The 141773-nt window shown below is 38.3% G+C and overlaps 1 protein-coding gene across 2 annotated transcripts; it reads right to left on the reverse strand.

Annotated features, from left to right (window-relative positions):
- Positions 1–1256: 1256 nt before the first annotated feature.
- On the reverse strand, positions 1257–121583 carry cyth3b (cytohesin 3b). 2 transcript variants are annotated; one of them, XM_056454266.1, is made up of 13 exons: positions 121267–121583; positions 61812–61894; positions 57270–57334; positions 52958–53024; positions 50155–50273; positions 49703–49783; positions 44501–44613; positions 42646–42794; positions 38890–39001; positions 10517–10593; positions 8397–8468; positions 8156–8310; positions 1257–2125 (listed from the first exon to the last, which is right to left on the reverse strand). In XM_056454266.1, exons 1-13 carry the CDS (start codon positions 121283–121285, stop codon positions 2053–2055), a joined length of 1185 nt encoding a protein of 394 aa, XP_056310241.1. In that variant the 5' UTR covers positions 121286–121583; the 3' UTR covers positions 1257–2052. The 2 variants fall into 2 exon arrangements, with proteins under 2 accessions (XP_056310241.1, XP_056310239.1); XM_056454264.1 differs by lacking the exon at positions 121267–121583 and adding an exon at positions 79688–79836.
- Positions 121584–141773: the final 20190 nt, after the last annotated feature.

Here is a 141773-nt window from a genome sequence, read left to right on the forward strand (position 1 = left end):
CCTGAAATGAGTGGGTCAGATAAGGGAGACATCCAAAATGTACACTTTTGGTGTGCCTCCAGGAACAGGGTTGGGAAACACTGCTAGTGGTGTAGTGGTCAAAAGAAGCTTCTTCTGGAATGCACTTCTGAGTCGTCATCCTAACCAAACAATAGTGAGGCAACTGTTGCAATTGTGCAACACCCACCAAACATATGATTTTAAGGCAAGGCAAGGCAACACAACCACCATTGGGGTTGAGCAAATCGTACTAAATCGTACTAGGGTGATATATACCTTTGGAACACACCGTCAATTTGAAGTGAACAGAAACTGTGCTTTGGTGTCTTTATGCCTTTGGAATGCTATCTCCGAAGGGATCCTTTTAGAGTTTTCAGACGCAGTTAGTGAATAGCTGAAATGAACATGGCAAGAACACAAGTTCTTAACAGGAAACACTGAAGTCTATATGTTGATATTCTAGTCGACGCCCACAAAACCAGCCTGATCTCACGAGGAAACGTAACTATTTTATGTTTTGTCAGTTAATTTGTACAAGTTCAGTTGTACGAAATTGTACAATTTGAAAAAGGAGGCGTGGCACCAAACCCCACCCCTAAACCCAACCGCCATTGGGGGATGAGCAAATCGTACTAAATTGTGCAAATGAGATCATACGAATTTATAAGAATTAGCCACTAAATCAAAAGCTATGAATTGCCATGAGATAGCATTGGCAAAACATAATCAGAATGATGAGTACCATATTTATTGGTTATTTACCTATTTAATTTTAATTTATTTATTTATACGTATATTAATAATAGTAATGTATTTTATTTATTTTACTTTATTTATTTTACTTATTTTATTTATTTTATTTATTTTAATATTTTATTTATAACTTTGTAATAACATAACAAGTCTGCTGTAATGTTAGTGTTGTGTTTGTGTGTTTACATTGATGAATATGGCCACTGTGTAAACGCGCAGTATAGTTACGATCTTATTGCCACATTAGATCGTTATGATAACATAATATATGCCTTCAGTGATTTCCTGAAGATAAATACCAAAAAATAAAGCTACTGGGATAACTACAGCAGTCGCGATCGTCTGATCTCATATGAAGCAAGAGATCGCTATGACATATGATGACGTGTGCAGGTGCTGTAGTGCTGTCCTATTTCTTAGGGGTTAATTTTGAAGCCCTTCACACTCGTTTTTAAGGGTCAAGGGGAAGGAGTAGGGGTACAAAAATAGAATTGGGATTGGGCGTGGCTAACATACTTAACCACACCCCTCCAACTGTCAACAAACAAAAATGTTGAGGAGGAGGAGTCTGTTAGGGTGTAATATCTCCCCTGAAAACCCTTTTTCCTGATCTTTCTAAATGAAATGACTACTTTACTACATCCAATCAGCTCGCAGTAGAAAACAAGCCACACCCACTGTTTTCTCTAGGAACTGCATCACAATACAAAAACAGTCGCAAATTCCAAATCATGTGCACTTTAAAACTCTGAGTAAGGTTTTCAGTTGAGAACGCTGTCATGGAAATGACCCTAATATCAAAACTGAAAGATTAATGGACCGGTACCTTCTGATCTACAACAGAAACTAAATCTATGAGTTATATATTTGCTGTTTCTCACTTCTAACGACATGAAATCAGTCCAGCTGACTCCACACCGCCACTTAGCATTAGCATTGGCTCATTAGCATCTATGTGAGTTTCTAGCACCTTTAGGAGAGAATGGCCACGAAGGGTTATTGAGGCCTGGACCATCACAATCTCAGGTCTCGTCTCTGAAGCAAAATGGCTTTTTTCTATCTGACATCTGCAGAAATGTCTCCCGCGTGGGTACACACACACACACACACTGACATCCATGCAAACACAAACAGATCAGGACAGCTGTGTTTTCATACCAATAGAAACACTGAGAGAGGAACTATAAACATTGAATTCTTCAGCTGCGACCCGTCAGACACACGCGGGCCGTCCCAGAATGCAGTGTGTGTGTCGCTGGGAACAGGCTTCGTGGAAGCGGTGGTCCTCAGGCGCCGACTTCACTTCTTGTTGGCGATGCGTCTCTTCCTGGTGGCCAGCATGTCGTAGAAGGGGTCCCGGCTGATGCTCGCTCTGAGGAAACCAATTAGAGGGGATGTGAGCCTTCGGAATCTTTGATATGGAAATGCAGCATATTTAAACACACACTTCAGTCCTAAACAGTGCGATCTGTGACCTAGTTTGGTTTCCATGGTTTCAGATGACAGGCCCCGCCCCTCACTTAACACTGCCTCTTATTGATTTTGAGTGGCGCTTCTTTCTTATTTCGCAGTGTTTCTGCCATTTTGCACTTTGGACGTAGGGTTTCAAGACCCACATGTTCCCATACTATGGAGCTAATAATATGCCAAAACAATCTGAATTTAAATTGTGTTAATTTGAATTATTGACAATTGTAATAAATCAGAATTTTTTTTGCCGTTAAAAATAGTTTGAATTTGAATTTCTTCATTTGAATTAGAATTTCTTAACTTTACTTTTAATTTCATAACTTCAATACATAACATCTGAAATTTTAGACAACTGAATTTTTCAAGGCTGAATTTTTACTAGACGTATTTTCAAACTTCAGATTGTTTGTGTTCTGAATTCATAGACTGCAGATATCCAGTTTGTACAAACGAAGTTTCAAATTTTCAAGATGACGAAATTCAGAAAATCCAATACAATACAATCGCCACGCTTCAAGGTTAACTGTTTAGGTTGATTGAATTTACATTAGGTATTTGTTGATCAGGGGTCCGTTCTTTGTACCTCACTTAAACAATCTAAGATGATTTGGCAGATTCTGGATCTTTCAAGCTTGATGACTGATCTCTAGCTGATTTGGTTCTTCAAACAAGTTTGTGAATCAGATTAAAATATCTGGGTAAACTGTTCTGAGATTGCTGCAGATCTATCCATCCTTGAAATCATGTGTAATGACGTCATCTGATTAATAATCAATTATGATCCATGTGAGCAAAATTACATATAATTTGTAGTAAATAAAATGATTTATTAAATATTATATGTGATAACTTTCCATATTTGTTGGGCTGCAGGCTTTACTCTAGTATGGTGTTAGCAAGTAGTTTTCCCTTTAGAGTGGATTTGCTTCAGAATAGTTTAGTCAGGTTTTTTTCAACCATGTGGTGTAAGGCTTAACTGGATATTTAAATACATTTTGCATAAAAATTGCAACAGCATTTTGATATTTGAGAAGTGTCTGCGTCCAGTCACCCACGTAGTAGCTCTTAAGAAAACATGTACATGACTCGTGACTTGTATAATTCATTCATTTTCCTTCAGCTTAGTCTCTTATTTATCAGGGGTCGCCACAGCGGGATGAACCAGCAAGTATTCCAGCAAATGTTTTACCCAGCGGATGCCCTTCCAGCTACAAACCAGTGCTGGGAAACACCCATACACTCTCTCATTCTCACACACACTCATACACTGGCATTTTTTGGTGTACCCAATTCTTGTATACCGCATGTCTTTGGACTGTGGGAGAAACCGGAGCACCCGGAGGAAACCCACGTGAACAATTCCACACAGAAATGCCAATTGGGACTCGAATCAGTGATCTTCTTACTGTGATACGACAGTGCTAACCACTGAGCCACCGTGTCGCCATTTTGTATAATTATCTTTTCCAAAAAAGAGAATATTGGCCATGTCCTTTATAATACACTCCACTCTCAGAAACGACTAAAGCTGGGCTGGTACCATTTCAAAGTACACGTTTGTATTTTAAAAAGTTCTTAATAGTATCTTACAAGTATATATTAGTACCTAAAAAGTGATATCGATCTATTTATTGTAGGCTTAAATCAATCTGATTAGATCATTGCTGATTATGGATGAAAGACCATCCGTGATCAATCATTTCATGTGAAATCAGCTAATAAAACTTCGCTTAAAATCTTTTAACATGAGTAAAGCTGCGGTCACACCAGAGTTTGTGTGTGCGAAATTCTGTCGTGCGGCGCTGCGACATTTAATAAAGCGAGCGATTGCTTCATGTTTTAAATTTCTGTCCAGAGAGGTCATGTTTGGATCCTCGATTGGTCTCACGCAGTCAAGTGATGCGATTTCGCAGGTCAGAACTCACCAAGCGTTTCCGGTCTGACGCATTCGCGTGGGTATGAACGGAAGTCTATGGGAAGAAAAGTGTGACAGCAGCTTAACAGCATTTTGGCTTACGCTTGTATGTTGACTGTCAAACTGTCAAAACACCTCTCAAAATGCTTTTTTGGATGCGAAAAAATGAAAAAACTATTTTAATTATTTAATGGTGAACAAAATTCTCAGAAACAGAGTGTAAATGCGATTGACACAACGTAAGGTCATTTATTTTAAGTGCAAAACATTTTGTAATCAGTGTAAAAAGGCTTTATTCAAAAGATGTGCAGCTTATGTAAATAATAATAATAACTCCTGTAATTAATAAACCATCCACATCTGTTTTTTCCTATTATTGCTGATAGATAAATATTAGCCGATAAAAATCAGTCCATTTAAACAGTTGAAACGCACAGTGAGTTCTTCAGCCTGAGGCTTCACTGAACTCAATCAGCAGAAAGAAGACTTTTTTTGTTGTTTTTGTTTCTGCTCCTCCATCGTGAGCTTATAAAGCATGATTACAGATAAGCAGATGAGTTTAGTGGGTCAAAACTGTGCCGACGAGGCAAAAACGTGATTGTGCTAAAGCCTCTCGTGTCTGAGCGATGAGCCGCACTAGCGCTAGGCCTGGATTAGCGGAGCGAGGCCTGCTGGTCCGGCCGGTGGGAGGTTGAGCTCTCATTAATCTCCACTGACGCTCTGAGGAAACACTACTTATGTGATGAGACTGCTGTTTCTATTCACAACACCAGCAAGACGACTAGCGCTGTGAAAAAAACCCCACTGCTGTCCTGATCTGGACTCAACCGCTGTTAATCAGCTCTGCAGAAACTCACTAAACCTGTCTGAGTCTGCCACCATCAGGACTTTTTGTTTGGGACATTAATGATATTAAATAACTGCCACCGGTTGTCATTACTGTAATGACTTTTATAATTATAACTTACAAGTAAGTAATAATCATCTAATTTAATTGTAAACCACATTATAATACTGTGATTTACTTACAGTTGAAAACAAAATTAGTAGCCCTTCTGTGAGGTTAATTACTGTTTTCTAATAACTAATTTCTTTTGTCTTTGCCGTGATGAGAGGTCCTCTCTCTTTAGTTATTTTGCAAGACTCTAGTATTCACCTTAAAGTGCAATTTAAAGACTTAACTAGGTTAAATAGGGTATCTAGGCAAGTTACCGGACAAAAGTGGTATGTTAAAATCAATTTAATTAATAAATTTAATAAAAATTAAAATACTAAAATAATAGAAAAATATATAATAATAAAAAAAATATATATATATACATACACATATATATATATATATATATATATATATATATATATATATATATATATATATATATATATATATATATATATATATATATACAGTTGACAATTACAATACAGTCAGGATTATTAGCCCCCCCTATGGATATATTTTTTAAATATTTCCCAAATGATGTTTAACAGAGCAAGGAAATTTTCACAGTATGTCTGATAATATTTTTTCTTCTGGAGAAAGTCTTATTTGTTTTATTTTGGCTAGAATCAAAGCAGTTTTTCATTTTTTATGAACCATTTTAAGGTCAAAATTATTAGCCCCTTATTAGCTATATTTTTTGGATAGTCTACAGCAGTGTTTCCCAACCCTGTTCCTGAAGGCACACCAACAGTACATATTTTGGATGTCTCCCTTTTCTGACCCATTAACTTCAGGTGTTCAGGAGTCTCTTCTGATGTTATGATAAGTTGATTCAGGTGTGTTTGATTAGGGAGAGGTTGAAATGTGTACTGTTGGTGTGCCTTCAGGAACAGGGTTGGGAAACACTGGTCTACAGAACAAACCATCATTATACAATAACTTGCCTAATTACCCTAATCTGCCTAGTTAACCTAATTAACCTTGTTAAGCCTTTAAATGTCACTTTAAGCTGTATAAAAGTGTCTTGAAAAATATCTAGTCAAATATCACAGATTTATAACAGATACTGTTATATTACAGATATATGTTATGTTATATATATATATATATATATATATATATATATATATATATATATATACATATATGCATTTTCTTTTTGGCTTAGTCCCTTTATTAAACAGGGGTTGCCACAGCGGAATGAACCGCCAACTTATACAGCATATTTTTTACACAGTGGGTGCCCTTCCAGCTGCAACCCATCACTGGGAAACACCCATACACTCTTACATTCACACTCATACACTACGGACAATTTAGCTTACCCAATTCACCTGTACCGCATGTCTTTAGACTGTGGGGGAAACCAGAGCACCCGGAGGAAGCCCACACCAACACAGAGAACATGCAAACTCCACAAAGAAATATCAACTGACCCACCCGGGGCTCGAACCAGCGACCTTCTTGCTGTGAGGGGATCATGCTAGCCACTGCGCCACCATAACGCCCATATTGTAATATAAATAGTATTTAAATAATTACCATGAAATATTTTTCTTTATTCTTCATTTTATTTAATAAATACAGCCTTTTTCGGACAGTAGTATGATTGTATGATAATCATTATATTGAAGTTTTCAGGAAGTACTAAATTGATTAATGCTAACTAATATTATTATCATATTTTAAAGATAATCGAATGATTAACGTCTAGAGAAGATTCATCATAGATGTACAAAATGAGTGCGTTTTTATGATCTTTTTTATTTTTAAAATCACAACAAAATAAAACAAATCATTACTGTTTCCAGCCAAAATTACCACTAGGTCCAGTAATTCGGACAAATTATTCAGGCAAATTATTATTAAAGTTATATAAGCATAAATATGTAGGGACACAGTAGCGCAGTAGGTAGTGCTTTCACCTCACAGCAAGAAGGTCGCTGGTTCGAGCCTCGGCTGAGTCAGTTGGCGTTTCAGTGTGGAGTTTGCATGTTCTCCCTGTGTTCACGTGGGCTTCCTCCCGGTGCTCCGCTTTCCCCCACAAGTCCAAAAACATGCAGTACAGGTGAATTGGGTAGGCTAAATTGTCCGTAGTGTATGAGTGTGTGTGTGTGTGGATGTTTCCCAGAGATGGGTGCGGCAGGAAGGGCATCCCCTGCGTAAAACATGTGCTGGATAAGTTAGCGGTTCATTCTGCTGTGGCGACCCCGGATTAATAAAGGGACTAAACTGAAAAGAAAATGAATGAATGAAGTATAAATATACATTTTATAACTGTATCAAACACAATATAAATAAACTTGTCATGTGAACCAATCAAAAACAGCTCAATCAGCTGTAAAATACTAACGCTCAAATGGCACGATTACATCAGCGGATTTATTTTCATCTCACATTTGCATTTGTTCAAGTCTGCAAGAAATCTAAATTGATAATGTTTATTTTGCTAGCTCATGTTATTCTTAAAACGAATATTAAATCTGTCAAGGTTTAAAAAAAAGTCTGTTTTGTTACTCTTCAATCAAAGCATGACCATCTGCTTCCGAGTTTGGAGTGGCAGTCCTGACAAAAACCTGAGCTAAACCCTTCTATAGCAACTATATCAATAACCTTAACCACGTCCCTGTTACTGTTAGTTTGCTATGAGAGAATGATGCGAAAAAGAAAGCCCCGCCTCCTACTCAATATTCCGTTCTAGTGAGAAGCACATAAACGAGCTAAAATGAAAGTCTTAGCAACTTCCGGTTCATGCTAAGTTTAAAACTATTAGTTAAGTTTTGGCTCATGTTTAGTGTAGGACAGTGGTGCCCAAACTTGGTCCTAGAGGGTTGGTGTCCAGCAGAGATTAGTTCCAACTCCAATTAGACACACCTGAACCAGCTAATCAAGCTCTTTCTAGGTATACTAGACACTTCCAGACAGGTGTGTTGAAGGAAGTTGGAGCTAAATTATGTAAGACATCCGCCCTCCAGGACTGAGTTTAGGCACCCCCTGATGTAGGATGTAGTGAGGACTTTCAAGTGTGCTTTCAAAGAAACACTCAACCAAAATCAATAAGCAGAAGCTCCTACTTGATGGACTTGATCCACTCCTCCTTCTCCTCGGGTGTGGGTGCTGATATCCTGTAGACCACGTGGTTTCCCTCCACCACCCTGCCGTCTGCCTCCGTCTTGCAGGCCTTGATCACTTGGCCTTTATGGTTGGGGTTGTAGAGCTCGAAGCAGTTCTGCATGAGGAGACACAACACACTGTGAAGCAGGACGTCTCCATGATGGGTTTTATCTTTAGCTCAGGGTTTTGTCTGGGACTCACGGGTTTGCGTGGTTCCTCCACTTCTCGGATGCTGAGGTTCTCCAGGGGAATAATGCCACGCGGTTCCTTGTCCTGCAAGGAGGAGAAGCCCATCAACACACATCTCAGGCAAGAAAAAGCACTCAAACCCTTCAGATTTTCATGAAGTAGCTATGAAGAGGCTATATGTTAGAACTTTCAGGAATTAATTGTATTTTGGGGGGGAGGAGAGCATTTTAATACACAGACACAGTCTCTTTAAGGCAAGTCCTTACAGCTCATATCTCTTTGAATGAGGAAACATCAAATTTACCAAAAATGTTGGCTAAGCTTACGATAAAATTTCTTATTTGTAAGTAGCGGTGACATTTAACACCAACTGTGTCTTAAATGTTGTTTCTGAACGTTAGGATCATGACACAAAACTGCATTATTTCAGGTTGTCCAAGCTAATACACATGCGCACTCAAAGAGAACGAGTTCACCAACATACTTTATGACTGTTTATGAAGGATGTGGTCAGACATTATACTGTCAATCAAACTATAACAGATATCAAAATCACTGACTATCAAAATATATCCATGAGAATCAAAATCTTTTGTTACTCAATATCATCCTCCATGTTCGATCATGCTGGTCTTTTGGAGTCATTTCCAACTTACTCTGGACGGCAAAGCTCCTCCCAAAATGACAATGACCTCTTTGTTTACAAGCTTTTTTTCAGGGCATTCAAAAGGTCATGCAGAGTAGGTCAAAGCAGAGATTTCAAGCTGACTGGCCTTTTTTCACTGACGGGCCCCTTTATTAGGTACACTTTACTAGTACCGGGTTGGACCTCATTAACCTTCAGAACTGCCTTAATCCTTTGTGGCATAGATTCAACAAGGTACTAAAAATATTCTTCTGAGATTTTGGTCCATTTTGAGATGATAGCATCACGCAGTTGCTGCAGATTTGTCAGCTGCACATCCATGATGCGAATCTCTCGTTCCATCACATCCCAAAGGTGCTCTATTGGATTAAGTTCTAACGACCGTGGAGGCCATTTGAGGCCATTCAACTCATTGTCATGTTCAAGAAAGCAATCTGAGATGATTTGCTTTATGACATGGCGCGTTATCCTGCTGGTGGTCTTCCTGCTGGACACTGTGGTCATAAAGAGATGGACATGGTCAGAAAAAATACTCAGGTAGGCTATGGCTTTGACACAATGCTCAAGTAGTACTAATGGGCCCAAGTGTGCCAAGAAAATATCCCCCACACCATTACACCACCACTACCAGCCTGAACCGTTGATACAAGGCAAGATGGATCCATGCTTTCATGTTGTTGACGCCAAATTCTGACCCTAGCCTCCAAATGTCGCAGGGGAAATTGAGACTGTATTCAAATGGCCTCCACAGTCACCAGACCTCAATCCAATAGAGCTTCTTGGGATGTGGTGGAACGGGAGATTCACGTCATGGATATGCAGCCGACAAATCTGCAGCAACTGCGTGATGCTATCATGTCAATATGGACCAAAATCTCTGAGGAATATTTTCCGGTACCTTGTTGAATCTATGCTACGAAGGATTAAGGCAGTTCTGAAGGCAAAAGGGAGTCCAACCTGGTACTAGTAAGGTGTACCTAATAAAGTGGCCAATGTGTTGTTATAAAAATTATAAAAATGTAAATATTGTATTGCATATAAACTAAGAGCATACACAAGTTTAAATCTTAAACTTGAAATTGAATTGAATCCCATTCAGTGTCTGGATGCAGTTCACATAATGGCCACCGGGGTCACTAATGACATGGGTTTCAGAAATCTACATATTGACCATTTAAAGGCACAGTTCACTCAAAAACGGAAATTCTGTCATCATTTACTCATCCTCCACTAGTTCCAGACATCTTTGAGATTATTAGTTCTGTCGAACACAAAGGAATATACTGAAGAATGCTGGAAAACTGTAAACATTGACTTCCATAGTACTTACGGTTATCGGTTTCCAACATCCTTTAAAATATTAAGGCACTACTTGAGAATGAGTAAATAAATACCAAATTTTGGGTGCACTAATCCCTTCAAAGTCATTATCATGAATGAGATACTGTAACAACAAAATAATAATGAGGAGATATAGTCTACTTACCGTTGTGTACTCAAAATAGTACAAGCAGTTGTCGGTGAGAATAAACCATCTCCTCTTCCAAGTTTTTACCCGTCCACCTGCAAAGCAAATCAAACAGAAAGAGAGAATTTTCAGAGCGCCTTCAAACGGAAACAGAAAGAAGGCCAGTGACCCAGTTTCTGAGCCAACGCAACAATAAAGGCTCTCATTTGTTTCTCATTTCAGCAGCAGCATCAACAATCTTCTGCTGTACACTCATTTATTTCAATCTCCACGATCACAGAAGAAGTTTTTTACATTAAATGGTCCCCTGTTCCTCCATAGACAACCCTTTAAACAACTTTGCTTGACTTCCAGTGGTGTAAAGTGTGGTTTTTATCAGGAATCGTACTTTACTAAGTAGTTTTAAAAGGTGTACTTTAACTTCAGGACATTTTTAGTGCTGTATTAGTAATTTTACTGCACTAGTTTCCTTTAACCTGCTGTCACTACTTTGTTTATTTTTTCTTGTCTACAATGAAGGGCTAAGTATAATCAGCTCCATTCAATCAAAGAAAAATCGCATCAGATAGACCAACCTCAAGACACAGATGCTTTATAAACACAGCAAACATACAGTGTAAATGCATTAAAAGTGCCCAAAAACACGCAAAACCATTACACGCAATAGCTGAGAGACTATTTAGACTAACATCACTGATGAAAAGATAAAGTATGTCTACTTTGTCGCTTTAAACAATAACTACATGCACTACAGAATATTACGTTTTCAAACAAACTGCATGTTTTCTTTCAGTGCTGAAGGAGCTTGCTTTGTGGCGCTGGACACTCATAGCTTGTTAGACAGGGTTCAAAGTGCATAACATTTTCATTAGCATATCAAAACAAGCTAGGTTTTTGACCCTTAGGATACACGTTTGACTCTGCATGTAAAATCATCAACTTTGAAGTAACTCGTGGGCATATCGCAGTGAACAGCACGAGTTGAATCTGAAACCTCAGCAGTTAACGATAAGCCATATCTCTGCTTTTGTGGTTTCTCAGGTGTTATTCTAAGATCTTGTAAGAAGTATTAGAATTAATTTGGGACGGTTGTTCAACTCATTTTGCATCCTCTGAACTGCCTCTGTGTGTATGTGTGAATATGTGTGTGCGTGTGTGTGTGTGTGTGTGCGCGTTGTTTGTGGTTTGCTTATTACGTAGTTAGTTTCATGTATCATAGCGTAGCTCAATAAATTTTGTTCTCATTTTGTAAGAACTGTGTTCTTGTTTATGTGCTTCTAAGTCATTGCCTCGAGCTGTAGATCTTGTTACCTTGCTAAAAGTTAACCCAATACTGTGTTATGTTTTTATCGTTGGCCACGTAAATAATATTAACAAGATTGGTAGGACACGATATCTTCTATTTGCAGGACAAATGGTAGATAAAGTGTGAATCTTTTAATCTGATTCAATCTGACTCAATTGAGTCGATTCAATGATTCGAATCTTCAAGATCCGGTTCATTGAAATGAGCTAATAAACCCTGATCGATCTTAAAACGTAGGTTGATCCCCTACAACTTATTTTATCTTCATATATATTAATGTAATGTGGTCTCACATTAGATTAATCTCACATTTTAAATTTACAGCTTACGAATTGCAAATATCGTAATGTACACTTAGAAATAGTGGTGTAACAAATCACAAATCTGACGGTTCGGATCACATGGTTTTTTTGAGTCATGGATCGGACCATTTTTTGGATCAGCCAACAATGAATTTTGCTTTCCATTTATGACAAAAACAGCACTGCAAGACACTTTTTGTTTTAACAAACAGAACCGAGAACCTGTAGTTTATTTCAAATCAAATGAAGAAATAATCAGCTGAATAAAAATAAATTGTAAAATATTGAGTACTGTGAAAAATTCAATGTTACTACTACTGTTGCTGTTGATGCTACATGTATAAATCTAACATAATTTGTACAACCCATATTTATTGTGTCATTTTCTTAATCTTTCATTGCTAGATCATTCATTCATTTTCCTTTCGGCTTAGTCCCTTTATTAAATTGAGTCATGAACCGCCAACGTATCCAGCAAATGTTTTACACAGCGGAAGCCCTTCCAGCTGCAAACCCATCACTGAGAAACACCCATACACGATCATTCACACACATACACTACGGACAATTTAGCTTACCCAATTCACCTGTACTGCATGTTATTGGAATTGTAGGGGAAACTGAAGCACCTGGAGAAAACCCACGCAAACGCGGGGAGAACATGCAAACTCCACACAGAAATGCCAACTGACCCAGCGAACCGGTGACCTTCTTGCTGTGAGGCGAGAGCGCTACCCACTGCGCCACCGCGTCGCCCCTATTAAAGAACCATTCTGTGGCATATTTTTGATGGCTGGTTTTTACCACCTATTGGTTACCTACAACTTTCGTTTTTGAGCATTAATTTAAATGTATATGATGGTAATTTTAATCTTTACCATAAACAACAGAAACATATGCAGATCACCATCATTTATAATTTATGTTGTGTGGGTGTTGAGATCCCGATCTTTTAATGTTTAATCATTCGTCTTACACTGAATGCATTGATGCAGGCTAAACAAGTAGTGACAGAAAACGCCTTTAATAACCTAAGAAACCCATCACACCCTATTAACCTAATAGCCTAAATGTTTTCATACATGTAATTTGAATGACGCGAGAGGTGATCTCTCTGCGATCGTTACAGTTTTAAGATGAATCTACAAGTAAAAAAAAAAGTATTAATTCGCGGGCGATCTGTGTTCGAACCGTGGGTAACCGTGATCTGTTACACCCCTACTTGGAAGCATATGCACTTAACACTTAAAAAAAAGCCCACTCGTGTAAGCTACATTTTAATTTGCAGGGTATACGGTGGAATAATTTTCACAAGCCAATTCTCACTTACAGAACGGCTACTTTTTTTACTCATAAGCAGTATTTACAACAGATACTTTTACTGTACTTGCACTGTTTGAGCATGAATTTTAAGTACTCTTTCCACCTCTAGAAAACATTGTGGCTCTGTCCTAAATACCAGACTACTTGTGCACTTCATATGACTGACATGATGAAAAACAGACAGTTCATCTCCAGTGTGAAAGACACATATGGAGGCACTCTGGTCAACACACAATTGAACTGAAGGCTATAAGTCAACTTCAAGTGTGCTATTTGAGACAAATGGACTTTAAAACAATGCTCTGTTTGTCATCTCATGCATCTGCCTCAAGCATTCGCCAGGGTTTGGACACAACCGCATGTTACCCAGAACAATGGAGGTCAGTTTAGAAACTTGTTTGCTAACAGTGGTTGTTTCTGCAGGCTTTTGGAGGCAGTGGTGCCTTTAAAACAAACTTCAAAAATGGACAATTTTGGATGAATTAAATCATTTTCATTTAGCAGTGTTCTCCACTTCCTTTAGCTCAAGTCTGGGTCCTTATTTAAAAATAAAAAAACTTCTAAAGCTAAAAGTAGTTGAGTTAGTAAAAATATATAGATATTTCAAGAGTTCACAGCTTGATTATAAAGTGTGTTTGGCATGCTGTCCCAGGAGAGAGCCCTAAGCTCATAAGATCCTCAAGACTGGGGCTCCCTCCCGTAGAGGGGAGTTTGAGCTCAGGTAGATCTCGAGAATTCTCCTGCTTATTTATGGCTAATAACAAATTAGGGTTTGCTATGGAGAGATATACTGCTGACTAAGAGCTCATCTATGGTGCCAATTTGGTTTGGTCAATTCACTTACGCCATATGTCTCTGGACTGTGGGAGGAAACCCAGGAACCTTGGGGAAACACATGCACAGAAATGTTGACTAGCCTGGTAAAGGCATGAACCAGTGACATTCTTGCTGTGTAGCAATAGTGCTAACCACTGGGCCACTATGCCACCCAATCTAGGAAAAAGGAGGTGGAGTAGGGGTGGAAGGTGGATTCTTCAAGATGAAGATAACTGAGGTGAGAAACTCAGGTTATTCATAGTGAGTTAGGAATCATCTTGGTGAATCATTTGTTAGCTAATGAGGGACCAGCTGTGGTCAATCATAAGCACGTGATCCTCTGGAAATTAGTTTATAAATAAACTCTAAAAGTATTTCGCAAAGCATTTTAGTGCTAAAACTAGCTGCTAATCAGTGAAATGTTAGTAGTAGGTGAAGAAACTCCTAAATCACTAAAATCGAACCACAAACTAGTGAGTGCTGGCTAACAGGTTAAAATGTTTTCCTTTCAACAGATATTGTTGAAAATAGCCATTTTAGAATAGTTTGTGGTTCGGTTTTAGTGCCCATACAAAAAGTAACTGCAGTAAACTGAAGTAAAACTGCAGTACAGCAGCAGTATATAGAAGTAGAACTGCAGTTAAATTAAGTAAATTAAGAGCCTCATCTCTCATTCTCATGCTGTAGATGCTCTGTTTAACTGTTTTCTCTCTAGTAAAGGGTTCAGTTTTTACACTTAAAAAGTCCGCCATGTAAATAGCAAATGCGCTATGGCACGACGCAACTGACTCTTAAAAGGGATGGGAGATGAGACTCTGATTGGTTTATTCTCAAAACACACCTATAACTCATTAGGAGAATAAGCTCAACCCTGTTAGACCATGCTCCACGGCGCAAAGCGGATTTTTCCGTCCTTAAAATAGCAAAAGTGGATTCTGACACGCCCTTAATGCTTTTGCGCTTTGCACTTTGTACATGGATCGTCAAAATAGAGCCCATTGTCTTTATCGCTGAGGTACTCTAAACACACAGAAATCTATTTTCAAAAATATATTCATGCAAATACTCATTCATGCAAATTTGGACAATTTTTATGTATGATTCAAACTATATTTACAAATATTTAAAAGAATTTTACAAGTATCACTTCTAGATTTAGCAAGAATACAAAAAAATGAATGGAACTTACAATCAGTCTATTTTGAAACTGTTTGCTCCACATACTCAGCTAACACAGGACGTCAACATGATGTCAGATTGACGTTGCACCCCAACGTCGTGGGGATGTTGCATTTTGTTTGAAAATGAAAATCAGGTTGACGTCAGAATCCACTGATTGGACTCCCACAGCTGATGCTGCTTCTGGACTAATCACACACACTACTTTAGCAGCACACACACTCACTTCCTGGCCCAGTCTTGTTTACCTGTAAAGTGACAATTCAACGTGTTTTCCTTAGTCTTGTCTCTCCGTGTTTTGACCCTTGCCAAGTTTGTCTGTTTGTCCATGTTCACTGCCTGCCTTCCGACCTCTCGCCTGTTATAGTGACTATGATTCTGGATTTGCCTTTATTCATCTGTTTGCATTTGTGTTGACCCTTGCTTGCCTGACTACCGAATAAACCTGCACATGGATCCTAACGTTGTCTCTGTCATCCACGTGTTACATGATCAGACATTGGATTTTGGTTGCCATACCTGATGTCAGTATTTGACGTCAATATGGCGTTGGTTTAGGATGTTGGCTCGATGTTGGATTATTCACTTTCCAACACAATCTAAAATCAATATATCAACGTCATTACGTTATTGGACATCAAAATAACGTTGTCCTTAGAGGCTGACAAGACTTTGAATTTTGATCACCTGATGACACGACCTAAATCTAACCTAATATTATCGTTTTATGATGTTGTGTGGCTGCTGGGTAGACTCCTGTTTGTCTGAACAGTTTTGAACAATGCTTTAGTATTGCACAATGCTTGTTAGAGGTTGTAAAAAACAACAACCTTCAACTACTTAATAAAATTGATTTAGATTTTCTCAGAGGTTTGGGGACTTTCTCCATAACAGGGTGAATTTTTGTTCCTGTTCTTCCCTGTTCACGTCAATGGTATATCATTGTATAGCACTGTGGTGCTGTGGAGATTGAGTAATATAACACACAGACACACACACAGAGCGTCTCTCTCTCTCAACCCCCACACACTGTGCTCTCCTATACATTAAAGGCTGTGACTCATCTGCAGTCATATCTCTGCTCTGTTTTTGGCTGTAATAACGCAGCGTATCGAGCTCAACGCATGCCGCGGGCTCATCATCCTCATCCTCATCCCCCTCTCCAGCGTCTCCCACAGATTCTCCACTTCTCTCACTCTCTCTGATCTTCATCTGTGTGATGCTCAGTCACAAAACAAGACACACGTTCAAAAAGCTAGTGCTGCTGATGCTTTACAACTCCAAAAAATAATGTTTGATTTTTGTTCAAACCACTTATTTAAAATGAGCTGAAACAACACAATTCTTGAGCTTTTGGGGACAACATAATTGTTTTATGTTCAATTCACTTATATTTGTAAACACTACTAATAAACTAACTTAATTCCTTTATGTTGACCCAACACAAATCAATTGTGTGGAAACTAACATATTTTACAGTGAACTAAAGTAAACCAAATTTAATATAATAAATTCAAATTAATTTATTTTTTATTTGGTTTTCCATGATTATAATTTCACTCAATGGACAAATATCCAGCACTTTTTTCATATAAACCCAATTTATACAGTACATAAGCACTGAAATACAAGTTTTGTTCTATATCTATCTATCTATCTATCTATCTATCTATCTATCTATCTATCTATCTATCTATCTATCTATCTATATATATATATATATATATATATATATATATATATATACACACACAATTTGTTTATTTATTTATTTTTTTAATGAGAATACTGTAAGGTTATTTTCGCATATAGTAATATAATAAAAATAAAAACGGAGAAAAAAACATCTTATATTTGTTTAAAATTTTGATGCAGTAAATAAAATAATCAGTCCATGCTAGTTTTGAACAAGTGAACAATAATCAATAAGTCTCAAGTCCTGTAATTTTGTACCTGATACTTTGGGCGTGAAGATCGAATATTTAAATTATGACTATTATTAGCAGTTTTTTTATTGAAAGAAATAAAAATTAACAAAGAAATGGAAAAATACATGTTTTGAGCACAAGCACATGTTTGTTTTTAGTTGATTCATGCTTTTTCTCTGTAAAAACATGTTCCCACAAATCCAACAGGGATATTTTTAGTAAGGAAAACTGTAATTAATTGAGTGGAAAAAGCTCCCCACTGATTACTCCTGAGCGGGACACATATAAACACTGTGGGGGTATTTGTGCACCTTTATTATAAGTAAGTATATAGGGCTTCAGGGACATTACATAGATTGTTAGGAATTTTGCGCCCAGAGTCAGACAATACAGCAGAGGTGTGACGCTAAATCACACCATGTGCACTAAACTGACCCGTGACCCCCGAAACAGCAGCCGGCTAAAGCGGAGCAAACCAACAATATGCATATCCTTACAGGCGGGAAGGATGAAGATCTCGACGAACAATTAGGAGAGACTCAAATGCCATATATCAATTTCCCTGACTTTCGAAGCTGAATTTCTATAAAGTCATGTCATGTAATCTTTATAGCACTTTTACAATGTAGATTGTGTTAAAGCAGCTTTACATAAATCAAGACCAGATTGTGATGATTTCCATGAGATCTAATCAATGCAAAAACAGACCACTGTTGTGTTATGCAAGAGATAATGTACATCTACACTGTAAAAAACTATCCGCAAATTAGCTGATTTCCATATTTTGGTATTTTCATGCTTTTGAATTGCATTATGGGACCTTGATCTTCGAAAAAGTGACAAAGGTTGTAATAATACAACAATAATATAATAATAAAGGTTTTGTTACCATTTTTAACAGTTTAAAGTGATTATATTGTCTGGGTTGAAACTGTTAATTAACAGATATTTTTGTTTACAGTGTAGGCAGTTGTTATCGCAGATTATTACATGGCTGTCTGGAATACTTGACTCTGATTGGTCAGTCAGGACATTCCAAGGTATGTTATTCGCCGATAACAAGAAACTATTATAGCTCAGAATAATGCTTGTGTCTAACTTTTTCATTGTGTTGCAAGCAGTCATGTAACAAGTTGCATAAAGTACATCCAGGCGGTTGTTTTCACAGAATCTCTTATACATCTTCATCAGAAAGTCTTATACAAAAGCTGCCAATAAACCTGTTGGGCTTTATTCAGTGATTACAACCACCTTTATGTAGTTTATCCCACATATTAAAGTGGTATTTGCCACAAAATGTATAAATTAGACACAAAACATTGTTCTGAGCCATAATACACTACCTGACCAAAGTCTGGTTGCCTATCCAAGTTTTAGGAACAACAAATAATACCTTCTAGTTGATCATTTGCTATCAGAAGGGGCTTATATGAAAGGCAAAGATCTTTAGATTACGCTTATTTTACCTGATTAAAATATGATCATGGCTTGATTTTTAATTATTTAATTAGGACAGTAAGGTCTAACTTTAGACAAAAGTCTTGTCACTTAACAGAAATAATGTACAGCATAGAATATAAAGTCATGGTGCAGCGGAAAAATAATTAATGTTGTGTATGACTCCCATGAGCTTCGAGGACTGCATCCATACATCTCTGCAATGACTCCAATAACTTATTAATAAAGTCATCCGGAATGGCAAAGAAAGCGTTCTTGCAGGACTCCCGGAGTTCATTAAGATTCTTTGGATTCATCTTCAATGCTTCATCCTTCATCTTACTCCAGACATGCTCAATAATGTTCATGTCAGGTGACTGGGCTGGCCAATCCTGGAGCACCTTGACTTTCTTTGCTTTCAGAAACTTTGATGTAGAGGGTGAAGTATGAGGAGTGCTATCCTGCTGAAGAATTTGCCCTCTTCTGTTGTAATGTAATGGGCAGCACAAATCTCTCGCCTGCCCCATACTGAATGTAACCCCAAACCACGATTTTTGCTTCACCAAACTTGACGGATTTCTATGAGAATCTTGGCTCCATGTGGGTTCCAAAAGATCATCTGCACTTTTTGGTGATGATTGGGATGCAGTTCAACAGATGATTTATCGGAAAAAATGTACCTTCTGCCACTTGTTATGAAGCGGACAGGAGACAGAGGTAAGGAAACGTTAGGGTGTTTATTAAATGACAACAAGGAGCACATGAAGGATAGCCAGGAGGATCAGGAATGATGTTGGGGTCTTTTCCTCCGTGGCTGGGTAACAGGAATACACGAGGATGGACAGCACACACCAGATACAGCTGACAGAGGATGACACAGACTTGGAAGGACTGGAAGACAGGACGATTCGGGAGGACCAGGAAGACTAGGAGGAATACAAAGAGAACAGGTAAGTAAATCGTTTGTTTTAGCTGAGGATGACTACGCTGAGTGGTCGCTCAGTTGTCCGCTTTCGTCGAGACGAGCCCGGACAATGAGCGACTGGAGTGCTGTGCTTTTATCTGGTGCTCGTGAATGTGATGCAGCTGTGTGCTCATTAGAAGTCAGGTGATGGTGATCTTCGTGAGTGGGGGTCGTGAGAGCCTGACCAATCCATGACAGTACCCCCCTCCCCAGGGCCCGCTCCTGAGGGCCGACACCTCCGACGCCGTGGTGGTCTCCCTCTGCCTCTAGGCGCTGGGAACTCAGGGTGGCTCTCATGAAACTCCACCATGAGACTAGGATCGAGAATATCAGCTCTGGGAACCCATGTCCTTTCTTCGGGGCCGTACCCTTCCCAGTCCACCAGGTACTCCAACTGGCCACCACGACGTCGGGAACGCAAGATCTCCTTCACTGCGTAGACGGCTCCTTCTTCTAGGAGCAGTGGAGGAGGGGGTTCCTCTTCGTGGTCAGGCTCTGTGGAGGGAAGAACAGGATCGTGATAGGGTTTCAGGAGTGATACGTGGAATGTAGGGTGAATACGGTAGTGAGAGGGTAATTGTAGTTTGTAGGTGACGGGGTTAACCTGTTCCACGATGGTGAAGGGACCAACAAATCGGGGACTTAACTTGCGAGAGGGCAGTCGCATGCGTATGTCCCGGGTGGATAGCCACACCTTTTGTCCGGGTGTGTATCTGGGTTCTTCAGACCTTCTCCTATCGGCGGTTACCTTGCTTCGACGGACTGCCCTCTGCAGATGTTGATGAGCCTCGTCCCAGACTCTCTCGCTCTCCCGGAACCAGTGATCCACTGCGGGGACATCAGATGGTTCGCCATCCCAGGGAAAGAGCGGTGGTTGGAAGCCCAGGACGCACTGGAATGGCGTGAGTCCGGTGGAGGGTTGCCGCAGTGAATTTTGGGCATATTCTGCCCAGCCCAAATACTGGCTCCAGGAGTTCTGGTGACCACTGCAGAAGGTCCTCAGGAACCGTCCCACCTCCTGAATCTTCCTCTCTGTCTGCCCGTTGGTTTGGGGATGATATCCAGAAGAGAGGCTGACGGCCACACCTAGGAGCTTGAAGAAGGCTTTCCATAGACGTGAGATGAACTGTGGACCTCTGTCCGACACAATATCTTCTGGAATACCAAATGACCTGAAGACTTGATTAAAGATATTGTCGGCAGTTTCAAAGGCTGTGGGAAGACCTTTCAGAGGGATTAGTTTGACAAACTTTGAGAATCTATCTACTATGACTAGAATACAGGTATTACCTTCTGACGAAGGGAGGTCAGTGATAAAGTCCACTCCTAGGTGTGACCAGGGACGGTTCGGAATCGGCAAGGGATGGAGCTTTCCAGCGGGTAGATGACGTGGGCTCTTGGATTGGGCACAGTCCTTACAGCCCTGAACATATTGCCTCACATCCCTTGCCATGTTTGGCCACCAGAATCGTTGGGATACTAGCGAGAGAGTATTGTTGATCCCTGGATGTCCAGTGCCTAGCGAGGTATGTAAGGAGTGGATCAGATCTACCCGGTGTTCAGGTGGTATGAACTGCCGATGAGGAGGGCATCCCGGCGGAGCAGGGGCTTCCGGAGTGGCAACGACTGGAGGAGCGTTCCAGGTGATCGGACAAATGGAGATGTGTTCGGGAAGAATCTTCGTTGGGAGTTCTTCATGATCGTGATGCTCGTGTAAACGAGAGAGAGCGTCTGCTCTTAGATTCTTGGGTCCTGGACGATAGGAAATGGAGAAATCAAAACGTGAGAAGAAAAGTGACCATCTGGCTTGACGTGGACATAGTCTCTTGGCCTCTTTGATGTATTGGAGGTTTTTGTGATCTGTGATCACCTGGAACGGATGTTTGGCTCCCTCCAACCAGTGACGCCACTCCTCCAAGGCTAGCTTGATTGCTAGAAGCTCCCTGTCTCCTATGCTGTAATTCTGCTCCGCCGGGCTCAACTTCCGAGAGAAATAGGCACAGGGATGCAGTCGGGGCGGTGTATCATGATGTTGAGATAATACTGCCCCGACGCCGGTGGTGGATGCGTCCACTTCCACCACGAAAGGAAGATTTGGGTCAGGATGAGTCAGGAGTGGGGCCCTTGTGAACTCCTTCTTAAGAAGGCGGAAGGCTGCGGCTGCTTCTTTGGTCCACTCCAGTCCTTTGGGTTTACCCTTGAGGAGATTAGTGAGAGGTGATGTAATCCTGCTGTAGTCCTTGATAAACCGTCTATAAAAGTTAGCAAACCCAAGAAACCTCTGGAGCTCCTTAATGGAAGTGGGTTCTGACCAGGATAGAACAGCCTCAATTTTCTTCCCATCCATACGTATACCGGTTTGGTCAATGATGTATCCCAAGAAATGAATCGACTTCTGGTGGAATGAGCATTTCTCCGCTTTGAGGTAGAGGTGATGTTCTCTCAATGTGTGTAGGACCTCCGCAACGTGTTGGCGATGTTCGGCCTCACTCCGGGAGTAAATGAGGATGTCATCTATGTACACTATTACACAGTGGTGAAGAAACTCCCGGAGGACTTCATGAATGAAGTTTTGGAATACGGAGGGGGCGTTGACCAGACCGTAAGGCATGACCTCATATTCATAGTGGCCAGTAGGGGTCACGAATGCTGTCTTCCATTGGTCCCCCTCACGTATTCTTATCAGATTATACGCGCTGCGGAGGTCCAATTTAGTGAAGACTTTAGCTTCTCGGAGCTGTTCCAAAGCGGCTGGTACCAGAGGAAGGGGATATCGGTATTTTACTGTACCGTTATTTAGGACCCTGTAGTCGATGCATGGACGCAGCCCTCCGTCCTTCTTGGCCACAAAGAAGAAGCTTGAGGCGGCTGGTGATTTTGAGTGACGTATGTACCCCTGACTCAGAGCCTCCCTTATGTAATCTTCCATTGCCTGATTCTCTGGAAGCGAGAGCGGGTAGATCCTACCTCTTGGCAACTGGGCATCTGGAACTAGGTCGATTGCGCAGTCCCATGGCCGATGCGGCGGTAGCTGGGAAGCTCTCTTGGGGCAGAAGACATCATGAAAGGAGCTGTACTCCTTAGGAATGTGGATAGACTGCTTCTCAGGAGGGCTCTCGACCGATGTTGCAAACAAAGAAATGGGGTTCCGACCTTGAAGAGGGAGATTTGGAAAACAGGCAGGTGTACATCCAGATCCCCATTTCTTTATCTCTCCTGTGCCCCAAGAGATGATGGGATCGTGCTTCACCAGCCACGGGCGCCCTAGAATGATGTCCATATTTGCACCCTCCAGAACCAGAAATTGAATCCTCTCTTGATGTAACAACCCCACTTGAAGAAGGATGTCTTCGCATTGTCGATGGATACGGGTCGAAGATCGAGTGCACTGGGTTATCGGTTGTATCTGGTATATATGCGAGGACGCCTCAGTACGGAGGTGGAGTTGACGACAGAGGGATTGGGAGATGAAGTTCCCTGCTGACCCGGAGTCGATGAGGGCTGTGACAAGGAGAGAAATAGAGGCAGTAGTTATTTGTACGGTGGTAGTAAGTGGTTTACATTGTTCAATATTCGTACTGAATACACTCACTGAAGTCCGAATGGGACGAAGGGGACACTCCATACGGGTGTGTCCACTGACACCGCAGTATAGACACAGACCCCGGGTCAGCCTCCTCTGTCGTTCCGCTGATGTCAGTCTTCCAGACTCTATTATCATGGGTTCTGGTTCTGGAGAGGCTGTTGACTCAGGCGATTGGAGGAGTGCAGACGAGGGGGTGATGGTGTCCTGTTGATAGGAACGGAGACGATCGGAACATCGGAGAGAATGTTGGATGAATCTCTCCAGACCCATTGTATCATCTAATGTGGCCAGTTGGATTCGGAGAGTGGGTTCCAAGCCGAGCCGGTACGTGGTCAACAACGATCTCTCATTCCATCCACTTGCAGCTGCTAGAGTGCGAAACCGGAGAGCATATTCCTGTGTAGATAGAGTAACCTTGCTTTAGATGATACAGCTGCTCTCCAGCGGCTACTTCCCCATCAGAACGTCCAAACACCTCTTTGAAATACTCCGTGAAGGTAGTGATGGAATTCATGACCGGCCCGGCTTGGTTCCAGATCGTCTCAGCCCATTTAAGTGCAGGTCCAGAGAGTAGAGATACGATGTAGGCGATCTTCGACTTATCTGTGGGATATAGAGAAGGTTGCATTTCGAATATGAGGGAACATTGTAACAGAAAACCATTGCACTCCCCCGCTCCGCCTGAGTAGGGCGCTGGTCGGGCCATGGGACTGGAAGGAAGGGCCGAAGAAGAAGAAACTGTGGAGGCGGAAGTGCTCGGTGCTGGTGGTGCGTTGGAAAGTGGAGCTGGTGGCTGTAGAATCCGCTTCAACTGGTCCACCAGCTCTTGAAGGTGATCGGGGGGTGCTCATGTTGTCGTCGTTATAGGTCCGGGCTTCTGTTATGAAGCGGACAGGAGACAGAGGTAAGGAAACGTTAGGGTGTTTATTAAATGACAACAAGGAGCACATGAAGGATAGCCAGGAGGATCAGGAATGATGTTGGGGTCTTTTCCTCCGTGGCTGGGTAACAGGAATACACGAGGATGGACAGCACACACCAGATACAGCTGACAGAGGATGACACAGACTTGGAAGGACTGGAAGACAGGACGATTCGGGAGGACCAGGAAGACTAGGAGGAATACAAAGAGAACAGGTAAGTAAATCGTTTGTTTTAGCTGAGGATGACTACGCTGAGTGGTCGCTCAGTTGTCCGCTTTCGTCGAGACGAGCCCGGACAATGAGCGACTGGAGTGCTGTGCTTTTATCTGGTGCTCGTGAATGTGATGCAGCTGTGTGCTCATTAGAAGTCAGGTGATGGTGATCTTCGTGAGTGGGGGTCGTGAGAGCCTGACCAATCCATGACACCACTTTTCCAAACTATCAACCTGAAGTCAAGTTATTATTTGTTGCTTTCACAACTGGGATCGACAACAAAACTTTTGTCAGGTAGTGTAGTTTATTAATTCTTTAATTAAATGCAAAACTGACAGAAACAAAAAAAGCTGAATGGAGCATACACTAACCTACACATTATTCAGTCACAAGATGACACCAAAGAGTTGTTTTCAGCATGACAGCTGAAAAATAGAACTGTATATAGCACAAAAAAAAACATAACAACGTTTGTAAAACAATGCAAAATAACTATGTATAGATAGATAGATATATTTATAGATAGATCGATAGATAGATAGATATATTTATACATAGATCGATAGATAGATAGATAGATAGATATATTTATAGATAGATCGATAGATAGATAGATATATTTATAGATAGATCGATAGATAGATAGATAGATAGATAGATAGATAGATATATTTATAGATAGATCGATAGATGGATGGATGGATGGATGGATGGATGGATGGATGGATGGATGGATGGATGGATGGATGGATGGATGGATGGATGGATGGATGGATGGATAGATGGATAGATAGATAGATAGATAGATAGATAGATAGATAGATAGATAGATAGATAGATAGATAGATACTGAACACGAGAAACAAAAAGACCCTGACATTCCATGACAAAAAATTCTTTGACTTTCTGGAAGTTCCATGACCTGTGTTAAAGTGAAGCTGGTATAAATGATGGTATAGATCTGTCCTTCTTACGTACCTCCTGTAGACACAGACGGTCACATACAGAAAATTAAAACCTGAGATCAGAGCATAGGAAAACAAGAAGGAATGTCCAGCATCAACGCATTAGAAAACAAAGCGCCAGCACAACACACAACCCAAACACACATTAGGGTAAAAACAACACAGGTAATGTTTGGAGATAAAGGAGACGGGACATCAGAAAAACACAAACAAGTGCCATTTGACGCTTGACAAACAAATAAAAGAGGCTCATCCAGATGAAAGAGAAGGACAACAATGCAGCGTTTGTAAAGTCAGCCCTGCAGGGCTTCGTTTGAGGATGTCTGGAATTTTGCCCCCTCTGACAGACCTAATGTTGCACAGCCAGACGTTTGACCATCGGCAGAATGTCTAGTTTACTTAATAACTGCTCATTACGGCCCTGTTTTGCATTTAGAGTCGTCTCTTTTGACTATTTGTGTGTTCAATGTCCCTCTTATTCAGTCACGTACTACAACACTTTCACGGGAGCATGTGAACTACCGAACCCATGTTATAAAAGTTACGAGCAAGAAGCTAAGCATGGAGGTCAAAGATTTATGGATGCCAACAATGATTCTGATGGAATTTCAAATGCAAGATGTTTTTTAATAGTGTTCATAATTTAAACTGTTTTTAGAATATTGTTATTTAATGAAGAAAATAGTTTTTTTCAACATATTTTTAAACGTTATGTTTAATAACTAACTTACTTTGTTTTTGCCATGATCACAGTAATGTGTGTTTGGGTTGTGCGTTGTTCTGGCGCTTTGTTTTCTAATGCGTTGATGTTGGACCTTCCTTGTTTTCCTATGCTCTGATCTCAGGTTTTAATTTTCTGTCATGTGACCGTCTGTGTCTGCAGGAGGTATGTAAGAAGGACAGATCTATACCATCATTTATACCAGCTTCACTTTAACACAGGTCATGGAACTTCCAGAAAGTCAAGGAATTTTAGCAATATAATAATAATGGAATAATTTTTCTTATATTTTAACCTCAAGCGGAACTCTTACTAGTGATTAGACACACTGATATACAGTTGAAGGCAAAATTATTAGGCAATTATTATTACAGTGCTCAGCATATATAAGTACACCCCTCACAAATCTATCTTTTAAATTCATATTTTTAATAGGAAGCTATACAATATTATATGTGTGAATAAACATTAGATTAGTCAGTACTGAAGCCAAATCTGGAGCTTATCTAACAAAATAACTTGTGGTAAAACTTAGTACACCCAAATTTAGATGTTATTGAAAAATATTGAATACAAATTTAAAAAAGAGAAAAAATATCAAGAGAAGCAAAAAAATGACAAAATTTTTAGGTTGTAATAATTTTTGCAATATTTTGCTTGAATTTAATTGTATAATCTTTCCATATCTAAATATGTTTGATCACTAATATATTATTTTAATAAATATATCTGTTTCATAAATCTCTTTTGTTTAAATGCACCAAAAACATTGCCTATATTCACTGAATTGCTAATATTCACAAAAATATTAATTTTTTAAATGGGGTGTACTCAATTCTGCCGAGCACCGTATAACATTTTAATTTAATTTTAAAGTGATGGAATAATATATATATATATATATATATATATATATATATATATATATATATATATATATATATATATATATATATATATATATATATATATATATATATATATATTAACCTATGCATTAGTCAGTCACCAAAAGTCAAAAACAGGGGCATGAAAGCTGAAAAATATATCTAAATATAGTTAAAAATACAAAACAACCAAATACTGTATATAAAATTACATTTTGATTACAGAAAACTCAAATTTAAAGTGACAAACAAAAGACCCTGATATTCCATATATCTATCTATCTATCTATCTATCTATCTATCTCTCTCTCTCTCTCTCTCTCTCTCTCTCTCTCTCTCTCTCTCTCTCTCTCTCTCTCTCTCTCTCTCTCTATATATATATATATATATATATATATATATATATATATATATATATATATATATAGAATTTTTAGTCATGGAATATCAGGGTCTTTTGTTTCACGCTTTAAATTTGAGTTTTCTGTAATTAAAATGTAATTTTCTATACAGCATTTGGTTGTTTTGTATTTTTAACTATATTTTGATATATTTTTCAGCTTTCAAGCCCCTGTTTTTAACTTTTGGAGACTGACTAATGCATAGGTTAGTGTATACTCCATTCAGCCTTTCTCGTTTCTATCAGCTTTGCGTTTAATTAAAGAATTAATAAACTATTATGGCTCAGAATGATATTTTGTGTCTAACTTAAACATTTTGTGACTCCTGCAGTCATACCAACACTGACTCACATAATTAACACATCTCTTGACTCTGGTCTATTCCCTACTTCATTTAAGCAGGCTAGGGTAACCCCACTGCTAAAGAAACCCAACCTGGATCAAATGCTACTTGAAAACTACCGACCGGTATCCCTGCTTCCATTCATGGCCAAGATTTTGGAGAAAGTAGTGTTCAATCAAGTCCTAGACTTTCTTACTCAAAACAACCTCATGGACAACAAGCAATCTGGCTTTAAGAAAGGCCACTCAACTGAGACTGCCCTGCTCTCAGTCGTGGAGGATCTCAGACTGGCTAAAGCAGACTCTAAATCATCTGTCCTCATCTTGCTGGATTTATCAGCTGCTTTTGACACTGTAAACCACCAGATCCTGCTATCTACGCTTGAGTCACTGGGGGTCGCAGGCACTGTTATTCAATGGTTCAGTTCCTACCTCTCGGACAGGTCATTCAGGGTGTCGTGGAGGGGAGAAGTGTCCAACCTACAGCATCTAAACACTGGGGTACCTCAGGGCTCTGTTCTTGGGCCACTTCTCTTCTCTATCTACACGGCATCTTTAGGAACAGTCATCCAGAAACATGGTTTTTCCTACCACTGCTATGCTGATGACACCCAGCTATACCTCTCTTTTCACCCTGACGATCCCTCTGTTCCAGCTCGCATTTCAGCCTGCCTGTCAGACATTTCACACTGGATGAAAGATCATCATCTCCAGCTTAACCTCACGAAAACGGAAATGCTTGAAGTTTCTGCCAACCCGACTCTTCACCATAACTTTTCAATCCAGATGGACGGAGCAACCATCACTGCATCCAAAATGGTAAAAAGCCTTGGAGTAACAATTGATGACCAACTGAACTTCTCTGACCACATTTCTAGAACTGCTCGATCTTGCAGATTCGCACTCTACAACATCAGAAAGGTCCGACCCTTCCTATCTGAACATACAGCTCAACTCATTGTTCAAGCTCTTGTTCTCTCCAAACTGGACTATTGCAACTCTCTGCTAGCCGGGCTACCAGCTAGTTCTATCAAACCTCTTCAGCTGCTTCAGAACGCAGCAGCACGAGTGGTCTATGATGAACCCAAAAGAGCACATGTCACTCCGCTACTCACCCGTTTGCACTGGCTGCCAGTTGCTGCCCGCATCAAATTCAAAGCTCTGATGTTTGCTTACAAAGTGACCTCTAGCTTGGCTCCTTCATATCTGCTCTCACTTCTGCAGATATATGTGCCCTCCAGAAACTTGCGTTCTGTGAATGAACGTCGTCTCGTGGTTCCATCCCAAAGAGGGAAGAAATCACTTTCCCGAACTCTCACATTCAATCTGCCCAGTTGGTGGAATGAACTCCCTAACTACATCAGAACAGCAGAGTCACTTGCTGTCTTCAAGAAACGACTAAAAACGCAACTGTTTAGTCTCCACTTTCCTTCCTAATCTTCAACTGCCTCTCTGGCTATACCACTAATGGTGCCCTCTCTCTCTCTCCAAAAAAAAAAAAAAAAAACAAAAAAAAAAAAAAAAAAATTTTTAACTAATGCTTTGCTTCTTAGACTTTACACACCTGAAACTTGTCTATAGCACTTATTCACTGTTGCTCTTATAGATGTGTAAATTGCTTCCTTGTCCTCATTTGTAAGTCGCTTTGGATAAAAGCGTCTGCTAAATGACTAAATGTAAATGTAAATGTAAATATTCATGTAATAAGCGGGATAAAGTACATCAAGACGGTTGTAATCAAATAATAAAGCCCGACAGGTTTATTGGCAGCTGTTGGCAACCGCCTGGATGTACTTTATCCTGCTTATTACATGACTGCTTGCCACAAAATGAAAAAGTTAAGACATAAGCATTTAATTGTTTGATTATATAATAGTTTTTTTAATTCCATCATTTCATTCCATCACTTTAAAATTAAATTAAAATGTTATACGGTGCTCGGCAGAATTGAGTACACCCCATTTTGAAAATTAATATTTTTGTGAATATTAGCAATTCAGTGAATATAGGCAATGTTTTTGGTGCATTTAAACAAAATAGATTTATGAAACAGATATATTTATTAAAATAATATATTAGTGATCAAACATATTTAGATATGGAAAGATCATACAATTAAATTCAAGCAAAATATTGCAAAAATTATAACAATCTACAAAATTTTTCAATTTTTTGCTTCTCTTGATATTTTTTCTCATCTTTAAATTTGTATTTAATATTTTTCAATAACATCTAAATTTGGGTGTACTAAGTTTTACCACAAGTTATTTTGTTAGATAAGCTCCAGATTTGGCTTCAGTACTGACTAATCTAATGTTTATTCACAAATATAATATTGTATAGCTTCCTATTAAAAATATGAATTTAAAAGATAGATTTGTGAGGGGTGTACTTATATATGCTGAGCACTGTAATAATAATTGCCTAATAATTTTGCCTTCAACTGTATATCAGTGTGTCTAATCACTAGTAAGAGTTCCGCTTGGGGTTAAAATATGAAGGAAAATTATTCCATTCTAATTCAGAGAGAAATATATAGTTATATAGATATAGTTAGAATGAAACAACATTCTTATTCTGCCCTGTACGCATTAAATAATAAGTAATTGTACAATTGTTCATAATTTTATGTAATGTTTATATAAATATATGTTTTTTAATAATTTCAATATTTTAAATTAATAATAATAATAATAATAATTCCTTACATTTATTTTCTGGACACTCAAATGGCTTTACACAATTTTTTTCCACCTGGATGACATGACGGCAGCCATATTGCGCCAGATGGCACACCACACACCCGCTAATTGGTGGAGAGGAGAGAGTGATGAAGCCAATTATGATATGGGGATGGTTAGGAGGCCCTGATGGACAGAGGCCAGTGGGCAAATTTGGCCAGGATGCCGGGGTTAAACCCCTACTCTTTTTTCGAAGGACATCCTTGGATTTTTAACGACCATAGAGAGTCAAGACCTCAATTTAACGTCTCATCTGAAAGACGGCGCTCACTGAGCAGTATAGAGTCCTCATCAATACACTGGGGCGTTAGGACCCACACAGACCGCAGGTTGAGCGCCCCCTGTTGGCCTCACTAACACCACTTCCGGCAGCAACCTAGCATTTAGGTATTGACCGGTACTGATTGGGAGCAATTATTAAAACTTGCTGACAAGTGAGTAAACCCTAGTGGTTTAAAGGACGCCTTCTCATTTGACCCATAGACTTTCTGCTTTTCGGAAATCACAGGCACAACTCAAGGACCAAGCTAAAAACTCAAATAATGTAATCTCTGATCACACCGAATCATTATCAGCTCAAACCTACCACAGAAAATGGCACAATATACTATTTGTTTTCCCCTCAGAAACACTCGTAAGCACCACTTACAGTTAAAACACAAGTCTGAACCCAGACGGACTGAAAAAGAAGCTTAATGTTGTCCAATCAGATTAGAGCTTGCCAGATTCTTTTTACATCAGATTATGAAGTAAAAACAGGCCGTGAACAGTGTTCCATCAGTTTACATGGAAGTTGCTTAAAGTTTCAATTGGGTGTTTTTTTTTCTTATAGAAACACTCCTCAGTTGACTCATTTACTCACCCTCAAGCTTTTTTTTTCTTGTTGAACACAAATTAAGATATTTTGAAGAATGCTCGAGTGTAAAAAATTTGTTTCTGTTTTTTTGTGATTCACAAGTGTTTTCTGTTCATTTATGGTTGTAAATTGCATTATGGGACATTCATCTCTGCTCTGTCGACTTTTTAAAATTCAACTCTACAGTCTAACAAAGTGACTTTTATTGACATTTTAGTAGCTTGAAATAATATAGTATGTTAATATATAGTATGATAAATATTATACAAAGAATAAGTCTTTAAAATAACAGAAAATGTACTGGCAGTTTATTACAAGGGTTTTGTAGAGTAATATACAACACCAACCCAGACAATATATCACTTTAAACTATTAAAAATGTTAATAAAAAACTGGATTTTTTAACTTTTCAAGGTTAAAAGTTGTTGGAAGAAAGATCAAGTTCACATAATGCAATTCAAAAGCATAAATAAATGGGGAAAAATAAAAACATTCATGACAAAATACGGAAAACTGCTAATTTACGGATGTTTTTTTATAGTGTAGATCAGTGTTTCCCAACCCTGTTCCTGAAGGCACACCAACAGTCCACATTTTCAACCTCTCCCTAATCAAACACACCTGAATCAACTTATCATAACATCAGAAGAGACTCCAACACCTGAAGTTAATGGGTCAGAAAAGGGAGACATACAAAATATGTGCTGTTGGTGTGCCTCCAGGAACAGGGTTGGGAAACACTGGTGTAGATAACAGTAGCTAGACAAAAAAAGAAACACTGTAATCTTCTATACCTTCTTTTGATTTCAACATAAGAAAGAAACGGGTCTGAAATGAGTGGACGGTAAGTATATAGTGACTGGATTTTCCTTTTTAAGTGTACTGTTTCTTTAATTACTGTATGTGTCTTTCTTTTCTTCCAAATCAGATCCAAGCCCTCGGAATTTACAAATTAAAATATCATTTTGTCAGCAAATCTTAACATTTAAAAAGTAATTGACTCATAGCTATCTAAAAGAATGTACACTCGCTTTCTGCATCTCTTTTTTGTCTACTTTTGTATTACTCTTTTTCATTAGAGACTATATCCTGAGACCTGAAGAATTTTTCTTCTGTAAATTCCTACATCCATTGGGTAAAAAAAAAAAAATTCTACAATTTAGAGTTTTTACTTTTTTTGTTTTTATTTTTAATTTTACAGCATGTCCATTGTAGTGGACCACAGGACCATTTTAGTTCAAAACGACTGCCACTCAGACAACAAAACTGTACAGGATGTGGCTGTAAAGGGATAAAAATCTAATATTAATGTAACAAAAACAAAACAAAAGCCATGTTTTCCTTTTGTATTGAAATTCCTGAAACAGTTTAGTCTGAAAGAGAGCCGAACTCAACAAAACAAAACAAAACAAAAAAAGTGATGTTAATCCAAAACAAATTTAACATAAAAGTGATTTAAAACTGATCGTTATACTCTAATTGTCTCTAAATCTTTAATTTTCTGATTGTCAGAGTCTCCCTCAACTATCTTATGAAGAATCCTCTCTGCTTCAGTTCTGCTCCCTACAACAGGGGTCACCAGTCTCGGTCCTGGAGGACCGGTGTCCCTGCAGGGTTTAGCTCCAACTTGCCTCAACACACCTGCCTGGATGTTTCAAGTATAACTTGTAAGACCTTGATTAGCTTGTTCAGGTGTGTTTGATTAGGATTGGAGCTAAAATCTGCAGGACACCAGCCCTCCAGGAACAAGTTTGGTGACCTCTGCCCTACAACATGCAGTCATTAATTACATTAAGATGGTGCTGGTGTCCACTCTAGTGGACATTTAAAAAAGGACAATATTTTGAAACACAAACAAGTTGACAGCTTTGAAAGCTATATGTATTGTTCCTGACATTTTAATAAACAAATATATGTAATAATAATAGTAAAAAAACATTTAAAAAGCCAAATTTTACATGCCTCTCTCCCTCCCATAAAACGTGCTTTTTTTGTATGTCAGCCATTTTGGATGCGGTGTAAGAAGTTGTTCCTAGCATGCCGCCAATCAAATGACATATCACTAGAAAGCCCAGGATGTCCTCTGAACAGTAAAACAGGACTTGAGTAGCTCAAAAAATTCAAAGAAAATTAAAGAAAACGCAAAGTCCACTACAGAGGACACAAGTCAATGGGCAAGGTCTCAGGAGGTTAAACATCTATTTATCGGGCTTTCTGTCCCTATGACACGTCGCTCTTCTCCTAAAGGAATCCTTCGCATTGATGTGAAAAAGCCATTAGGATGTTAGCTGCTTCACGCCGCATACAAACTCTACTCTAAAAATCAGGGGCCATATCTATCAAGTCTCTGAGAATTACTGAAACAGAGGTAAGAACTGACTTCTTGGCTCAAAGCTACGTATAAAAGTTACCTCAGTCAAATGTAAGAGTAGATCTTAGGTATCAACTCAGCAGACACACAACGTCATACGAAGTTAATATTAGGTTGTATTTACCCAATAGGTCATCAGCGTCTAAAGACAATGTTACTTTGACATCCAATAATGACATGAAATGACGTTAATATTTTGTTGAAAATCCAACGTCGAGCCAACATCATAAACCAGCGTCATATTGACGTCAAATACTGACATTTACATGTCAGGTATGGCAACCAAAATTCAACGTCTGATAAACATCATATTAATAACATCCACAGAATGTCAAGCTGTAACATCATTAGACTTTGATGTTTGGTTGCTTTTAGGTTGAGTTGGAAAGTAACCAAAATGCAACGTCTGTCCTACGTTGGACATTGACGTTGGCCTGATGCTTCTGATGTCAACCTGATTTCATTTCAAAACAAAATGTAACGTCCCACAACGTTGGGGTACAACATCAATCTGACTTAATGTTGATGTCCTGTGCCTGCTGGGAATCTTAAAGGTAATTCACTACACTTTGGTGTGCCACGTTGTTATTCGACATTTACCGTGGGCTCCTCTTTTGAACTGTTTTTAGCTGCAGTTTTTGTTCGTTTTTCTGTTGTCTGGTCTGTATTGCATGTATTCTTGCTTCACATTAATTACCCTAAATGAGACAAAGAATAATAAACTGAACTGAACAAACAGGATTTTGGATGATGACATGGACCAATCACTGAGTAGATATCTTAGTTTAAAGGGCACCTATGGTAAAAAATCTACTTTTCAAGCTGTTTGGACAGACATATGTGCATGTATGGTGTATAGACCGTCATATTGGGGTGATATAAGCACACCCAGTGCTTTTTTTTCAATTTAACAACATAAAAAACGATGAAACAATAGGAGCGGTTTTCAAACAGACCGCAACTTTACGTAGGAGAGCGGTCCCCCCGCCCACCAATATTGATTGACAGGCGCGTCATCATATCCTCAGTTTGTTGATTCACCTCCGCCATTTTCAGCGTGAGTCGAAGCGATATCACTAAAGGAACACCCTAGCTCTATTTTGGCTCAACACAAGAGCAATATTCTCCACATTATCGCTTTAATCGGAATTATGGGTTGTATCTTTAGGTAGGTTTGCAAACATGTGTACTTCCCAGAAGCTCCCCGTGATCTTAACTAGCATGTGTTTTAGAATTCTAAACATAGGTTTTTATCAGGGTACACTCAAGTCGACGGCTGGGCTGATAGAAACCTATGTTTAGAATTCAAAAATGCGTGGCACGACGATTCTGGACACTTCATGTTTCTGCCGCGAAACAGAGAGTGTCTGGTGTGCCGTGTCGCGGCGCATCCGGTGCCTCAGTCAAAGTTAATTCAGTGCGCGTGGTTATTTGTTTCTGTGTACAAGCTCGGCACTTGAAACTAGCACACAGTTGGCTGTAAAACTGTACAAAGACACATATGATTTTGTACTCTCTGCTTGGTCTGTGTCCGAGTCGTACATGTACGACTGAATGCAGATCCTCTCACTCCTGCTCCTCTCTGTCTGCCTGTCAGACTCTGTTGCAAAAGCAGAGCGGGAGAGCTCATGGCCCCGCCCCCTTGTTACGTTGGCGGGAAGCAGAAACTAATTTACATGTGAAGCAACACACCCCTAAATCAGCGAACTGTGGACACGCCCCCAACATGACACTTTTTAACACATTATGATAAAACAATCTGAATTGTGTTTTAAACCGAACCTAAACTGGCACACTCAGAAGAACCATAATATTAATATTAAATCATAAAAAAGAGGTAAACTATGTGCCCTTTAAGAGAATTTTCAGAATAATTGATACCAAGTGGTGAATTCCTAAGAGAAGTTTTTTCATTTGACAGACTTTATTATAAACTTACAGACTTATATTAAAATATACACAGCATTAGAAAAGAAACCTCAACATGTTTTCCAGCACGACTTATCTTAAAGTTGTTAAAAGTGCTGTAGGTACATTTCTGACTCTTTTAAAGCATGAAAATATCATATAATGTTTGCAGATATTTAAGAACCATGCTAAATCAACATTTTTAACTTGTTTAGATAAACATACAATGTTACAGTTATCTCATTTAAAATTGTGCATTCTGCATCGAAATGTCTGTCTTTGTTTTGAACTGTTACTCCGCCCACTGCCAATTTATCCAATTATATTTCAGCACCTGGCATTGGATTGGTGGAAAACACATTGTATTTCATTTCACTCATGAAGGCTGCCTCAATATACTGTATGTGGGCCAATCCAAAAAAGCGACCTCCGCAAGAGATGGATTTTAGTTAATAAATAATATTAACCCCTTCAGACCTGAATTATGTTCCAAATTTTAAAAAAATGTAAAAGTATATTTTCACAGTTCTTGAGGCTCCCATTAATGAGATCAAATTATTATAAAAAAAATTCATCACTCTTTTGGTGTATTTTTTTGTCCTTTGTAGTGGACATCAGGTCCAAACAGTTGTACTTCTATGAGGCCTCTCATAGTTGTTCACAACATGCAGGTTGGAGCGGAGTTAAAAAAAAAACGATCTCGACACATGGTATCCTTGAAAATTCCAATATTGATTCTGGAGGACCAGTACATTCTCACTCTAGGAATACCAAGCACGCTCATCACCATGTGTAGGCCAACAAGGACTTCAATCTCAGAAGCTGAGGCATGTTTGTAACCCTTGACTTGACTTTTGTTCCGCATATATATTGGTCATTGTGCTCATCAGCTCAAACATCTCACTTGGAACATACTGCTTGAAGTAGCCATATGGTGGCATGGTGGCAAAATTGTTTGTGTTGTTAATCTGACAATTTGCAGGGCATCACCAACAAAAGGTCCCACGCAGATCTCTACAACAATAGTCCCTTTCAAGGAAAGTCTGCGGCCATATTTGCAGCCCCCTCAGGCAATGCATCCAAGTCCTATACTATATAATTGAATAGGGGAATCATGATATCTCGATAATTGCTTGTTAAACTCACAATTGAATTAAATATTTCAAGTCGGCAACAAAATATGACAACACCGGCTCATTCTGAAAACGTAGCCTTGCGGATGTTTCTGGAGACAGCGAATTATGTAGCCGGAGGTATGTATGGCTGCATTTCATTTTTTTAAATGAACGCTACGGGGCGGTGTGACGCCGTTCCTTTTCGCGCTTACCAGCTAATTGATTACCTCCGTATGGACAGCATTCCAGCTGCAACCAGTTTGTCCCGTTAGCGCGTCATGTACGTCAACGGACCTGAGACGCAGAGAGAAGTTGATCACAAAGACGGGGTTCGAGTCCGGTGAAGAGCGGTTCCAGAAAGCAGGTAAGACAAAAACAGAATCCAAAAAATAAAACAAACAAGTGAATAGCAGGGTGAGGATGTGGTAAAATCTAAAAACATGGTAAAAAAAAAATCAGACGAGGGCTTTTATTGTTTTGGATTGCTTTTGAAACGTGTTGGTTGGGTTTAGAGAACCGGATGGGCGGGTAAATTGATAAGATTGGTTGGGTTTAGGGAAGGGTGGGTCAGCCGATCGTTCGCTCAGTCAGTCAGAAAGTCTGTCAAAAAGTGAGTCAACAGCGGCCTCTGGTGGGTTTACGCGAGAACAGCAGGTGCGAATGGCACTCGCGACGGAAATTTGTGATCTCAAAAAGCATACACAGTGACCTCTGGCGGATTCGCGAAAACAAGAAATGCAGAAAAACGTGCCGCCGGGACATATTTGGCGGTCTCCAGAAACGCCTGCAGAGGTACGTTTTCAGAATGAGCCCGGGTTGCAATATGAAGTGACCAGCCCACATTATTGTTGTTGCATAAGCCCTGATTACATTTAAAACATGTAGCTTCCAGTTTGCTCCAGCTACTGTGTTTGTGCAATGATTGGCATGATGGCAATCACCTTTACGGCTGTTTCAATGGTAACACGAGGACGTGGTTAGAAGCACGGCAGGACAGTGACAATACCTGGGTGTGATGTGATGTCTTTTTTCCTGTCAAAATCAAGGCACTTGAACGCAGGCACACATTAATCACCAAACAACAGGGCTTGCCATAACAAACAATTAAATCTATACAGAATCCTCCCACACAGAGCTACCTAGCTATATAAATTCTGAACTTCCTTTGCTGTGGTGGTCATACTGAGCATTGAACTATTCACTTTTCATAGTAATGCGAGCGAACCGTCTTTGTATATCTATACTAGTCTTTGCTGCAACTCCACAGCGCCAACACAACCCCTACTAGCAACTCCTAACCACTTGAGATACTTGAGCTGTCTTAAATAACTTGGAGAGTAAGAGTGATTCTAAGCTTTAAGAAATTTGATAACTTGCTTTTATACAAGAGGAAATTTCATGAATTCTCAGCACTTAAGACTGTACTTTGAGAAGAGTTACTGTGCGTTCACACCGAAAGCAGTGAGAGCGACACAGGTTGCTCTGGCTGCCCTGGCGACAACGCTGTCTGCCTTCAGCTCCGGCGGCAAGAGCGTCAAAATTCGCTACATTGATTTCGTATTTAAAGGGGCCGTTGCAGCATATCAGTTACATTCTTGCATAAAACATTTAACAATGGAAGATCAACTTGCATGTGGTGTGGCTTTGCTCCAGTTAATTATCCAATGTGTCCGTATGTGTACTGTTTTGTACTATCACATGAGATTCCCGCTTTTTTAAAGATAAATATATATTACATTAATGCACACCAGTAACTTATTTAATGCATGTTCCTGTAAGAAAACATTGTAAATAATTGAAAATCCGTCGACCACACTAATCAAACCCTTGGGAACAACTGTGGTCGGAACCAAAGTTCCCAGGTCTGTGTTCTCTAAACTCCTCTCAAGCGGTGGACTTCTTCATTCTAATTGCTTGCTGCCGAAACGCATCATAGCTCATTACCATAAAGTTGACTTGATTTCAACTCTCCTCGACGCTCACACCGGCGAAGATGCACCGTGTTGCTCCTCGCCGCTAGCTCTCATTGAAAATGAATGACTTCATGCTACTTTGACGCTCTCGCCGCTTTCGGTGTGAACGTACGGTTACAGACACTGGTACTGACCTAGCTTCAGCAGCCAGCCCTCTCTGTCCGGGTTGAAGAACGTATGCGTCAGGTCATTGCCGTCGTCCTCAGGGATTTTGAAAGGTTCGCTCTTGATGCTCTCATACAGGTTCTGTGAGGGTGAGGAGAGACAGAAGGGACATTAGTGCTGTTAATGCATGCATATAAGTACATTTACATGATCGACTCTGTAAAATATTGAAAACTGTCTTATGGTTTTTGCTGCATTAATCATGATCGGCTCTGAGGTTTGGAGTCGGTCATATGGAAAATTTATGTTAATATTTAACCACAGTATAGGAAACACCATTACAGTAAAATGACCTAATAGTCATGCCCTACATTTTCAACACTTTGCCTAAATTTATGTCATATGGAATATGGATCACACACTATGATATTCTGAGATTCTGTACTGTGAGTGGTTTTTTTTACATTCCATAGAGCAAACAAATTATACATGGATCAAGCTATCTAGATCAGAGTCAGTTCAATTTGATATCATGATGTATTAAACTGCATTCTCAATTTTACTTGACGTTGCTGGCATTAAATACAATGCAATAAACTGCAGTCAGATATCAACTGAACCTTTAATTGTATCGGCTTAGAGAAAACACACTTTTTAAAGGTATTAAACAGCAAATAAGTTCCAACTAGATATTCAGCACTGTGTTCAATTGCTCAGTGAGCGGCTGAGATGGAGCTTTTTAGTAGTGACAAATTCAATTCACCTTTATTTGTGTAGCGCTTTTACAATGTAGATTGTGTCAAAGCAGCTTCACATAAAAGATCATATGGTCATATATAAGACAAAGAGGATATTGGGTTGGACTGTACTGTACCTTCAGTGTCAGTTAAAGACCAGTTCAGTCCAGCAAACTCACAAGCAGAGAAATTCGCCCATGTAGAATTCTTAAATTATTGGGGCATTTTTTATATATAATTATTTCAAGAGTTCACACTTAGCTCATGATTAATTATGAGCTTGTTTGGCATGCTGTCCCAGGAGAGAGCCCTGAGCTCATAAGATCCTCGAGCCCGGGGCTCCCTCCCGTTGCAAGGCGAGAGGGGAGTTTGAGCTCAGGTAGATCTCGAGAACTCCCCCGCTGTAATAACCAATGAACAGCCAGTGATTGCTCTTGAGAGATAACCATTTACTAGGAGCATGTCTATAGTGCCGGTTTGGATTAGTCAATTAACTTATGTTGCATGTTTTTTGGACGGTGGGAGGAAACCGGGGAACCCGGGGGAAACCCACGTGAGCACGGGGAGAAAATGCAAACTCCGCACAGAAATGCCTGCTGGTTTGGTAAAGCCTAGAACCAGAGACATTCTTGCTGTGAGGCAACAGTGCTAAGCACTGGGCCACCGTGTCACCCATCTAGGAAGAAGGAGGAGTAGGGGTGGATGGGGGGATTCTTCAAAACGAAGATAGTGGTGGTGTGTAACCCAGGGTATTTATAGTAGCTTAGGAGTTATCTGATTGGAGCATTAAGAATTGGATAATGCGGATCCAGCCGCTAGCAATCATAAGCACGTGATCCTCTCGAAATTCATCTATAACTAAACTTTATTTTAGAGGGGTTCACCATTTATTAAACAGGACAGAGGAGATTATAGACAGGAGCAGAGAGAGTGAAAAGATCGACCTCGAGCCTCATTTTAAACATAAAAGCAATTCATTTTGACAAGCCCTATATACAGAATGAGAATATGTAAATAACTCTTACTTGTTTTGTCAAAAATCTCTAATCAAACTTACATCTGACTTCTTGATTGGTATTTTTACCTTAAACAGATAGTTCACCCAAAAAAATTTAATTTACTCACTATTTACTCACCCTCAAGTAATTCCTAACCTTTAAGAGATTCTTTCTTCAGTTGAACACAAAAGGAAGATATTTAAGAAAGCTGAAACCCTGTAAACATTGACTTCCATAGTAGGAAAAAAACACATTTTTTTTTAAATGGTTTCCATCTTTCTTCAAAATATCTTCTCTTGTGTTCAGCAGTAGAAGGAAACTCATAGAGCAGTGTTTCCCAACCCTGTTCCTGGAGGCACACCAACAGTTCATGTTTTAGATGTCTCCCTCATCTGACCCATTAACTTCAGGTTTTGGAGTTTCTTCTAATGTTCTGATGAGTTGTTTCAGGTGTGTTTGATTAGGGAGAGAATGAAAATGTGGACTGTTGGTGTGCCTTCAGGAACAGGGTTGGGAAACTCTGTCATGGAGGTTTGAAATGTAAAAGAATGATGAGTAAATGATTTTTCATGTTTGGATGAATTGTCACTTTAAGACTACTGAGCATGTTCCTGTAAATCTTACTCTTGCTTGCAACAAATAACCGGTGCTCAATAATATGGTTTTTAGACCTTTTCATCTGCAACAGCTGACCTTTTTTCATTTCTACTTTTTTAATGTTTACAGCCAACCGTTAGTTTGCTGTGAGTGAATGATAAGAAGAGAAGCGCAGAAATAAAACCCAGCCCCCTACTCAATATTCAGTTACAGTTAGAAATAGATAATCATCCTGAAAAAACTTCTAATTCAACTTTTTAAACAGGACTAAGCAGTGAGTTATATCCTAATACACATGCTATGCCCGATATGGTCTAAAACCTGTCAGGTGGGCAAATCGAAGCTTGTTTTTAATAAAACAAATATAAATATGCATATAATAAATAATAATGCTAATAATGAGAACATTATACAAAAGCTAATTGTTATGAATCAACTGAAAAAGCCCCCCCGAGATGAAGAAGGCATGAAAGTATGGTTTTTATATTTATGTAGGCTAATTTGGATCTCTACTGGTTTATTTGGTTTTTGGAATAATTGACGACTGGTTATTGAATTATTACAGAAATAATGCAACCTGAGGTAGTCATGGAGTGGCCGTTACACCTCAGCGGTTCATTATTTTTTAATAATTCTATTTCTATTATTCTGCTTCTACTGTGGTTCCCAGAGCTAAAGCCACTGTTTAGATGTTGTATTTCAGATGTTTGTCAGGTTTTTGTCCTCGAACTGTTCCTATGTGTAGTACTAGTTTTTATACTTCTTATCCAAAGCCTACTGTTGTGTTTTGATGTGATTTTTGGCTGTTGTAGGTGTGTAATAACTGAAATCATTCAACATAGTAATATGGAACTGCAATGCGCTCAAAACCTGCATGGGACCACTTATTAGCTTTGCATCTATATACAGTTGAAGCCAGAATTATTAGCTCCCCTTTGAATTTTTTTGAATTATGTTTCACAGAGGAGAGAAATTTTCACAGTATGTCTGATAATATTTTTTCTTCTGGAGAAAGTCTTATTTGTTTTATTTTGGCTAGAATAAAAGCAGTTTGTAATTTTTTGAAAGCCATTTTAAGGTCAAAATTATTAGCCCCTTTAAGCTATTTTTTTTTCGATAGTCTACAGAACAAACCATTATTATACAATAACTTGCCTAATTACCTTTACCCCCCTAGTTAACCTAATTAACCTAGTTAAGCCTTTAAATGTCACTTTAAGCTGTATAGAAGTGTCTTGATAAATATCTAGTCAAATAATATTTACTGTCATCATTACAAAGATAAAACAAATCAGTAATTAGAAATGAGTTATTACTATTATTTTTAGAAAAGTGTTGACAAAATCTACTTTACGTTAAACAGAAATTGGGGAAAAAATAAAGGGGGGCTAATAATTCTGACTTCAACTGTATAAATAACTGTTCAAAGTGCATTATTTGATGATAGCGTTACCCTGAGCAGCTCCTCCGGCAAGTCTCCTCCGTCATTAATGCCTCTGTTCATGGAGATGAAGCGCTCCACAGCCGGTTTGTCTCTGACATTGGGATTGTGAAGGCTGGTGTTCAGCATGATGATGGCGAAAGACAGGACATAACATGTGTCTGCGGAGATAAACACACACACACACACAAACAAAATTCAGAAAACATCAATAATGCTTCCACAAAGTTGAAGGTGTTGTGAGAATCATTTGTAAAGTAACAGTGATTGTGTGAACCGCCTGACAGAGAACACTAGAAAATGCCTTGTGGTATTCTGGACACATGATGAAAGGATCTACAGTATAGCAAAGCTTTTTCACCAGAACTTCCAGAGTTCTGTGACTAGTAAAAAAGTCCATTCTAACCAGTAATGTAAGAATGTCTGCATCCGAAATCGCATAATTCTGTACTATATAGTATGTTAAAAAAGTATACGAGCCAAGTAGCATGTTCGAACTCATAGTATTTGAAAAACAGTAGTAGGTCATCAGGGCGAGAAGTACGAACTCCATCAGCTGTTTTTGTTTCTGTCAGCTTAACGTTGTGACTGTTTGGCGCCATCTTGTGACTGAATAATTGGCATGTTAGTGTATACTCCATCAGCTGTTTTCGTTTCTGTCAGCTTTACGTTGTGACTGTTTGCCGCCATCTTGTGACTGAATAATTGGCATGTTAGTGTATACTCCATCAGGTTTTTTGTTTCTGTCAGCTTTGTGTTTTTGTCTGTTTAGCGCCATCTTGTGACTGAATAATGTGCAAGTTAGTGTATACTCCATCAGCTGTTTTCTTTTCTGTCAGATTTGCATTTTTGACTGATTGGCGCCATCTTGTGACTGAATAATGCGCAAGTTAGTGTATACTCCATCAGCTGTTTTCACGTCTGTCAGCTTTGCGTTTTTGACTGTTGGACACCATCTTGTGACTGAATAATGCCTAGGTTAGTGTATACTCCATCAGCTGTTTTCGTTTCTGTCAGCTTTACGTTGTGACTGTTTGGCGCCATCTTGTGACTGAATAATTGCCATGTTAGTGTATACTCCATCAGGTTTTTTGTTTCAGTCAGCTTTGTGTTTTTGTCTGTTTAGTGCCATCTTGTGACTGAATAATGTGCAAGTTATTGAATACTCCATCAGCTGTTTTTGTTTCTGTCAGCTTTGTGTTTTTGACTGTTTGACACCATCTTGTGACTGAATAATGTGCAAGTTACTGTATACTTCATCAACACTTTCGTTTCTATCAGCTTTACGTTTTTGACTGTTTGGCGCCATCTTGTGACTGAATAATTGCCATGTTAGTGTATACTCCATCAGGTTTTTTGTTTCAGTCAGCTTTGTGTTTTTGTCTGTTTAGCACCATCTTGTGACTGATTAATGCCCAAGTTAGTGTATACTCCATCAGCTGTTTTCGTTTCTGTAAGCTTCGTGTTTTTAACTGTTTGGTGTTTTTAACTGTCAAATATTAATGCTTCACACTGAGTTCCAGATAAGCCTGTCAGGCTTTATTCTGCGATAACAACCTCCTGGATGTACTTCATCTCCAATATATTGCATGTCTGATGGATAGGTCAGTCAGTCTTGAGTTTGGCTGTGACCAGTGGGTTACAAAAATAATTTTGATAGCTCTAAAGAAATGACAGTGGAGCTGTGTAGAGCTCCTGACCTGAAAAAGAAATCCTGATGCTAATTCCCACAATTGTGGAGCCTGCAGCAATGCTGAGAATGCGACAATGTTCAGAAAGCAACAATGAACAAAAAGAGGATATGGGATGAGTGTGTTTCTGAGGTTTGTATTAGTTTGGACGCTGGGCGGTTTTGAGCATGTCTGACCTGTGGATTGAAAGACTCCAGGGTTGCATTGGCAGTACCGTGACGCAAACGCCTCCATCATCCTGTCAATCTTCTGCGCTTCACCAGGAAGCCTGAAACTCCAGAGAAACTGCCTGTGTGGAGAGAGCAAGTCCGACGGCAAATCATACATTTGCACAAAATCAAATAATCTAGCAACTGATTTTAATATATTTTTTAAATTCATAATTATGGTACCACAAATAATATAATTGTCTATAATTGTATAAATAAATAGTATAAATAATAAAAAAATTTCATAACTTCATTAATATTTACATTACTTCAAAAAAATCGAATAATCTACTAATATTTAATGATTCCATAATTCTAAATAAAATCAGTATGAATACTTTTTCATAATGAATAGTATCATTATGCATGCATACTAAAATAAGAATTTAATTTATTCATAATTTACCTTTACATTACAATGAATATTCAAAAAATCTATTAATAACTAATTATTATTCTTTACATTCAGAATTATGTTTCCATAAATACTATTTTTTAATTTCAGAATTATACTATCATTATCCATAAATATCCCTACTACATAAATAATCTCTTCATAAATTATATTTACATTAATTTTTCAGAATTATGATAATCTACTAATACCTAATTATTAAAAATAAATAGTATCATTATATAATCTACTAATATATAATCTAACTAATATATAATATACAAATATATAATGGTTCCATAATTCTGAATTAAATTCAGGATGAGTATTTATTTTTCCATAATGAATAGTACCATTATGCATGCAAGCAATAAGATTTTAATTTATTCAAATTGTAATTTACCATTACATTACAATGACAAAAAAAATCTAGCAATGTACTAATAACTAATTATTCTTTACATTCAGAATTATGGTTCCATAAATATTGTATTGTATTTTTTTATGTATTGGGATTGGTGGTCTCACAAATACTATAATTGTGTATAAATCCCTACTACATAAATTACTTTGTAAAAAATTATAATAATCTACTGATACCTAATTATTTTTTAAAAATAATTAAAATATTAATGTAAATGTTTAGTTTAAATTATTTAATCATAATTTAATTTACATTACGATGAGAAAAAAATCAAATAATCTACTAATAACTAATTATTATTCTTTACATTCAGAAATATGGTTTCATAAATACTATTTTTTTAAATTCAGAATTATAGTATCATAAATACTATCAGTATGGATAAATATACCTAGTACATAAATAATATATTTTTTCATAATTTCATTCATATTTAGATTACTTTGTAACAATTATAATAATCTACAAATACCTAATTATTAAAAACTAAATAGTATCATCATATAATCTACTAATATGTAATATACTGATATATAATATATAACGGTTCAATAATTCTGAATTAAATTCAGCATGAATACTTTTCCAGAATGAATTGCATCCTTATGCACGAATACTCAATTAAGAGTATAATCTATTCAGAATTTTATTTGCCTTTGCATAACAATAAAGAAAAATGTAATATTATAATAATAACTAATTATTATTCTTAATATTCAGATTTAGGGTTCCATAAATACAGTTTTTATTCAGAATTATAGTGTCATAATTACTACTTTTATGTAAAATATGCCTACTACATAAATAATTTATTTTATTCAGAATTATAGTGTCATAAATACTACTATTATGTAAAATATGCCTACTACATAAATAATTTATTTTATTCAGAACTATAGTGTCATAAATACTACTATTATGTAAAATATGCCTACTACATAAATAATTTATTTTATTCAGAACTATAGTGTCATAATTACTACTTTTATGTAAAATATGCCTACTACATAAATAATTTATTTTATTCAGAACTATAGTGTCATAATTACTACTTTTATGTAAAATATGCCTACTACATAAATAATTTATTTTATTCAGAACTATAGTGTCATAAATACTACTATTATGTAAAATATGCCTACTACATAATTTATTTTATTCAGAATTATAGTGTCATAAATACTACTATTATGTAAAATATGCCTACTACATAATTTATTTTATTCAGAATTATAGTGTCATAAATACTACTATTATGTAAAATATGCCTACTACATAATTTATTTTATTCAGAATTATAGTGTCATAAATACTACTATTATGTAAAATATGCCTACTACATAATTTATTTTATTCAGAATTATAGTGTCATAAATACTACTATTATGTAAAATATGCCTACTACATAATTTATTTTATTCAGAATTATAGTGTCATAAATACTACTATTATGTAAAATATGCCTACTACATAATTTATTTTATTCAGAATTATAGTGTCATAAATACTACTATTATGTAAAAATATGCCTACTACATAAATAATTTATTTTATTCAGAATTACAGTGTCATAAATACTACTATTATGTAAAATATGCCTACTACATAATTTATTTTATTCAGAATTATAGTGTCATAAATACTACTATTATGTAAAAATATGCCTACTACATAAATAATTTATTTTATTCAGAATTACAGTGTCATAAATACTACTATTATGTAAAATATGCCTACTACATAAATAATTTATTTTATTCAGAACTATAGTGTCATAAATACTACTATTATGTAAAATATGCCTACTACATAATTTATTTTATTCAGAATTATAGTGTCATAAATACTACTATTATGTAAAATATGCCTACTACATAATTTATTTTATTCAGAATTATAGTGTCATAAATACTACTATTATGTAAAAATATGCCTACTACATAAATAATTTATTTTATTCAGAATTATAGTGTCATAAATACTACTATTATGTACAAATATGCCTACTACATAAATAATTTATTTTATTCAGAATTAAATTAAAATTTACATTACTTTGAAAAAAATTAATAATCTACTAATCACCAGTTGTTAAAAAACCCGAAATTATGGTTCAATAAGTTGCATCATTATGCACGCATACTAAATAATAATCCAAATATTTAGTTTAAATTAATTTATTCATAATGTCATTTACATTACAAAGAGAAAAAAAAATCTAATAACCCACAGTAACACTTTACAATAGGGTTCATTAGTTAATGCATTTACTAACATGAACTAATCATGAACAACACTTGTACAGCATTTATCAATCATAATTGAACATTTACTAATGCATTATTAACATCCAAGGCCATGCTTGTTAACATTAGTTAATGCACCGTGAGTTAACATGAACTAACAATGAACAACTGTATTTTCATTACCTAACATGAACAAATACTGTAGTAAATGTATTGTTCAGTGTTTGTTCATGTTAGTAAATGCATTAATTCACATTAACTAATGAACCTTATTGTAAAGTGTGACCTAACACACTGATGACTAATTATTATTCATTACATTCAGAATTATGTTTCCATAAATACTATTTTTTAAATTTAGAATGATAGCACCATAAATACTATCAGTATGAATAAATATATCTACTACATAAATAATGTATTTTTTCATAATTTCATTTACATTTACATGACTTTATTTAAATTACAATAATCTACTAGTACCTAATTATTATAAAAATCTGAATTATTGTTCAATTAATAGTGTCCTTATATAATCTACTATTCTATAATGTACAATGGCTCCATAAATCTGAATTAAATTCAGCATTAATAGCATCATTATGCATGCATACTAATTTAAGAATTTAATTTATTCATGGTTTCATTTACATTTTCATTACAATGAAAAAAAGAAAATCAACTTTTGAAGTGGATCAAAACTGTCCTATGATAAAAACAGCTGTTGTTCAATAGTTTTAGGACAACTTTTATCAAATACTTTGATCCCCTTTCAAATGTTGACTACTGTAGTAATCAACTAATAACTAATTATTATTCTTTACATTCAGTATTATGGTTCCATAAATGTAATATTTTAAATTCTGAATTATAGTACAATAAATACAAATCATTCGATTTATTTATAATGCCATATTTACATTACTCTGTAAAAATTACAATAATTTACTAATACCTAATTATTATAAAAATATGAATTATTGTTCAATTAATAGTGTCCTTATATTATCTACTAATCTATAATGTACAATGGCTCCATAAATCTGAATTAAATTCAGCATGAATAGCATCATTATGCATGCATACTAATTTAAGAATTTAATTTATTCATGGTTTCATTTACATTTTCATTACAATGAAAAAAAGAAAATCAACTTTTGAAGTGGATCAAAACTGTCCTATGATAAAAACAGCTGTTGTTCAATAGTTTTAGGACAACTTTTATCAAATATTTTGATCCCCTTCAAACATTGACTACTGTAGTAATCAACTAATGACTAATTATTATTCGTTACATTCATAATTATGGTTCCACAAATATAATATTTTTAATTCTGAATTATAGTACAATAAATACAAATCATTCAATTTATTTATTATTATTATAATTCCATATTTACATTACTCAGTAAAAAATTACAATAATCTACTAATACCTAATTATTAAAAAAATCTGAATTATGTTCAATAAATAGTATCATTATGCATACATGCTAAATTAATAATTTAAAATATTCATAAATTCATTTACATCACTTTTGAAATATAATCATTGATTAGGATGAAAAAAATCTATTAATCTACTAATCCCTAATATTAATATTTTTACATTCATAATTATTGTTCCATAAACACTAGCCTTAAATATAAATACTAATTAGATAATTTATCCATTATTTAATTTACATTTCAATTGCATTGAAAAAATCGAATAACACACTAATACCCTTTTTTTTAAGAATTAAATTACTAAATACATTATATTTAATTTAATTCATACATAATACATTTGATTTTACTTTGATAAGAAATCTGACACTTCCTAGGAGATTCATTAAACAAAAGTTTGTCATAAAAATAAAATAATGACAATGCAAAAAATACTGATCATATTAAATCAATATTTCGAATATACAGTAATAAACACTAATTAAATATTAATTTCCCATTTCTTTCTTCAGATTTTGGGTTGAAACATGAGATTTTCCTTGAGACCATAATCAATGACATTTTTTTTTTTGTATATAACAGATTCAAATAAATATAAGATTAATAAATGAAACATTCAAGCACTTTTGAGAAGCAAAAAAAAGCAGTTTTCCCACCTCAGAGCCTGAACAAGGTTGAGGTCGGCAAATTCGTGGAGCTCCACAAAAGCCTGGAGCACTTTGATGTTGAATTCATCCCTACGAGGAAACAAGCACCACACACAGATGCAACGGTTACTTTTTACACAGAAAGATCGATCGCTTGTAGTATTTTAAGACCTTTCAGGATGTTGGGCGGCCTTTTGTAAGCTGCTTCAGCTGTTTGTGTGTGTAGAAATGCTTCACGCAATCCTGTTGTTTTGACAAGTCACATCCCGAGAGGAGCTGCACTTCCTCCAGCGCCACACACACACACACACACACACACATATTGCCGTCTCTAACCCAGACAGTCAATTTCCGGAGGAGTTTTGTGAAGAATCAGGCAAACATCTCACAGTGTGCTGGACTGTTTGATGAATTAACCACATTGAATTAACCAGAGTAAAAACACTGAAGCTGATGTTTACCGTTCCCCCAGGTAATCCCCGATAACAGTTTTGTTCAAGCCTTCGCCTTTATAGAGGAACTGTGCGATGTCTTCGGGCGTCTGCTGCAGGAGGTCGTTCTCCAGAAGAAACTGGATCCCCTGCAAGCAGATTTGATTTAGGAAAAGATTTTAGGATCAAACCCTCTAAATTTCAGGCAAATCATGTGGAAGATTTCCAAATTTAATAGAGTGTATAGTACAAATGCTGTAAAGCTAATGTTTTAAAAGGCTTTGAGAGCATTAGCATACTTAGAAACTAATGAAAATGTAATACGTCTGGGAAGATTCTCAAATAGCTGATCATTTTAACTCTTTATAAGGCAAGAAACCATACAGGTGAAGACACGATTATTTGTATGTTCATTGGTTTATAGGTCTATGTGACCTCACTCCTCTCAACCTGAAAAGATTCTCTAGTGACACATTCTAGAGGTCATGGTCTTTAGCCTCCTTGTTAGAGCAAACGCCTCCCATGCGGAGAGCAGCCGCTTCGGTCCCAGCTCGAGAGCGGGTTGGGTGGTGTAGGACTGGTGGGTTGCATTGGTGCCGTGACCCGGATGGGAGTGAGGATTAAGTGTGTGAGTGTAATGGCCTGTTTCCACTGAGTGATACAGTACGCTTTTACAGCCGTTTCCACTGTCACAAGGTACCAAAAAGTGAACCGTACCATACCACATTTTGGGTATCCTTTCAAAAAGGTACATAGCACAACAAAAGGTACCAAAAGGTGGAGCAAGACGCAGAGCTGAACGCTATTTACAAAGATACGTCACTAGCTTGTGCACACGCAGGAGAATGAAAACAAAGGAAGCGCCATTTTTTAGATTAGATTAGATTCAATTTATTGTCATCACACATGTACAAGTACAAGGCAACGAAATGCAGTCTCGGTTGTGCATTTTTAAATACACAACCGAGACTTACACCGTAATAATCTATACATATAATAACAAGCCACGGTCGACCCGAGCTCAAACAAACTTAGTCATCGTCTTGATGAACCGACACAAGGCCAAGAGGAAGAGCAGAATCTACCCTGTACCCCGTAGTTGTTTACAAGGCTTAATCACGAGCAGTATCGCTTTCTCGCGATCGCTCACCACGCGTCTATATTTGAAATAACGAACTTCTTGAGCTGATGATAATAACGTGCGCATGATTATTGAAGCACTTCTGACACCCGATCCTTTCAGAAAAACAAACGCGAGATTGAAGCGCGAAAAAACAAAGGAGCAAATGATTCTTTCAGCTATCTAAACCATGAACAAACTGCCATGGTTAACTATTTTCATCGCCTTTTGGACTATTATGAACTCAGAATGACGGTTTGCTCTGACTGTGGGCTATATGTTGTGTGTTGTTTTTGAAGCCAAATAAGGGCTAAATGTATGCTGTGTATAGTTTTTCTGTAATTGGTAATATATCGGAGACTGCAAGGGTCTGTATGTGTTCATATATGCTGCATTTATTTATTTATTTGATATAATCGCAAACGTTACAGTAGGCTGTTTCATTGATCTACAGTTATAATCAAATCATGTTCATAGAAACTTTAGTAATGAACATGTATACAGAAGTATTAATGTGTATAAAGCATCTGTTTTGTGAGAAGTGCTTCTCATATGATATGTGAACGACCCGTGCAGCTTTACTTTGACATTTTCTCGAGCGAGAATGATGTCAACTGAAACTGTCATACACCAAAAGGGTCATACACCATACATCAAAACTGTCTACATACATACACCATACATCAAAAGGGTACCATTGACCTGTACCGACCTGTATCATACCATACCAGTCAGTGGAAACGGGCCATAACAGAGGCCACCTAGTAAAGTGCTGTGCAGGTAAACCTCACTTCTCTGATGTGCTCTAGTGACGGACATCAGACGTTATGGTCTTTGGTCTGCTTATTAAAGCAACCGACTCCCATGAGAAAAGTCGCCGGATCGATCCCAGCTCAGAGTGGGTTGGGTGGTGTAGGTTCAGTGGGGTTACACTTATAACATCTGGCAAAGGGGCAACTGATGAAAAATAGCCTTTAGGCTAATTTGGGTACATTTACGTTCTTGGGGAATAATGATTAATGTACACTGTTCCTTGTTTGTGAAATTTAAAAATAAAATGTCCAAATTAGCTCTCTAGTGAATTTTAACTTTCTTTTTTTTCAAATATTTCCCAGATGCTTTTTAAATTTCTGATTTCCTTTTTTCTGCTGGAAAAAGTCTAATTTCTTTTAGTTTGGCTGAAATTAAATCAGTTTTTCACAATTATTTTTAGGTCAATATTATTAGCCACCTTTTATTAGCCACCATTTTTTTCAGATTCAGAATAAACTACTGTTGTCAATTGACTTGCTTAAATACCCTAGCTCGCCTAGTTAACCTACAGTAATTAACCTAGTTAAGCCTTTAAATGTCACTTTAAGCTGAATACTAGTATCTTGCAAAACAGCTAGTAAAATATTACGTACTGTCATGATGGCAAAGACAACAGAAATTAGTCAATAGAAATTATTTTTATATAGTTATTAAAAACTTATGTTTTAAAATGTGTTTACATTTTTTCTCTCCATTAAACGGGCCTTAAGATATATTTGAAAAAGAATTCAAATTTCACAGGAGGGCTAATAATTTTGTCCTCAACTATATGGTAACTTCATTGACATTCATTACACTATATTATATTTTTTAAGTCATAAAACTCCAAAAGTCTTGTAATAACCCTAATGATTATTATTTTCAATGAGTATTTCAGAGATGATTCAAAAATAGACTTACTTTTTTGGGGTCCATGTTGAACTTTTTTCTTCCCATTGCGATTTGTTTGTTCCTTTGTGTTGTTTTGCTGCAAATAGAAGTAAATATGTCAAAAATATCAGGCAAAGAAGCTCTTGTATGATTTGCCAGTGAATAAATTCACTTCAAAACGATGAACCACCAAACAATCCTGCTTACAGCTACAAAGTCCAGTATCTATTACACTTATTCAATTTCTATTTGCTATTTAAGCAGAGTTTAGCCAATATTTCCAAAAATCTAAATCAAGAAATGTCAAGCTTGTTCAGTGATTCTGTATGGTCCTGTTTATAAGTTATTGACATGTCAACTGTACTGTGATATGAAATCAATATTCCCTAAATAATCATTCCATAATTTACTCACCAACAAGACATGTTTTAGTTTGACTTTCTGAAGCTCCAAAAACAATATTCATCTATCACAGGGGTGTCCAAACTCGGTCCTGGAGGGCCGCTGTCCTGCATATTTTTGTTCCAACCTGAATTAAATACACCTGAACCAGTTAATCAAGCTCTTTCTAGGTATACTAGAAACTTCCAGGGAGGTGTGTTGAAGGAAGCTGGAGCTAAACTGTGGACACCGGCCCTCAAGGACCGTGTTTGGACACCCCTGATCTATCATAAAAGTAATCCATATACGACTGAGTTAAAGGGCACCTAGGTTACCCCTTTTTGCAGATTTAATATAAGTTTTTTGTGTATCCAGAATGTGTCTGTATAGTTTCAGCTCAAAACACCCATCAGATTTTTTATTATACCTTTCATAAGTTTCTATTTTATACCTCGGAGCAGCAGGTAGCATTTTTTTTTTGTACTGCGCCTTTAAGGCTAGTCCTTCACGCCCTACGTTCCTACGTGCCTGTCAGCGTGCCTTAATCTCCTCCCTCGGCTGCTTCAGACAACAGACAGACATGATGTCTCACGTAACGTTTGTGAGAAATACTACAGTAAGAACTTTCCCAAGTATTTGATGCATTTGTTGTGGAGTTGCAACGATGAGTCACACACAATGTCGCACACACACACAAACAGCACATGCGTTTAGATTTGCACAGTTTTTGCACGCATATGTGACATGATACAGGTTAATATCCACTGCTGTATGGATATTTGTTATGTTGATGTACAAAATAATCCTGATTTAACGTCCACAAACCAAGATTGAAGCGTCTTCTCTTATAATTGTTCTGACACGCGGCTGTGCTGATGAAGTGAATCTGAAGTAAATCGCTGTACTTCATTACACACATCCTCTGTTTTAAAACATGTTAAACTTGTAAAACTCACACTTGATCACATTTGATAATGATTGATGATCCTAGAAAACTGAACAGACCCTTTTGTTCCCGGTTGCTTGGCGCACGTCTGGTCTTGTTGATATGATTATATGCTTTACTAAGGAGACATGTTAATATGCAGCTGTCAATCAATATTGGTGGGCGGGGGGACCGCACTCCTACGTCAAGTTGCGGTCGGTCTGAAACCCGCTCCAATTGGTCTACTGTTTTTAAGTTGTTAAATTAAAAAAAGGACTGGGTGTGTTTAAATCACCCCAATATGACGGTCTATACACTATACCTACACATATGTCTGTCCAAACAGCTTGAAAAGCAGATTTTTCACTATAGGTGCCCTTTAATGAATGTTTTCTGAGGCAAAGCAACGAGCAAAGTCTTTAAAAGATGTGTTAGTCAGTTCACAACTCCGCTTCTGCTGTTTCCTACATTGTAACTTGACTTTAATGAACGCACGTGAAGCCAGTAATAAAGTTTATAAAGTTTCTTTCTTCTGTTAAACACAAAATAAGAAACCTTTTAGAAACCTGTACCCTTTGACTTCCATAGTGGTTTTTGATCTCAGCTATGCTGGTAATTTAGTGAATTCATACAAATTATTAGGTTGTAAGGAGATATAAAGTAGTGTATCAATGGCATAACAATGGAAAGTGGATGAGATAACTGTTACCTTTACATATATAATGTAAAAATCAGGGTGACGCAGTGGCGCAGTAGGTTGTGCTGTCGCCTCACAGCAAGAAGGTCGCCGGTTCGAGCCTCGGCTGAGTCAGTTGGCGTTTCTGTGTGGAGTTTGCATGTTCTCCCTGCGTTTGCGTGGGTTTCCTCCGGGTGCTCCGGTTTCCAAAGACCAAAGACATGCGGTACAGGTGAATTGGGTAGGCTTAATTGTCTGTAGTGTGTGTGAATGAGTGTGTGTGGCTGTTTCCCAGAGATGGGTTGCAAATAAGTAGGCGGTTTATTCCGCTGTGGCGACTCCAGATAAATAAAGGGATTAAGCCGAAAAGAAAATGAATGAATGAATGTGTTTATGGAAATTTTCCAGATATATTAAGGCGCTTGGCGGAGAAGATTTTTCTTTTTCTTTTATTTTCATGCTTTTAGCAAGGTAAGGGGTTTCTTTATGAGTTAGAATTGTTTTGTTATATTTATTTCTTTGATTTGGCTTAACTAGTGTCCCCTTACTCTTGAGTTGACCTAATTTTGTTTGATACTTTATTTAATTTGCTACCCTATTATTATTATTATTATTATTATTATTATTATTATTATTATTATTATTATTATTATTATTGTAAATATTTCTTCCTTTTGTAAATATATTTGGGCATTCTGGTTTCACTTTCTTTGTACATTAAATCACTTTAGTTGTTTGTGTCTTTTGCTTGAGCCCATCACTTGTGAGAGTACCACACCTTTTAAATGTTATTACTTTTACTCTAGACTAACATCAAAGAGGTTGTAACAATGATATATTGTAGGACGTAACATAGATGTTGTTGATTTGGAGGAGTTTACCAAAAGAAGATATTTTGTATTACAGAATATTTTGTACTATTGAAATTTTGTTATTGATGTGTTGTATTCTGGATTACTGATAGAGATCAGAGTCACATGTAGTTCAAATGACACCAAGGTCACAGGTTTGGCTTCCAGGAAAGTTGGATTTGACTTTCAGGAAATTCCAGAAATCTTAAATGCACTGCAAATTCTTTTAAATCTCAAATACATTCTACAGTACAATGTTTTAAACAACCCAGGCTCATTTCGAGAACGTAGTCCCGGGGACGTTTCTGGAGACCGCGAAATACGTCCCGGGAGGTACGTATTTGTGCAGTTTTTGTTTTCGCGAGTCCGCGAGAGGCCGCTGTGCGCGCTTTTTCCCGCGCCGTTCTCGCGTAAACCCGCTAGAGGCCGCTGTCGAACGACCTTCCGCCCGTCTGCCTGTCTTCATGACGGAATGATTGACCGTGCGACCGGCCAATCGGCTGACCCACCCTCCTCCGTCCCCAAACCCAACCAACGACGGTTCACAAAAGCTGTCCAGAAAAAGAAAAAGGCCTCGTCCGATTTTTACCACGTTTTCGGATTTTGACCACATTCTCACCCTGTGACGAACTTGTTCGCTTCATTTTTTGGATTTTGTTTTTGTTTTCTTACCTGATTTCTGGAACCGCTCTTCCCCGAACTCGAACCCGATCGTCGTCGTCGTCGTGGTCAGCCCCTCTCTGCGCCTCGAGTACACGAAAAGCTAACCGGACAAACTGGCTGCAGCGGGAAAGCCCTCCACACGGAGGCGAGCGGCCGGCCGGCGAGCGCCGAAGGGAACGGCGTCACACCGCCCCGCAGCGTTCGTTTAAAAAAATGAAATGCAGCCGTACGTACCCCCAGCTACGTATTTCGCGGTCTCCAGAAACGTCCCCGGGACTACGTTCTCAGAATGAGCCTGGGTTGGTTTTAAAGCTGTTTTACATTATCACAATGATTTCAATATCACAATAACAGTAAGAAATAAGTATTATAAATTCCAAATAGTAGTATAAATTCCAAGAAGTTTTTAAGAAATGCGATCCTAATTCTTAAGAAGTTCTCAAAACGTTTCCTAAGAACATCTACTTTTTTCCCCATAAGAATAAACTGAAAGGTTTGAAGTTCTCTGATTAAATGATGGTTCTTATCTTGTTTTTAATCTTCAGAAGGAAAACATGCCCTTAATTAAGTGTTTAGAAACTCTTTCCAGTTACAGAATTTAAGATATTTACCATCTATTTCCACAAACTGAGTCACTCTATTTTCAGAACTGTGACAGACATGCTGTAAATGTGTGCTTGTCATGTCTGTGTGAGTTGACCTTTCAACCAGGTGACTCAGCCTGAATAGAGCGCTGAGTGAACGTTTGGAGGAGGACAGATCCGTGAGGACACTCGGACAAAAGACACACCGGCGCAGCTGTAAATGAGCTTCAATAGCACTGGAGTGAAAGGAAACATAACTCACCTCTCGCCCACACACGTGAGCTGCTCGATTTCTGTCATCACTTCAGCGATCTCGAACTTCAGCCGCTGGAAAAGACATACACTGCATCATATTACGCTAGCACTTCACACAGCAATGCGTGAACTAACAACCAGAAGTTTATTTGCTACGGTATTTATTCATTCTCATTTATTCTAGTTAATAAAACCTCAACTGCTCATTGTGTTAGTTCATTTAATATTAAGGTATTAAATCCCATAGTAAAGGATTATCCATAGAGCTCACAGTCATGTGCTGTTCAAAGGACACCAAGGTCACGTGTTTGACTTCAAGGAAATTTGGTTTTGTCTTCCAGGAATTTCCAAGAAACTTGAATGCAAGCAATGTTTAAAAGCTGTTTTACCATCAGGGAACACAAACAAGATACATTTAGCATTGAATATTATCAAGAAAAATAAGAGTATTATAAATATATACAGTTGAAGTCAGAATTATTAGCCCCCCTGAATTATTAGCCCCCCTGTTTATTTTTTCACCCAATTTCTGTTTAACGGAGAGAAGATTCATTCAACACATTTATAATCATAATAGTTTTAATAACTCATTTCTAATAACTGATTTATTTTATCTTTGCCATGATGACAGTAAATAATATTTGACTAGATATTCTTCAAGACACTTCTATACAGCTTAAAGTGACATTTAAAGGCTTAACTAGGTTAATTGGGTTAACTAGGCAGGTTAGGGTAATTAGGCAAGTTATTGTATAATGATAGTTTGTTCTGTAGACTATCGGGAAAAATAAAATAGCTTGAAGGGGTGTAGCAGTCGATTCTATTCCCTTCTGAAATTCCAGTTCTCCCTCTATGAAGCGTGCCCGCTAACAGCACACCCAAACATAACTGGATGTACGGAAAGCGAAAAGGGACAAAAGTCCAGCCACTCATCATTGGGTGACCTGGCACGATCACATAAAAGGACGCCAGGGAGAGCGGACTGGAGAGCGCTTTTCCTTTGAACCCGTTTTTGAGTGTTTTTGCAGACATGATTTTGTTATTCGTTGTTTTTGCTTGAATTTCGTTTGGATAAAATTATTTCGTATTATTTCTGCCCATTTTTGAGTTACTTTGGGATTTTTGTACATCTTAATTTCGATTGTTTGTTTGTTACTTTTTGGTCCAGCTCTTACCTGGCAAAATTAAGAGATTTCATTGAGAGTTGACTTTGTCCTCAGAGTAAGGTGGATAAGTAAGATGTTGTACGACTTCCATTTTGCAAAAACATAGTCAATCCATTGTTTAAAACACCAGGTGAACGCCATCTGTGTATTTATATTTTTGTATATTTAGTTCAGCATAGGTAAGATTATGGCGCTTGGCGCTGGAGATTTTCTTTTTATTTTATTTTCATGCTTCTAGCGAGGTCAGGGGTTTGTTTATGAGTTCGAATTGTTTTGTTATATTTATTTCTTTGATTTGGCTTTGATTTGGGAGATGTACGGAAAGCAAAAAGGGACAAAAGTGTCGGTAGAGCATTCATTTCTTGCAATGTCAAAGTAGCGTAATAAGATTAATCTTGCACTCCCATTATGTGTTTTCTGTATTTCTTGTTTGTAATCTTAGCTATTTTTTCTAATGTCTGAGTTTATGCACCCTAGTTTAATATTGCGCGGAGGCCTACAGTTATGTTAGTCCCTTTAATTTTCAAGCTTGGAAAAAAAATTGTACTTTTAGAACCACTTTGCTTTCCGTACATCCAGTTGTGTTTGGGTATGTCTGCATAAGCTGTTAGTTGGCACGCTTCGTAGAGGGGGAACTGGAATTCCAATAGGGAACAGAATCGACTGCAACAGGGGCTAATAATTTTGACCTTAAAATGTCTTTTAAAAATTACAAACAGTTTTTATTCTTCCTAACCGCCCTCCTGAACACCATCTTGACTTTTTTCAGTTTAGATACGGGTCAGAAACATTTAATATCAGCAATTTATAATTTAACAAGTACACTAAATGAAAATCCTACAGTTTCTATCAAAAAATCTTGGGAAAATGACCTTGGTGTTGATATTATGGAAGAACAATGGGAGGATATTTTAAAGATGGTCCACTCCTCTTCTATATGCGCCAGACATTGCCTAATGTAGTGTAAGGTGCTCCATAGAGCTCATTTAACCAATGCCAAATTACCCAAATTTTTCCAAGATAGAAGCGATGCCTGTCATCGTTGTAAGCAGTCTCCTGCTAACCATCTCCATATGTTCTGGACTTGCCCTCAATTGAAAAAAACCTGGTCCAGTGTTTTTGGCACACTTAATAAATCTATTAACATAAATCTAGACCCTTACCCCTTGACAGCTCTTTTTGGTATTTCAGTTGACTTGACTGTTGCATCTCGCCGGGTTACTGCTTTTTCTACTCTTTTAGCTAGACGAGCCATTCTTATCAAATGGAAACAGGTTGTTCTTCCTTCACATGACATGTGGATCTGAGAAATCTTTAGTTACATAAAATTTGAGAAATTAAGATGTTTACTTGCAGGATCTCTCAAATCTTTTTACAAGACTTATAACCATGTTTTAGACTATACCAAAGGCTTACCCTGGTCAGTTGATATTAGATCTAATACACAGTAATTAATTGGAAAGAGGAAATGTTGACTCCTTAATGTGAACTTTTAATTTTAATTTGTTTTTTATTTTTAATTTTTTTTTTTTTGCCCTTATCGTAAACTTGCTTATTTATTATTATTTTTTAAAAACAATTTCTTTAAATTTTTGTATTTTATTTTTTATTTATTTTTATTATTATGAGTATGATAATTATTATTATGATTATGATAATAATAATAATAATTATTATTATTATTATTATTATTATTCCTTTCAAAGGATATGTCTGTTCATAATTCATACATTTAATTTATTTTATTTTGAGGGGATTGTGGGAAAATAGGAAAAATAAGACAATCTGTAATTTTTCCTATGTTGTATTGTATACTATGATGTACTGTCTTGTTTAACACCAATAAAAAAATTTAATTAAGAACTAACTAAAAACAAAAAATTAACTGTTTTTATTCTAGCCGAAATAAAACAAAGACTTTCTCCAGAAGAAAAAATATTATCAGACATATTGTGAAAACTTTCCTGCTCTGTTAAACATCATTTGTGAAATATTTAAAATTCAAAGGGGGGCTCATAATTCTGACTTCAATTGTATGTATGTATATATGTATATATATATATATGTATATATGTATATATATATATGTATATATATATATATATATATATATATATATATATATATATATATATATATATAAATATATATATATATATATATATATATATATAGTGAAGTATAATATTAAACTAATTTAGAGAGGAGCGCGTGCTCATGATTGACCCAGCTGGCCCACATTAGCTAATCCCGATCCTCAAATTAAAGGATCCCAAGTCAATATATATATATATATATATATATATATATATATATATATATATATATATATATACATCCTCATTTTCTTTCCACAACTATCTTCATCTGGAAGAAACCCCCCTCCTCCCCTTTTTCCACCTTTATCCAGAATGGGCGGCACAGTGGTCCAGTGACTATCACTGTTGCCTCACAGCAAATATACCAATGGTGCCGGGTCCTTGCTGGGCCGACTGGCATTTGTGTGTGGAGTTTGCATGTTCTCCCCGTGTCTGCGTGGGTTTCCCCCAGGTTCCCCGGTTTCCTCCTAACATCCAAATATGTTCCATAATAAAATATGTTCAAATCTTTTTCGAAATGTTTTACTCTCAGGAAGTTCACCTTAGACTCAGCAGCGGGGGAGTTTTGAGATCGACCTGAGCTCAATCTTCCCTCGCCCTGCGAAAGGGAGGGAGCCCTGGGCCCGAGGATTCCTTGAGCTCAGGGCTCTCTCCTGGGACAGCACGCAAAACAAGCTATGTTTAAATCATGAGCTAAGTGTGGATTCTTGTAATAAATATAATAGTATTCAGAGCAAACTACACTGTAAAAAATATCTGCAAATTAGCATTTCTCCATATTTTGTGATTCATGTTTTTATTTTTTTCCCTTTATTTTTTATGTGACTTTGACCTTTCTTCCAACAACTTTTAGCCTTGAAAAGGTTTGAAAAAGTGACTTTCACTCACATTTTTAACAGTTAAAAGTGATATATTGTCTGGGTTGGTGTTGTATATTACAGTACAAAAACCTTGTAATAAACTCCCAGTACATTTTCTGTTATTTCACAGACTTATTTCTTTATTTTTATATTTTTTAAACATCATATTATTTCAAACTACTAAGATGTCAATAAAAGTCACTTTGTTGAACTGTAGAGTTGAATTTTCAACATTGAAAGTCAACAGAGCAGAGATCAACATCCCATAATGCAATTCAGTACAGTAAATAAATGGATAACACTCGCGGAAACTGTTTATTTACACACATTTTTACTTACTACAGCGGAATTATGCAAAAAATAAAGCGTTCTGCTATGTTTTTTTATGAACTAATCAAACATTTATTTTGATTTACATTCTCACCTCAATGTCATCGAGCAGCTCCTTTTTCCTGCGCCGTATATTGGACAGCTCATCTCTCTCTTCTAAGGACAGGTCTTCAGGTACTGTAACGAAACAATAATAGAAAATGGTTTTCTATTAGCATTGGAGAACAGACATTTAATAAAATGAGAAATGCTTCATAAGTATGTTTTCTAAACTTCTGTATGTAACGACAACCATGGTCATTAATCCTGAAGTAGAAGCGCAATAAAAATAGTTTCTTCACCCCAACCAAGAACCTTCCATTTATACTTATATTATGTTTAGATGTTTAGATCTTTTACAATAGTAGCATTGCTTGCTGTCATTCAAGAGTTCACACTTAGCTGATGATTCATCGAAGGCTTGTTTGGCATGCTGTCCCGGGAGAGAGCCCCGAGCTCAAGGGATCCTCGAGCCTGGGGCTTCCTCCCGTTTGCAGAGCGAGAGGGGAGCCTGAGCTCGGTGGATCTCAGAACTCCCCATCTGCAGTAGCTAAGGGAACACGTTAGGAAAAAAAGGGGGCTAGACAAATGCTTGATTGTTATGCATGATGTATATATTTGGATGGTGGGAGGAAACCGGAGAACCCGGGGAAAACCCACGCGGACACGGGGAGAATATACGAACTCCTCATAGAAACACCTACCGACCTGGCAGGACCAGGGCTGGCAGTGTTCTTGCTGTGGGGCTAACAGTGCTAACCACTGGGCCTCCGTGCCGCCCGATCTATAGTGAAGGAGGAGAATGGGGAGGAAGGGGGGTTTCTTCCAAACGAAGATAAAGTGGACTGAAAACTGTGGTTATTTATAGTAGCTTATGGCTCATATGATTGGATGATACTGATTAGCTTAATACGAGACCGGCTGTGATAAATCATAAGCACGTGATCCTCTCGAAATTAGTTTATTAATAAACCTCACTTAATAACATGTATATTGTCATGAAAAAGTCAAAACTAGCAAATAATTTCCAGAAACAAGAGCATAAACAAACAATAGCTATTGATGACAATGATAATTCATTGCACAATTCAATACAGCATCAATAAAATCTCTCATCATCTTTCATTTTGCCATGTTTGAAGGCTGTGTATGTACCGGACCGAATCAGCATATGAATTTCGGTGTCTAATTTCGGTGCCACTGGTGCTGCGACAAATATGTAAGAAGCATCAAGGGGTGCATCAAAGGCACACATAAGTACGTGTTGTCACACCAACTCTTAACATTTAATTCTAAACAACTTTGAGGAATACGGACAGGCGATGTCAGGCGTTTGTTCTTGTTGCTTATGGGAATGGACGCATGCAGTACAGCACATTCGTTGAGCGAGAGCGACTCTCTTCAGAACAACACGCATGATCGCTTTCATCAAATTTGCTTAAACTAAAGCGGTTTAAAGCATATTTTACAAGCAATGATTCTGACACAGCAACGTGAAGCAGATGCTTTACAAAAATTGCTGTAAGGGGGAAACACGTCAAACTTAATGACACATTTAAGGGCTCATGGAATCAACTGATCAACAGACAATCTGACCCTAACACCTGTCTGTAATCCAATATTCCTGAAGATATTCATTCATTCATTCATTCATTTTCCTTCGGCTTAGTCCCTTATTTATCAGGGGTTGCCACCATGGAATGGAACTATTCCAGCTTACGCAGCTTTCGCAGCGGATGCCCTTCCAGCCACAATCCAGTATTAGGAAACACCCATACAGACTCTCATTCACACAAGCACTCATACACTACTGCCAGTTTAGTTCATCCAATATACTTATAGCACATGTCTTTGGACTGTGGGGGAAACCGGGCCCCCTGGAGGAAACCCACGCAAGCACAGGAAGAACATGCAAACTCCACATACAAATGCCAACTGACCCAGCCGGTACTCCGAGACATTCTTGCTTAATTGCCTGAAGACATTCGAGTGTGGTTAATCAAGGTTTGAAGCCGAACTTTGCAGAAATCCATCATGTTTGTGGCCTTTGAGTGTTTCCTCAAGGCTGAGAGTGAGAAATCAGTCATGACCTTTAAACTTGAGCACTGCACATCTGCTAAAATGAGCATCATGTTTCATTGCCTCTATCAGTGATGATGGCTTCCGTATGTTTCTGTATTTAGCAACAGAGAGGCTGTGCCTGCCTTTCAAAAGCTTTCACAGGAAATTGGATGCTATAAATAAACAACAATAAACACATAAACAGGTCTTCCATGCTCATTGTTAATCTCGTGAGCAAGATGTACAGCATGTTGATCAAAAAACCGGTCCGTTCTACTACCAAACACTCTTTCTGTACGCTGCGTTTATGTTCTTACATGAAGAACTACAACATGCTAATAACAAAATGGGTTAAAGCAAGGTACGAAACTGGGTGCAAGTGTCCGTCTGTGAAAACCCCTCAGCGTGAAAAAATCCCCAGTGTTAACCCTACATAGGGCACTCATTAAAATATCAATTGCAGTGTTACTGGGGGCTGTTACAAGACTTTTGAAACTTTTAGTCAATGAAACTTTAATGAAGTCAATCAATATTATTTGCCCAGTAAGTTAACACCCCTCAGGGTACAAATATGTCCACACTGCTTAGTGTTGAAGTAACAGCAAAGCCTGGCTTATCTGAAACAAATTTTGGAAATTCTTAATGATTTCTTAAATCCTGTTGGCACTTGGCACCAACTGTGAGTTTGAATCCCACGTTGAACCTTTCCTCTTCCTGTCCTTCTTCTCTCGCTCCAAATTAGCTTCCTGTCTGAATACTGTCCCATCACAATACAAGGCAAAAAACTGCACGAATTAAATAATTCTTTAGTCTTTGATTGATGATTTGTGATGTTCACTAAGAGTTGACTGTTGCTCTTCGATGAAATTCTGTCCATGTTAGAAGATTTGAGACACTCTCCTCTAGTTTGATTGAACTAAAGGCTGATTTATACTTCTGCGTCAAGCGCACGCTACGGTGCAGCCTACGTGTGGACGCATAGCCCTCGCTGTGCTACGGCCGTGCTACGTATGCTACGGCGTGGCCTACGTGTGGACACATTGTAGTGGCCGTCGGTGTCGCGGATGCGCACCTCTCAAAAAATGTAACTACACATCGCAACAATGCGTAGCTTAAACTCTGTGATTGGTCGGCTTGGTAGTGCTGACGAGTGTGGGCGGGACCGAGAGCTGCGCGAGCCCGATGGAGCGATTGTTTACAAGTGTGGGGTCCCGTGAAGGAGCTCCGGATGGAAAGTTTTGTTTTGTGTTTATCTTATGGTTAAAGTTGTTGCACGTCCGCCGGTTCTTGCCTCAAAATGAGCGCGTTTGTACCACTTGTACATTAAGGAAGCGTTCAGAAAAAACAAAACACCAGCGAAGAAACTCGACACAGAGAAACATAAACACCTCACTGCCAACTAGCGTTTCGGAAGTGTTCACTGGTGTTGCTCGCTCCAAAAGTTGGGACTTGCTCAACTTTTCAACTGCTGACGGAAGCGTCAGAAAATCAGATCGCTGTATGCAAATACACCAGCTCAGACAGTAGCCGATTGCTGACTAATTTCATCGGCTGACACTGCTATGGCGATCGCGTCAGCCCCAACTTCAGACACATCCTCTGTCAAGTGTTGACGCTAAAGCCCCGTGTGAATGGGGCGTAAGGACCAATTAGAACATTGAAGCTGATGATGCAATTAGCACAAAACTTGAAACCACTTTTTTGTTGTTTTTATTATCAATGCATGCCATTAGTACAATTCGTTAATTCATTTTCCTTCGGCTTAGTCCCTAATTTATCAGGAGTCACCAGAGTGGAATGAACCACCAAATATTCCGGCATATGTTTTTGCGCAGTGGATGCCCTACCAGCGCAACACTTATACACTCTCATATTTACACACACACACCCATACATTATAGCCAATTTAGTTTATTCAATTAACCTATAGCGCATGTCTTCCCTGCAGGCACAAGACATCAACATGACGTCATATTGACGTTGTACCCCACGTACCCCAACATTGTAGGGAGATTGGATTTTGTTTGGAAATGAAAAACGGGGTGACGTCAGAACCCAACATCAGGCCGACGTCAATGTCCAATGTCCTAAATAAAATCAACCTAAACTTAACCAAATATTTACATCTAATAAATATCTATAAATATTTATGTCTAATCATATTACACCTTAACGTTGTGTGGATGTTACCACTATGACATCTATCAGACGTTGGATTTTCTTCACTTTCCAACACAACCTAAAATCAACCAAATATTAATGTAATTTGATGTCGTTATTGGACGTCAAAATAACGTTGTCCTTAGATGCTGGCTAGACATTGAATTTTGGTCACCTGACGTCATGACCTAATCTAACCTAATATTAATGTCCTATGATGTTGTGTGCCTGATTTGGGGTTTGGACTGTGTGGGAAACTGGAGCACCCAGAGGAAACCTACGTAAACACAGGGAGAACATGCAAACTCCACACAGGAATGCCAATTGGCCCAGCCGGGACTCGAACTATTGACCTTCTTGCTGTGAGGTGCTAACCACTGAGACACCGTGCCACCCCATGAGTAAAATGAATGCTGTAAATTGATTATGTTTGCTATGAGTAGGTTTATGACGCTATCAAAGTGTCTAATTTCTGAAGCTTTTATCACAAGATATGGTATTACCATACTCACCTTTGCTGCAAAAAAGTTAATTTAACAGGTATAATAACCAAAACATACTTCCCAATCCCAATTTTACCCCTTAGCCCTTCCCCTAACTCTAATTCTGAAACCCCTACAAAAATAAAAGTGAGATTGGGCTTTAGCATGTAGCTATAATTTATATACATGGTCAAAGTTAACAAATGTTTCAACCAAATTTAATTGCAACAGGAATATAAAGCACAACAGGTAAGCCCACATGGAATCTACACCCACAAAAATTCACAGAACATAATTATTATAGTTTTTTTTACTAATGTAAATCTATTCATTCAGTTTATATAATCACTTTAGTAATATTATTGAATAATATGCACATCAGGGCGACGCAGTGGCGCAGTAGGTAGTGCTGTCGCCTCACAGCAAGAAGGTCGCTGGTTCGAGCCTCGGCTGGGTCAGTTGGCGTTTCTGTGTGGAGTTTGCATGTTCTCCCTGCCTTCATGTGGGTTTCCTCCGGGTGCTCCGGTTTCCCCCACAATCCAGAGACATGCGGTACAGGTGAATTGGGAAGGCTAAATTGTCTGTAGGGTATGAGTGTGAATGAGTGTGTGTGGATGTTTCCCAGAGATGGGTTGCAGCTGGAAAAATCCGCTGCATAAAAATGTGCTGGATAAGTTGGCGGTTCATTCATGTGGCGACCCCGGATTAATAAAGGGACTAAGCCGAAAAGAAAATGAATGAATGAATATGCAAAGCTATTTGTGAAGTAATATTTTCTATTAGTTGATATATTATATGAGACCTACAGTAGCTTCATTTACCACACAAGTGCTTCTAATTAGATATAATTGCATTATAAACCTTAAATTAAAGTTAAGAACTGAAAGGTTTTCAACTTCTAAACTCTCCAAATCATTCCACATACATTTTTTTTTTTAATTCAGCACAGAAATAGATAAAGCATCTGCAGATTCTGTCTGAATACTTTAGCAGTTTCCTTCATAAATTAACTAATGTTGTTGTTATTATTGTACAATGTTAATGTACCATAGCACAATAAATAAAACACATTAATTATGTCAAAATCTTAGCAGAGTGTAAACTGAGGACCACAAACCTTTGTAAATCAAGCCGCACAAATTGACGTGTTTGCGCAATTTGGAAGTAGGTCAGCGTCAAATGTATTATTAGCGGGTTTTTTAGCAAATGACAGTATTTGGGGGGTTTTCATGACAAAATAGCATTTTCTTTGACCAATATTATTCATATATATAATATTTAGCAATCAAATCTGCAAAAAAGTCACTCTAATCACTGAAAAAACAATTAATATGACAACAAAATATACATTTAAATGACAAATTCCATCAAACAAAAGTATGAAAGCGATGACAGACGAAGTTTGACGCCTCCACGTCAGGCTCCTCAGATGCTGCATGAAGATGGAGGAGATTCAGCGAGCAGCCAGAAGAAGTAGGTCAGCTCCGCGTTTCTGCTGGAGCAGATTGCAGCTCTCCTCCGCTCGCTTTGCCAGCTTCCTACATCCAATGCTTAGGAAGAGAAATCCCATCCGCATCAGTCCACTAAGCAGCTTTCAATTTCATCTCCCATTTTCCCTCCGTATTCTGCTAAAACCCCTTTCAAGCCATGAAAACATGAAAAGACACTGAACATTAGTTTCATAGATGGGGGCGGAACGTTGGCTCAGTGGTTAGCACTGTCGCCTCACAGCAAGAATGTTGCTTGTTTGAGTCCCAGCTGGGTCAGCTGGCATTTCTGTGTGGAGTTTGCATGTTCTCTCAGTGTTCGCGTGGGTTTCCTCTGGGTGCTTTGATTTCCCAAAGACAAAAGTGAATTGAATGAACTAAATTGACCGTAGGGTATGAGTGTGTGTGTGAATGTCTATGGGTGTTTCCCAGTACTGGGTTGCAGCTGGAAAGGCATTCGAAGGGCATTTTTAAGGGCACAGCGCTGTGGCAACCCCTGATAAATGAAGGACTAAGCTGAAGGAAAATGAATGAATGAATGGTCATAGTTGGGTAACAGGAATGGCTTTAAAAAAGGCCATTTTATCGCGAGGTCCATGTGATGAGGTATATATGAATGTGATGTAATAACCACAATAACAAACTCATTAGAATAGTAAAACAATATGTTATCATAAGCACTTGAATATACATCACATAACTCAGGATATCTGGAAACAGCCACAATAGCTGTGTTTCCATCCAAAGATGTTAATTAAATTTATGCGCAAACCTGGAATATCACATAAAAGATTTGCTAATAATGCTACGTTTTCGTCCAACGAGTCAAAGAGAATAAAATCGTCACTTCCTGATAAACTGCCGCCAGTGGTGGAAAGAGTACTGAAAAATCATACTCAAGTAAAAGTACCATTACTTGCCTAAAAATGTAGTGCAAGTAGAGTAAAAAGTATCGGTTGTAAATATTACTCAAAGACCTTTCAAAAGTAAAAGTAGTGAGTAGTGAGTATTACGCTGCTAAAAACTGATGCGTTTACATGTAATTTGTGGATGTGTGTAAACGTAACATTCTGTAGTGCATCTAGTTATTGCCCAGCAGGCACAACGTTATAAGACCTTAATATTAGGTTAGATTTAGGTTGTGACGTCAGGTGACCAAAATTCAACATCTAGCCAGCGTCTAAGGACAATGTTATTTTGATGTCCAATAATGACGTATTTGGTTGATTTTAGGTTGTTAGAAAGTAACCAAAATCCAACGTCGACCCAACATCTAAATCCAACATCATATTGACGTCAAATACCGACATTTAATTATCAGGTATGGCAACCAAAATCCAACGTCTGATAAATGTCAATAGTGGTAACGTCCACACAACGTCAAGCTGTTACATCATTAGATGTTGATATTTGGTTGGTTTTAGGTTGGACATTGACGTTGGCCTGACGTTGAGTTCTGACGTCAACTCGATTTACATTTCCAAACAAAATGCAACATCCCCATGACATTGGGGTACAACGTCAATCTGACATCATGTTGACGTCTTGCGCCTGCTAGGTGTTTAAGGCCATTTTGGTCATCATACAGTGAACATCCGTCATCTTCTCATCAGTGACATGCATCTAAACAGTCTCTGAGTCATTGTGTGTAAAGACTTTAGAAATCTTCTTGGACACTTTGAATACTTCCAAACAGTTTGCTTCAATTATATATCGCTAATGTCTTGAGGTAGTTCATTATGATGTGATTTACCTTCTATGTGTGATTTGATTGGATTCGCAGGACTGATTTTTCTAATCCCCATAGGCAGGAAAAAATAAAGTAGTGACTGCAGGTTGAAGGAAAGTAGTGGAGTAAAAGTTCATCAAAAAGATGTACTCAAGGGAAAGTAGAAGTACACATTTTTTAAACTACTTAGTAAATTACAATTCCTGGGAAAAACTACTCAATTACAGTAATTTGAGTATTTGTAATTAGTTACTTTACACCACTGACTGCTGCCAAATATCAAAAAGAAAAACCTCAGAAGACAAAATGCAATGAACGCGTGGTGAATTGTAGAGGTGTGAGATCCTCTTTGGGAGCATAGATGCTCGAGATAGTTCTGGAAGTAATAATACCGAACCACTGGGGTGATGGTCGGCCCGCTGGTTTGTCCATTAATACTATTTTTATCATCTCAAGATCTCTTATAGCAAAATCACATGCTATTTTTAACGTGCATACAGAAGCTAAAGGATTATAATGCTGTGTTCACACCAGACATGGTGCGCATGGATAAATCGCGCTATTTGCGTGTAAATAGCAACATTTTGAGTTAATTCCCTTTATTTGTGCGTCAAATTCACTTCACAATAGATGCAGATTCGTGTCATGAGCAGGGCTTCTGTCTGCCCTGTGACTCTAGCTTCGTTGCTAAATGGCTAACATTGATTTTAATGAGAGAATAGCTGTTTATGTGCTTTTATGAAGGCTATTTTAGGAGCCGAGTCCCCTAGATCTTTTATGAAGTGCACCCAGCTCTGAGAGTTTATAAACTCCTACAGAAACTATACCTGGATGATGGAAGCTTTCAGCGGTGCTTCCGACTGAGCCCAGCCCAGTTTGATGAACTGTTGTCTGTGTCGGCAGGAGGATTTTCCCCTGGGACACCAACAACAGACACAATCACGGTCCTACAAGACAAAGCTCATGATTGGTTAATGCGGTGCGAATGTCCGCTGAAGTTCAGATTTTCCAACTCGAGCAATTCGCACAAAACGCGCAATACGCCCGCTAAGCGTGTCAATCGTGCAAAATGCTAAAATCGTATTGCTTCATATGCACGGATCACATCATTCACGCTGCCTCATTCGCGCGTAACACACCTCAGGATGTATATTCGCATCTTTGCGTTGACTTAACATATAAATCACCCGCGCTTGACACTGCATCCACGTCTGGTGTGAACGGAGCATTAGGTTCCATTAATTGGGGCATTCAGAGCCTAGAAGACTTCCCAAAGACTTTATAATTTGAACGGCATCTACTATTATGGCAAATCAATAGCAAAAATAGTCGAGCGCAGTGGTGATGTTTACGTGCGAGGACAAGTGAAACGCGAGCAGATTACAGACCTATACGCAAGGAAACTACAGCTCGCGCGCACACAGAGGATCTTTACACGTGCTGAACTGATCCACCCTGAGGAAACGGGTGAGGAATCTTATGATTATGACTTGCAAGTTATATATATTTTTATATTTAATGCCATGATCTTTTAACCTGCGACCAATCGCCAAAACTAACTTCCTGAAAAAGAGAATAACTAATAGCGTTAGAGATAACAAGTAAACTAAATCCAAAAAGTTTTGCGCGAGCAGCAAGAAGAACCAGCGAGTGAGCGGAGAGAACAGATCGCACACGCGCTCTGTAGGCACCGTACATCGTGCGCACAGATGATGATGTGCACGCGTGAGGCCCGTTTCCATGCGGTGGATCAGTTCAGCGCACGCTTGAAGATCCCCTGTGAGATCCCCTGTAGTTTCCTCGCACATAGGCCTGTAATCTGCTCACGGTTCACTTCTCCTTGCAAGTAAACATCACCGCTGCGCTCGATTAATTTTGGCATTGATTTGCCGTCACAATCTACACTTATGTTAGTCTGTTTTTCATTATCTCAAGGTCTCCATAATCCTGGACCAGGCTGTATCCTGAGCCGATGCTGTAGTGGTCGTGGAGGAGTGGAAAGCATGAGAATGATTCCTGAAAGACTCCAGTGACAGACGAGTCTCCGCATTGATCCCGTGGACCAGCCTGAACACCCGCAGGTGACCTACTCACAACTGCAGCTTCTCTATGATGGACGTCCAGCGTTCTCCAGCCTCCGGCGCCTAGACTGCAGCTCTACACAAGAAGTTTGGCCAGAGGAGAATTGGTCATGCCCAACTGAGCCTGGTTCTCAAGGTTTTTTCCTTCACTTTCATCAATCGGTGAAGTTTGTGCATTGTTGCCACTGGCTTGCTTGGTTAGGGACTTGTGGAGCTGCGCATTGATGGATTTGCTCTTCAGTGTTTGGACTTTCAGCTGTGAAAATTAAACCACACTGAACTGAACTGAACTATACCTCAACTCTGAAAACTGGACTGACCCATTAGATCTTCTATTGATCTTCTAAGATTCTATTAGATCTTCTATGTTAAGCTTTGACACAATCTACATTGTAAAAGCTCTATAGAAATACAGATGAATTGAATTGAACGGCCCCTTAGAGTGCAGTGAATGAAAGAGTACAACAAATGATTTTTTGCGTTCCTATTTGCTCAAATAATAAAAGAAAAACTCAACAATGGTGTTATTAAAACTTTCAGAAAAAGAAAAAAAATGTGAGCGAAAACAAGAGAAAGCAACGTCAAATTTACCATCCTGCCCATAGAAGCTGCATGAGAAAGACCTAGCATAAATGGTAATTAGTTATTGATGCAAGGATGATATATGTAATGTAAAGTATAGCTTTATAAATGTACATACGTTATTTTAAATTAAATTAAAACAAAAAAAGGATTTAAGATGCTCATGACCCTTGAATTCATAACCGTCATGAAAAGAGGCCATGGATGCTTTCCATAAAGGCACAAATGATGACACTCGCCTCATCCTGGCTGCACACAATGCTTTCCGGCTTCTCTTTGACACAGTGCATAAAGCAGCATTTACTGAGTGATTCCCCACAGGCAAACCTACGTCCACAGCGCAGAAAAATCCTGCATCATCTGAGAGATTTCCCATGCTGGAATAAAAGAGGCAAATGTCCTTGATTGTTGGTCTGTTGGGCTCGGTGACAACCCCCCACGGAGTGCTAGCGAGCAGGAAACACAGAAGTAATCTGATATCACTGCGGCTGCCATGCATTAAACATGACCTCCAGCCCAACAAGGGGAAAAAAGGAAACTTCAGAGACATTTTTTGGTCATTAATTGCAACACTGATGTGTGAATTTAAAGTTTCCGTGCAATCAAAAAAAAAAGTATGTTAGTATACGCATGTTAGTCTTAAGGATAAACTACTGTGCTTAAAAACAGTGACAAAATTCACATTAGGAATATATAAACATTAAAATCTTACAATTTGTCATTTCTGTCTTAACGGAAGGTTTTTGGGGGGTTTTTGACGTCACATACTTCATTTCTTATCAAATCGTTCAACCAATCAAATGCTCTCTAATATCTGACATGTCCTGCCCCCTTTAAGACTATTGGTAGAAATTAGAAATTGGTAGAACTCTTTCTTTGGTGGAGATGAAAAAGGCTCTATTACAATAGGAAAACCTGTAATGCTAACTTGGTCACGTGAACCATCGCCAGTCAAATAGCGGCTTTTTAAGTCCCTGCATACTGCCAAAGAGGCAGCATTATCATTAGCCATTATTGTTTTTCAGGCTAATGATTTTAGGCTTGACTTGAATGGGCTTTGCTCTTGCTTTATGTGCTTGATCTGAACAACTCACACTGGCAGAGCTGTGATAAAAATGCAATTGGCTATACCAGGGGTGGCAAACTTTTTGGGCCGAGGGCCAGATGCAAAAAAAAAAAAAAGTTGTCCCGGGCCAAATTTTACATACATTACACAGACACGCATATATATATATATATATATATATATATATATATATATATATACAGTTGAAGTCAGAATTATTAGCCCCCCTGAATTATTAGCCACCCTGTTTGATTCTTTCCCCAATTTCTGTTTAATGGAGAGAAGATTTTTTTCAACACATTTCAAATCATAATAGTTTTAATAACTCGTTTCTAATTACTGATTTATTTATCTTTGCCATGATGACAGTACATAATATTTTATTAGATGTTTTTCAAGACACTTCTATATAGCTTAAGGTGAAACTTAAAGGCTTAACTAGGTTAATTAGGTTAACTAGGCAGGTTAGGGTAATTAGGCAAGTTATTGCATAATTATGGTTCGTTCTGTAGACTATCAGAAAAAAAATTAGCTTAAAGGGGCAAATAATGCTGTCCCTAAAACAGTTTTAAAAAAATTTAAAACTGCTTTTATTTTAGCCCAAATAAAACAAATAAGACTTTCTCCAGAAGAAAAAATATTATCAGACATACTGTGAAAATTTCCCTGCTCTGTTAAACATAACTTAGGAAATATTCAAAAAAGAAAAATAAATTCAAAAGGGGGATAATAATTCTGACTTCAACTGTAGATAGATAGATAGATAGATAGATAGATAGATAGATAGATAGATAGATAGATAGATAGATAGATAGATAGATAGATAGATAGATAGATAGATAGATAGATAGATAGATAGATAGATAGATAGATAGATAGATAGATAGATAGATAGATAGATAGATAGATAGATAGATAGATAGATAGACCACTCCTCTAGGTTACAGCAGCTATAACTCAGAGTTAACTCAGGTGTACCACACTATTAAACATAACATCAGCTATATTAGTGCTGCAGAGTTGTAAAAGAGAGACTGACAGCATCTGTTTATACAGATTTCAATAAAAGACCATTTAATATATTTTAATGTCCACATGTTCACACTTTCCTGAAAACATATTTTAAGTTGCGATTTACCACCACTGACATGCTATTGGGCCTGTGATTGGGAATGTGGGCCCCCGCTGCAGTATGCGTCCCTTATTTTTTTGTATTAAAAGTGGTAATCCTGTTTGGAATGGATATGTGAAAGTCCTCGCCTGTATGAACAGCGCTTTTTTTTAAGTGAAGTTTTCAAACTAATTTCGAGAGGAGCACGTGATATGATTGACTGCAGCTGGCCACTCATCTACATTCACTAGTTAGCCAATCAGATTAACCCCAACTCACTATAAGTAGCCTAGCTAGAACTACTCTCTTATCTTCGTTTTCTGAAAAAAAAACCCATCCAACCCTTCTTCTCCTTTCTTCCTCTTACCACAGGGAGCTCTCAAGAACCACCTGTATCAATATCTAAGTGTGAAGTCGTTCCGGAAATGTTCCAGATATTTACCAGTATGACTGTGTGAAAGGGGCTTTTATTAATAAGTTATCCGAGTCAATGCAGAGATGTGTGGATGCAGTCCTCAAAGCTCATGGGAGTCATACACAATATAAATTCTTTTCCACTGCAGCATGACTTTATATTCTATACTGTACGTTATTTCTGTAAAGTGACAAGACTTTTATCTAAAAAGTCAGACCTTACTGTCTTAATTAAATAATTAAAAATCAAGGCATGATCATATTTTATTTTAGTAAAATAAGCGCAATCGTGAGGCCTTTGCCTTTTATATAAGCCACTTCTGAAACCAAATGATCAACTAGAAGTCAAGTCGTATTTGTTGTTCCTAAAACTTGGGTAGGCGACAAGACTTTTGTCTGGTAGTGTAGAAACAGAAGCATTAAATGTGTTTGCAGGGAAAACCAGAACTGAAATGTATTCTTTAAAAGGCTGTTGATGAATTTTCTTTAAAGAAACGGCAAATATTTGAATGTAGTTTGTAGTTTTGCATGAAACTTGACCTGCATTGTTCGTGCAACAGACATAAAGGGCATCTCAGATAGTTTTGTACTATTTACTTCAATGGTTAACAAAAAGGTTCAAAAGTCCAATCACAAATTCTTTATTTAAATAAGTGAAGTTTCATAAACTAATTTCGAGATGAGCACGTGATATATTTGAGCACGTCTGGCCACTCATCTGTAATCAGTAATAATCCAATCAGAGTGATCTCAGTTTACTATACATGGATCATTATCTCCCTACTGTTTCTATCTTCGTTTGGAAGAATCCCCCCTTCCACCCCATCTCCTCCTTTTCCTCCCTTTTCTAAAGGGGGAGCTCTCAAGACCTACCTGATCTCAGATCTCCTGATATGCTTAACACGGGCGGGAGCCCTGGGCTCAAATATCTCCGAGTTCAGGGTTCTCTCCCGGGACAGCATGCCAATGCTTTAAACGCCAAGCATATCTAAGTGGGAACTCTTGAAACACAGCATGTGCTATACATTTCAGAACTGCCGCTGTGTTCATTTAAAGTTCACAACAGTTTACGAAATCACAGAGTTTCTCAGTGTTTCAGGTTTTAAGAATAAAGATGAAGAATTATATGTTAAACCAAGACTTTCAGGAACCCTTTAATCTCCAGAGGCATTAGCTTTTCACTTCTCAGAGACTTTAAGGGAAAGAAAGCTGAAACAAGACTCATACTTCATAAGACTTACAAGCTGAGGTGTCACAAAATAGATGAAAATGGTCAAATCCACAATGTATTATATTTAAAACTATCTTCCATCTCATTCATATATTCATTTTCTTTTCGGCTTAGTCCCTTTATTAATCCGGGGTCGCCACAGCGGAATGAACCACCAACTTATCCAGCACGTTTTTAAGCAGCGGATGCCCTTCCAGCCGCAACCCATCCCTGCGAAATCTTCTAATGTGACCGTAAGGTATTATAATATATGTATATTATAATCAATAACATTGTAACACTCTACAAAAGCACTGGGTTTCAGTTCCGCTCTCCTTTTTTACCACACCTGAGTGAAAACATCAGCCGAGAACACGCTGGCTTGAGTGCCTGAAAACAGGACAGGCATCCATTTCATTCCCTTGATCTCTTGAACAACAACACTAACAAGGGATCAGAAGGTGAACCAATTCACCAGCCCTCAGATTAATCCAAAAGTCGCTCAGGAATTCCCTTCACATCCACATTCAGATATTAGCCGTCTTGTGACTGCTGAGGCTGCTTAAACGTGCTTAACACTGTGCTCACAAATCACAACACAACTTTTACAGTTTGTCTACAATATGATGAACGAGTCACCTCAGAGAATTCCCATCACAATCTTTACAACTATTAGAATCAGCATATGAATGATATTAACTATGCTCACTGTATGTTTTCTGGTTAGTATGACAGTGTACGTATGATCATTAAAATCGCGGTCGATTTTCGTGATAATCAATGATAACTCGCTGTAAATCCTGTAACATTACGATTGGCTAATCACAAAAGGCTGGAACATAAATGCTTGTTTATACAGACAGATAATATATACAGTTAAAGTATGTTGCATTTCTTTCATTTAAACTGAGTCCTGCACACCATTGAAAACTTCGCAAATTAATTCACAATTGCAATTCGCAATTAAATCGCAAATCAAAGTGCAATATTAGACAGAAAAAAATCACAATTTGATCCCTGTGTTTTCCAAGTGCAGGTTTAACGAACTTACTTTATTTAATTACTTAGAAAAAACATTAGTAAACAACATTAGTAAACAACTAAAAGCAGGGATTGCTTTTTTAGGTTGTCTCAAAATTACAAAAAGCTGCTAAATTGAGTTGTTTGTTCATTTTCAGATTAGTTTAATATTAACTTGGTGAAAGAAGTTGTGCGTGACATATTTTTGAATATTTTCAGATATTTTTAACAAAAGTATCATTTCCAGATACAAAATTTGGTGGAATAAGTTGTGCGTGACAAAAAATGTTTATATTTTTAGACATTTTTAACAAAAGTATGATTTTCAGATACAAATTTTGTGGGAATAAGTTGTGTGGGACATATATTTTGGAATTCTTTCAGGTAATTTTAACAAAAGTATCATTTTCAAATTCAAAACTTGGTGGAATAAGTTGTGTGTGACAAAAATGTTTAATATTTTCATATATTTTTTTTATTAAAGTATTATTTTCAGACATGAAACTTGGTAGAATAAGTTGTGCGTGACATAAAAATTTGAATATTTTCAGACATTTTTAACAAAAGTATGATTTTCGGATACGAAACCTGTGGGAATAAGTTGTGCACGACATCTTTTTTAAATTATTCAGGTAATTTTAACAAAAGTATCATTTTCAGATATGAAACTTGATGGGATAAGTTGTGCGTGACATAAAAATTTAAATATTTTCTGATATTTTTAAAAAAAGTATCATTTTTAGATACAAAACTTGGTGGAATAAGTTGTGCGTGACATAAATTTTTTTATATTTTTAGACATTTTTAACAAAAATATCATTTTCAAAAAGGAAACTTGTAAAAATAAGTTGTGCTCGACATCTTTTTTAATAATTTCAGGTAATTTTAACAGAAGTATCATTTACAGATACGAAACTTGGTGTAATAAATTGTGCGTGACATTTAATTTGAATAATTTCAGAAATTTTTAACAAAAGTATCATTTTCAGATACAAACCTTGTGGAAATAAGATGTGCGCGACATATTTTTAAGAATTGTCAGGTCATTTTAACAAGAGTATCATGTTCAGAAACAAAACTTGGTGGAATAAGTTGTGTGTGACATAAAAATTTTAATATTTTCAGATATTTTTAACAAAAGTATCATTTTCAGACACAAAACTTGTAAGAATAAGTTGTGCATGACATCTTTTTGAAATAATTCAGTTAATTTTAACAAAAGTATGATTTTTCAGAAATGAAACTTGATGGAAAAGTTGTGCGGGACATAAAAATCTCAATATTTTCAGATATTTTTAACAAAAGTATGATTTTTAGATACAAAACCTATGGAAATAAGATGTGCGCGACATATTTTTTAAAATTTTAAGGTCATTTTAACAAGAGAATCATTTTCAGAAACAAAACTAGGTGGAATAAGTTGTGTGTGACAAAAATGTTTAATATTTTTATATATTTTTTCATTAAAGTATTATTTTCAGATATATAACTTGCTGGAATAAGTTGTGCGTGACAAAAATTTGAATATTTTCAGGTCATTTTAACAAAAGTATAATTTTTAGATATGAAACTTGGTAGAATAAGTTGTGCGTGACATAAAAGTTAGAATATTTTCTGATATTTTTAACAAAAGTATCATTTTCAGATACAAACCTTGTGGAAATAAGTTGTGTGCGACATATTTTTAAAAATTTTCAGGTCATTTTAACAAGAGAATCATTTTCAGAAACAAAACTTGGTGGAATAAGTTGTGCGTAACATAAAAATTTTTATATTTTCAGACATTTTTAACAAAAGTTTGATTTTCAGATACAAAACCTGCGGGAATTAGTTATGAGCGACATATATGTCTGAATATTTTCAGGTCATTTTAACAAAAGTATCATTTTCAGATACGAAACTTGATGGAAATAGTTGTGCGGGACATAAAAATGTGAATATTTTCAGATATTTTTAACAAAAGTATCTTTTTAGATACAAAACTTGGTGTAATAAGTTGTGTGTGACATAAAAATGTGAATATTTTCAGATATTTTTAACAAAAGTATGATTTTCAGATACAAAACCTGTGGGAATAAGTTGTGCACGACATATATGTTTGAATATTTTCAGGTCATTTTAACAAAAGTATCATTTTCAGACACGAAACTTGTAAGAATAAGTTGTGCGTGACAATAAAATCTGTAATATTTTCAGGTAATTTTAACAAAACTTTCATACTCTTACATCTAAAAACCGTAAAGGACAAACATTCGCATAAGAGAATCTCCGGTGCTTTGTGGAGACTGGGAACATCTAATACAGAAAACTCTTGGATAGACATCCTGATATTGTCCAGGACTGCTTGCGGACAATGGAGAGGATGTTTCTGCCCGTCTGCCACTCCGATTAGAGCACTTACAGCACGCAACAAGAGCGAAAACACAAACACGGAGCTGCCTTATCAATGTGTAACCCACCTACACCGCACATTTCCACAGAAAACACACATATAAAGCAGCACAGCACACTATATATCCAGTACGTACCATCAGCTTGTTCTTTATGAGGCATGGCAGTCAATCCACCAAGCAAAACGCATTGAAAAACTATCCACGGAATGATTTCCCCAAGGAAAATGATGTTGTATATAGATTCAGGAGTGATGTGTGATTCTTCCACAGACGCTCGCTCTCAAAACACAGTATGTGCATATTTTGCATACTCACAGCAGCCAACGGTTCAGGTAAAACCAGTTTAACCACCTCTGCTCTGAAACCACATGACAGGTGTTCAGTCTTACGATAAATCTCAGCAATTATTAATCCAACTCAAGTTTCATTATACAATATTGAGCCGAGAACCATTCATGGAGGCTTACAAGTCTGAAGTCTGCTTTGTATTTCAATTTAAGCATGAATTAATTTCACAATTGATGCCAAATCACACCAAGAACAATAACAAGTGTCTAAACCAGGGGTGTCCAAACTTTTTGGGCCGAGGGCCAGATGTAAAAAAAAAAAAAACCTTTGTCCTGGGCAAAATTTTACATACATCACACAGACACACACACACATATATATATATGGTAATCGCGGTTAAAAGTGAAGAGCTGGGGGGGCCGGGGAGTGGGTTTGATCGCGGTTGACAGTGAAAAGTGGTTGAAAGTGAAGAGAGGAGGAGGAGGAGGGGTTAGCGGGGCGGGGGCGGAGATTCGGGGGAGATCGCGGATGAAAGTGAAGAGCGGGGGGTGGGGCAGGGTTGGAGGAGCGGACATATTTCCAGCTGACCTCTGTGAAGAAGTATTCTTTGCACCTACATGACTGAAATTTCCTGCACTCACTGTTGATTTTCCTTTTTCTTGGTTGCGCCAAGCTATATGCCGAGGTAGTGTTGTTCCCATGCTGATAAACTTCCAGTGACCGGTTATTGTGAGTTTTTATCCATTTAATACGATTCCTTTCACAGCATCGATGTTGTAATGTAATTAAAATACAATCCGTTAAATAGACTTTGGCATTCATTCAGTTGCTCAAGCGTAAAACGAGACAAAAAGACGTTTACACGTACGCGCCTGTCAGAATCGGCAGGCTAGCGCAGAAGCTCCATTGAATATAATGGGGTAAAATAAATGCCTCTTGTACAATCAGAGACCCACTTTATATTGGATATCACTCAGCCAGTGGAGATCACTGATTTTTAAAGAAAACAGACCTTAAACGCGCCGATTTTGCAATTGCATACAGTTCACCGGAAGCGCTTAACCCAGGTTACTGGCAAATTAAAAGTCCTATTAGCATGCTTCGGCATATACCCTATTATGTTTCCTTCAGTTTGGTCGGTTCGTTTTACGTCATAACAAGAACTGCAGCCTAATTGAAGGCATGTGATAGTGACACCCGGTGGTTATTTATTGAATTACCTTAATTTTTGTATAGCAGGCCAGATTGTATTAATATTTATAAAAAGCCTCGCGGGCCGCTACAAAACTGATTTCAGGTCGCAGATGGCACGCAGGCCGTAGTTTGGACACCCCTGGTCTAAACCAATTATGTATAATGAGAAATATTGAGTTCTGTAGTATGATGCTTTAAACAGTACTGAAGCAGGATGGATTCTGATTGGCTGTAATGTGGTGTGTTATTAGAATATATGCTTTATAAATCTTCACAGGCCTTTACTCACACTTTTTAGTACTCATAAACATCATGCACCCCAAATGGAAAGCAGAATTGTAACTGAATTGTTTATGCCCATATAGTGCACTGTTTACCACAGAGAAAGCTGTAACTGTATTATTTCTGAATCTCCGGGTTGTACTTGAGGCCCTTGTTGACTGTATACTGACCGTGTTTGTGTATGTGTGTGTGTGTAACGTTTTTTTGTTGTGCACATTGTGTCTCAGCTTTTTTGAACTTCCTCCCCCTTGTTGTTTTGTTAAACTTATTGAAATACTATTATTAGTTTCTTATATATCCAAATGCTCTATACGAACGCTCAGTTAAATAATAGACATTTTGACTGTGTCTTGTTGTTGGAGGGTCTCTTCAGATACTTTAAAGTATTTAATTGGTCAGAAAGAGGCAGCACGGTGGCTCAGTGGTTAGCACTGTCGCCTCACAGCACCAGTTGGCGTTTCTGTGAGGAGTTTGCATGTTCTTCCCGTGTTGGCGTGGGTTTCCTCCGGGTGCTCCGGTTTCCCTCACAGTCAAAAGAGATGCGCTATAGGTGAATTGAATAAACTAAACTGCCCGTAGTGTATGGGTGTGTGTGTGAATGGCATCCGCTGCATAAAAGATATGCTGGAATTGTTGGCGGTTCGTTCCACTGTGGTGACCTCTGAAATAGAGACTAAGCCAATGAAAAATTAATGAATGAATAATTGGTCAGAAAATCGAACAAGAAGCTGAAGTACACGGTGATGTCATAAAAAAGTCCTTACTCATATTAGCAGAAGCAAAAAGCTATGTTTTGAATGCTTACATGTTCAAATTGCATATTTTGTCATTGTTTTGAAGCACACCAGTCTATATTGTAGTTCATTTTAGGATTGACATTGATATTAACAGCCAAAAAGCGTAATTTTTTATTTCAGGGGAACTTAACACTACCTGCCTAATCCTATAAAAGCCCCAGAAACTCCAAAATGCTAACGCTAACGCTAATGTGCCAAACTGGAAACACAAGCTCATACGAAAACTTTCGCAATTTATCTGTGTTTCAAAGTTCAAGTTTGGTGACCTTCGAACAAATTTACTACACGTGATTGGAAGCAGAAGCTCCTGGAATAGACGCCTGTTGAAATTACCACTTGCCACACAGTTTGTTTACCATAGAAAATGACAATGAACAAGAAAACTCGTAGCTATAATATCATAGTATGTTATTGTATATTAAGAATGCGTCTTGTGTCATAAAGTATGTTGAGACAGAGATTAGCCAAGAAGTTGTCGATTTAGAAATAATAAATATGTGTTGCCATTAGCTAACCTAGCTAAGCCTAGTGGTTTATGTATGTATGTATGTTAATGTGTTATATGTCAACATATACCACTGAGCTTCTCAAGGCGTCCTTAGCCAATCCTTCTCCTAAATGGATTTTTCCTGTAGTCAAATGAGTATGGACCCTGAAACAGTATTCCATACATCACGACAAGCAGATAGCAGCCCAGAAATCACTCAGCGACCATCCCTAGCACCTCCCAAGCAGGAGCAAAATATCCTCTTACTGCAATTATAATCAAAGTCAATTTAAGGCAAGTCATTTCATTCGGCGGCCATCTTTGAAACGCCTCTCGGGCAGTGTGCTCGGGCATTCTGTTTGAATGGGGAAACATCGAATTCTCCAAAAATGCTAGCCAAGCTTACGATTGAATTTTATTTTAGGGAATCACCAATAAAATTAAACAACAACTGTCCCTTTAGTTTCATTTCTAAACGTCTAAATCACACAAAATCTGCAGGAACATACATCAGGTCCAAGCCCCTCCCCCAGAGTACCGTCAGTCTATAGCGATCGATGATTGGCTCCTGTACTAGAAGGTGGGCTTTTTCCACCATATACTGATCGATGATTGGCTCCTGTATTAGTAGGTGGGGCTTAGTTCACCATATTGACAGTTACACTTTTCCCCATTCAAAAAGATACGAGTGACATGTCTTGTCTGTTCTATAGTCTTTGCTATAATATCCTCTTTGTTGCAACTATATTAGCAATACGGTAACTGTTTTTAGCAACATGCTAATAACATCTTACTGGACTAATAGACACTAACCCTAACAAAATGACTCTATATTATGGTCAAGTTCTGCAATGGGAAGCCATCCTCATTTTGTTGTTTTGTTGTTGTATACAGTCCTGTTATTGGGTGACCTCATTGCTTTATTTACTCATACTGACACACAGCTGTTTGCTATATAGCCATCATTCATATATCTTGACATTAAGGTCCTGTTTACATGGCTAGGAGTGACACCTGAATCTGATTAGATGAGCTGCTCTCAGTGATGAGTCACATCTGTATTTATGGCCATACAACTAGAGCATGTTTGTTTGCAGAACGCCTCCGTGATCTCACTGCGCTTATCATGACAATGTGTGTGTTTTTGTTGGTCTAATTGCAAACAGTGGTTGCTCAGTGGTTAGCACTGTCACCTCACAGCAAGAAGGTCGCTGGTTCGAGTCCCGGCTGGCCCAGTTGGCATTTCTGCATGGAGTTTGCACGTTCTCCCCGTATTCATGTGGGTTTCCTCCAGGTGCTCCGGTTTCCCCCACAGTCCAAAGACATGCGCTATAGGTGAATTAAATAAACTAAATTGTCTATAGTGTATGAGTGTGTGTGTAAATGTGTATGGGTGTTTCCCAATACTGGGTTGCTATCGGAAGGGCATCTGCTGTGTTAAACATATGCTGGAATAGTTGGCAGATGCCGACCTCTGAAATAGAGATTGAAGCCGAAAGAAAATGAATGAATGAGTAAATGAATATGATATTAGGCTAATTTAAGTGTCTTTTTGGCTAAAGTCTATATGTCTAAAGGAAATGTAGGCAATGTAAGGAAATGTAGAAAAGTATAGTACACTAGAAACATAAAAATAGTCTGATTTACTTTTTTTTTTTCATTTAACAGTATAGTTCACCCAAAAAAATGCAAATTTACTCACAATTATCTTTACTCCAAGTGATTCCAAATGGTTTCTATGTACTGTTGGACACAAAATACAATATTTTAAAAATATTGGGTAACCTTTGACTTCCATGGGATTTGTTTTTCCTACTATGGAATATAAGGGTCGCTCATTTATTGTTCCTACAAGTCAAAGCCTACCAGAAAAGCAAAAGTCAAACAGGTTTGGACCAAGTGGAGGATGAGTAAATAATGACAGAATTTTCAGTTCTGAATGAACAGTTCCTTTAAAATTCCTTTCAATTGTATGTGCTTTTGATTGATTGTGATTCTAAAAACATACAATTCCCTAATTTCTCAACTACAATAAACAATATAGGGAAAATATGAGCTAACAAAGAGGGCTACTTGGGGGAAAGTGAGTGATGTTATCATTATATAGCTAAAACAGCATATTTTAGCATGCCATTTGCTGAAGAGTACAAATATGTGCAATGTTTTGCTGTGTGTGTCACAAATATGAGGAAAAAGAAAGCCTTAACGGTATTTATTTTTTAAAGTTATGTTGATTTAGAGTCATCTCTGTGTTGAACACATCTTAACATGTGTTATTAGTTGCTAACAGTTCGCTAAATAACCACTACAGTATTAAATGCTGTTATAAAACCCTGTTAAGTCACTTTGAAACTACTATTTTTTTTTGGTCACTGATAAATCCAACACACTATACATGTTAAATGGTCTTTTTGTTTGCTTCTTTTGAATTAACATTACATTGAAATGTAAGGTCTGGACTGAAACCCTAAATGCACTTTAATAAATGAAAACTAATATATAAAATAGGCAACGCAGTGGCGCAGTAGGTAGTGTTGTCGCCTCACAGCAAGAAGGTCACTGGTTCGAGCCTCGGCTGGGTCAGTTGGTGTTTGCATGTTCTCACTGCGGTCGCGAGGGTTTCCTCCGGGTGCTCCGGTTTCCCCCACAGTCCAAAGACATATGGTACAGGTGAATTGAGTAGGCTAAATTGTCCGTAGTGTGTGAGTGTGTATGGATGTTTCCCAGAGATGTGTTGCGGCTGGAAGGGCATCCGCTGTGTAAAACATGTGCTGGATAAGTTGGCGGTTCATTCCGCAGTGGTGACCCCAGATTAATAAAGGGACTAAGCTGAAAATGAATGAATAAATGATAATAAATAAAATAACTAATAAATGAAGCTGTAACACATGAAGAGTGAAGAGTTAGCTCAGGGTGTAATTTTCAGAGCTGACTGAACCGCTCTGAGCTCAGTGTCTTGGAAAGGATAATGTTGCATGTCGTGCCATAATGCGGATCCAACCAGCAACCAACCGTTCACAAGATCAAGAGCCTTAACCAGTAAATCTGCTAAATCTGATGAAAAGATCTGGAGTTTTCTTCATTCTGAAGATGACATTCAAGCCTCTGTTATTGCCATATGCTCGTCTGCACAGATCATTAGTCTGGGAAAGTCATCTGACACGAAGAAAACATGTTATTGTGTTTTCTCTCTTTTTGTTGATGTTCAGAAAGTAACCTTCAGATTCAGTATAGTATAGAGTATATTCAGTATGAGTATAGGCTCATGATGTATAGCCTCACAGCTGTGCAAAACTCTTGATCTATGATCAGCCTATTATTCATTAAAAAAGGGGAAGAGAAATATTAATGTAGACATTTATATACATTATTTATATACATTTATATTAGGGGTGTCAAAATTAATTGTTTCTTCGGTGCACCGTGATGCGGAAAATTCGGTATCGGTTCAGTACTAATCATAACCGGTTATTATGTACTGATGTCATTTATCTTATACGCGCTGTCGCGAGGGAGGCGAGCGCGGGTATTTACAACACTACAGGTGCCAACTACTTAAAAATTTCACTGTGTGTGTTTTCTGGCAAGTCTTTCACTGGCACCTACAGCAGAAGCCCCTATTTCTCTGCGATTGAGAGAATGTAAGTACTCCATTTCTCTCTCTCTCTCACTGTGGCCCATTTCACCTGCTGGCCTGACTTCTCCTCTCGGCTGCTGGCGTGACTTTTCCTCCCCTCTCTTTTCCTCTCGGCTGTAGGCATTCCGAAATAAATTTCCGAATAAAGATCGGGAGCGGTCGGTAACTCTGGTGTAATTTTAACAGGAGTGGGCGGTCTCACAATATCGCTCCTGAGTGAGCCAGCAAGCAAGCATGCGTGTGCGTGCGTGTGTGTTTGTTTGGTGCTGTCTATGTTTGTGTATGAGTGTGAATGAGAGACAGTGTGGTGCTGTGTGTCCATGTGTGTGTGTGTGTTTATACAGACAGCTTGTAATAGCCACCCCCCAAAATACAACACTGTGTATGGAAAGCATCGTCAATGCACCGTGATGCACCGAAATATCGAATTGAACCGAATCGTTGGCATGATAATCGTAACCGAACCGTGAGACCAGTATAGGTTCACACCTCTAATATATATATATATATATATATATACATATATTTATATACGTTATACATTATAAATTATGCCTATAATGTATAATATATAACAAAAATTTGTTTTTTATGCAAAAAGGTCACTTACAAGCCTAACAAAACAAAGTCAAATACTGGCATCTAATGACACTCTTATTCTTATAGTGTAAGTCTTCTGCATTTTTTAATCCACAGGGTGGCAATCGTAAGGGTGCCAATACAGGCTCAATGAGAAAACGTGCCCAGGGATCAATTTTTGATAACCGAGAAATATGGTGTAGGCAGGGGCGTCACTAGGGAGGGGCGGGTATGGAGTGGGAGTTAGGACGGCCCCTAGAGACGTTATCAAGGGCCTGCCCTCCACCCCCCCCACCCCAAATACTCTTCACTTTCATCCACAATCACCCCCCTCCCCCGCTCTTTACTTTTATCCGCGATAACCAACCCCGACCCCCCTCCCCCTCTTCACTTTCATCAGCGATCACTTGTCAGAGGGCCCGTGGCGGCTAGCGGCACCCCTGGGTGTAGGTACAAAGGTCTGTATTTTGTGTGTAAAAACTCACACTCCATCACAACGTCAAGACTAGCCCCTTTCCAACTTAGGCTCATTCTGGAAACGTAGCCCTATATCTATTTCTGGAGATGGCGAATTATGTAGCCAGAGCTAAAGTGTAGCCAAAGTGTTATCAACAAAAGCCTGACCCCTATTATGTTTACAAATTCAAGTGCAGCAATTTAGAGGCCATTTCTGGTTAATGATGTCAGAATTTGTCAATATTTTGGAGTGGATGTGAGAATGGTCTTTTCTGGAAAATTTACCGAATGTCTTGCCTGTTTGGACAACGCTTTTTGAACCTCCTGGTAAAGTCGTTCCAGAAATTTTCTGGATATTTACCAGTATCACTGTGTGAAAGTGGCTAAAATATGCTTTTGTTTGTTGTGAATACACACCCTCTAGTGGCGAAAAAGCTAAATGCTAGAGCCTGCTAACTACTCCAAAAATGAGCCACCCTAAAAACTACCCTAAAAATCAGCCACACAGTGCACCAGCATTATTAATGTACAAAATTATGTGACACGGCTGAAGTCTAGTACTATGAGCTAAGTTCAGATCACTGACCCAAACTCACGATAGTGATTCTTGCCTCATAAAACACAACTAACCACTCAAATACAGTTTTGTCCCTTTCTTGCCACACATTTGATTCTACAATCAGCACCTCTATTCTATATTAACAGACCGTGAAGCTGTAGTTTGTCCACATGCACCATATGAAACTGAAAGTAACTCAGGTGCATCACATTTTTAAGAATGAAACCAAAGCAAAACCTCAAAGTGGTTTTAATTCACCCGCTCCACGCGTAACTCGATATATGCTCACTCAAGAAGAAAACCTCACACACACACACAATGCCTTATTCATCGACTGCATTTCACGCTGACATCTTGAGTCCATTGACTCAAAAAGAAAGCTTCCTTTTCCTATAGCAGATGAGAAAATATCCCGATGCCCCTATTTTTAGCTCATCCTGTGTCATGCTCCCATTCACAAATTAGATTAGTATTTTTGGCAGAGGCTCTGTGCCGTTTCTCGTATAATTAGTGGCTTGCCTGCATTTGATTTCTCATGCTGGTTTAGCCTTCGCTCGCAGCATCTGGGTTAATAATGTGTCTAAAGTTTACGATCTGAAAACCGTCAGCTCTGGTTTAGTCTCCCCTTAACACTTCACTATGCAGCTGATTAAAGAAAGATTAAAAAAAGAAAAAATGTGTCCAGTAATGTCCAAATCACTTTACATTAGGTGGTCTTAACTAATATGTACTTACACTGAATTAATCATTTGTAGGGATGCTCATTCCGGTTAATTTTGGCAACCGACATCCGCCGCTTGTTAATCGAATATTAACCGTTAACTGGTATTATTAAATTATTATTTAATTTTAAATAAATTGACGTGTCTATTTTGTGTCTCACACATTAAATATTGCATTTTAACATACTGATTTATTTTAACCTGCGAACATATTAATAACAGAACGTCTTCACGCGCCTGCAGTGTTTCCAACAGCATAGAAAAACAGAATAAACTAAATAAAAAGAATCAAATAAATAGGCCTGCCCTAGATATTTTTCACTTCAATTACAAATTTAGATTGCAAAGCGAAAACACTGACTGAATCCTTTTTAAGAACTGTCATAGACTGTTTTTTTCCAATCATACGTTTTTTTGTCTTCCGTCGAATAAAGATAGCAGGCTACCTCAAATCGATCGCTCCACGGAAAATATGCATTTCATTAATGCCCCGCTGTGCATTCCTAATGCTGATGGGTAGTGCGTTCCACAGCTTAGACGCACTGTATGAGAAAGCCCTACCACCCATGGTCTTGAGTTTACAGCGTTGCTGATACAAGTCCCGATTCCGAATGAAGACTGTGGGCTGGAGTGATGAGAGTCACCAGGTCACAAATGTAACCAGGTGCTAGCCCATGCACTGCTTTGAAGGTTAAAATCAAGGTCTTAAAATCAATCCGTGACTTAATAGGAAGCCAGTGTGTCCTAATAGTGTTTTTAGCAATGTGGTATATATATATATATAACCGTCAACATCTCAAAAAATTACTTTTGGTGTGTCGTGACCCTTTAAACCTACCCATACCACCAAACCTGTACCTAACCCTACTCGTATCCCACCTCAAGAGCAATAAAAGTGTTCTGCAATACATTATGAACACAGTAAGTACATTGTATTTAATTTTTTTGATGCAAGTTCATAGTATTTAAGGCCATTCAATACAAAGCGGGACCATCGTTTTAAGAAATGCAATATAAAGTAGCTAAATTAACATTGGTCTGACTTCTAGTACACATTGACTGACTTCTGACCGCTCAATATCATATCACTGTGCTACTGCAATCCATTATTTTGAAAAAATCCATAATGAATTGTTGGACATAAACATTTTAAAGTTCCTTTAACTAAAAACATTGATAATTTTAGATTTGGGGTGCACCGCATTTTCAATTGTCAATAAAATGTGCTTTTGTTTTTTACTACTGTAGCTTGTGTTTTGTCATCAACCCAGGCTTATTCTGAAAACGTACCCCTATATACATTTCTGGAAAGCGCCAAATATGTCCCAGGAGGTACGTTTTTTTGCAGTTTTTGTTTTCGCGAATCCACCAATTCATCAAATTTCTCTCGCAAGTGCCATTTACGCCTGCAAACGTAAATCCACCTAAAGCCGCTGTCGACTGACTGACTTACTGAGCAGTTGGTAAGTATGAAAAGGAACAGTGTCATACTGCCACGTAGCATTCGTTTTAAAGACGAAACGCAAGTCAGTAAGTCAGTAAGTCAAATGTAAATCTTACAAAATGACTATATATTATTTGATAAAATAATAAATAATTATTTCAAGGTATTTTCTGTTTCAGTTTTCAGCATTCAGAAAATTCGATTTTGGCCTTGAGTTTTCATTGCGGTGCATCCCTAATTCAGATACAATTATAAGTTTCTATTTGATGAACCAATATTTTTAAAGGGTACTTTACAGGGCAAGGGTGGCAACTTCAGTCCTGGAGGTCCTTGGAGCAAAAAATCGGAGAAAATTTACCTTTGAGAATATAAGTTAAAGATGACGCAGTGGCGCAGTAGGTAGTGCTGTTGCCTCACAGCAAGAAGGTTGCTGGTTCCAGCCTCGGCTGGGTCAGTTGGTGTTTCTGTGTGGAGTTTGCATGTTCTCCCTGCGTTCGCGTAGGTTTTCTCCAGGTGCTCCAGTTTCCCCCACAGTCAAAAGACATGTGGTACAGGTGAATTGGGTAGGCTAAATTGTCCGTAGTGTAAGAGTGTGAGTGTGTATGGATGTTTCCCAGAGATGGGTTGTGGATGGAAGGGCATCCGCTGCATAAAAATGTGCTGGATAAGTTGGCGGTTCACGACCCGCCCACGACCCCGGATTAATAAAGGGACTAAGCAGACAAGAAAATGAATGAATATAAGTTAAAGTAATAAGTTAAACGGTGGAAGACAAAATTATTAGCTTTCCTGTGAAATTTATTATTTTTCCATATATTTTTCAAATGATGTTTAGTGAAGCAAGGGATTTTTTTTCCCCACAATATTTCCTATGATATCTTTCTTCTGGAAAAGGTTTTTTTTTTTAAAATAATAATTTTTTCGATCGTACCCCTATATACATTTCTGGAGATTGTGAAATACATCCCAGGAGCTACGTTTTTTTTGTGGTTTTGGTGAATCCACCAGAAGCTGCTGTGTATGCTTTCAAGATCTCAAATTTCTCTCGCGAGTGCCATTCGCTCCTGCTGTTCTCACGTAAATACACCAAGGCTGTTGACCGACCGGTCGATCCCCCCCTCCCCAACCCAATCTACAGTGTTTTCAAAAGCAATCCAAAAAAAATATATATTTTTGATACGCTTTCAGATCTTACCACAATCTCACCGTTATTTACTTGATTATTTTTTTGGCTTTTGCTTTTGTTTTACCGCCTTTTTTGGAGTCATTCTTCACAGGACTTGAACCCCCGTCGTTGTGGTCAAACTAGGCAAACTGTTAAGCCTTCCAAACGGAGGTAAGCAGGTAAGAAACAGAATCCATGGGCGGTGTCATACCGCCTCGTAGCATTTGTATGAAAGACGAAATGCAGCCAGACTTACCTCTGGCTCCATAATTCACACTCTCTAAAAATATATACGGGGATACGTTTTCACAATGAGCCTGTGTTTAAGATAAAACTATAAGCCGAGAGTCAAATGTCTGGTTACAAAAAGCTCTACCTGTCTGGATCCCATCTGACCTTGATGATGCTCAAATTTTAATCTGTTAAACACAGTAGCTCTGAATGATGATGATAATTTGAGTGCTTATCTTCAGGATTTCATCACTCATCTCCTTCTAGTAATTGAATGAATCCAATGAAAAATAATCTCCTACTCAATCAAGGCAAATGTGAAGTGCAGCCGGCCATTTGTATTGGCTATCAAACAATGGGACCCTCTTTCTGAAGCCCCCGAGGCCTGCAGTGACCCAGACGGGAAATGAGGCTGATAGAGAGCATTGAATGAGACAAACTGGACACCTAACAGGCCTGTTTATATTGGCCCCGTCTGCCCAGACACACATCTGGGTCTGAGGAAGGGACTGAATTACTGAGGATTGCGAAGACAGAATGACTCTGTCGCATTATTATGGCTGAAACGTGGGCGACGAGGGCTCGGCGTCCGGTCCTGGCAGAGCTTTATTGCTCCAGAAGACATTCCTCAGTCGCTCTGACACTTGTGTTTTATTCATTCCTTGTGAAATGGGATTCCTTTAGCACTGAATTTCCTTGGGACCTTGGGGTTTAATTATAAACTACGGGACGGGCTGTTTGTTAGTTTAAGTCCAGCTGTGGAGATGTAAAGGAGGGAAACTGGGCCAATGAAGCGTTTAATGAAGATAATCTGGGACATACTTCAATTATATATGAAGCGGGTTACACATGGAAGCTCTGAGTTCTAGCGATTCATCTTAATTAACAATAGTTTTGATTCAATCCTGTTACTTCACAATTTATTCATTCATTCATTTTCTTTTTGGATTAGTCCCTTTATTAATCCGGGGTCGCCACAGCAGAATGAACCACCAACTTATCCAGCACATTTTTACACAGCGGATGCTCTTTCAGATGCAACCCATCTCTGGGAAACATCCACACACACCCATACACACTCATACATGACGGACAATTTAGCCTATCCAATTCACCTATAGCGCATGTCTTTGGACTGTGGGTGAAAACCAGAGCACCCGGAGGAAACCCATGCGAACGCAGGGAGAACATGCAAACTTCACACAGAAACACCAACTGACCCAGCCGAGGCTCGAACCAGCGACCTTCTTGCTGTGAGGCAACAGCACTACCTATTGCGGCACTACGTCGCCACTTCACAATTTATTTAATTAAAAATTTTTACACTTAATTTTCAAGTCATCTTTACTTCTACACAACGTTTACAATATATATTGTGTCAAATCAGCTTAACATATTTAAGTTCAGTTCAGTGTAATTTTAAATGTCACTAAAACGCAACCGAAGAGCAAATCCAACGATGTGCACAAAGTGAATGAATGTCTGATGCAGTCCTAGCATTTTCCACTTCTTGGAAAAATATCAGTGCTTCCCACACATAGACTTTACTTGAGCGGGTCCCCCAGGGGTGCATTTCCGAAAACCATCGTTAGCCAACTAAGGTCGCAAGTTCCATCGGTACAAACATCGTTTGTTGATTTGGCATTTCCCAAATCCATCGTTCCAATGAACATTCGCAAACTGCATAGCAAACTTGTACACTTGCAACTACAACTCTGGAGCTGTAGTTAGAAACAGTTCCTGGCTGTGTTCTATTCCCACTTATCCCCCCTATGTCCTACTCCTTTAGAACCTTCTAACATTTAAAGTTAGAATGATTAAAAATAAAAAAGCAATAAAGTCACCTCTCTTAGGTGTAATTTGCTTTCAAAGTATTTTTACAGTTCAGTTTCCGCGTACTTCATGTTTACAATTGTGCTCCCTGCGTAGTGCACTTTGAAAACATTGATGTCATTTTATAGGTGACCTATTATTTAAAAGCGGAATATATGTTACATCTACAAAGCTTGTGAAAAAAAATATAGCATAGGTTAATGCTTTTAAGGGTGCTTTCACATCTGTAGTTCGGTTAATTTGGTCCGACCAAGGGCAACAAATGATACATTGTAGCATTTTCTGCCGTCTTTGGGTCGTTTTCACACCACACTGATTGCTTTGGTCCGAACCAGTTGAAAAGAACCAAAATGCAGTCATCTGACAAAACCTACATCAATCATTGGCCAGATGTTGTTGAACATATTTCTTTTACTGCTTTCCGATTGGTCAGAATTAACATGCGGGAAAATGCCAATGGAACTCCTGCAAGTAAACGAACCGGCAGACACAAAATGGCGCTTTTGACTATGGAGGGATGACTGCGCTGGCTGATTGTGTACTATATAGTATACTATATAGTTTGTATACATCACTTTAGACAAACTATACATTTCGAGAATGAAGTGTGGCTGAAAAACAACAAAAAACAACAAATGGCGAAGGTGCATCGCACGTCACTTCAGGAGGAGGCGTGAATTAATTTAGCTAAACTGCGACATGGTCATCTTCCGGAAATATTCCCAACGATCCATCAGGTAATGTTTTACCCTCTCTTTCTGCCTCTGTTGGTAAAGCGCTGTCAACAAATATTTTTCCTCCACATTCCATAATGCACAGCACATCAGCCTACGGCAGCTGGATTAGTCCAAAAAGGCGCAGTACTTTTTGCGGTTGGGTCTGTTTTAGTTTGGATCATATTCTCATCACAAACAAACTGCTCCAGGGTTCATTTGAAAGCGTACCAAGACCATCTCTTCAAGGAGGTCTCGGTACACTTTTGTTAGTTCACTTTTGCTGCGCACTCGAGTACGAGTGATATATTTATACCTGCCCAGATGAACAGCACCAAGAGGGAAAACGAATTCTAGTGCGATTCGACCGAACTAAATAAGGCAGGTGTGAAAGCACCCTTAGTTTATTTTGGATTATACAAGCAGAATTTAACTATGCAAATGACTGTGCCAACTCTCGATGGTAAATACGTTTGTCCTTGTGCCTATTTTAAAATTTGGTCTTTAATTTCACTACTTTTGGCAGCCGTTAAATGTCAATTGGAGAATGGTTTGCATGGTTTCTGCTACATTCATTCTTCCATGTCGGGGCGCCTCACCAAAATTCATCCCGCCACAGCTACATTACAGCTTCTCATTCAAAACATTCAGTCGCTGTTGTTGTTTTTTAATAGCGGGTTATAATCGCACCATAACGCATTAAAAGGTAAGTGAATTATAACAGCGCGAACTTTTCTGTAACCGTAGTAGTGCTGTGTATTATTTTGACTGACTGACTGACTGACAGGTGCGTGATGCGTGGAGCTAGCAAACACGATGTAGCTTTCAGTTAAGATGAAAACAGTTTCCATAATTTTACTTTATTTATAAATAAAGGTCTGTGGTTCTGCGTACAATTACTTTATCTTTTTAGCACCGTTTGCACTCGCGATGTTCTCGTGTGAACCCACCAGAGGCTGCTGTCGACCGACCGTCTCTCTGACTGGCTGAATGCCCGACTGGGCGACCGGCCAATCGACCGAGAGACTCCTTCCCTAAACCCAACCAATTTTACCGATTGACCCGCCCACTTACTTTCCTAAACTCAACCAACGATTTAAAAAAGCCGTTCAGAAAAAGAAAAGCCCTCATCTAATTTTTAACCACAATTTCGGATTTTACCACATTCTCACTCTGTTATTCACTTGTTCATTTTATTTTTTGGATTCTGTTTTTGTCTCACCTGATTTCTGGAACCACTCTTCCCTGGACTCGAACCTGGTCGTCGTGGACAACTCCTCTCTGTGTCTCAAGTCCACCGACATACATGACAAGCTAACTGGACAAACTGGTTGGGGCGGGAAAGCCCTCCACATGGAAGTAAGCAGTCAGCTGGTAAGCGCAAAAAGGAACGGCGTCATACCGCCCCATAGTGTTCGCTTAAAAAATGAAATGCAGCCATATGTACCTCCAGCTACATAATTCGGGGTCTCCAGAAACGTCCACAGGACTACCTTTCAGAATGAGCCTGTGTTGTATTAATCTGGGGATAAACCGCCAACTTATCCAGCATATGTTTTACGCAACGGACGCCCTTCCAGCAGCAACCTATCACTGGGAAAACCCATACACTCTCATTCACACACATACACTACGTTAATTTTTCAGCTTACCTAAATCACCAATAGTGTATGTCTTTGGATTTGTGAGGGAAACCGGAGAACATGCAAACTACACACAGAAATGCCATCTGACCCAGCCGAGGCTCGAACCAGCGACCTTCTTACTGTGTCTTCAAATCTGCATTCCACCGCGTCGCCATATCACAATATTATTAATTATTAAAATTACATTCATATCAACAGCAACACTCTCGAACAATACCCAGCTAAATTACTCGTTCAGATTAGGATGGAAACCCGTGTGATAATCATTAATCATTAGCTAATTTAAAGAATAAATTATCATATAAAACAAACAAACAAACAAACAAAAAAATCCTCCTTTCATATAACAATATGAATCACCTTTTGACAAAAAGTTTAGTAACAGCATCTGGAATAAACAGCTAGGCACAGCAAACCATTGAAATCAAACCTAGCAATTAATGATCCCCACCTACTGCAGCGCAGATTGTTGACAGCAGTAGTGTTGATTGAGGACTCAAAGCCCAGGTGAAGCTTTGAACTGCGGCTGTGCACTGACTCACTTAAACAGCCTCTTACTCACTACAACAGCTGTCAGGAGCATGAGCGGTGACCCATTTCACCGGCTACACTTCACAAATCATGTCAAATCTGCGTTCGCCACGTGTCCACGGGCAATTATGCACAGAGATGCGAGTCTGGGCTTGTTTGATGCATTCAGTCATATCCTAAGCAGACACATTCCGGCGTCAGGTAATTAGTCTGGCCCGAGTCATCATGAAATTGTGCCAATACACACAGTCAGCTGGAGCATATTTCATGTTTAAACAAATAGTACTAAAAGCAGAAGAGTGATTGACTGCAGAATTTTCATTTTCTGGGTGAACTACCCTTATAATGTGTACTTCAGTGGACTAAATCTTTAGGGAATTAAATGAAAAATGCAAATCAAACAACAAAGAACACTGTTAAAATCAAACCAGACTCACTCCCTGGAAATGCCTGCCTCATCCTATATTTTTCTTGATACATAGTGAAGTTGAGTTATAAACGAATTTCGAGAGGATCACGTGCTTATGATTACTAGCGGCTGGATCCGAATTATCCAATTCTCAATGCACCAATCAGACGACTCCTAAGCTACTACAAATACCCTGGGTTACGTACCACCGCTATCTTCGTTTTGAAGAATCCCCCCATCCACCCCTACTCCTCCTTCTTCCTAGATGGGTGACACGGTGGCCCAGTGCTTAGCACTGTTGCCTCACAGCAAGAATGTCTCTGGTTCTAGGCTTACCAAACCAGCAGACATTTCTGTGCGGAGTTTGCATTTTCTCCCCGTGCTCACGTGGGTTTCCCCCGGGTTTCCTGGTTTCCTCCCACCGTCCAAAAAACATGCAACATAAGTTAATTGACGAATCCAAACCGGCACTATAGACATGCTCCTAGTAAACGGTTATCTCTCAAGAGCAATCACTGGCTGTTCATTGGTTATTACAGCGGGGGAGTTCTCGAGATCTACCTGAGCTCAAACTCCCCTCTCGCATTGCAACGGGAGGAAGCCCCGGGCTCGAGGATCTTATGAGCTCAGGGCTCTCTCCCGGGACAGCATGCCAAACAAGCTTATAATTAATCATCAGCTAAGTGTGAACTCTTGAAATATATACGCTGCTCCGGGTTTGTTCTGTTGCACATTTCAGAAGACAAATCCACTAGAGGGCACTGTCTAAATGATCCCAAATCTCAGATGAGTTACTTGGGGTAAGTTTTCTTCATCTCATTTGCTTCTAGAGTTCAGTTAACTATAGGAGATTGTCATCAGGAGAATTCCAGATGTACATCCTCAGTCAGAAGCATAGACTGTAAAATATATGGACGGAGTATCTGTGACGTCACCCATAGGTTTCTGAACACTGCAAAAGAAGCTACAAGTAGGCGCGGCTAACCGTCGCCATTTTGTTCGCGCGTCATCGCACCCACGGCGGGATACCAAACAAGGGCAAAGAGGCGGAGAGTGAGCGGAGCTACAGACACCTGCTGGCACTTTGCTTAGACCTGGCTGACAGAATTTACTTTGGGAGAAACGCTTGATACTTTATTACCTGCGACTCGTTTGTGTTCTGACCACATGTGCTTGGCTGTACACTATATCAATAAAGTGTTTAGACTTTTAAAACCACTGTAGTCATACATTGAGCCACTAAACATTGTTCTTATGACGTTTTTCTACAGGAGTAAAACGCAAATTACTTCCAAACACTTCAGATATAGTGTGTGTTGGTAAATGCAAGACTATTGATGAACTCCAGCATAACACTGTATGACAACGCTTCAGATGACTGTTCTAAAGCCTACAGCTAATCAATCTGTCACATTCTGGAGTGCTTTACAGGTCTAAAGAAAAATATTAATGATAAATGCTCTTAAATAAAACAAATACATTTATAGAGATGGTGTATAAGTATATAACTTTACTCACATGGGAAACAGAGGCCACATGAATGGTTTGTGAGCACAATTAAGTGCACACAGCATCCTAAATCATCTGATAATTGTAAGAAATAAGTCCAAAAGGCAGCTGACTGTGTAAAGCCACATAAAACAACACAAAAATACGATGAATATGCTGAGATAAGTGGCTAAAAGTGGCCACGCCCTTAATTATGCAAACTTAATATAACCTAATATAAAAGAAATGGATGAGTTATAAAAAAATTTACCCCCCTCACAGTTGTCATGGAGGGTAATAATAGCTATAAGAACCAAAATCGTTCTTTGTACCAGGCTGTAAACACCTTTTTTTTCTGCTGTAAAGTTGGCCATTCTAACAATGGGCTCAATTGCAATTTGCTCTATTATGGAGCCAGGACTAGCGGAATTTTGATGAATTGCAGTTTCAGTTACTTCCGTATTGGCTTCCCGAGAGAGAGCGGGAGGTTGCCGCTTGGTCAGAAGCTTCAGAGTTGTGTGGACTTAAAATGTCGCATTAACTAACACAGACTTTTACTATTATATTATAATTTATTTGTATTTTTTTTGATAGTTTAGAACCATGGTGATTTTCTTTTGTGGAAGGGTGTGAATGCTACTTCTTTTTTAGTTGTATGCATGCAAGTTGGAAACAAAGTGGATGAGGAAATAGCATAAAATATAGAATTTACAATTTTTATTTTAGGTTTCTTTTCGATCTTCTAAAAAATTCTGTAATGTTTCAACACAAATATGTGTACATTATGGGAAAAAAATGACTTTTAAATGGGCAGTTCACACAAAACTGAAAATTACATCATAATTTACTCATCCTTTACTTGTTTCATACTTTTTATGAGTTTTTTTCTCCTGTTGAAAACAATAGGAGACATGTTGAAAAATGTTGGAAATCATGTCACCATTATATTTTTTGTCTTACTATGGATTTCTATGATTACAGGTATCTTTTTCTGTACATTATATAAAAGACATTTATAAAGGTTTGGAACCACTTGAGGGTAAGTATAGTGAGTAATTCTTTTTCATTTTTAGGTGAACTACCCCTTGAAGTCCATATTTTACCCAAATATAAGTTGAAATAATCCAGAATTTTAGGATTTTTTTTATTGGTGTAAATCACTATGTTTAAGGTGAAATTTGATTTCTGTCAAATTTCAACAACTTTCATAAGTAATTAGCGTTCAAATAATGTTGAATTCATAGAGTAAAAGTTTGCTTTCCCTTGTTGCGTGTAACAAGCGTTAGAATGTCTAAACAGTGAGCAGTAATAGCATTTTATTGCTTTTGTAATTAATACAGTAACTAGTAACTCTAAAAACTAGACTGACACAGTTTTAATCTACTATAATCTTCTATGTTAAGCTGCTTTAATACAATCTACATTGTAAAAGCGCTATAGAAGTTAAAATTAATTGAATTGAATTGAATTGAATTGAATTAAACTATAAAGACACATAAGCTGTCACCTGAGCAGTACCTTTTTTAAAAAGTACATGCTGGTACTTAAAGAAAAGGTCTATATTAAAGAAGACTATAGAATACACAAGACATGTCAATCGTATAGTTTTGAATGGGGAAAAGTGAAACGGTCAATATGGCAAGTTAAGCTCCGCCTACTAGTACAGGAGCCAATTATCGATTATCGATCGTTATAGTTTCTCCATGGAAGAATCTCGGACCAGAAGTGTGCTTTTACGACAGTTTGGTGGTGAACTAGTCACAGGCATAAGAGATGTATCTACATAAAGCTTGAAATCTGTGCTTTTAAATGACCCAAGTGCACTTGAAAACAAACGTTTTTTGATTGTGTAATCTGTATTAAATAAAAGCGTGGTATAATCCATCCTGTCAAACGCACATCGCATTACAGCAACTACTAAAACGCAGACAAACTTGTAAACAAAGAGTCGCTTTCATTCTTGAGGAGATTTTCCATCAAGAAAGCATTATTCAGAGGATGATAACGTGTAAAACGGTTATAAATGAGGTTGGTGTCGTGATCTTGTTCCTTTGGAGTGTGCATGTGCATTAGCTCCAGCAACCTGAAAATATGCAGATTTTGTTTGATTCAGACATCTAGAAACAAAACATGTGAGAAACATGTTATTGTTTCATTTTATTGGTGATTCCAAATATGTAATATAATGGTAAGCTTGGCAAACAGTTTTGGAGAATTTATTGTATCCCCATTCAGACAGAATGCCCAAGCATACTGCCCGAGAGGCGTGTCTAACATGCCCGCAGAGTAAACCACTTGCCTTAAAGGGACTTTGATATTAGTTCCTTAAAGATACATGATTAAAAAAACAACATTATTGTAGGTATTAATGTGCACCTTTAAATGTATCAGTATGAAGCCTTTAGGTACAAATGTGTACATTGTGAAAAGGTAACACCCTAGGTGTGTACCTTTTTTATTTTCTAAGTATAGAGTAAATGCAGAGCAGGAATGTAAAATGGAGGGCTATACTACAACCCAGGCTCATTCTGAAAACCTACATCTATATACATTTCTGGAGGCTGCCAAATCATCCAGAAGGTATGTAGTTTTTGTTTTCGTGAATCCATGAGAGGCCGCTTTGTACACTTTTTCCAATCTGAAATTTCTCTCGCGAGTGCCATTCACTCGCTGTTCCCGCATAAACCCACCAGAGGCCGCTGTTGACTGACTGACTGACTGACCGACAAATCAACTGACCCACCCTCCTCCTTCCCTAAACCCGATCAATTTTATAGATTGACCCGCCCACCCACTTCCCTAAACCTAACCAACAATTTTCAAAAGCAATCCAGAAAAAAGAAAAGACCTCGTCTGATTTTTACCACGTTTTCAGATTTTACCACGTTCTCACCCTGTTATTTACTTGTTTATTTTATTTTTTGGATTCTGTTTTTGTCTTGCTTTCTGGAACTGTTCTTCAACGGACTCGAGCCCCATCGTCGTGGCCAACTCCTCTCTGCGTCTCAAGTCCGCCGACGTACATGACGAGCTAACGGGACAATCTGGTTTCAGTGGGAAAGCCGTCGACACGGAGGTAAGCGGTCAGCTTGTAAGCCTGAATAGGAATGGCGTCATACCGCCCCGTAGTGTTCGTTTAAAAAATGAAATTCAGCCTAACGTGCCTCTGACCACATAAATCACGGTCTCCAGAAACGTATATAGGACTACGTTTTCAGAATGAGCCTATGTTGCTATACTACCAGCTTGGCTATGACGACAACCCCTACCTTCAGATGGGTCTTTTCATGACCTATACATACATATGATTTGAAAATGCTCCCAGCTTTTAACAGACACACAAACTTTTTTCTTTGTTGTTGTGTTTTGTGGGGACATGCCATAGGTTTCCATTGTTTTTGACTGTGCATTTTTTACTTACTATTATTTACTTATTATTTACTAGTGCCCTATCCCTACACTATACCTAAACACAACATTCACAGGAAACTGTGTAGTTTTACTTTCTGAAAAGAAAACAAAATTATGTATAATTTATAAACTTTAAGAGAAATGGGTACATCAGCAATGTCCTTATAATGCACCATCGCCTTGTAATACCTCTATAATTACCTTGTAACACCTAAAGTTACCTTGTAATTATTCACATTTGTCCCCTGATATATCACAAACACGTACACACACACACATTTGGTAGATCATGTAGAGCTGATTGTCGAATGCCTGAAAACCAGTAGATAAAGAATTGCTGTGTTGGTCTACTTCACCAAATCGACCATGTACTATAAACAGACCAATACAGGCCAATCGTGACTAACACAAACACACACTCACTCACACATCTCTGTGGACCTGCGTGTCAAACTGTATGAATTTTGAATGATGCAGCATCTCAAATGTGCACCGCCAACAGAAATGCCACATAAAAGCAGAACAGCAGCATATGGACAGCTATTTGCACAGTGAAATGCTTGACACAAAGAAACGTGTTCCTTAATTAACTATCGACTAACAATAATCATTAACCAGCCATATTTGCATACAGACAAGCAGAATACAACTGAATTACTGTACATTCAGCTGATCCTATGGTAGGCTAACTAGAGTGTTAGCCTGGCACCACAAAACTCAATGCTATAACGTTAAAGGGATGCTAATGTGGTTAAGTATATTGTTGTGCAGTTGCTAAGATATTGTCAGTGGTTGGCAAAGTGTTGCTTTTTAGAGTGTTTTTATAACAAAAGACTATAAAATACACAAGACATGTCACTCGCATAGATTTGAATAGGGAAAAGTAACAGTGAATGTGGCCGCTCTAAGGAAGCCCCACCATCCAGTAGAGAAGCCAATCATCAATTGCTCTAGACTAGGGGTTTTCAAACTGTGGGGTGCGCCCCAATGCACCTATTAAGGGAGACATTGAGGCATGCACTCAAGTAAGCTATGATGACGATTTTTATGCGTTCACTAGAGAGAATATGATTAACATTAGCTCCACAGCTAACTATCAGGCACCCGTAGAGTTATTGCGTTCCAGTAAAATATATACAAATAAAATGGAGCGGGTGCTTTTTAAAACGAATGACGTTGCATCAATGAAAGTCAAACCGGTGAGCCGTCTGACAAAAAAAAGTGCCCTTCTGAAGCAAATCAGCAGGATGCCCTTCTGGATCTTTCACTTACTTGGCTTTTTGAATGTTGCGTCACCAGGCTAACGTTATTCACGTTTCCTGCAGTCTCGTGTAATTTTGGTGTTTCAATTTCTCGATTCTAACTGCAGTTTGGCAGTTTAACTTTCACTCATAAACATTTCATTCATGCCCCTGTGACAAACTGGAGTATTTGACGTGACGTGAGTGTTGTTTTTATTGATATCGCATGTCGAATGGAAGAAAAAAACTTCCGCATTTTGCGATGATTGTGTGTGTGTGTGTGTGCGCATGCGGTCCTTTACTGACAGCCGCGTGTGTGAATTTTCTGTATGTACGTACATCAAAAGCAAGTATGCTATGGCTCACGCTTATTGGCAGAGGAAGTTGATTTACGGTTAGTCGTGTCAGGAATCCGACCACAGATAAGCATGTTGTCCTCAGAGAAACAGGTTCAGCCATCACACTAAATCAGGTAAGCTGTATATTTATGTTTCAATGTAATTAACTCAACGCACTTTACATTTACATTTACATTTAGTCATTTAGCAGACGCTTTTATCCAAAGCGACTTACAAATGAGGACAAGGAAGCAATTTAGACAACTATAAGAGCAGCAGTGAACAAGCGCTATAGACAAGTTTCAGGCGTGTAAAAGTCTAAGAAGCAAAACATTAGTAGAAATTTTTTTTTTTTTTTTTTTTTTTTTTTTTTTTTTTTTTTTTTTTTATTAAGAGAGAGAGAGAGAGAGAAAGAGGGCGCAGTTAGTGGTATAGCCAGAGGGGCAATTGCAGATTAGGAGGAAAAGTGGAGACTAAACAGTTGCGTTTTCAGTCGTTTCTTGAAGACGGCAAGTGACTCGGCTGTTCTGATGTAGTTAGGGAGTTCATTCCACCAACTGGGCAGATTGAATGTGAGAGTTCGGGAAAGTGATTTCTTCCCTCTTTGAGATGGAACAACGAGGCGACGTTCATTCATAGAACGCAAGTTTCTGGAGGGCACATATATCTGCAGAGTGAGAGCAGATACGAAGGAGCACAGCTAGAGGTCACTTTGTAAGCAAACATCAGAGCTTTGAATTTGATGCGGGCAGCAACTGGAAGCCAGTGCAAACGGGTGAGTAGCGGAGTGACATGTGCTCTTTTGGGTTCATCAAAGACCACTCGTGCTGCTGCGTTCTGAAGCAGCTGAAGGGGTTTGATAGAACTAGCTGGTAGCCCGGCTAGCAGAGAGTTGCAATAGTCCAGTTTGGAGAGGACAAGAGCTTGAACAATGAGTTGAGCTGTATGTTCAGATAGGAAGGGTCGGACCTTTCTGATGTTGTAGAGTGCGAATCTGCAAGATCGGGCAGTTCTAGAAATGTGGTCAGAGAAGTTCAGTTGGTCATCAATCGTAACTCCAAGGCTTTTTACCATTTTGGATGCAGTGATGGTTGCTCCATCCATCTGGATTGAAAAGTTATGGTGAAGAGTCGGGTTGGCAGAGACTTCAAGCATTTCCGTTTTCATGAGGTTAAGCTGAAGATGATGATCTTTCATCCAGAGTGAAATGTCTGACAGGCAGGCTGAAATGCGAGCTGGAACCGAGGGATCATCAGGGTGGAAAGAGAGGTATAGCTGGGTGTCATCAGCATAGCAGTGGTAGGAAAAACCATGTTTCTGGATGACTGTTCCTAAAGATGCCGTGTAGATAGAGAAGAGAAGTGGTCCAAGCACAGAGCCCTGAGGTACCCCAGTGTATAGATGCTGTAGGTTGGACACTTTAAATGCAGCAAGTAATATGTGAATGATGTTTGCGCATGTATAATGTTTTTGGCTCTAGAGAGGGGTGCCTGGGGGGGCACGAGAGAAATTGGACAAACTTGCGGGGGGTGTCCTAAAAGTTTGAAAACCCCTGCTCTAGACTGACAAATCTCCAGGCGAGGGGGTCAGTCCAGATATGCGTTCTTTACAACAGTTTTTTACAGTTTAATTGTTGTGAACCTTTTGGGGTCAGTAAATTCAATGGAATCTCAGCAAATACTTGCCTCACAGACATTAGAAAATATATCTACATAAAGCTTGACACCTCTGCTTTTAAGAAAACCAACTACACTTAAAAAACAAATGATCTCTGGTTTTGTAATCCGTATGAAATGGATGTGAGGTACCATCTGTTCGTATTGTTTGTTTTTAATATTATTTTGCTCTGTGTTTATTGTTTACAGAGCAGCAATAAATAACACTTAAAAATATAAGGATTTTCTGAACAAGTTATGTGTTTTAAAATTAACATATAATCATGATAACCGTGAAACCGTGATTATTCCTCAGACTATAATCGTACAACCAAAATCTATAATCGTTGCATCCCTATGTGTAACAAGTAAGTTAAATATTTATTCTAATGGTGGTTACAGTTTACATTTACATTTACATTTACATTTAGTCATTTAGCAGACGCTTTTATCCAAAGCGACTTACAAATGAGGACAAGGAAGCAATTTACACAACTATAAGAGCAGCAGTGAACAAGTGCTATAGACAAGTTTCAGGTGTGTAAAGTCTAAGAAGCAAAGCATTAGTAAAAATTTTTTTTTTTTTTTTTTAAGAGATAGAGAGAGAGAGAGGGCACAGTTAGTGGTATAGCCAGAGAGGCAGTTATAGATTAGGAAGGAAAGTGGAGACTAAACAGTTGCGTTTTTAGTCGTTTCTTGAAGACAGCAAGTGACTCTGCCATTCTGATGTAGTTAGGGAGTTCATTCCACCAACTGGGCAGATTGAATGTGAGAGTTCGGGAAAGTGATTTCTTCCCTCTTAGGGATGGAACAACGAGGCGACGTTCATTCACAGAACGCAAGTTTCTGGAGGGCACATAAATCTGCAGAAGTGAGAGCAGATATGAAGGAGCCAAGCTAACGGTCACTTTGTAAGCAAACATCAGAGCTTTGAATTTGATGCGAGCAGCAACTGGCAGCCAGTGCAAACGGGTGAGTAGCGGAGTGACATGTGCTCTTTTGGGTTCATCAAAGACTACTCGTGCTGCTGCGTTCTGAAGCAGCTAAAGAGGTTTGATAGAACTAGCTGGTAGCCCGGCTAGCAGAGAGTTGCAATAGTCCCGTTTGGAGAGAACAAGAGCTTGAACAATGAGTTGAGCTGTATGTTCAGATAGGAAGGGTCAGACCTTTCTGATGTTGTAGAGTGCGAATCTGCAAGATCGAGCAGTTCTAGCAATGTGGTCAGAGAAGTTTAGTTGGTCATCAATCGTTACTCCAAGGCTTTTTACCATTTTGGATGCAGTGATGGTTGCTCCGTCCATCTGGATTGAAAAGTTATGGTGAAGAGTCGGGTTGGCAGAAACTTCAAGCATTTCCGTTTTCGCGAGGTTAAGCTGAAGATAATGATCTTTCATCCAGTGTGAAATGTCTGACAGGCAGGCTGAAATGCGAGCTGGAATCGAGGGATCGTCAGGGTGAAAAGAGAGGTATAGCTGGGTGTCATCAGCATAGCAGTGGTAGGAAAAAACCATGTTTCTGGATGACTGTTCCTAAAGATGCCGTGTAGATAGAGAAGAGAAGTTTGATTGACAACAGTCATAAAGAAGGTCGGTGTCGTGATCTTATTTCCTTTCAAATGTGTATGTGCATTAGCTTGGGCAACCTAGAAAAATGCAGTGTTATTCGAAGGTTTAGAAACAAACTTTGAGAGACAGATGGATGGATTATGGATGTATGGATTGCCCTTCAGTGTTTGAACTCTCAGTAGTGATTATTAAACCACACTGAACTGAGCTAAACTGAACTGACACTGTTCCAATTTACTATGATCTTCTATATGAAGCTGCTTTGACACAATCTACATTGTAAAAGCGCTATACAAATAAAGGTGAACTGAACAGAATGTTGTTCAATTTTATAAGTGATTCCAAATATTTAATCGTAAGCTTGGAGAATGGAGAATATGATGTCTCCCAATTCAAAAAGATAAACCTGCATGCCCAAGATGCCTTTCAAAGACAGAAACCGAGTGACATGACTTGCCTTAAAGGGACTTTGTCCTGGAAAATACATCTTGTATTTGTAAATATGAATACATTTGTAATTGTTTTAAGAGTTTTAATGGCAAAAAATATACCCATGAAACATAATGCTGTCTTTGAGCTCCAAGGTCACTGATGGTAAATAGTTTCAGCCAGAAATGCTTAAATATTTTTTTATTAACCTCTTTATGAGGACATATACTGAAGAGAGGAAGCCCATACTGGAGGAAGGACAGACTAAGATATCCAAGAGATACCCCTTTTCCTGATCCTTCATCAACTCCAACAATTTTCAATCCTTTACATAATCTATTCCCTTTCACCCCTACTGATGTATCCCGTTCCTCCATCGGTGAAAATGCTGCTCTTCAAAAGAGTGGCTCTCTCTGCCTGGAATGCGTTTTGCCACATGCTCCAACACTCCAGAGACTCGTCTGCAGTCTGCTTTCCTGAAAGACTCTTCAGTTTTCCTCACGCCAACATAAATTCCTGTATTGTTTGTGCAAATGTGTTTCTAATTTTTGCCTTCTTCAATCTTTAACCCTGTGCGCTAATGTTAGTCTAACAGGAATTTGCAGGAATCTAGTCCTTTTTAAAACAACCCAGTCTTTTATAAATCAGTTAACAAACGCTAAGGGTTTTATTAGCACCTTGAAACGCAAGCTTTTGTTCCAAAATCCACTTGCCAGGCTGCATATTTTGTGTCCGCCTTCAAAAATGCTTCGCTTTGGCCAAACTCATAAGCACCATGGCATACAGTAAATCCATCTCAGATCAGCCAGCATCAAAATCTTTTGTGATTTTGATTAAAGTCGCAATTTCTTGAGCCTGACGGCTTTAAACTCTCTTGAAATGCTCTCACAGGCCTTGAAAAATGCAGTTGATAAATTTTCACTCCATTATGATTAAACACAAATCTCATGTGTTCTGAACTCCTGGTCAACTATAATCCTAACTTAACATTTCAGATCATGCAGGATGTTGCGGATGCACACATTGTGATATCTAAAGTATGCTGAAATAATACATTGTGCAGCCCTATGTGAAAAATTCCAGTTTATAGTAGATTGCTGTCATGTAACGATTGGATTGGAAGATGGGTGTTGCTAACAAAATAAAAGATTGACAAATTCATGAAGACAGAGCAGAAACAAGTCACGCACTGACAGCCCCTTTCCAAAGGCATTCTAAGTAACCAAAAGTCAAGAAAAATTATTTCGAGGGGGAAGGGAAACGTAATATTAAGGTGATAATGCCAACCCAGGTTCTTTGTGGATACGTATCGCCATATACATTTCTGGACAGCACGAAATACGTCCCAGGAGCTACATTTCTTTTGCAGTTTTTCTTTTCGCAAATCCACCAGAAGCCACTGTGTAAGCTTTTTCCGGTATTGAATTTCTCGAAATTAGAGAAAAAAAATGCATGATTTTGTCCATTGGAAAACAATTGGATTGGAAGATGGATGTTGCTAACTAAATGAAAGATCGACGTATTCATGAAGACAGAGCAGAAACAAGTCACGCACTGACAACCCCTTTCCAAAGGCATTCTAAGTAACCAAAAGTCAAGAAAAGTTATTTCAAGGGGGAAGGGAAACATAATATTAAGGTGGTAATGCCAACCCAGGTTGATTGTGGATACGTACCGCCATATACATTTCTGGACAGCACGAAATACGTCCCAGGAGCTACGTTTCTTTTGCAGTTTTTTCTTTTCGCAAATCCACCAGAAGCCACTGTGTAAGCTTTTTCAGCTATTGAATTTCTCAAAATTAGAGAAAAAAATTGCATGATTTCGTCCATTGGAAAACGATTGGATTGGAAGATGGGTGTTGCTAACAAAATGAAAGCTCTACAAATTCATGAAGGCAGAGCAGAAACGAGTCACGCACTGACAGCCCCTCCCCAAAGGCATTCCATGTGACCAGAACTCAAGAAAAGTTATTTCAAGGGGGAAGGGAAACATAATATTAAGGTGATAATGCCAACCCAGGTTCATTGTGGATATGTATCGCCATATACATTTCTGGACACCACGAAATACGTCCCAGGAGCTACGTTTCTTTTGCAGTTTTTTTCTTTTCGCAAATCCACCAGAAGCCACTGTGTAAGCTTTTTCAGGTATTGAATTTCTCAAAATTAGAGAAAAAAATTGCATGATTTCGTCCATTGGAAAACGATTGGATTGGAAAATGGGTGTTGCTAACAAAATGAAAGATCGACGAATTCATGAAGGCAGAGCAGAAACGAGTCACGCACTGATAACCCCTCCCCAAAGGCATTCCATGTGACCAGAACTCAAGAAAAGTTATTTCAAGGGGGAAGGGAAACATAATATTAAGGTGATAATGCCAACCCAGGTTCATTGTGGATATGTATCGCCATATACATTTCTGGACACCACGAAATACGTCCCAGGAGCTACGTTTCTTTTGCAGTTTTTTTCTTTTCGCAAATCCACCAGAAGCCACTGTGTAAGCTTTTTCAGGTATTGAATTTCTCGAAATTAGAGAAAAAAAATGCATGATTTCGTCCATTGGAAAACGATGGGATTGTTGGAAGATGGGTGTTTCTAACAAAATGAAAGCTTTACGAATTCATGAAGGCAGAGCAGAAACGAGTCAAACACTGATAGACCCTCCCCAAAGGCATTCCATGTGACCAGAACTCAAGAAAAGTTATTTCAAGAAGGAAGGGAAACGTAATATTAAGGTAATGATGTCAACCCAGGCTGATTGTGGATATGAACCCCCGTATATGCTGACCAACTGGCTGGTTAGCCGAACCCAACAATACCCAAACTCGACCCCTTTCCTAAACCAAACTGATAGTGTTTTCAAAAGCAGATTGACCCACCCACCCCCTTCCCTAAACCCAACCGACAGTGGTTTGAAAAGCAGTGCAGAAAAAAAACAAAAGCCCTTGCGGCTGCCTCATTTTTACCACGTTTAGATCTTACCACGTTCTCACCCTTTTATTTACTTGTTTATTTTATTTTTATGTCTTTTGTTTTTGTTTTATCTGCTTTCTGGAACCAATCTTCATCAGACACAAACCCTGTCGTTGTGGTTGACGTGGTCACTCCACATCTCAAGTCCTCCGTCTCATGCGCCGAGCCACTGGGCAAACTGGTAACAGTGAAAAAGCAGTTCCACACGAAGGTAAGCGGTCAGCCGGTGACTTGAAATAAAACAGAAGCCGTCGACGGCATCATACCGCCCTGTAGCGTTTATTTTAAAGACAAAATGCAGCCATACGTACCATACGCACTCCAGAAATGTATAGAGGGCTACGTAATCACAATGACCCTGTGTTGGATAATCCATTGTACAACCTTTAGAGCAATGTTGCCAAGTGATGTTGCTTGGCTACTTTTGCATAGAAAATGTATAAGAAACCTATATCTGGATCTATTGGATCGGTCATTGAGAATGCCAGAATGCCATCACGTGACCAACTCGGGGCTATCAGAATAATTCAAACAAGATGGCGATTGCTCTGCGGCAGTAGAATGAGAAAAAGGAGTGTGAACTCATGGCTTATTATTGTGGTTGTCAACAAAAAATAGACCCCCTAGTTTTTCGCAATTTTTGGGGGGATTTTTTGCCATAAAAATGATTTTGTGGGGGTAATTCCCAGAAATTTGAGGACAATTTTGCGATTAAAATATGTATATATATATATATATATATATATATATATATATATATATATATATATATATATATATATATATATATATATATATATATATATATAAATATGTTAGGTGTGCAATCTGACACAAATCATAAAAATAAAGCTTCTTTATTTTAGTCTCTTGTCAAGACAACATCTAAAACATCTAAAACGGTAGGGATTAAGCCAAAGGAAGGTCGTATAATTTTTATGCACGAACTTACTTTTTCTCTCTAAGATTTCGCTCCCCAGAGGATATGACATGTACCTCACTCAGGAAATGCGTTAGGGCTTCCCCTACCCTAATACACCTAAAACTCGGATTGCGGTAAAACTCATCGCAGGGAAGCGTTTTGGTTTTCACTCGTTAACTGCAGGGACAGAGTTAAACGAAATTAAATCGATTTCATGAACACCATAATACCAGCCATATGTGTGAAGCACAAATAATGTCTTTCAATTCGTTAAAGTCCAGCAGCCATCATCCTTCAACCAATCTCTATAACTGTAAGCTGCTTGCTTTTCCGTCTGCTCCATTGCTCCGTTTTCTAGATGTTTGCTCACACTTTTTTGCAGTCGGAAGAGCGTCAAATGCACAAAACGCCCAATTTGCGCCACAGGATGTCTAATCACATCTTTGCATTGACTTCACATGTAAATCCCTCACACTTCATCCACGTCCGCTTACTGCACAGGCTGCAAAACACCCCTCCGCCCCCATGTAATGTAATGATTGTGAGGGCCCAGGTGAGATGTCATTTTTTGAGAGACACTCAAATACATCACGTGCGCTGCAAATGCGTCATGTGAAATTTTATTGTAAACTGAAATAAATATATTTTGATTACATGGTTTGAAATTTGATGTTTTATGAGATTATTTAAAAAAAATGTTTATTATTTTGTGTTTAATTAAGAATTTTGCAGGATCACAAAAATTTGCGAGTTTTTGTTGATTTTGTGTTGGATTCAGCGATCGCGGAATCGCAAAAAATAGGGAGTCTGACAAAACATGGGGTTTTAACGTAATTTAATGCATACAATGCCAACTGTTTAAAGGTGAGTAAGTGATTTAGCCTACTTGTATATGTTTCCCTAGGTCTAAAGTTTTGGTGAGATTGTTTTGGGCTTCAATGTTGCGCATTCATTATATTAGCTTTAAATCTGGTATGAAACGGAAGTTAAGATATTTAATCTTAAATTGAGTCATTTTTTCTTCTACCGTGAGGTACATCCACTTGAAACTGTCCTGAAATTAGAGAAAAAAATGCATGATTTCATTCATTGAAAAATGATTGGATTGTTGAAAGATGAATGTTGCTAACAAAATGAAAGAAGATTGACAAATGGATGAAGGCAGAGCAGAAGCGAGTCACGCACTGAAAACCCCTCTCCAAAGGCATTCCATGTGACCACAAGTAAAGAAAAGTTGGTTCGAGGGGGAAGGGAAAGTTACGATATTTGATTAAAGATTCTGAGGGCAAATGAACTGCTGGAAGGAGATGGTAACAATTCATTGTTGTTGCTCTAAATAATTACACTTCGTCTCTAAAGGTTGCCCAGGTTTCATCACCTTTAGCGTCACTTATAGTGCATTTTAAAACACTCCCTTAAAAGGTTGATTGCTGTTAGGATACTTCCATGAAGTACAGTTGAAGTCAGAAATATTAGTCCCCCCTTTTTTTTATATATATATATATATATATATATATATATATATATATATATATATATATATTTTTTTTTTTTTTTTTTTTTTTTTTTTTTTTTTTTTTTTTTTTCCAAATTATGTTTAACAGAGCAAGGAAATTTTCACAGTATTTCTGATAATATTTTTTCTTCTGGAAAAAGTCTGATTTTGTTGTATTTCGGCTAGAATAAAAGCAGCTCCTAATTTTTAAAAATCCATTTTTATGGTCAAAATTATTGGCCCCTTTAAGCTAATTTTTTTGGGATAGTCTACAGAACAAACCATCATTATACAATAACTTGCCTAATTACCCTAACCTGCCTAGTTAACCTAATTAACCTAGTTAAGCCTTTAAATGTCACTTTAAGCTGTATAGAAGTGTCTTGGAAAATATCTAGTCAAATATTATTTACTGTCATCATGGCAAAGATAAAATAAATCAGTTATTAGAGATGAGTTATTAAAACTATTATGTTTAGAAATGTGTTGAATAAAGCTTCTCTCCATTAAACAGAAATGGGGGGGGGGGGGACAGAAGAGCTAATAATTCAGAGGAGCTAATAATTCTGACTTCAACCATATGTACGACATTTACGCCAACCTGATTTCACCAAGTAGATCAACATCTATGTTGATCCTGGAACAACATTCCAATTAGCCAATCAGAATAAGGGATACGTTAAACATTTATGTTTAGGTTTACAGTTAAGTTTATGCACTTCTACATGATTGTTATCCAACTATTATTCCCCTCTGATTTGGGAACAATTTACATGTATGGTTGGGTTTAGGGGTAGGGAATATGTATGGATTACATTTTCAAACAAAAAGAATGTTCCAGGACCAACATAGATGTTAATCCAGGATCGCAACGTACTTGACAAAACCATGTCGTGCTCTGCATTTAGACAGCCTTGCAGCTTTGGAACAGTATCTGAAACTGGTGTTTGAAACAATGGTGACTTTGAATCATGTGAATCACTGCTGGTTTGATGTGTAGGCTGATGTTTGTCATGCTGTAGTGTTGCTGGTGGTTTCCCTGCAGACGTCATGTGGGTTAATGAAATACTGTATACATCACGCTTAGAAAAACACCCAAAGCCTTGCAGCACAAAGACTCACTGTATACTCCTCATAACACAATCCTGCTATACAGTATCCCACTCTGCAGAACACGACCGTGTCACTTCACATGTCATTTTGTGGCATCAGCTGGCATAAGCACTAGACGTGACTCTCTTTGGCATAAAGAAAACTTCAGCTACATCAGAAATACGCATGGTTTAGGGATTTTCTCTCAACAGGCAACGATGTGAATGCATATGAAAGTCCAAGATTCACATCAGATGAAAGGTGACTTGACCCAACTCAAAAACCGGCCTGACAGATGTCCTTATGCATGCGCGGTGTTTCCTGCAGAATCATCAGCACATAAATCATCATCAGTTTAAAGGGCACCTACTTTACGTCTTTTTTTAAGATTTAATATTAATATTATGGTTCGTCTGAGTGTGCCAGTTTAGGTTCAGTTTAAAACCCAATTCAGATTTTTATTATAATGTGTTAAAAAGTGTCATTTTGGGGGCGTGTATAAGGGTCGTTGTTTTAGGGGTGTGTTGCTGACACGAAAATTCCCGCCCAACTTAACAAGGGGGCGGAGCCAATAGCTCCCCCGCTTTGTGTATGGCAACAGACAGGCAGACAGACAGAGAGAAGCAACATGAGTGAGAGGACTAGCATTCAGCCGTACATGTACGACTCGGACACAGACCAAGCAGAGACGACTGTTGAGGAATCAATATTCCTAATGTGCCAGAATGTGTCAGAGTGGTAGTTACAAAATCACTTGTGTCTTTGTATAGTTTTACAGTATGTAACGATGCATCCGTATAGGGATGTAATGATTAACCGTTTCACTATTAACCGCCTTTAACTCGTCACGGTTAATTAATCGTAAAGGCTTCTCAACACCGTGTTTCTGCACAGAACAAAACTCCGGCAACTAAACAAAGTTATGCCAACTGTGTGCGAGTTTAAAGTTCCGAGTTTGTTCACCGAGACTAATAACCACGCACACTGGATTAACTTTGACTGAGGCTATAACTAAGGCAAGTTGGTTTTTTCCAATGGAGGGACGCGCACACGAGGCAACACGCTCACAATTTACAGCCGCACCTAGTTGAGATGACAGGGAGCTTCTGTGACCGCGGGAAATGCAATTGGCTGAAGTTTAAGGAAGACGCAATGAAAAGTACACAGGTTTGCAAACCCACCTAAAGTTACAAACAATGGCGCCGATGAGAGCGATCATGGTGAATGTTGATACGCCAGCCAAAATTAGTCAAGTGTTTTCGGAGAGAGTGCTGAAAGACACTGGATCAGCTGTTTTTAATGGCCCGAATCTCGATACGTTGCATTCACAGCGTGTTCAGCGCAAATACCCGCTAAATGTAAAATCTCTGTTGCTCATTCGCAGAAAGACAAATGTGTTGAGCCCAATGAGCCTTACATCCAAAAGTAGAGCAAAGGTGTTCCTTTGGTGACATCGCTTTGACTCATACACTGAAAATGGCGGACGTGAAACAACAAACTGAGTATATGGTAATGTGCGCCTGTCAATCAATATTGGTGGGCGGGGGGACCCCACTCCTATGTCAAGTTGCGGTTGGTCCAATTAGTCCACCGTTTTTATGTTGTTAAATTGGAAAAAAACAGACTATGGGTGTTTTTATCACCCCAATATGACAGTCTATACCAGGGGTGGGCAAACTCGGTCCTGGAGGGCCACCGTCCTGCAGAGTTTAGCTTCAACTCAAACACACCTGCTTATAGATAATTAATGATCTTGGAGACACTGATTAGCTTGTTCAGGTGTTCTATGAATTCGGACATCGGCTCGCATACTGTTTTTAGCATACTATATAGTATTGAAGTATGTGATTTCAGACACAGCAATATTACAGCTGGCTTTATTAGTTTCCTTGCATCTCCCGTTTTCAAAATAAGGGTCTCACATACATAGTAAGTTTATTATAAGCTTAGATAAACTTAAAAATAAGATAACAGTTTTTGTTTTTTTAAGGTAATGGCTTGGCTGTCGAACTACTAAAGGCTCAGCTACTGGTGCAAGTCCAGCTGACATAAAACTTAAGCTAAAGTACATGCAAATATTCAGGGCATGCTAATTGGTAGTACTGTGTCCAACGTAACAGTCTGTGTTTCTTTCTGATGGGCCACAGGGGGTTTACACTCACTGTGTTTACATGAAATTAAGGAAACGGTGGTGTTTGAGGCTCATGGTATGACTATTCCCATGTAGTGAACTCTTATTATCAGCTATACCTAGGTATACAGATTTGAGTTTTATGGCACCTTTAAGATAACATATTAGCACACAATCTCACAGCAATTCATAACATTTTGATTTAGTGGCTAATTTGTATGAATTCGTACAATCTCATTCGTACAATTTAGTATATTACACATATTACACAGTATTTCAGTATTTTATAATCAACATCTGAGCTTAAGTTTTTTACCTACAAACCTACAAACCCAGTGTGCATTCTGTTTTTACTATTTCTTTGTGTATGATTTTACAAAATAGGTGTATTATTATATAAATCCAGACATCCCATTGTCCGTCTCAGTGAAAAGAATCAGGAAAAGAGTCTTTCATTGATGTTTTCAAGGCGAGCTTTCACCAATCACAGCTCATGCCAGCGTGCTGTTTCTAAGTCCAGCAGATTTCTCTGGCGGGTTCAGGCTGAGATCTCCCACAGTGGACTCAGCATTGATTACAGTTCGCCAGCAGGGACACACAGCAGCTTTACAGAAGAGCCAGCAGAGTCCAGCTGAGAGTCTGAAGCAGAGCATCTGCAAGCTGCTCCACACCGGCACCAAACCAGTGTCCAAACACTCCACCAATCTGACTGTCAGCAGGTCCTCACAGTGAACCAGCAACCTCATTATGTTCAGCATATGCCTTGAACATGATTATTATTATTTTCCCCAGCGAGAAATAGTATAACACAAGGACTCTTATCTGTGGATTATCCTCATGATGTGTAACTGCGCAAAGAACCTTAAAAAGCATGACTAATGGCAAAGAAATTTTGGCTTTGTTTTGGGTGAACTTACATTTAAGAACACTTACATTAAGTCAAAATATGAAATAAAGGTCACCAAATAAACCTAAAAACATTCATTTACACACAAAAAACTAAATAGTATTATTTAAATAAATAGAAATAGCTGATGAAAACAAGTGCACTTTTTTTCTTACTCTCAATTTAAATATAGTTTCAAGAGTTCACACTTAGCTGATGATTAATTATAAGCTTGATTGGCATGCTGTCCCGGGAGAGAGCCCTGAGCTCATAAGATCCTCGAGCCCGGGGCTCCCTCCCATTGCAAGGCGAGAAGGGAGTTTGAGCTCAGGTAGATCTCGAGAACTCCCCCGCTGTAATAACCAATGAACAGCCAGTGATTGCTCTTGAGAGATAACCATTTACTAGGAGCATGTCTATAGTGCCGGTTTGGATTAGTCAATTAACTTATGTTGCATGTTTTTTGGACGGTGGGAGGAAACCGGGAAACCCGGGGGAAACCCACGTGAGCACGGGGAGAAAATGCGAACTCCGCACAGAAATGTCTGCTGGTTTGGTAAAGCCTAGAACCAGAGACATTCTTGCTGTGAGGCAACAGTGCTAAGCACTGGGCCACCGTGTCACCCATCTAGGAAGAAGGAGGAGTAGGGGTGGATGGGGGGATTCTTCAAAACGAAGATAGTGGTGGTACGTAACCCAGCGTATTTGTAGTAGCTTAGGAGTCGTCTGATTGGTGCATTGAGAATTGGATAATGCGGATCCAGCCACTAGCAATCATAAGCACGTGAGCCTCTCGAAATTTGTTTATAACTAAACTTCACTTATTAATTATTTATTTATTTATTGGTGTTGCTGAGAGTGGGCTTGAGGTGCTGTAAAAAAATTTCAATTTTTTGTATTTTTTTAATAACAAACTTTGAAAGTTTTCCATTTAAAATTGATTCATTTAAATATGTTAAGTATGGTATTTTTTACAAGAATCAGACTAGAAGTTCCCTTCTGAAATATGTAAAATAGTTTTTGCTAAATTTTGCTTCCATTGATACAATTACAAGCAACAACTTTAAATATAGTTGTATATTTCTTTGTTGTTAGTTTGGTTGTTTCTTTATCAGTGCCTTTTTTTTTCTTTTTATATTTTTATTAAAGCTTCTTTGTTTAAAAGCAAAGATTTTCCCATTGCATATTAATGGCAGATCTGGTTGTATTAGTCTTTTTAATTTACCTATAGTAAAATCTATTGTAGAAAAAAATAGGTATTTAAACTGACAGTTCACCCAAAAAACGTTCATTGTTTACTCATCATTCACTTCTTCCAAACCTGTTAGAGTTTCTGTCATCTGTTGAACACAAAAGAAGATATTTTGAATAATGTTGGAATAAACAGCCACTGACTTACATAGTATTATCTGGGGTTTTTTGTACTATGGATGGCAATGGCTGCTTTTTCCAACATGCTTCAGAATATTTTGTTTCTTGTTCAAAAGAAAGAAACAATCATTCATAAAAGTTTAGAACCACTTGAGGGTCATGATGAGGAAATTCACTGAGAAAAATAAGTCATTCATTCATTTTCCTTCAGCTTAGTCCCTTTATTTATCAGCGGATGCCCTTCCAGCTGCAACCCTGTACTGGGAAACTGAAATAATGAGAAATGTTTATTTTTGGCTGAACTATCCCTTTTTGAAGAAGTATATGGGTACTTATTGATCTCTACATCAATCCACATCCTATTAAAATTGCTTAAAGTAAAGCTGTGGTTACACTGGACTTTTCTCCCCATAGACTTCCATTCATATGCACGCAAATGCGTCAGAGCGGAAAGGCAAGTTCGTGCGTCAAGTTTCGCAGTTCACTGCGTTTCAAAGTTCAAATTTGGTGAACTCTAACCTGTGAAATCGCATCACTTGACTGCGTGAGACCAGTAGAGGATGAAAACATGACCTTTCTGGAGGGAAATTTATATATGGACCAATCGCTCGCTTTTTTAAATGTCTAATTATCTTGTTTAATCCCGCCCCTTTTCGTAGTGCCGTACGACAGAATTTCGCAAGCTCAAACTCTAGTCTGTCTGTGGCATTATTGCAGGGCAATTTGGCCTACATCTCGATTAATTGAACATTTTAATTTGATTACGATTAATGAACAATTATTTTATTCATTTATTTAATTTTTTTGCCTCATAGTTCACTGACAAGTTTTAAATCATCGTTAATGTAGTGCAAAGTAAGGTTCAAGAATGAGTCCATCGTCCTACTTGACCAGAGATCAGATGTGGCTGCAAAGTGGCTGCAGAAGAATAAATCAGCCACAGCCTTTAACAGAGCAGGGTCACGTGACACAGGGAAAGTAATTGAAAAAATCATCCTGCAAAAATTTGATCAATTATAGGTTCTGAATGTCGATTTCGATTACTTTTTGATTAATCGCCCAGCCCTACCCAGAGTTACTCAGAAATTATTCACAGAGGCCAGGGAAGCACACAGCAAACTCTTCCATCCTAGCATCATGGTGACAAGTTTCTTTCTGTACTCATTCATTCATTTTCCTTTGGCTTAGTCCCTTTATTCATCAGGGGTCGCCACAGCGGATTGAACCGCCAACTTATCCAGCATATGTTTTACAACTCAATACTGGGAAACATCCATACACACTCAAAAAACTACGGCCAATTTAGTTTATTCAATTCACCTATAGTGCATGTCTTTGGACTGTGGGAGAACCAGAGCACCTGGAGGAAGCCCACGCCAACACGGGGAGAACATCTCCACACAGAAATGCCAACTGACCCAGCTGGGACTCGAACCAGCGACCTTCTTGCTGTGAGGCTAACCACTGAGCCACCGTGTCGCCTCTTTCCTCACAAAATGCACATAAAATTCTGCTACATTTGCCAACGCTCTCCCGTAACATTAAAACTTTAAAAGCTGATGAAATGCAGATCGATTACACCACTATTAATGCATCCTTCAACCACAGAGTTGAGCATATCCGGCTTTCAAATGTTGCTCTGACTGGATTACAGTGAAAGTGGGGGAGATATGCATCCTCCAAAAGCCAGAGCATGGGGAGTATAGTGTTGGCTAAATTAAATCAGCAGGCATTATCAACCCACAGTCTCTTTCTTGACAAACACTGGTGGACTGAAGTGTATAGGTCATCTAGGCATGGAATGATAACCATTTTCAAGGTATACCGCGGTTTGAAAAGTCAAGGTTTAAAAGCGCCAAATTTTTCTGTAATACCGTTCCTAAAGTATGTATATGATTTTTTATTTCCTTTTTTAAAGGTTTTTTAGGACAACAGTATCTCCAGTAGAAAAGATATCCAAAGATGCAGTTTTAAATTGTCAAAAAACATCTGTGTTTTTGAAACAAATGAAAACAGCAGAAGTCAATGGTTCATTTTCATTATCCAGCCGGACATGTTTACTGCTCCAAAATATTATAAATGTCTCTTAAAAAGTATTAAATTTACTGAAATATGCTGTTGTGGGTCTTAAATACTTTTAAACAGATCTTAATTTTAACTAATTGTCCATGTAAAGCTATATGGCCAATCGGTGAAACCAACAAATGCATGTAAAAAAACAAAACGTTTAACAAAATTAACTATTTAACAATATGGTTTGATTGTCTTCCTTACATCTTTACAATAACATTTGGTTAAATGTTATCCGTTTATATACATAACTTTTGTTTATTATAGCTTTTAAGACATGTTTTTTTTTTAAGAAAGGTTATGCTCATAAAATATTTATGTATATAACTACAGTTTGCTTGTTTTGACACATTATTTAAAATATATGGCTAAGAAATAACTGAATTTTAATTTTAATGGGGCAAGTAAAAAAATTCCAATGGTTATTACTGAAATTTATTAGCGTTTTGCCATGTGAAAGTCTGAAGTTTCATTCATAATTGTCTTAAAAAGGTCTTTAAAAGTTTTCAATTTCAAAAGGTCTTTCAATTTGAAGTGATGAAACCTGCAGAAGCCCTGTTTTTACCCAGACATTTAAATATAATATATTTTATAGTAATCACAATACCATCACACTGTTAAACCGTGATATTTTTGTCCAAGGTTATCATACCGTCAGAATTTTATACCGGCCCATGCCTACTTCAGAACGTCCAATATAGTTTCACACACCACAAAAAAACATTGTACACAGGTATATTGTCTGTGTTGTACCTTCTTTTTAACCCAGTATAATCATTTATGATTGTGTCACAGTTTGGACTTGTTAAACACTATATTCAAAGATCTTTCACATTCATATGTGGGTCACCATAATGCAAAGTGATGACTTTTACAAGAGTTCAGTTTAACTAGATATTGGGCGGGTTATTTCTTCAGAATTTTAATTCTTTATTTTGATCAGAGTTTCTAAAAAATAACACTACTAAAAAATAGCCAAGAGTCAGGATTTTCTAAAAAAAACAGTACACTCCTAAAAAGGTGCTAAATAACACCAAAACTGGTTCTTTGGCTCGTAATAACAGGGGAACCTTTTTAGTCCTTTATAGCACCAATCTTTTAAGGTGATAAATAGAACCTTTGTCAAATGGTGCTGTATAGAATCACGATAAGTGCTATATAGAACCATAAAATTGTGCTAAATAAAACCACTAAATAGAGCCATAAGTGGTGCTAAATATTTATTCTGGCTGATCTAAAGCACCTAAAGCCAATGAAGTTTCTCATATGACCAGAGAAACAGAAAAAAAACCACAGTCAGATTACCAGTTCACTTCTTTGAATGAAATTATGTGGCATTTTCTGAGTTAATGTTATGAGCTGCTCTTAGAACTGTTTGACAGTTTATTATCTATTATATAGGTTATAACTACCTTCTAAGCCAGTCTGAAAGACTTTGCTAGGCCTTATAATACAAAATAAACATGAAATGTACCCATGATATGTAATTGAGTTTTAATAAACACTGAATCATGTTTTGTTTGCTTTTGTAAAGCTAAATAAAATAGCAATGAATGCTACTGGTTCTTCATGATATCACATCTGTCTCCAATGCCATTACATTGATCCATAATATGATCACGTGTACACACATATCCACACATTTCATTATAAACTAGAAGGTCTTACCTTGGTTATCTTCGTCCATATCTGCAGATAAGCGCAAATAAAATATTGAAGTGATGTGATGAGAGCGCGCTCCCGACACCGATGTATTCTTTACAATGAGGGCTCTTTATTTGCTGTATATACAAACAGGTCCTGTTTAATGCGGAATGAACGGAGATTCTGTCTTCAGTCCTCGAATAAATCCGTATGTTTCTGTGGACGGAGGAAGGGTGTTCAGCTCTCCTCGGTTTATTCACTGGCGTGGATCAATAACATCCAGCGGAATAAGCGCTCCAGACACACGGGCATCTCTGTTTCGCAGCGACCGTCACACGTCATCACACTTGCCCCGCCCTTTGCACGTGAGCTGCCAATCCTACTACGACAAAGGATTCATAGTTGAATATTAATTAGGTAATGCTGACGTGAGGGTGCGTAGATGTTTCCTAGCACTGGGTTGCAGCTGGAACGGCATCCGCTGTGTAAAACATGTGCGGGATAAATTGGCGGTTCATTCCCCTGTGGCGACCCCTGATGAAAATAGGGACTAAGCTGATGGAAAATGAATGAATAATGCCTGGTAACCGTCATGAAGCCCTAAAATATTAATTTCAATTTGAAAGTACTCTACTATGATTGTTTTGACAGACTATCAACAAACACACACACCTACGCACACACACACTCCTAAAAAGGCTGTGAAATTTAAAACATTACATAATTCATGATCATTCAACGCCTTTCAGCCAATCAAAACAAGCAACGTATAGGGTAATTAATATTCATAAGCCAAGCCTTCACTTTAGTAGGCGTCCCTATCAATTCATTCATTTATTGTATTACAGCCATAATAGATAAGACAGAACAGAAATTGTAAAAAAATGTATGTACATTAAAATAATGCAGAGGTTTATTATATAAGTATATGAAGTAATTGTGCATACATTTAGAGGAAAATCGAATACAAGTTAAAAAAAAAAGAAAGAAATAAAAATAATCCGAAATTAGTGTCATTAAATAGCATTTATAATCACATTAATATATAATGACTGGACATTTAACATTATTTATTAAGATTATCATCGACTTGTGTAATAAAAAAAAATCAAAGCCAATTTTGTATTTCAGTAAAGCTCTTATAGAGATATATAAAGATCCAAAACTCACATAAAGTACACAAACGCGAAGGGAAGCTAAAACTGGACAGCCTCCACGAACGCAGCTAACAGGGGAGTGATATTCTTTTCCTGAAGGTGAGGAAAATAAATCTCTGGCACAGGCTTATATCTCCTGTAATGGGTGAAGAAAACTGTCTGACGGGGACGTTCACAACACTGTGACTGTATGTTTCTCCAACACATGGACTCAATTACGGCATGCCGGCCTCTCAGACGAGCTGCTCTCTTTATACACATTACCAAACTCCTCAAGAATGAAGTTCGACTCTTTATTTCTCTCTCGCATGGAATTTTCTCCTTCAATAGTCTCAAATCAAAATGCTTATACACACACACACTCGAGTAGAAGTAGTCTTTAAAATGAGGTTGTTTATTTGAATTGACGGTTCTGTGAAGAACTTTTCATTCCACAAAATGCCCGAATGGTAAAAGCGTCCTTTTAAGATTGTTGTTCATATTAAGAAAGTATTTTAAGACCTAAAATGTTCCTTAACCCTCAACAGCAGGGCTATTTAATTAGTTTGTCATGGGGGTCGGTTCATGAAAAGCATCCCAAACAAAGGGCCGGAGAGATATGACTTGCCATATGAATGAAAACACAACTGCATAAGAGCCCATATGCTGTATTTTTCCTTAAGCAGTTAAAACAGACCGGGAACACTAAAGGGGCAGGATGTAAACACAACAGGGGGTTAAAATGTTAGAAAAAGTATCAATAATACATCTAATAAGGTGTTAGATATAGATTTAGTCACTATCTAGCACCGTTTGAAGGTGGAACTTCATTTTCTGACTCATGGTGACAGGAGCACATGGTCCGATCCAATTTGAGGACAATGAGATTGCAGTGGCAGTGAGGAGAACAAGGTTTGAGCACTGACTATCATTTATAAGTGATCAGTTTACACAGCAGGCAGCACACAAAATAGGGGTCAAATATATAGGCCAGTAATATACAGTGCTCAGCGTATATGAGTACACCACTCACAAATCTCTCATTTTAATTAATATTAGATCTCGGGCTAATCTAACAAAATAATTTATGATAGCAGTCCAAAATTACTCTTGTCGCCTACCCAAGTTTTAGGAACGACAAATAATAACTTGACTTCTAGTTAATTAGTACACCTAAATTGATATGTTAGAGAAAAATATTGAACAAAAAATATATATATAAAAGAGCGAAATTCAACATAAACAAAAAAATATATAAAATTTTGTTGAAATTTTGTAGTTTGTAATTTTTTTCCAATTTTTCACATTATTTTAAATGTATTATGTTCTGTTTTTAAAGATGTTCTGTGAATAAAATATTATTTTAATAAATATATCAGTTTAATATTGCTGTTTTGTTCAAATGCACCAAAATATGACCTATATTCACAGATAAATATATAAAAATATTCATTTTCAAAATGTGGTGTATTCAGTTACACTGAACACTGTATATGTGTTATGTGTTCTTCCCTATCTCCTTAATGACTCTGTTACAATTTGATTAAGATTTGTAAATTATTATTGCTCTCTGATCACTGACTCATGATATTTGAAGAAAAAATGTTTTTTTTAATTATTTTTTAGGGGATTCCACCTTTATTGACAGGACAGTGGAGATTTAAAGACAGGAAAGTGTGGGGAGCAGAGATAGGGAAATGATTGGTAAAGGACCTCGAGCCAGGAATCGAACTTGGGTCGCCGCAAGCACCTAGGTGCTATATGTCGACGCACTAACCACTAGGCTGTTGGCACCGACATGTGAAGAACTTTTTTCAAAAACAACTTTTAACAATAAAATGTTCCCAAAAGAACCAAAAAATCATGTGGAATAATTTTTGTCATGTACCGTTAAAATATGTGCAGTAGAGGGTTAAAGGGACAGTTCCTGCTAAAAAAAGAGAACATGTCCACATTGTAGTGGTTCTTTTAACTGTTTCTTTCTTCTGCTGAACACAAAGCAGGATATTCTGAAGAATGTTGTGGAAAAAAGCAGCCATAACAAGAACAAAAAATGCCATGGAGGTCAATTGTTTTCAACGTTATTCAGTATATTTTTCTTTGAGTTCAGGAGAAGAAAGAAACTCAAACTGGATTGGAACAAGTGGAGGATGAGGATATGATGACATAACTTTCACTTTAAAGGGGTGGTTCTCTATGATATCATATTTGAAACTTTAGTTGATGTGTAGTCAACTTCAATGTCCACTTTAGAAATTGCTGGGTTGTATTAACCCAATGTTGGGTCAAACATGGACAAAGTGTTTGTTTAATATGTCTTATTTAAATAAATAAAAAATCTAAACTTTTGGTTGATTTCTTTATATTTGACCCAGAATTGGGCTAAAAAAGCCTAGACTGCCTTCAATGTCCACTTTAGAAATTGCTGGGTTGTTTTAACCCAATGTTGGGTCAAACATGGACAAAGTGTTTGTTTAATTTGTCTTATTTAAACAAAATAAAAAATCTAAACTTTTGGTTGATTTCTTTATATTTGACCCAGAATTGGGTTTAAAAAAGCCTAGACTGCCTTCAATGTCCACTTTAGAAATTGCTGGGTTGTTTTAACCCAATGTTGGGTCAAACATGGACAAAGTTTTGTTTAATATGTCTTATTTAAATAAATAAAAAATCAAAACTTTTGGTTGATTTCTTTATATTTGACCCAGAATTGGGCTAAAAAAAGCCTAGACTGCCTTCAATGTCCACTTTAGAAATTGCTGGGTTGTTTTAACCCAATGTTGGGTCAAACATGGACAAAGTTTAGTTTAATATGTCTTATTTAAATAAATAAAAAATCTAAACTTATGGTTGATTTCTTTATATTTTACCCTGAATTGAGCTAAAAAAAAGCCTAGACTGCCTTCAATTTCCACTTTAGAAATTGCTGGGTTGTTTTAACCCAATGTTGGGTCAAACATGGACAAAGTGTTTGTTTAATATGTCTGATTTAAAATTTGGGGGGGGGGGGAAATCTAAACTTATGTTAGATTTCTAAAATTTGACCCAAAATTGGGCTAAAAAAGTCTAGACTGCCTTTAAAGTCCTCTTTAGAAATTGCTGGGTTGTTTTAACCCAATGTTGGGTCAAACATGGACAAAGTGTTTGTTTAATATGTCTTATTTAAATTTTTGAAAAAAAAAAATTAAACTTATGTTAGATTTCTTTAAATTTGACCCAAAATTGGGCTAAAAAAGCCTAGACTGCCTTCAATGTCCACTTTAGAAATTGCTGGGTTGTTTTAACCCAATGTTGGGTCAAACATGGACAAAGTGTTTGTTTAATATGTCTTATTTAAATTTTTTTAAAACAAAAATCTAAACTTGTGTTCTATTTCTTTATATTTGACCCAAAATTGGGCTAAAAAATTCTAGACTGCCTTCAAAGTCCACTTTAGAAATTGCTGGGTTGTTTTAACCCAATGTGGGGTCAAACATAGACAAAGTGTTTGTTTAATATGTCTTATTTAAATTTTTCGGGGAAAAAAATCTAAACTTATGTTCTATTTCTTTATATTTAAAAGTCTAGACGGCCTTCAAAGTCTATCCAGATGTTACATTTTCACCAAAATCCTTGCTGCCAAGTCCAAAACGTGAAGAGGTTTCAGACTCCTCCAGTCTCGAGAGTGTGAATAAAATGTGTGTTGGTGGACGGAGTGGGAGTTATAATGAATGTGTGTGTTTGGGGACTTGAGGGAGCCTCAGGTTTTGGGGGAGTATTTCCTGTTCTCTGAGCAGATGTCGAGCGCCGTTCAGGAAACACTCTGTTTTCCCAGTTTTCCTTGGGTGGGAATGTGAGCTGTACGAGAGCGGCGGTTCAACCACAGTGAGAGATTTTAATATATCAAAGCTGCAGACTCAAAATAGGTCATATGCATAATCTCTGCTGCACAAATATGGTGAAAACGCACTTTCTGAAACACTATCTGTTTCTGCCGATGGTCTTTGGTGGAGTGAGCGATGCGTGACTGCACGATTGCTGAATTTAATTGAATTAGCTGAAATCTCAACGCACGTGAGTCAAAGATGAAACAGTCTGTTTAGGTGTGAAATGTAATGTACAAATGTAATTTTACACCACAAATGATCATGTGAACACCACTCAGTGTTATGTGTTAACACTCTTAGGTCAAATTTTCAACACCGCACGGAAATAAAAATATATCTTGTTTAATATCGGCAACACTTTATTAACTATTCGGTTAATGTTTAGGGAAAACAATTCAAAACAGTCACAAACCGTATTTTCTCGTATTTTAACCAAAAGTAGCAGTTTTAATAGTGTTATTTTTTTTAGTTTTAATGTAAAATAGCTAGTACAGAACAAAATAAAGGTGAAAATTGATGCTTTTTTTGTCAGATATTTAAAACTAACGTGTATATATACTGATTTGGATGTCAAATGTCTATATACAAACATTTGAAGTACTTTTACTCACCAGTTGCTTCTTCTCATTGCTCCTTGTGGCAAAAGAAAATAGAGTCTGGAAAAATCCTACAGGGATACTGCTGCATAGATTCCCGGATGAAGTACTCAACACTGTATTAGCGTTAGATACATGTAACTCTGTATGACAAGGAGGCAAATCAGCTTCTAACACTGAGAGGGATGTTTTATCTTTATCTAACTCTAGAATTTCAACACTTTACTCTGGATTACCGCAACACTCGAAATTTAACACTAATTAATTTGCTGCGTAGGGATGCAGAATAAGCTCATACTTTATAACCACTAATGAACAGTTAATATCTTAAAGAGCCCATATTATACATGAAATAGGGTCATATTTAGGTTGTAAGGGTCTCCAACAACAGTCTAATATGCATGCAAGGTCAAAAAACACTTTGATGGTCTTATAATCTGCATTTATTTTTACCTAATTATCCCAGCGACTCCCATATGATTCGTTCAGCGATTCATTTGTTCCCAAACCCCTCCTCAGCGCGAAGCTAATCTGCGCTGATTGGACCGATGACAGCCTGCTGCGATTGGTCGACACTGACAGGCTTCAGCGCGAGACAGAGTGAAATGCCCAGCTGCTAATCTACAACATAAAAGTAGTCACAGTGCATACACGCTTCACAGTGGATTTTGGCTGCCAGTGGGTGAATGTAAACACAGACGATGGACTAGAAAATACTGACGACTAACTATTTTATTGAGCAAAAAGTCCAAGAACTGGCGAGGAGATCTCCTAGCCTCCTAGTCACAGTCTTCTTGCTCTTTTTACACACACACACACACACACACCCACACGCACGCACACACACACACACACACACACAGGGCCTGCGCGTCCATAGAGGAGCGGCTGAATAGAGGCGGCGCGGCGCTCAGTTATATCCGCGAATACCCGTGCGTTACACACACACACACACACGCATGGCCGGCGCGTCCATAGAGGAGCGGCTGAATTGAGGCGGCACTGCGCTCAGTTATATCCGCGAATACCCGTGCGTTACACACACGAGGAGACACACACACACACACACACACACACAGGGCCGGCGCGTCCATAGAGGAGCGGCTGAATAGAGGCGGCACGGCGCTCAGTTATATCCGCGAATACCCGTGCGTTACACACACACACGCATGGCCGGCGCGTCCATAGAGGAGCGGCTGAATTGAGGCGGCACGGCGCTCAGTTATATCCACAAATACCCGTGCGTTACACACATGAGGAGACACACACACACACACCCACAGGGCCGGCGCGTCCATAGAGGAGCGGCTGAATTGAGGCGGCGCGGCGCTCAGTTATATCCGCGAATACCCGTGCGTTACACACACGAGGAGACACACACAGGGCCGGCGCGTCCATAGAGGAGCGGCTGAATAGAGGCGGCGCGGCGCTCAGTTATATCCGTGAATACCCGTGCGTTACACACACGAGGAGACACACACACACACACACACAGGGCCGGCGCGTCCATAGAGGAGCGGCTGAATTGAGGCGGCGCGGCGCTCAGTTATATCCGCGAATACCCGTGCGTTACACACACGAGGAGACACACACAGGGCCGGCGCGTCCATAGAGGAGCGGCTGAATAGAGGCGGCGCGGCGCTCAGTTATATCCGTGAATACCCGTGCGTTACACACACACACACACGCGCATGGCCGGCGCGTCCATAGAGGAGCGGCTGAATTGAGGCGGCACGGCGCTCAGTTATATCCGCAAATACCCGTGCGTTACACACACGAGGAGACACACACACACACACAAACAGGGCCGGCGCGTCCATAGAGGAGCGGCTGAATTGAGGCGGCGCGGCGCTCAGTTATATCCGCGAATACCCGTGCGTTACACACACGAGGAGACACACACACACAGGGCCGGCGCGTCCATAGAGGAGCGGCTGAATAGAGGCGGCGCGGCGCTCAGTTATATCCGCGAATACCCGTGCGTTACACACACACACACACGCAGGGCCGGCGCGTCCATAGAGGAGCGGCTGAATTGAGGCGGCGCGGCGCTCAGTTATATCCGCGAATACCCGTGCGTTACACACATGAGGAGACACACACACACACACACACACACACACACACACACACACACACACACACACACACACACATTACTTGACCGTTGCATGTGTGTAAACAGCTGACGATCCGCGATCAAAGCGGCACGCGTCGCGTTTTCAACGTGGCTTTACACGCGATATGAGAATATAAAGAGTTAACCTGATACAGTACACACGGTTACAAGTAACAAAACACAACTAAATACAGAATTTGCAAGCTAGAGTAAACGAGGCAGTAATTTTAATCGCAGGTACTTACACTGGTGAAATGGGGGAAGAAACTGATCCATGATGCACTGATCCATGTTCTGACAGTCTTTACTGATCCTTCCTTTAACAAACTGATGAAGTCTTCTTTGAAAGCATATAGTTTTCAGAAGCACTCAGAACTGCTCAAGGCTGGGCTATAATGCTGAGGTTTCCTCTTTGATTAGACTCAATAATATCCATCTGCACAGCGTGACTTCATTCGACCGGTGTCTGTCTGTCGGTGTCTGTGTGTGTGTGTGTGTGGCTTTTTTTCTGTTAGTGGGCGGGGCCGCAGGTTTCAAATCTCCCGGGTTTGCGCGCCCAACTGCTTGTTTCGTAGCTGCGTCATCACGAAACACCTAATGACTCGTTATCAAGACGACTCGTTTGAAGCACTATGAGTCGACTCTTTTATAGATGAATCAATAGTTTTAAACACTGTACACTTACAGATTTAAGCCTTAGCTGGATATTTCACTTCACTTAGAGCTGTGTGACACACCACATGGAAGGGCATTTTCAAAAACCCATAATATGGGCTCTTTAACAAAATAAGCCAGTAGTTAATAGCATGAATTGTGACCAGATTTTTTTTTTCTCCAATTTTGACTTTTTTACAAGATGTGTTATAAGTCTTTTGTGTCTCCATAATGTCTCTGTGAAGAACGACCCATCAGATCATTTATTATACCTGTTAAAAATCGCTAATTTTTGGGTCAGAGGGAATTGTAGCCATTTTCGAGCCTGTTCCTTTAAATTAAAATGAGCTGGTTCTCCCCGCACACTCCCAGAACATATTCAACATAGGCTCCATCTGAAAACGTAGGCCTATATACATTTCTGGAGGCCGCCAATATGTATCCAGAGGAATGTATGGCTGCATTTCTTTTGTAAAACGAACGCTACTGGGTGGTACGACACCTTTCCTTTTCGTGCTTACCAGCTGACCGCTTACCTCCATATGGACGGCTTTTTAACTGTTACCAGTTTGTCCATAATTTTTTTGAGGACATGTTTAAAATTGTTTGCTAAATAAATTATTGGTACACTGAACTGGAGGATATCAGTTTTAATTCATAGCTAAAATTGTCATTTTAATTCAGTAAAAAAATGATATGTGAGTATGAGTAATTAAAATAATCGGGGGTCTCGGGGGATGGGGTAACCGTGTGCTCTGACTTATAGTGGTATTTTGGTGGAAACCGTCTGTGATGTTGAAAGGCACATTGTGTTCCACATGGATGCCCCATCATGCTTACAGTGACTGATGGCACAAGCGTGTATTAAGTGTGTGATGGGCTGAACATTACCCAGCGTGCTCTGCACCAGAGGCTTGGGCCTCAGGCGGCTGATGTCTGGCGGAGATGACGACGACACGCTGACCGACTTCATGTGGCCTCATTGAGCAGTCAGACAAACACATTCTCATCTGCTTTTTCAATGTCTTCAGTCGGGTCACCCCTCACCCCAACACACACTCACACACACACACCCATCTGCTGCACATCACGCTCTGACCAGCAGGCATAGCAGACTGCCAAAACAAGTATGATATATAATCTGAATGATATCAAACAGATTCTAATATCTCTGTTAATGTCCACTATTGGGTCAAAAGAAGAACAGTACGCTTTTTGGTAACACTTTAGTTTAGGTCACAATTCATGCAACCCAGGCTTACATTTCTGGAGAGAGCAAAATACATCCCAGGAGCTACTTTTTTTTTGCAGTTTTTGTTTTCGCGAATCCACCAGAGGCTGCTGTGTACGCTTTTTCAGATCTCAAATTTCTCTCGCGAGCACCATTTGCGCCTGCTGTTCTCAGGTAAATCCACCAGAGGCCGCTGTCGACTGACTGACTGACTGACTGACCAGCTGACCGATTCCCCACCCTTCGTTCCCCCCACGATCAACTCCTCTCTGTGTCTCAAGTCCGTCGACATACAAGTTGAGCTACTGGCCAAACTGGTAACAGCGGAAAAGCCATCCATACGGAGGTAAGTGGTTAACTGGTAATCGAGAAAAGGAACAGAGTCACACCGCCCCGTAGCGTTCGTTTAAAAGACGATTTGTAGCTCTGGCTACATAATTCATGATCTCCAGAAATGTATATAGGGCTACGTTTTAAGAATGAGCCTATGTTGATTCATTTATTCATTTTCTACCGCTTTTCTGGGGCCGGGTCGCGGGGGCAGCAGTCTTAGGAGAGAACCCCAGACTTCTCTCTCCCCAGACACTTGCTCCAGCTCCTTCAGGGGGATCCTGAGGCATTCCCAGGCCAGCCGAGAGACATAGTCTCTCTAGCGTGTCCTGGGTCTTCCCCAAGGCCTCCTCCCGGTGGGACATGCCTGGAAGACCTCCCTAGGTAGGCGTTCAGGAGGCATCCGAAACAGATGCCCGAGCCAACTCAGCTGACTAGAGCAGCGGCTCTACTCCGAGCTCCTCCCGGGTGACAGAGCTCCTCACCCTATTCATAAGGGTGCGCCCTGCCACCCTGCAAAGGAAACTCATTTCGGCCGCTTGTTTCCAAGGTCTTGTCTTTTCAGTCATGAACCAAAGCTCATGACCATAAGTGAGAGTAGGAACGTATATTGAACGGTAAATCAAGAGCTTTGCCTTTCGGCTCAGTTCCTTCTTTATCACAAAAGACCAGCACATCGACCTCATTACAGCTGCCGCTGCACCAATCCGCCTGTCAATCTCACGTTTCATCCTTCCCTCACTCATGAACAAAAACCCCAAGATACTTGAACTCCTCCACCTGGGGTAAGTACTTTCCTCCAACCTGGAGGTGGCAAACCACCTTTTTCCGGTGGAGCACCATGGCCTCGGACAACATGGCCTGCCGAGTGTGACACGGCTGGGATAAGAATCAGCACCTCCAAGTCCGAAGTCCAAGCCTATGTTGAATTCATGTTATTAAGAACCATTATCTAATCCTAATAAACTACCAATCAGTAGCTGTTTATTAATAGTTAGAAGTTGGGTTTAGCTTTTGGGAAGGGTCAGGGATGCAAAATAAGCTCATACTTTATAACCACAAATGAACAGGTAATATCTTAATAAAATGCAGGTAATAAGGCAGCAGTTAATAGCATAAATTGTGACCTAAGCTAAAGTGTTACCAGATTTTTTTTTCCAATTTGGACTTTGTTACAAGATGTGAAATTAGTCTTTTTGTGTCCATAATGTATCTGTGAAGAACGACCCGTCAGAAAATTTATTATACCTTTTAAAAATCGCAATTTTTTGGGTCAGATGGAATCGTAGTTGTTTTCGCGCCTGTTCCTTTAAATTAAAATGAGCTGGTTCTCCCCGCACATTCCCAGAACATATCCAACATAGGCTCATTCTGAAAACGTAGCCCTATATACATTTCTGGAGATCGGGAATTATGTAGCCAGAGGAATGTATGGCTGCATGTCTTCTTTAAAACGAATGCTATGGGGTGGTATGACACCTTTAATTTTTGCGCTTACCAGCTAACCGCTCACCTCCAAATGGACGGCTTTTCCACTGTTACCAGTTTGTCCAGGGGCTCGGCACGTACCTTGGAGGATTTAAATGAATTGAATAGAAGAATGGTTCCAGAAAGCAGTTAAGGCAAAAACAAAAGCCAAAAAATAAAACGAATGAGTAAATAACAGGGTGAAAATGTGGTAAAATCTGAAAATGTGGTAAAAATCAGGCTGTTGTGAGGGCTTTTCTTTTTCTGGATTGCTTTTCAAAACACTGTCGGTTGGGTTAAGGGAAGTAGAAGGGCGCTGGTAAATCGGTGCTTTTTAAAACACTATTGGTTGGGTTTAGAGAAGGGTAGTAGGTGGAGTTATTGGTCGTTCGGTCAGTTAGTCAGTCAGTCGACAGTGTTTACGCAAGAAAAGCAGTCAAGAACAAAAAAGAGAGAACAAAAAAAATGCAAAAAAAAAACCTAGCTCCTGGGATGTATTTGGCGCCCTCTAAAAATGTACATAGGGGTACATTTTCAGAACGAGCCTGGCTTGCATAAACCCGTTGATCCATTTACACAGAAGTAACAAACTACAAGCTTTACGTGTTTATATCTTCTAAACGAGAATTTCGTCAATGTTTTGATACACACTAACAGATATCTTAAAAACGAACAATACCGATGCTAGCATCTAAAAACCTCCATGGGACCTTTGAATTTCAAAAGAAGGTGTACTCATTTATGCTGAGCACTGTACACCGAGGATGGCCTGAGGGTGAGTAAACTATAGGGTCGTTTTATGTTTTGAGTGAACTGACCCAGAGCTCACAGATGAATGCACACTGCTCAGAGATCAGACTGGAGCCGCTGAGGGGAAGTGTGTGTATCCTGCCGTTTGGGGGAAGAGGCCTCAGAGGGTCAGAGGAATATGGGACATCCTGAGCTGATGGTCAAACGCTCACATTCCATACACTACAGACTCTGTGTGAAGTGCCTGTGGACGCATTATTGGAGGCAACAGTGTTTATGTTATTGTGTTTTTCAGATTTATTACATGACACTGAAGACAGTTTTGTGAACAGCTCTATTCACTGTTAAAACCAACACAGGCTCATTCTGAAAACATAGTCCCGTGGATGTTTCTGGAGATTGCGAATTATGTAGCCTGGGGTATGTATGGCTGCAATTAATTTTTTTAAACGAACACTATGGGACGGTATGACGCCATTCCTTTTCGCGCTGACTGCTTGCTTACCCCGTGTGGAGGGCTTTCCCGCTGCAACCAGTTTGTCCAGTTAGCTCGTCGTGTATGCCGGCGGACTTGAGACGCAGAGAGGAAATGACCACGACGACGACGGGGTTTGAGTCTGGGGAAGAGCGGGTCCAGAAAACAGGTAAGACAAAAACAGAATCCAAAAAATAAAATGAACAAGTGAATAACAGGGTGAGAATGTGGTAAAATCTGAAAACGTGGTAAAAATCAGATGAGGGCTTTTCTTTTTCTTGATGGCTTTTGTAAATCTTTGGTTGGGTTTTAGGGAAGTAAGTCAATCAATAAAATTGGTTGGGTTTAGGGAAGGAGGAGGGTGGGTCAGTCGATTGGTCAGCCGGCCAGTCAGTCATCCAGTCATTCAGTCAATCAGACAGACGTTCGGTCGACAGCAGCCTCTGATGGGTTTACGCGAGAACAGCGAGCACGAACGGCACTCAGGAGATAAATTTGAGATATTTTTTAGGCTTCTGGTAGATAAATTTGAGATAAATTTGAGGCTTCTGGTAGTACCTAGAACAGCAAAGATAAGTAAAGGAGGTTGAGCCTTCTCATTTATGGCTCCTAAACTCTGGAATAATGATAATTCCTTCCTGATAATGTCTGAGGCTCAGACACACTCTCGCAGTTCAAAACTAGATTAAAGACCTATCTGTTTAGCAGTATGATACATGAATGCGCTCCACACAGGTTTCTTCATCTCATTTATATACACTATGAACAGCAGCTACACTAATAATTCTCTTTATTCTCTATTTCCACCTGGGAATACTCATCCCGAGGCCCTCAGACCACACAGCGCCACTGATTCGATCCAAAACCAGCGACAAGATGATCCCAAGGTTTCCATATCCTGGACCAGGCCGTATCCTGAGCAGCTGCTGTGGTGGTCATGGAGGAGTGGAGAACATGAGACTGATTCCTGTGACGCTCCAGGGACAGACGAGTCTTTGCTGAGGCCAGCTTCCAGCCCCCGGCGCTTGGACTGCAGCTCTGCACAAGACGTTTGGCCAGTGGAGAAATGGTCGTGCCCGTCTGAGCCTGGTTTCTCTCAAGGTTTTTTTCTTCACCTTTGCCAATTGGTTCGGGATCTGTGGAGCTGTGCATTGATGGATTTGCTTTTCAGTGTTTGGACTCTCAGTAGTGATTATTAAACCACACTGAACTGAGCTAAACTGAACTGAAACTTTGGAAAATGAACTACACTGTTTCAATTTACTATGATCTTTTATGTGAAGCTGCTTTGACACAATCTACATTGTAAAAGCACTATACAAATAAAGGTGAATTGAATTGAATATGAAAAACACAGCGGCCTCTCATGGATTCGTGAAAACAAAAACTGCTAAATTAGGTACCTTCCGGGATGTATTTTGCGGTCTCCAGAAACGTCCACGGCACTACCTTTTCAGAATGAGACTGGATTGGTCAAAACCTAATTATGATGAAAATGGCATATTATTCAGTCATTCATTCATTTTCCTTCAGCTTAGTCTATTTCAGAGATCGCCACAGTGGAATAAACCATTTGATTTGATCAAAAAAAAAAAAAATTATTATTGTTGTCTTATTCCTTAGAATCAATCTAAGTCTGTTACATTTGAATACTATTAGATTTAAAAATGCAGAGATCCGCACAATTCCTTTATATTGTCCCAACACTAATCGATTGATTTAACTTATTTGTTTTTACAAATTTAAGTGGATTGAACCAAAAACAAGTAAGTTGTCCTGACAAAACGTCAAGAATTGTGTTAATTCTGCTCATTTTAAATAAGTCAGCTTTTTTAGTGTATATCTAGCTGTAGAAAAAGCTCCAATTAGTTAAATTCTATTAGATTGATTTATTTAATATACAGGGGCAAAACTGGGGCTCCATACTCCACACAGTAGATTAAATTCAATGTGTTGAAAACGCAATAATTGAAAACGCATTGGATTTACTGACATTATTACAGAAATCTTGTTCTTATTTGTTTCATTCATGTTTAACTAACAAACATTAATAAAATGTATTAGTTCAGTTATGTTTAAAGTATGCAATTCAGTATTCAAATCCTGATGGATGCCATATATTTTATAACTTTGAGTAAAAGTAGTCTGAGTAAAACTGTTAATCGTCTGTTTGTGTTAATTCATCTTTGATTTTAGAATGTTGAATAAATATGTATATTCCAGGTCTGGTCCTACCATCCTATGGATTATTTGAAAATCCACAAAACAAAACAGAAGAGGATTTTGAAAAATCTCTTTTGTTTTTTCCTGGGAACAATATTTTGTAAAGGAGCTGTTGACATAGAATTGAACCAGATTTTGGTAAAAAATAAACCCAAACATAAAAGTAAAACAGATAAAATTTGTAAAAATCTGAATGTAGTTATGTGTAATAACAATGGAATGGCACAAGGAGAAAGTGCTGAACTCAGATCAGTTTTGTCTATCAAATCTGATCTTTATTTCGTATTTTCTATTGGATTCAAGTCAGGTGATTGGCTTGGCCATTCTACAGCTTGATTTTCTTCCTCTGAAAGCATCTGAGAGTTTCCTTGGTTGTATTTTGGATTATACTCTTGCTGAAAAGTCCACCCTGGTTTCATCTTCATCATCCTGATAATGTAAATGTTGGACTGAAGCAGCCGATGTTCATTTTACACTGATGAAGGAAATAGGGCGGCTTAATAACTACTGAGAGATCTCAGCTGCTGTCTGGGCGTTCACTGCCTTTCTACACCTCCCATTCTTCATGTGTTCAATAAATTTTTCCTGTGTCATTTTATTTTATTACACATAACTTTATTTGTAAACTAATTAGATTTGTTTTCTTTGCATAAATGGATTTACTTGGTTGTTATCAACATCTAGTGAAAATTTCAAGTCAACAGCATGTTTAGGAATATTCTTTCTGAGAAATATGGTGACGTGTTCAACACTTATTTTCTATGCTGTGTGTATTATATATATATATATATATATATATATATATATATATATATATATATATATATATATATATATATATATATATATATATATATATATTCACATTATCATATTAGTATTATTTATTGATTGTATTGATTAAGTATTAAGTATTAGAAATATGATTACTTAGCTATAGATACTGATTTAATATGTCATAAAGTCTATTTTCATTAGCTATATTTCTGAATTGTCAGAATCGTTACTCCACTCTTTAATGTCACAACAATGCTGATTCGAAAATCAAGATTTTTTTTTATTATGAAAATAATGAATATATGTTTGCTTCATATTATTAAAACAAATTACAAAAGAATCAAGAGGGAGAGAAAACTCTATTTGAATCAGAAATCATTTAAATGTGTTGATAGACAGCTTTGATCAAATTAAATGTGTCATTATTTGGGAAAAATATGCAGTAATTTCTTTTTAAAGAGAAAATCTTTTTCAGCATTGAGAGGTTATTAAGCACTAAGAGATTATTTGGTCATCAGTATATGAGAATGATTTCTGAAGGATTGTGTCACACTAAAGTCAGGAGTAATGATGCTGAACATTTCTGCATCACAGGGGTAATAGTTTACAATACGTTCACATTTAAAAGCTGTTATTTAAAATGAGCAGTCTTAGGTAAGCATTTAAACTGGCTTTCAAAAATAGTTCATTATTTGAAAGTCTTATAAACAGCTGAAGAATTATTACAGTATTCAGTAATCAGAATTATTCGCCTCCTACGAAATTTTTCTTTCTTTTTCAAATATTACCCGAATTATGTTTAACAGAGCAAGGAAAGTTTCACAGTATGTCTGATAATATTTTTTCTTCTGGAGAAAGTCTTATTTGTTTTATTTCGGCTAGAATAAAAGCAGTTTTAATTTTTAAAGCCATTTTAAATTCAATATTATTAGCTTGCTTAAGCAATATTTTTTTTGGGATAGTCTACTAAATAAACCATCATTATACAATAACTTGCCTAATTACCCTAACCTGCCTAGTTAACCTAGTTAAGCCTTTAAATGTCACTTTAAGCTGAAGACTAGTATCTTGAAAAATATCTAGTAAATATTATGTGCTGTCATCATGGCAAACATAAAAGAAATCAGTTATTAGAAATTAGTGATTAACACTATTATCTTTAAAAACGGGTTGAAAAAATAAATTAATTTCTTTAAACATAAATTGGGAAAAAAATAAACTTGGGGGCTAATAATTCTGACTTCAACTGTATATACAACCTGTAAAACTGGAAAAGAGAAAAAATGTATAGCCTCTGGTGCGCTAAATATGTCATGTGTGTAATGCGTAAAACATCAAAGCCTCAAACAGACGAATTAAAGCATCACTCGCTCCATTTAGACTCTTCCTGTAGGCCAGATTATATCAGTCATTGTCACAATTCCTTCCTAATATAAAGGTCAATCATTACACATCCATACACAGCAATTGAACATTTGTGTATGGGTCACGTACGTGTGTACTGTACCTATGTGAGCCTGACCTGATGAAGAAAATACACTACAAGTCTGTTTATTTCAGCAGTTTGTATTTTAAAAATGCAGTAATTTAATGCTTTGGGTAATTTGTCTCTTCCGTTTTGAACAGTCTGACCCATTCAAACATCTGATTGAGCAGATCGCCTATTGCAGTGGTGCTCAACCCTGTTCCTGGAGATCGACCTTCCTGCGAAGTTCATCTCCAACCCTGATCAAACACACCTGAAATAATTAATTAGGACCTGAACAGCACTTGATAATTACAGGCAGGTGTGTTTGATATGGGTTGCAACTGAAATCTGCAGGAAGGTCGATCTCCAGGGTTGGTCACGCTTGCCCTATTGTGTACTGTATGTGTGTGTCTGTGTGTGCAGGAAAATCCAGTGTGTGTGTGTGTGTGCAGCAGCTCGCATGCAGACATTTAGGCAGTTTCCTTGGCAACAGTATTTTACACTATTCTGATGTCAGGCAAACACTGCTGAACTCTGGATGAGGAAAGATCTGGCCTTTAACCTTCTCCGAGGCGCACAACAGGCAAATGCTGCATATATTTATAGATTTCACACACTTGAAGGTGCTGTGTGTAAGTTTTTGACTCTTCTAAATCATAAAAATACCATAATATGTTTGCAGATATTTAAGGAACATGCTAAGTGAACATTCTTGAACAATTATCTGAAAAACAATGCTGAAGTCAGATATTCTGCTTTGGAAATGTGCATTACGTGCTGGAACGCTGTCTTTGTTTTGGTTCTTTGAACCTGTCCACTGCCAGTTTAGCCAATAATATTCAACACCCTGGGTTGCCTTTGAGGCGAACTGCATATTTCATTCAATAAGTCAGGTAGTCTCTCAAAGTATGCTCCTATAAGCCCGCCGGTCCTACGCCACCCAACCCACTCCGAGCTGATATTGAACCGGCAACCTTCCGCATACGAGTCAATTGCTCTACCAAGGAGGCTAAAGACCATAGCCTCTAGCATCTGTCACTAGAGCATCTTTAGAGGTCAGAGGAGTGAGGTTTACCTGCACAGCACTTATTAGCTGGCCTCCGTTACACTCACCCCCCTAAACCACACTCCCATCTGGGTCACGACACCAACGTAACATTTAGTACTCTGTTTTTTCTGCGTTATGTACAGTATAGATGAGATCTGACACCCAATCACGCCTTGGACAGATCACTTTATTCTGGTAAACACAGTAATCACAGTGGTATATCACAAAACAAAAAGATCAACAAAAAATATATATATATTTTACAGGAGCACTCACTCACCATGACCACTCTCTTGGCTGGCGCGAATAATAATCAGAATCAGAATCAGAAAGAGCTTTATTGCCAGGTATGTTCATACATACGAGGAATTTGTTTTGGTGTCAGAGCTTCTACAGTGCAACAGGATTACAGAGACAGGACAAAAAAACAGATAATAAATATATTTTAAAAAATAGAAGTAAGTAGTGAGTGCAAATATACAGATTGACAAGTGTATGTACGTGTTTATTACTATATACAACGTTATATGTGCAGTTGTTATGTGCAAATTGGCATGTAAAGTGTGTTGTTAAATAAGTGTATATGTGTATAAAAGTGCATAGCAAGTAGTGATGTTGGTTTCGCAATTATTATCATCAAGTGTTCATGAGATGGATTGCCTGAGGGAAGAAACTGTTTCTGTGTCGGGCTGTTCTGGTGCGCAGTGCTCTGTAGCGTCGACCAGAAGGTAAAAGTTCAAAGAGGCAGTGTGCTGGGTGTGAGGGGTCCAGAGTGATTTTGGCAGCCCTTCTGCTCGCTCTGGATAAGTACAGTTCTTGGGGAGTAGGAAGGGTTGTACCAGTGATTCGCTGGTATATAATGACCTGTCCGGAACTAGTTTTTAACATGCCACCAGCCAATGAACAGAGAGGCGGGCCATATACATAATTGAAAAGCAAGTGGAAGCATTTTTATAACCTGTTACACGCCCATGACCAAAAATGCGGCCTTCGGTGGACAAAAACAGCGTCGGAAATGAGACGCAGATTCAGAGTTCCACACGAGGTTATTAATTAGCAAATAATATAAATATTACGAACATAAACATTAGGTGAGCAGGTTACTTAGTAACACCGTGTCCTAACAACTCGCTACGTGATGAGATTTGCAGTGTTAAGCAATTGGCACCAGACGAAACATGACGGAAACTGTTAGTTTGCTACAAGGGAGCAAAAATGAAAATGAAAAAAATGAAAAGCCCCACCCCATATTACGTTTAAGTTGGCAGTACATCAACATTCATTCATTCATTCATTCATTTTCCTTCGGCCCTTTATTTGTCAGGGGTTGGGGCTGCAGCCGGTACACTGGTAAAACCCGGTACACTTATTAACACCACATACACCCGCAGCACTTAACTGTCCTTTGTAAAATGCTTTGCACAGAGAGCTATATATTTTAATATTATTCTGGAACATAATTAAAAATTTATTTTAACCACTTCTCTCTTTGTCACGTCTCTTGGAAGGCCAAACAGAAACAGAGCAAGTACCATGGAAATAGCAGCGTTTGGACTGCATTTTCAGTTTTGTCTACTAACGTGTCTGTGGCCACGCCCCTTTGCTATTTTTTTGAAGTCCCCAAATTCGTTCGCTGTAGGCTTTGCTAAGCTAACTCTGTTAAAGCTAATGTCTCCCTTTGAATTGAACTTTGAGCATCTTACATTCAGAGATGTTGTTTATGTCCACACATCAACTAAAGTTGAAAATGTGATATCGTAGTGGACCACCCTTTTAAACCTTTTCTTTATTGAACACAAAGGGAAATATTTTAAAGAAAGCTGAATATCTGGAACCATTGACATCCATAATAGGAAAAACAAATACTATGGAAGTCAATGGTTACAGGTTTCCAGCCTTTTCAAAATATTTTTTGCATTTAGGTGAAAAAAAAAACCCTCAAATGTTTAAAACAAATAAAGGGTAAGTAAATGATAATGAATGATCCATTTAGGGATTTGCAGGATTGATTAATTCATCAAGTTGGTCAACAATGTGTTTAAGAAAATGGGCTTTAGTGTCTCTTGGCAATTATGAAAAGCTATTTTCTTAGATTTAAAATAAAAATTAAAAAACAGAGGACTAGTGTTTTTTCCAGACTAAAAACAAACTTAGGTCACAGATTCCTGAAAAAATGGTTTGTATTATTATTATTCATGTTAATTATTACCATCATTAATAATTGGCAACATAATTATTAAGTTTTATCATCCGTTTTATGAATGCAGGGTTTGTTCTAGTCTAGGTTTTTGTTCTAGTTTTTGTTTAATGCATGAAATAGAAATAGATGAATGAAACAGCGCCATCGTGTGTCTAAAAACTGAACTGTATATTTGCTTGCAACGTTTACCT

The sequence above is a fragment of the Danio aesculapii genome, chromosome 3 (assembly GCF_903798145.1).
Source record: "Danio aesculapii chromosome 3, fDanAes4.1, whole genome shotgun sequence".
In the NCBI taxonomy this organism is placed as follows: Eukaryota; Metazoa; Chordata; class Actinopteri; order Cypriniformes; family Danionidae; genus Danio; species Danio aesculapii.

Bases quoted from the DNA above. Each gene is read 5' to 3' on its own strand.
- cyth3b (XM_056454264.1), bottom strand. From the start codon at position 79,712: ATGCCTCATAAAGAACAAGCTGATG. The intron at 50,274-52,957 runs GTAAGTCTATTT...ATCTGCTTGCAG, and splicing joins TCAACATGGACCCCAAAAAA to GGGATCCAGTTTCTTCTGGA. The intron at 49,784-50,154 runs GTAAACATCAGC...GTTTCCTCGTAG, and splicing joins GGGGATTACCTGGGGGAACG to GGATGAATTCAACATCAAAG.